The sequence below is a fragment of the Ammodytes marinus genome, assembly GCF_949987685.1.
Source record: "Ammodytes marinus genome assembly, chromosome: 7".
NCBI classification, from domain to species: domain Eukaryota; kingdom Metazoa; phylum Chordata; class Actinopteri; order Uranoscopiformes; family Ammodytidae; genus Ammodytes; species Ammodytes marinus.
Window position 1 is genome coordinate 10,734,165 of NC_137211.1, and position 144,179 is coordinate 10,878,343.

At 40.8% G+C, this 144,179-nt stretch overlaps 10 protein-coding genes across 21 annotated transcripts; 6 read left to right on the forward strand and 4 right to left on the reverse strand.

Moving 5' to 3' along the window:
- Positions 1-12,030: 12,030 nt before the first annotated feature.
- Positions 12,031-13,563, forward strand: amigo1 (adhesion molecule with Ig-like domain 1; the record flags this gene model as incomplete). Its single annotated transcript, XM_080031107.1, has 1 exon — positions 12,031-13,563. One exon carries the CDS (start codon positions 12,031-12,033, stop codon positions 13,561-13,563), a length of 1,533 nt encoding a protein of 510 aa, XP_079887233.1.
- A 4,531-nt stretch (positions 13,564-18,094) lies between these two features.
- Positions 18,095-25,186, reverse strand: atxn7l2b (ataxin 7-like 2b). The gene is made up of 10 exons (XM_080031724.1): positions 25,075-25,186; positions 24,324-24,398; positions 23,894-24,209; positions 23,267-23,496; positions 22,469-22,551; positions 22,109-22,311; positions 21,611-21,788; positions 21,380-21,501; positions 18,436-19,146; positions 18,095-18,278 (listed from the first exon to the last, which is right to left on the reverse strand). Exons 1-10 carry the CDS (start codon positions 25,169-25,171, stop codon positions 18,257-18,259), a joined length of 2,037 nt encoding a protein of 678 aa, XP_079887850.1. The 5' UTR covers positions 25,172-25,186; the 3' UTR covers positions 18,095-18,256.
- Positions 25,187-26,263: 1,077 nt separating this feature from the next.
- On the reverse strand, positions 26,264-29,920 carry sypl2b (synaptophysin-like 2b). Its single transcript, XM_080030791.1, has 6 exons — positions 29,766-29,920; positions 29,562-29,639; positions 28,670-28,791; positions 28,211-28,415; positions 27,587-27,778; positions 26,264-27,496 (listed from the first exon to the last, which is right to left on the reverse strand). The coding sequence occupies exons 1-6, from the start codon at positions 29,781-29,783 to the stop codon at positions 27,383-27,385; spliced, it is 729 nt and encodes a 242-aa protein (XP_079886917.1). The 5' UTR covers positions 29,784-29,920; the 3' UTR covers positions 26,264-27,382.
- Positions 29,921-35,064: 5,144 nt separating this feature from the next.
- On the forward strand, positions 35,065-47,558 carry sort1b (sortilin 1b). Its single transcript, XM_080031354.1, has 20 exons — positions 35,065-35,657; positions 36,882-36,941; positions 37,134-37,207; positions 37,297-37,399; positions 37,542-37,703; positions 38,000-38,073; positions 38,931-38,980; positions 39,716-39,843; positions 40,302-40,446; positions 40,673-40,828; positions 41,313-41,419; positions 41,633-41,735; positions 41,850-42,021; positions 42,415-42,605; positions 42,722-42,911; positions 43,213-43,329; positions 44,083-44,191; positions 44,302-44,414; positions 44,562-44,691; positions 45,317-47,558. The coding sequence occupies exons 1-20, from the start codon at positions 35,385-35,387 to the stop codon at positions 45,329-45,331; spliced, it is 2,472 nt and encodes an 823-aa protein (XP_079887480.1). The 5' UTR covers positions 35,065-35,384; the 3' UTR covers positions 45,332-47,558.
- A 941-nt stretch (positions 47,559-48,499) lies between these two features.
- ngrn (neugrin, neurite outgrowth associated) lies at positions 48,500-51,065 on the reverse strand. Its single transcript, XM_080030861.1, has 3 exons — positions 50,667-51,065; positions 50,449-50,559; positions 48,500-50,336 (listed from the first exon to the last, which is right to left on the reverse strand). The coding sequence occupies exons 1-3, from the start codon at positions 50,906-50,908 to the stop codon at positions 49,745-49,747; spliced, it is 945 nt and encodes a 314-aa protein (XP_079886987.1). The 5' UTR covers positions 50,909-51,065; the 3' UTR covers positions 48,500-49,744.
- A 941-nt stretch (positions 51,066-52,006) lies between these two features.
- On the forward strand, positions 52,007-63,841 carry nfyal (nuclear transcription factor Y, alpha, like). 10 transcript variants are annotated; one of them, XM_080031509.1, is made up of 9 exons: positions 52,007-52,106; positions 52,865-52,976; positions 54,182-54,328; positions 55,462-55,593; positions 55,663-55,795; positions 58,588-58,757; positions 59,647-59,820; positions 62,448-62,561; positions 62,776-63,841. In XM_080031509.1, exons 2-9 carry the CDS (start codon positions 52,896-52,898, stop codon positions 62,839-62,841), a joined length of 1,017 nt encoding a protein of 338 aa, XP_079887635.1. In that variant the 5' UTR covers positions 52,007-52,106; positions 52,865-52,895; the 3' UTR covers positions 62,842-63,841. The 10 variants fall into 10 exon arrangements, with proteins under 10 accessions (XP_079887635.1, XP_079887638.1, XP_079887637.1 ...); XM_080031512.1 differs by having other exon boundaries at positions 62,779-63,841; XM_080031511.1 differs by having other exon boundaries at positions 62,451-62,561.
- Positions 63,842-64,871: 1,030 nt separating this feature from the next.
- On the forward strand, positions 64,872-82,805 carry ahcyl1 (adenosylhomocysteinase-like 1; the record flags this gene model as incomplete). 3 transcript variants are annotated; one of them, XM_080030822.1, is made up of 17 exons in its annotated part: positions 64,872-65,063; positions 74,173-74,290; positions 75,934-76,077; positions 76,776-76,876; positions 76,989-77,091; positions 77,607-77,701; positions 77,828-77,934; positions 78,902-79,018; positions 79,182-79,245; positions 79,361-79,449; positions 79,598-79,668; positions 79,982-80,076; positions 80,400-80,498; positions 80,864-80,932; positions 81,055-81,133; positions 81,360-81,480; positions 81,592-82,805. In XM_080030822.1, 17 exons carry the CDS (start codon positions 64,872-64,874, stop codon positions 81,596-81,598), a joined length of 1,671 nt encoding a protein of 556 aa, XP_079886948.1. The 3 variants fall into 3 exon arrangements, with proteins under 3 accessions (XP_079886948.1, XP_079886949.1, XP_079886950.1); XM_080030824.1 differs by lacking the exon at positions 64,872-65,063 and adding an exon at positions 69,873-69,967; XM_080030823.1 differs by lacking the exon at positions 81,592-82,805 and having other exon boundaries at positions 81,360-81,484.
- A 1,054-nt stretch (positions 82,806-83,859) lies between these two features.
- Positions 83,860-85,782, forward strand: hspa1b (heat shock protein family A (Hsp70) member 1B; the record flags this gene model as incomplete). Its single annotated transcript, XM_080031399.1, has 1 exon — positions 83,860-85,782. One exon carries the CDS (start codon positions 83,860-83,862, stop codon positions 85,780-85,782), a length of 1,923 nt encoding a protein of 640 aa, XP_079887525.1.
- A 2,294-nt stretch (positions 85,783-88,076) lies between these two features.
- kcnc4 (potassium voltage-gated channel, Shaw-related subfamily, member 4) lies at positions 88,077-111,555 on the forward strand (the record flags this gene model as incomplete). Its single annotated transcript, XM_080030507.1, has 4 exons — positions 88,077-88,688; positions 98,930-99,866; positions 100,613-100,789; positions 111,444-111,555. 4 exons carry the CDS (start codon positions 88,077-88,079, stop codon positions 111,506-111,508), a joined length of 1,791 nt encoding a protein of 596 aa, XP_079886633.1. The 3' UTR covers positions 111,509-111,555.
- Positions 111,556-129,129: 17,574 nt separating this feature from the next.
- slc6a17 (solute carrier family 6 member 17) lies at positions 129,130-142,859 on the reverse strand (the record flags this gene model as incomplete). Its single annotated transcript, XM_080031230.1, has 11 exons — positions 129,130-129,492; positions 129,648-129,810; positions 130,442-130,601; positions 130,687-130,879; positions 131,708-131,900; positions 132,401-132,642; positions 133,632-133,742; positions 134,550-134,731; positions 135,464-135,590; positions 138,975-139,132; positions 142,559-142,859. 11 exons carry the CDS (start codon positions 142,857-142,859, stop codon positions 129,130-129,132), a joined length of 2,193 nt encoding a protein of 730 aa, XP_079887356.1.
- Between the last annotated feature and the right edge of the window lie 1,320 nt (positions 142,860-144,179).

Below are 144,179 nucleotides of genomic sequence, written 5' to 3' on the forward strand. Positions count from 1 at the left end.
TCAGAACAAATGTGTAGTTATATAACTAATGAGCTCATCCTTTTTTTGTTTTAATTTTTTGTTTTATGTAAGCACTGTAAATAGTAACATGGAAATCATGGAAACATTATCCAAACAGTGGTTAACGAACAAAAAGATTAAATACGTTTCAGTCTATGTATACGGAGCATGCACTTAATAAGTTGATGTTTTCATGTGGACTCTGGCCTGGCCTTGTCTCTCCCGACAGCAAAACATCCAGGGTCAGGCCTGCAGAGCCTGGGGAGAGATGGACATGGGGGGGTTATGCTCAGGACATTACAAATCAACTGAGCGTGTGATTGTTGTTAGTCTGTTCTGCCCCCTTTTATGAGCCCATTGATTTAAATTTATATCTAAAAAGACATCACTATTTTATCCCAAATAAGCCATCCTCCTGAGAAAAAAATACTGCACAACCTATTTTCTCAGGTTTGACAGCTGATGGAAAAAAAGCATTACGCAGACATAAATATTTATGAGAGCATTACAAATGCCTGAGGTCTGCAAAAGCAGAACATTGAGGCAACTACTTGCCATGTCTTTTTGTACAGTTTGCCAGCCTTTCAATCACTGTCACATCAAATTAGATGCAGTTCCATCTGTGACTCGGCAAGTAAAGGGTTGCTGGTGGTCTTTGCTCTATGAAGCAACTCCTATGAGACCACTGAAATGAAAACTATCTATCTAACTATGTAAGGACTGCAGTCAGATGCCAGAGCAGCATACTGTATTGGTAGCTTTGTTTCCTTAATCTTTTCTTCTTAATCCTTCCTTTTTTTTCTCTTTATCTCATTGCAGTCTTGCTCATGTCTTCTGACCTCATTAGAGCAAGAGAGTCCTCCAGGGCTGTTGATGTTGCAAAAATCCAGACAGATGCTGCACTGTTAATAATGCAAGCCGGCTCTCAGCATTCAGCAGGGTGACAAACTGGAAATCAGCAGAGCAGCCTTTAAGCTCAGACAAAGTGTTACAACAACCCTAAAAAAAGAAGGAACGATATAACAGTGCATGATCTAGCTTACAATGCTGGATATGAACTGAAACATTTCACTCTTACCTGCTGACTGCAAAATACAACAAAAAAGGATGTAGGTTTGATTTTGACATCGGTTTGGACACAAAAGTGGCCCGCTGGGAATATGCCTGTTCACATTATGTTCATTCAGAGAGAGAGAAAATTGAGAGTCGCTTTTTCCCCTCAGTGGTTTCTGACAGTTCAAATATACCCGGAACAAGAGAAAAGTATCACCTGTAAATACATCTGCTTCCTTCTGGCTTTATTGATCTTTAATGACATAATACGGTCTCTGTCAAATTTGGTGACTTAGCAATGATTCGCAGTATGACAATATGTTATATGTTATATGGAATTAATCATTAAAGCTGAACATGTTTTATCATTAACAATACAAATGCTATTTAGTTTAAGTTATTAAACTAAATTATTTTTAACAAAGCACTTTAAATGTGATTCATGGGTAGATTCATACAGATAGAAAATAATACAATTGTGAATGTATATTCAGGAACTAGAAGATGATAATTGTGCATTTGCAGATTTGCGTGGCTACTAGGGAAGGCAGATTAGAAGAAAAAAGTAATGGCTCTGTCGTTCTGTGATTAATGCTAAATCAGATGAAATAAATAACCTAGTAACAGGTTATAAAGAGTGGTAGTGCTCAAGGGAACAATCATCTTTTTATCTTTAATGTGTGTTTGTGCACACAGCTGGGTGTCAATGTCAGCAGAAACAGGATGGAATTGCAATAATGACCCTGCATTAAACCTCTGTTCCCTAGAAACCTCCACACATACTACAGGAAATAGAGAGGCTGTGATTAATAGAGGCAAGAGCAAGAGAAGTGGATCCTTTTAAATCCCTTCGAGCAGAAGCAGAAGATTATTACAGGCTGACACAGACACACAAAAGAAATCTGTTTAATTTACAGGCGCCCTCTCACTGTCGTGATCCCTAAAGCACCGGGCTCTTTCCGCCGATTGTGGTTGTTTTTGTTGCAGTGTGTATGACGCCCCTGGACACTGGATAGCCATTATCATGATCATGTCAGGCACCAAATCGGATGGAATCAGGGCTGCAGAAGCATTGTCCAAATGAGTCACCCGCTTCCTCTGAAGGTCGAGTAAATCTCAATTTAATCTCCGGAAAAAAATATATAAACTGTATATCTTTAAATATTATTTTGTATAGCTAATAAGCAATACCACAGTGTACAAATATTATGTCAAATGCATAGTCCTGCTTTCAACATAAGAGTTGAAGCTGGTCGAATAGGGGGTGGGTTTTGTGACTAGATTTGAATTGCTGCAATTACTGTGTATAGTGCTTTTATCCAAACAAATTCAAGCAACCTTTGTCATACATTTGGTCCTTAACTACTGTTTTGGATCACTGCCATTGGTCTCTTCAGTGAGTGTTTTACAGACGAGGCAGGCATCTGTTTTCAGCTAAAAACTAAAAAAGCATGAGAACAAGTGCTAAAAGGAGAATACAATATTGGACTTATATTTGTCAGTTGGTCAGACAGACACGACTTAAAGTGTCTAATAATGTTGCTCCTCTATCAGTGCATTACCATACAAGAGGTATTCAAACATTTTAAAATCTTTTGCTACCATGACAATTTAAAATATGTGCTGTGAAAAAATGGCCTATAACTTTTTCCGGAACATTTGGCACCTTCAAATTTAAAGGTCCACTATGTTACATTTATGAAACAATGAACATAACTGCATATGGGTAAATAAGCAGGAATGTCACTTGAAAAAGTAGACTTTCCCTGACTTTCTACATTTATTTTCTTCTGCTTCTTGAAACTGAAGTGTGCACTTTCACTTCTGATGCTCACCTGCTACATCTGTCAGTGAGGGTCCAGTCGTAGAAGGTTGACAGAAGAACCCCACACCTGAATAATAGATACATCACCCAGCACCAAAGTAACAGACTTATTCACTCCTCATCATTCACTGCCTCATCAGCATCAGGAAACATTATATAACAACTGCAAAGGTTACAGTTACAGCATAACATGGATCTGTCTATCTGTCTGTCTGTCTTGAACTGCTGCTGAGTTGGCTTTTTGCGCTTACTCCCCACTAGTGCATTGTGGGATTGGACAAAGCCTGCAGGAAAGAGCCTAAAAATGAAGGTTGATTAGAAAGGGGAAAGTCTTTATAAAATCCTCTTACTCATATCGGAGTCACTGCAGTGCAACTTGTGTGAGGAGTGTGTCTTATGCAATGGGAGCTCAGATTGTGTTTTGGCTGATGATTTGAAGGCCAGAGTTCAGGGGGAGTGAGAGGAAGCAATGCTCAGGGGGATGACCTCATGATGGGAAACAAGAAGGTGAGACTAAGTGCTTTGAGAATGACGACTAAATTTAGCAGCACCAGAAAGCATCGATGACTCCATTAATCAAAAAGGTGTACACAACTGCATCAAACCGACACACACACAGCTCCATTTTCTACTGTATATACAATATTATATATGTAAGATACATTTTTTATAGTGCGTGTGTGTGTGTGTTGTTGCTACTTTTAATTAAGTAAAATATATCGATACTTCTTCCACCCCTGGAGCTCAGTGACCTGTGACTTCACCTCTGCTGACAGGGAACCGTCTCAGTGTGTGCTCCATTATTCACAGCCTGCAGCTGAATAAATAAAGGCACACAGTAAATACCCCTGATCTAATGATACAACAGGACACTTGAATTAGAGAAGCAAAAGGACACTCTTTATCGCTTTACTGCCCTCCCTTCCCCTCGTATCAACAACCTATTCTTTCAGCCGTGTCTCTTCTTATCTCTCTCTCTCTCTCTCTCTCTCTCTCTCTGTCCCATCAAGGCACATTTGATTTATGGTTTTGAGGAAATTTCATCAGCATTTCATGCGTAAGGTGCGGCATATTTATGTTTTCAGGCTCCTCAATCTCGATTGGGTTGGGACTCCAGAGGTATATAGCCACTCAGCCTCTCAATTACACTCCCTTCCTGTATCATATAGCACTCAGGCCATCATAATGTAATGTTTCCATTTTTGGCTCGCTGAGGTTTTGTAGAAAAAAAAAATGTACGATGTGAAGTACGGTTTTATTCATGCACATTAGCAAAAAGGCATCCACTTCCATTCTGGTACTGCAGCAGTGTATTTTCAAATGAGGATTTACAAATGTTGTATTCACAAAACTATTGACAAATGCACAACAGTTTTGCTCTTCTATATTTGACTTTGATAATTCCTCTGCTACTTCATGTGTTAGTGTGGAACGATCATCTCTCAGTAGAAGAAAAAACTCACTGCACGCTTTCCTCTCAGCCTCCACTGTAAAATGCAGATGCAGTTTTCTGTCTCCCCTGGAGCACAATCATAGTCGTTTGACTGGAGAGCTGTAGAGGAGACCTCTTCACACAGGCTTGATGTGCAACTAATGTCCGTAGACTGAGAACTGAAAAGTGTTCGGCAAACAAGCCCTGGAGGTCAACGTTTTTTAACCTGTCCTCTCTGGCTTGATGGGCTCTTAACGAAACATAACGAGAGGGACTCTGGGATGTGCAGTCATTTGCGAGGGATGCAGAGTGTTGAATGGTGCTACTGCCTCGTCTACTGCACCTCTCTGACATGTGTCCAAAATGGCTCCAGAGCAGGGAGTAAGAAGAGAGTCAGAGTGAAAAACTGAACAAGAGGTGGATACACAGGAGCACTTGGGGCTGAGTGTTTGAATACAGGATGTACTGCAGGCTAAAACTGCTGGTGTCATTTCTAACCAAAGGAACATACTGTACATCCCTATCACGAGCTAATGTCTGAATTATTGGTTCTGACAAAGGAAACCAAACATAATCAAGGCAATGAGTCATTGACTATTAAAGAGTATTTTACTGCCATCTCCAGGGGACCTCATCTTATTGGCCGGGGTGCAGGGGCACGACTGCTATTGCAAAGGCAGAGGATAAGCGTTGTTTTCTCACACAGTTAATTAGTAGGGAATCATCTGTTTCCTTTGGGAACAAGCAGCATGCATCAACTCCTTTATCTTTGCCCTGAGGAACGGATTATCAGGTATTAGAGATAGAGTCTGGGAAATATCTTGTCTTCTAATACCTCTCCTCTCTCTATTCAGTACCTCGACAAAACAAAATGATACTGTATACTTGGTTTTATCTATCTTCACGGTACATCTGATTGCACATTTGAAACATTTCCCAGATACAGCTTTAAATAAATATCTGTAATGGGGACAGTTTCACGTGGCAGAGGTAATTATGTGCAGTTATAAAATTGACGCTTGTAACTGCATTTGTGACAGCTTTAATTAGTGAGTGAAAAGAATGTGTACCGTGCCTCCTGATTACATCCTGATTACATCCATAATCTATGCTCCCAGGCGACTGAGTGTAGGCTGACACCTGCAGCCCCTTCTCCATGATTTAGAGTAGTGGTCTCCCACATCGAGAAGTGCACATGGGCAAAAGCACGGGCCTGTTGCTAAGCAATGGGAGAATAAGATGAGCCAAGATTACAAACAGCTTTGCTTTTTATTGAAGCATGTGCCGTCCATGTGGGCTTTTTCTCCGAGATAGGATTTTCGAGTGCCCTTGTTTCATCCCTGCCCGTCTGATCAAATGAGAAAATGAAAGAGTTGCCATGGTAACCGAGAACAGTCCAGATGTAGTCAAGACAAAGAATACGAGGAATCTTTTTTCTCAAGACCATTCCTGCAATTTACATGTATATGTAAGCCAGAGGGAAGTGACACTGCAAGAAGGGCAACATGAACCCATATGAGCTAAACTACTCACTTAGCTACAGTTACCTGCGTCACAAACACACAATTCATTTTAAACTAATACATTATTAAAACTGTCTTTGGTGTCTTACTAGTGTTTATTGCATGATCCAAACCAGATGTAAAACAGTGTCACTTCAGCCCATTAACACTTTTTTTTCTAAGATAATGTTTTGGCATTTTGCTTTTAGTTGATAGTGTGGAAAAGACAGAGATCAAATCAAGCGCCAGATTGGAACCCTGGTCTGCTGCGAGTGGGGGGTTGCTCTAACAACTACTACAGCACAAGCGCCCCCGCCCATTTAGACTTTTAAGTGAGAAAATGAATCAGGAAATCATCTAAAAGCAGTTTTGAATGAGTAGAACCTACAGAGAATCATCACCTGAATCTGCAGCTCTCCTCATTTTAACAATAATGACCCAGAACAAATTCATTTGCAAATTAGTGCAAATTTTGCCTGGGAAGAAGTGATTTAGTGGTGGGATAGGACGTTTAAGCTTAACATTCTGTCAATTCATCTGTTGGGAAAATATTGTTGTACTTTCTGAGAATTCTCACAAAGAATGTGTATTCAACATAACATATACAAACACAAACAAAGTGCTGCTTGGTGCGAAATCACCTACATAGTCAGAGAGTGTCGTAGGTTTGCAAACAAGCAGCTTACCCAATGGGTATTAATCTTAAAGAGGTTTATAGTGAGCTTCAGCATGTCGTTTAGCTTTAAAGCTTGCAACTGCATTGTTTACCTTGATATCCCATATAGCATACGTTTGAGATGCAGCTTGACCTACAGATGCTGGTGGACATAGTGGAATATTTAGCCAATGTAGAGCCAGATATTACTCAAATGAGTTGGTAGGGACCAAACACAGAGTTAAAAGAGAGTGAATATTGGGATTAGATTCGCAAGGTGGTAAAAACACAACTGTGGATGTGTAAATAAGAAACTGTTGGTCAACATCTTAAAGGTGCTGTAAGCGAAAAGGTTTTTTTTATCTAACTTCCTGTCAGTGACTGCAGTTAGCAGTCCCCTCCCTTGTCCCAGCGAGTTATTTAGCATCATCTCAGATCCGTAAGTGTTAGTTTTGATAAAAACTATCAAAACAGACATTGGGAAGGATTTTTACCTGCTCCGCTATAGGCGCATAAACATTGACCCATCTGTCGCTCTGCACGTGCACCGGCAGTGAGACGTGCCAGTTTGTAGCGATCTCTCTTCTGATTGGATATCAGTTGTGGGATCCCAGAAAAGTTTATTTGCCGATTACATGCAGAGCGGGTGACTGAGAGATCTGAGTTATGAAACGTGCACACTATATACGGGATCACTGTATGAATATAGAGCGATTTAACACGTATATTAACATAAATATCCCTTACTTCACCTTTAAGGCATATTGTATATTCTTGAATGGTGATAATATGTCAGAGTTGTGGTCACAACTCATTGCCTTCAAATGTCCAATTATTATTTTTTTCTTTCCCCCACGTTTTAAAACATGTTCACAAGGAATACGAGACGATAAGATTAATCACAAGCATGGGCAAAGAGAAACCTTTGTCATATGTGCCATGTTGTGGACTCAGCTGCAGGTCCAGTGTGTGTAGGCATGGAGTCTAGTCGCATCCAATTGTGTATGTTGTGTAAACCAGTGGCTCAGAGACAACAGTGTGTGTTTACAATGTCAGCAGAGAAGCCAGGTGGAACACAGAAAGAGCCTGAAGTATGTAAACATAATTTACATCGGTATTAGGCTCTAAAAACAGAAGAGATCGCACTGATAATACCCCTGGGCATAGAATGAAGATAATAGCTTTCAGAATGGGTCTATTGTAGCTCTGCATGTTATAATCTGAACGGGTCATCTCAGGTGAGGAAATTGCTTTCCCAGCTTCTAAAGTGCTGGTTACAAGAGCCATAAAGTCACTTAACAATGCTGCCACCACTTAATTATTAATAAGTGGTGGAGTCAGGGATTCTGATTCTTGCCTGCCTTTACCAACAGCTTTGCAGAGAAACAAAAAGGTTCTGACACGTTTTTCAATATTTTAATATAAACTGATAAATTGTGGAATAGGTAGGCTAATTATATTTGGTAACAAATGGTTTTTTTTCAGACCCTCTGTTCATGAAGACATAAAATATATATAGCCTATATATATATATATATTATTTTAGTAGAGATCCTGACATTGCTAGAGATCGTGACATTGCTAGAAATCCCATCCGGACAGGTACACGGAGATAAACAAGAGAAGGCAAGGCCACCTCGCATTTGCCACGGAGCCAAAACAGTCAGCGAAAGGCCGCAGGCAGTTGCCAGGCAACACAATCCCTATCTCAGCAGGAAGTGGAGTTGAACAGAACATTAATCACTTTCAGCTCCATCTCACAGTGTCACAGTGCTACAATGATCTGGTCAGACAGAGGTTCCACACTCAGTCACTCTGGGTTTCCTGGCATATCACTCCATGCCGAATGACAAAGAGATGTCTCCAACAGGTATATTTACATAACATCATGGATTACATTACTCAGAATTCATCTCATATAAATCCATGTTTGTGCCGCTTTATCACTCAACTCAAGTCTGAGTTTGAGGAAGTTTACTGAATAAAACCATTTTTTTCAAATGATTAATCTTGTGCTTTTACAATTTATTTGTCAGTGAATTTCCCTAAAGCAAGTTTTTATACCTGTAGCTAAACCTGCCTCACATCAGTTTGTCTCGCCTGCCAAAGCACATTGTTTCTAGGCCACTCCAGCACCAACAGAGTGTCTGAAGTGATTAATACTCTGTCATGCTTCACAGGTAGGATCTAGCCTTGCACCAAAGAGAAAGGTCAAGTCTACTAAACCAGTAAAATACGAGTGACTTGGTCATATGAGTCTGAACTTAATGACAAAGATGAGGTTTTGAAATTACCCCAACTTCAGGGTCTGACTGATATTGAAATAATCCCAGTTACAGTGATGCCTGATCTATAATTATCTTAATTCTCAGAAGTTGGTCATAACCTGTTCATATAATTTCTCAATTCAGTAAAACATCATATGACTTCACACGCTGTCCCCTGATGCTAAAATCTTTGTCTATTAAATTGTTTCTGGTGAGTCTGTGCTGGTGAAGCAGTTTATTGGCAATGCAAGGGTTCCCACAGCCTTTTCCAAAGCCAGGCTCACTGCAGAATCTGTATATTGAGGAGAACCAAAATAGATTAAAAAAATGACAAGGTTTTCCCCGCTCTGTAGGCACTCATAAACAGCCATGGTCAAATACAGTCCGTACAGGCCACCTTCGGGAAAATTTCATCCAAAAAATAAGGTATTGATATAAATATATGTTACATGGGCTAAATACTCACATAAATAATATATTATTATCATAATTATACTATAAGTAGAAGTTCATGTCTCATTTAAATACCCTAGACTAGATGTGGTTTAAACAGAGCTGCCAGTGAGTGTAAACCTGGACCTGTTTCAAAGATGTCACTGCACTAATGAGGCACTGGACATTGTTCAGCATTGCATTTTGTTGGACCAAAATAGTTGCGCATTGTTGGCAGCTTTTTGTGCATGCCTCAGTTACAAGGCTTCAATACATAATGGTTGAACTGCAACTGCATTGACCCTTATGATAATTAATCAACAAAAGAAAGTGCTCATTATGAACTGAAACCCACATATATGGGTGGCAAAATAAAAAAATGTGGGAGTGGTCAAAACATGTAGAGGCTGTTAACAGATTCATCTGTCGGATGGTGCTATGAACTGGTACTGAATATGGCCACATGTAAGTAAAACCTGTGTCTTATTCTGCAGGTGAGCAAGAACATCCAGCCGCCTAGGTGTTTGTCTCCCCTTGTCCTCCTGACACAAATTATACATTCACAGAAAATTCAGGAAAAATGGTTTGAGCTCTATTCCTTTTGTAATATTACATACTGTATGATGTCTCTATATCAGACCAAACGGTAATGTTAAAAGGATATTACGATGATGAGGATATCGATTTAGTGAATGTGGTTACAAGGGTGAGGAGGATACAAGGATGAATAATGTGATCTACAGTAAAGATGGTGCTAGGGTAGAGGTCAAGGGTCACCAAGATGAATACTGTATGTTTTTCTCCTGCAAGCATAAATGCACACAACAGAATTTGTGTCAGTCTGACCAGTATGTTTGACGGATTGAATCAATGATCCTTGGCAAAGTTGATCATAATATAGTGACGATAATGATGGCAGTGATGTAGATGAAAACTTAGTCCATCATTTAGGGCAAACTTTCATCCTACAGACACAAACCCTTTATTAACGTTTAAAATTGTGTGAACTGTCATACTGTAACTTTTTGGCAGGTTCGACCCCTCACCCCATCATTGGAGCCCTCCGGTGGTTTTCCTATAGTGCGTTTCCGAAGCGCATCTTTAGTGCGACCTTCGGGAAACAGCGCCTTCTGGGTTTGAGCGCACTACCTCTGACCAAAACAAGTCAACCACTGCAACAGCAAACCACGGGGAAGACTGTTAGCTACGAACTGCTCATTCTAAATGATCTCAATGACTGCTGATGAGAGCAGACAGGAGCAGGACCTGCTCAAACTGCGCCAATTATCGACAAAGGACGGATAGGTCGTGACGTGTGTATCCAGAGCAATAATATATTCCTGTTAGATGATTAAAACTGAGTCCATAATCGGTGCTTGTCGGTAGCTAAAAAAGGACGTGCACTGTCTGTTCTTTACGTAATCATTTTTGCGTAATTTTGCACCGGGTATTGGATGCAGCGTGGACCCGGATTATTTTGTCTAGTCTCTCCCTCCTCTCTGCATCCGTTGTTGTCCTCTGAAGCAGCCACACAGATTCATTCAGACGGGAACTATCTGAGTGCAGCAACATTGTAAACAGACGAGGGACTTTTAATACAATCCAACATCGCTGTTTCCAGGTTGAAGGTAGGTGGCTCTGTCGGTGTCCTTCTACATCTCTCGGCTCACGTTCCCATGTTATGCTCGTTTTTTTCTTCTTCTGAAGAATGGTGCAATGCAACGTTTGCACAGCTCTTCCACAAACGGACAGGGACATTTTAAAATGTGGCATGACGTGAAAGTGTTCATGATTTCACCTGTGTTATATTTATGTTTGATATTGTAGGCTACTGCAGTATTTTTTCTGTGTGATGATCTTAGATGGGTAGAGAGAGCGAAGGAGAGAGGGACAGATAGCAGGGGGGTGCTACATTTGGGGGGAAGGGGGGGGGGGTTAATGCGTGTTTTCCCTGAGTGTGAATGCACAGGGGTTAACGTGAGTAAAGGGTGTGTGTTTATTTATTTTAAAGGAAGACGCGCATTGGCAGCAGGGCAAAGTTTGCACTGTATATGCGTGCAGGAAACTATATGGGCAAGACAGAGATACAGTGGCTACTGGGCATGTCTGACTGCATGGTTGCAGAGTTGGGAAGTAAATGAGGACATGTATTCCAGGACTGTGCACATGCAAAACAAATAATAAAATTGCAGTCATCCCAGGGTGTGCATTAATTCTGACTGTGGCTGCAGGCTGCTTTATTTGCAAATTAAGCAATGGATTACTTACAGATAAAATCTGATAAAAAATAGAGTTTGAGCTATATTCAAACATATATTATTATAAGCTATTCCAACTGCCAAATAATTAAAATGCTTGCTTGCTAAAAGGGACAATTTCTTCCAAATCACTACAATACTTATACAGTACATACGGTAACTGCTAATATGGTATTTTAATGCTTTTCCTCTATGGCATATCTATCTATCTATCTATCTATCTATCTATCTATCTATCTATCTATCTATCTATCTATCTATCTATCTATCTATCTATCTATCTATCTATCTATCTATCTATCTATCTATCTATCTATCTATCTATCTATCTATCCATCCATCCATCCATCCATCCATCCATCCATCCATCCATCCATCCATCCATCCATCCATCCATCCATCCATCCATCCATCCATCCATCCATCCATCCATCCATCCATCCATCCATATCATAACAGATAATAATATCTATTTATCGCCCTTGTTTCTGCTTTTTTTCCAGCTGTCAATCAGCAATGCCTGGGAATCCTCCAGCTGCTCTCTCATGCTGTTCATTTAGAATGGGATCGTAGTGAACCTCTCAGGGATTTAGATCAACTGCTAGCATGTTGCAGCCCTCTATCAGAACAGGTGACAGCCTGTTGGAAACATTACCTCATTGGAACAAGCGTCCGAGATGGGCCCTCGCCTTCACCCTCTGCATAGCTCTCCTCTGGCTTCCAGGGGCAGCGGGATCTACCCTAAACTGCCATAAGACGTGCATCTGCGCCTCAAACATAGTGAGCTGCTCCAAGATGAACCTTACCACCGTCCCGACAGGTCTACCACTCTACACTTCTGTACTGGATCTCAGCTATAACGACATAACACGGCTGCGATCTGAGTGGACCCCGGTCAAGCTCCTTAAGCTCCATAACCTCCTCCTCAGCCATAATGGTCTCAACTTCCTGTCTTCAGAGGCATTTGTGTACGTAAAGCACCTGCGCTATTTGGACTTGTCCTCTAACAATTTGCGGCAGCTGGATGAGTTCATCTTTGAGCCTTTGGTCAACCTGGAGGTTCTCTTGCTGTACAATAACCACATTTCCCAGATTGACCGCACAGCCTTTTCTGGCATGACCAACCTTCAGAAGCTCTATCTTAGTCGGAACCACATCTCCCGTTTCCCAGCGGAGCTGATCAAGGATAAGTCTCGCCTGGAGAAACTTAGCCTCCTGGATGTGTCCTCCAACAAGATCAAGATCTTACCAGTTGATGAGCTCCAGGTGCTGCCTGCTTGGATTAGAAATGGCCTCTACTTCCACAATAACCCTCTGCTGTGTCACTGTGAACTCTACACCCTCCTTGCACATTGGTACATTCGAAAACTCAACTCCGCTGTGGACTTCAAAGATGACTACACATGCTTACTGCCTGGCCTGCCAAAAACCCAAGTAGGTGTTTTTGAACTCAGCGGTGAACAAATGAATTGCAGCACATTCAAGGAGGCAGATGAAGAGGCTTTTCTTGAGCAAACGCTGATCCTTGGCTGTGACACCAAACACAGGGACATGGTAAAGATCTGGACGATGCCTGGCAATGTGGTGGTGAAACCTGGAAACAACCAGACAGCCAAAGTCTTACCAGATGGAGGTCTGCAGATAAGTCCTGTGAGGCCTGAGGACTCTGGGACCTACACCTGCTTAGCAATGAACGAGGTCTTCAATGAGACCATATATGTGGTGCTGAAGGTTCACAACTTCACCATGCATGGGGGAGGGGATTCCCTAAACACCGCTTACACCACATTGGTGGGCTGTCTGGCCAGTGTGGTGCTGGTGCTCATTTACCTTTACCTGACGCCATGCCGCTGCTTCTGCTGCCCCAATAAGGGTAAGGGTGAGGACAGCATCCATTCGTCCATGCTCAGTGTGACTCCTTCCCATGAGGACCCAGTGCTCAAGGCGGAGCAGAACAGGCACGTGGCATTCATAGACTCCAAGGACTTGCAGGGCCAGAACGGCAAGCTGAACCCCAATGGGGATGAGGAGGATGACGAAGCAGATGCTGAGACTGGTTCTCTCATGAAGGGCAAGAGGAAGAAGTCAGTAGCGGAGTCCATCAGCTCAGTCTTCTCAGACACGCCGATGGTGGTCTGAGATGACACTGGCAAAGACAATGAATGCCACATGACTGGATGTATATGGTACAACGTGAGCCATGTTTTAGTTCATGTAAATTTTGACTGGGACCTTGAGGGAGGAAACAGACAACGGATGTTCAAGTGTAGTTGCTGGCAAACAGAAATAAGGATATCAGAGGAAGTAAAATAACCTATGACTTTGCCGTTGTCGACAGGGACAATGAGCGGGACTTTTCCAGCATTTTAATCTGTAGCACTTAATATTTATACTGTGAAAATATGGCAGTGTACATGGACAGTGGAGAGCAGATGATATATTGTTGATATCAGCACTCAGGAAGTGATCAATTCAACTGCTAAAGTGTGACGAATACACATGAAACAATGCACACGTTGAAATTAGATCTGAAAAAAAATGTAATGTATATTGAAACCATGAATGGCTCATAATTATATTTATTACATGGACTAGAATAGATTGCATCTTACGTAAACAAAAGAAAGCTTACAAACATTTACCCTTCCTCCATCAACACAGGGACATAAACTTCGATAGGTGGAAAGCCGTCACCAGAGTTTGAATACACCACGTGTCATTAGCCATGAGTCATCTTTGGAGAAAACAGCATGAACTCAAGTTATATGAGGTCCTAGACGAATCTGGTGTATAAAGGAAATGTGGACGTTTGGTTATTTATATTGACATAGCAGTAGCATAAACATTGTATTGCCAGGCAATCGCAGGTCATTTCCATGGTATTTCATAGTAGATAGTTAGTTCATCAGACCTCAGACGTAATTCGTATTCAGTCTTATGTGTAGCGATACAGGAGAGAGATATTTTTCTTCTATTTTAAGGGATCAATTTGCATAGAGGTATAGTATTAAATGGTCTCAAGGCAAATCATTTAGAAATAAATCAAAATAGATGACTCTTAAGTGATTACACATCTACAGTATAACCCAAAATAAACTTTCTTAAGCCTAACTCAATATAATGTACAATGATACAAAAAAACAATAACATTACCCTTGGTGTATTCATATTTTGTAAGTTATATTGTAAATTTTAATATTTGATCCAGCATTTTGCTCAGATCAACTACCCAGTGTCAGGCTAGTTTCAAAATGTAGCGGTTTTGCCCTGTGGTAGGTAGACAAATCTGTCAGGTAAACATTTGAGTCCGACACATAATTAAAATTAGGATGAAGCTTATGAATAATGCTGATTAGGCTGTACGTTATTTAAATTTACGTTTTGTAGCTACTGACAGCTAATCCTTGTAACTGTCAGAATATCCCTTGGTTCTCACAAGTCTAAATGAATCTGCTTGAATTTAATGCAAGACGCGCTGCATATTTCATGAACAAGGTTCAAAACAGGAGTTTCCGTCTTGACGCGAACAAGAAAGGGTGAACTGTGGAGGCTTAAATGTTAATTGCATCTTTTGATGGGAAGCAGCTTCCCTCTGCTTTCCATGTCTTTTGTTTTTGAGCAGGAAGGGATAGGTTATCATGAGTCACAGAAAACACAAAGCCATTCTCTCTGGCTCCCTGTGCATTGACAGCCTCAGTTCAGCCCAGATGTGCTGGCTTTGTTTGTGCACCTCTGTCATTAAGAGGCTGCCCTCATTTGCGTTCAAAAGCAAACATTCATCCAGACAATGAATGTGATTTGCTCTCCCACTGGTTTTTATGGCTAGAAAGTATGATGTTAGAATGTATAACTCTCAAATGTTAATTTGAATTTGAATGTGATGTGTACAAATGTTCTGGGAGCAATAGGAATTTACGCAAAATCAATGTTATATTCACAGTTGCAGCGTGCACCACAGCATCTTTAGTGTGGGTGAGAAAAAGGAAGTCACACGTATCAGAGGTGGTGTGTGTGAATCATCCCATTCCTCGCACATAGGAAGAACAGGTGGAGAACTAGAGAGAGGCAAAAGTAACACAAGTTGTATTTCATTAAAGTCACATTTAGCACTCCTGCAGACTGGTTGCAGTTGGCAAAGAATATGTCCCATTCTTAGGGATCAAGGCTCTATGTTTTTCCCCAGTCTAGATTTGAAATATGTTCTTTCTTATCATGAGATCAAGCGAAAATCCCTTCGATTTCAAGGCCTGGAGCCCCAAGGCAGCATGGAAAGCTACTGAATGCCAGGGTCTGAAATTTATGAAGATGTTACGGCTGTCAAATAAGACACCATCAAGCAATGGGATGCCGTTGCTCTGTAGGAACCCACTGTCAATTCACAGAGAAAAACCAAGTGCTGTTGCGAAAGTCCTAACATGGAGGAAAATAGTGTATTTGTTCCGTGTGTGTGTGTGTATATATATATATATATATATATATATATATATATATATACATATATACAGAGTATATATACTGTATGTGTAAACAGCTCTGGAAAAAATGTAGAAACCACTCCAAATGTTCAGTGTCTCTCATTTACTATTTATAGGCATATGTTTGAGTAGAATGAACATTTTGGTTTTATAATATAAACTACTACTGACAACATTTATACCAAATTTTAATACATTTTTTGTCATTAAGAGCATTTTCAATAAGGTATGTAGAGATGATATTTAAGAAAAATCCAGACTGTTCTCTTAATTTTTTTCTGGAGCTGTATATCTATATATAAATAAACTTACAAAGACTCACTTTTCTGTATTCAGTATCGATTAGCTGTGTACTGCTATGTTCTACCAGTGTACTGAGTGAATTTGTGTATAATCGGATGTTGTTGATAATTTTGCATCTTGTCTGCCACTGTGCTACTGTTAGTTGTTTCTACATTCAAGTCTTGACATTTAAATGTTTATATTTTAAGGGAGGCGGGGTTTAGTTTTATATCGAAATAAGATGTATTTTACACTCGGCTCTGCTGAATTATATGGTTAAACAAAACATATATATTATACACGTATCAAAAACTGCATATGAAGAATGTCGGTCTTGAAAGTATCAAACATGTTACATCCTAAGGGGCAGAGACTATGTAGCCGCCTTTTCCTTTTTTGTAGTTAGCATATTAACTTTGCTCCTAAAGACACAAGGAATTGAAGGAGAACATATAGTGCTTTATCAGATTGGTGGCTTTGGCAGGTGCTGTAGGGAGTTGTAGGTGAGTTATCCAACAAGAACTTTAGATCAACTAAAGAAACATCTTTTCTGTCTACAATAAGAAGTCAAAGAATATTTTCTATAAAAGCTGGGGATGTAGGAAATAAATCTTCTCAGGACTATGTCATTTTTAAGTTATAAAATAATACAATGTGAAGAAGTAATAACTGCATTTTTAAAAGGTTTTCACATCTGCAGCATAATTTGCAGTTAGAACACATTAACCGTTCACTTTATGATCAGTTCTCAATGTTTTGGACAGGGGGTGGCCTCTCACTCCAAATGCTGCTGCTTAAAGCTCCCCACTTTAACAGTACAAATACACACATCCATAGGCCAACAAATGGAACTTTTAACATTTAACTATAAGTATTGAGTTTTTTTTTATCACTGCTTCAACGAAGAGCTGGTTGGTCACTGCCATAAAATCTGAAAGGTCTCGCAGCTTAAGTGGAATGGCTTTGCATGGTTCGCTTAAGAGCTCATCTGACTGCAGGATAGGTGCAACCAAGTAGGTATTAAAGATAAACAATCATGGTATATCATTGGATTTAATAAAATAACAAGATTTCCACTTTTTTCTGCCTCAGGTTTTTACTGCTGTCTCTGACCTTTTCCAGAAACATCATGTTGAGTGTTTTGTGAAGATTTTAGGGACAAAGCTATGACATTTTGCCAGATAAATGTGAAGAGCTGCTAACACAGTAAATTTAGTGCTATCGTTTTGGGATTGTACACAATGTATTTGTTTGATTAAAAACAGACTGAAATTTAGCTACAAACAAAGAGCCAAATACGTCCATTGACGGAAGGTTTTGCTGCAACTTTTTACCATATTGAACAGATTTAGGATAACAATATTTAAGACTTGTGTCTTTACGTTCTGTGTGTTATGCAATCTGGTGTAAATGGCTAAAGGTTCATCATGCTGCTTTTTCTGAGGAGCAACATTTAAGGCTTAACACCATCTAGTGGTAAAATGAGGTGGTACTACAAATGTAAATACTGAAATTGACTGGCCACTTCTAATATAAACCATAACATTCTGGTCAGGTGTGTTAGTTGAATAGTATCTACCTCACATAACTATGCTTTTTGACCAGATAACATCATCTGGAATTTCGAAAGTCAACTTAATTGATCATAGCAGATATCGGAAGAACTGGAGATAGACCTTTGAATACACGTATTCAATTTCACAGTCTTAAGTAAAACTAAACTAAACTGTCCATAATCAGTTTCTATATGTTATATGTTCCATAATTACAGAGCTACAGAAGACACATATAGGATTCAATACTTTATTGTATAACCATGAAATTACTTTCCATTTTAGCAGCATGATGAGTAGTTTGAGGTATTTTTCTATTCTTACACAGGTTATCAACAGAGACATTTAATCAAGTAGAAAAATATAAATTTTTCGCAAATGCACACAAATTTGACATTACACAGACAATATGTATTCCTGATGTCTGTTGAAGGGTTAACAGAAACATGCATACAAACACGCGCTCACACTATGCTGGCAGCAGCTGGAGCCTGCAGCGGGCCTCTTCTCCGAGTGGTCTTTTTAAGGCTGGCCTCTATATTGGCTGTGAATACGAGAAGTAAACAAGTATGACCTACTCATTTATTCATTGTTGTTGAATAAAAAGAGGAAAAACACACAATCAAGTTCAGAACGATTCATTTCTTTGTTGGCTTAAAGGGACATTATCAAAAAAAACTATAGCTAGCTGGTCTACTCACTCTTTAGGTGCAGAATCTTTTCTCCAGGCTCCAAGCTTGTCTCCAATATTCTCTCCCTTCCAGGCGACGAGGCTGGAGCGGGAAGGGGAGGACAAGCGTTGACACTTGTGTGAGGAGCTGAGAGGTGATGACTCACTGCCTTTGCGCTTTTGAGTGAGACCTGCGTGGTCACAGCCCACCACCTTCTGCTGAATCCCCAGGGTCCTGCTTCTGCTGCGGGGGGAGCGGATGGGAGCAGGAGGAGGGCAAGGCTTCTTTCCGTGTGAGAAGGTTCCATTTACAGGTCCTTGAGAGGAGGGCAAGTGTGGCTGACCCTTCTCATGAAGAGGGTGATCCCGGATGCATTGGGAGGATTTGTCCTCACCGCTGTGTGATTCCTTGGCGGCTTTCTGTGCGCTACCATCTCCAGTGAGCTCCATCTTCCTCAGGTGAGCCTTGCTGGGCTGCCCAACAGGATGGTGCTGTCGGCCTTGCTCGGTGGCCCAACAGGATGCTGCTAGTGACCCGAGGCAGGCAGAGGTGGCAGAAGAACGTGGTTTGGTATTGTGAGCATTGTGCTGACTGCTTTTGTTTTCCAGTTGTACCGGTGAGGTAGACTCAAGTCTGAGAGAACCAGTGGATTTGGAAGATCTGGCCCCAGGCCTGACAGTTGATCCTACAGTTGGTGTGACATGAAGCGACCTGAGACCTGATGTCACTTGAGGCATTTTCCTGCAAGTCCAAAGAAAAACACGAAGCTGAGAAGGATTCCTGCATTGAATGGAAATGAAATGAAGAAAAACATCCAACATGTTTTCCCCTAACCTGACGTGGCCCTGGTGGATCAGCTGCTGCCTCATATTGTAGCGGGACAGATTATCCAGTGGATGATCCTCCCAAATGTAAGCAGTGAGTCGGCACAAATGCCTGCTTGAGTTCTGAAATCTGACTTAATATACTTGAAGCAGGGAAATCTTTTTTCTTTTCTTTTTTAAAGTCTGACCGTTTCAGATGATTTACATCAGGGATCACATCATCAAACAGGCTTTTCTTAACAGATTATTAAAACTAATTTGTTTGAAATGCACTTTACTTGACTTTTAAAAGAAAACCATTGAGATACAGTCATATGAAAAAGTTTGGGAACCCCTCTCAGCCGGCATTATAATTGACTCTGCTTTCACACAAAAAAAATAAAAGTGGTATGTCTTTCATTTACCAGGAACAGCTAAGTACTGGGATGTTTTCCAAACAAAGATTTTTTGAAAAGCAGTATTTAGTTTTATGAAATTAAATAAAATGTGAAAAACTGGCTGTGCAAAAATATGGGAACCCTTGTGGTCTTGCTGATTTTAATGCCTGTAACAGCATGTAAAACTGAGGACTTAAAACACAAAATTGGTTGGATTATGTTGTTAAGCCTTGAACCTCATATAAAGGTCTGTTTAATCATGATAAAAGGTATTTTAGGTGCCTAAATGCAAGTTCCACTTCTCTTTGACTCTCTGCAGAAGTGAGACAGAATGCGATCATCAAAACAGCTCCCAAAAGATCTTAAAAACAAAGATTATTCATTGTCATGGTTTAGGGGAAGGCTACAAGAAGCTTTCCCAAAGGTTTCAATTGTCAATTTCTACTGTAAGGAACGTTGTCAGGGAATGGAAGGACACAGGCACAGTTGCAGTTAAACCCAGGTCTAGCAGACCAAGAAAAGTACAAGAGCGGCATATGCGGCGGATTGTGAGAATGGTTGCACACAACCCAAAGATCACCTCCAAAGACCTGCAAGAACATCTGGCTGCAGATTGTGTATCTGTACATGGTTCTACAATTCAGTGCAATTTGCACCAAAACATCTGTATGGCCGGGTGATGAGAAGGAAGCCCTTTCTGCGCCCACGCCACAGATACAGTTGCATGGAGTATGCTAAAGCTCATTTAGACAAGCCAGCTTCATATTGGAAGAAAATGCTTTGGACTGGTGAGACAAAAATTAAGTTATTTGGTCTTTATAAAAAGCAGAGGTTTTGGTGCAAATTGCGCTCAATTGTTGAACGATGTACAGATACACAATCTGCAGCCAGATGTTCTTGCAGGTCTTTGGAGGTGATCTGTGGGTTGTGTGCAACCATTCTCACAATCCTCCACCTATGCCGCTCCTGTTTTTTTCTTGGTCTGCCATGCCTGGGTTTAACTGCCACTATGCCTGTGTCCTTCCATTTCCTGACAACGTTCCCTACAGTCGAAATTGACAATTGAAACCTTTGGGAAAGCTTCTTTTAGCCTTCCCCTAAACCATGACAATGAACAATCTTTGTTTTTCAGATCTTTTGGGAGCTGTTTTGATGATCCCATTCTGTCTCACTTCAGCAGAGAGTCAAAGAGAAGTGCAACTTGCATTTAGGCACCTAAAATACATTTTCTCATGATTAAACAGACATTTCTATGAGGTTCAAGGCTTAACAACATAATCCAACCAACTTTGTGTTTAAAGTCATCAATTTTACATGCTGTTACAGGCATTAAAATCAACAAAACCACAAGGGTTCCTATATTTTTGCACAGCCAGTTTTTCACATTTTATTTTATTTCATACAACCAAATACTGCTTTTCAAAAAATCTTTGTTTGGAAAACATCCCAGTACTTAGCTGTTCCTGGTAAATTAAAGACATACCACTTTTATATTTTTTTTTGTGAAAGCAGAGTCAATTATAATGCCGGCTGAGAGGGGTTCCCAAACTTTTTCATATGACTGTATAATAATAGTTCATTCCTGCGGACAGAAAAGAGATTGAGCTAAAGAGCAGTGCCCTGCAGTGGATACAGTGTGTAGTTTAAGGACAGGCACTTGCAGATACTGGATCCTGGCTGGATGTACCCCAACTGACTGAGCAACTCTTTTTCTTCTTCACCTTGCCGTGCTCAAGTGGTGACGACATTTCTGCTAATTATAACAATACTCACTTCCACAGGTGTGTACTGACATGGTGCTCCAACATTGCACTGAGGGCAAACCGCAAATGGTGCCAACGCCGGTCAAAGGTGAAGGTGCTGCATCCATATGTGTGGCATCCAAAAGTGCATAGCTGCAGAACAGAAATATTTGAATACATACAGACAGACTCTTCTTTGGAGAGGTGTGAATAACCAATCCTGACAACAGTGACCCTCCCCTCTATATGTCCCTGCACTCACCCCTAGAGGTTTGGGGTGGCGTGGTGTGGCAGGCAGGTCTCTGGCTTCCTCCTGCTCATCCTCTTCACTCTCACCACTTGACAGCAGGCTCTGGTTGAAAGGATAGGGAAGCTGTACCTCCACTTCCACAGTGCTGTCGCCTTCCTCTTCTGGAAAGTTTCCCAATGGATCCCTTGGCCTGCTTTGAAGGCAAAAGAATACAATTTTTTTTTTAAATATGCACTGTACTGGAGAATAATTCTACTGAAAAAGAGCAGGCTACTACGATAGAAATACATTACCATTCAGGACAGGTATTTTTCTGATTGAATGATTTGTCCAATCCAAATAATTCTATTTTATGGTGTATGCTTGTCATGTCTGCTGTCCGTTTCTCTGCATCACTGTACGTCACTTTACGTGTGTAATTATGTTGTGCACTTGTTTATCTCAAACCATCATTTAGAGAATAACAATTGCACCTTTAGTTACAATTTGGAGTGAAAAACAATGTCATACCTGAGAATGTGACAGTTGTTGTTGAAGTTGCATTTACTGCCCTGAGTTGTAATTTTTTCTTCAAAGGATTCCAAATGTTTCTCTTTGTCTTTTGACTTGACTAGAAGCTGCTCCATATCTGGACCTGCTGAGGCTATTCTCTGCTCCACTGCCAGCTGTTCAGAGATCTGAGTCCTTCCCGATGGTTTCTGGACGGAATCGTTCTGTGTAGAAAGATGATCACAGGGAAGGAAACAGAGAGAGGCATTACATCATATCTGAAAGAAATATCAAATGGCAAATGCAACTTCTGGGATATAAAACTCACATCTCTGTTAATAATGAACAACAATAAAGATACTGGTAACACTGAGAGTTTACATTGCATATAAGTTCCCGGCTGCACGGCTTCTTCCTTTCTGGATCCAGAAGTCCGCAGTGTTTGTTCAGGTCACATTCTTTCTCTATGGGAAAGAAAGCAAAACACAGCGGCCAGTGAGCAACAGCAGGACACATACGGTCAATAGGATCCATGCTGGTGGAAAAACTACAGATCAGCCTTTGGATATTTTGGTCCAAAACAAAATAATAGACGTCAGTTCTGCTTACCATCTTATTATACTATCATCAGGGTTCCCATGCCTTCTTAAATATCAAATTAAAGGACTTGTTAATGACTTCCCAACTAACTGTTCTTGCACAAAATTCAATTCAATGACCCATGTCTAACTCAGCCTCCGTCCACCCCAATTCTCAAAATGTCAAAGATTTCAAGGATCTGTGGGGACCTCACCCTGTATAATGCAAACAATGACGTACACAACATACACAACATACCAAATCCAGAGTAATAAACATTATGCTTAAAGGTGCTCCGAGGAACTTTTGGTGTTTGTTCATTCTTGCACCCCCTTTGGACAAAAGCGGTAGTGTAGTACCACGCCATCCATTGTTCCTGGGTGAGCGTTCCCATGACAAAGGCATGAAGAAGAACTATATAAAAATAGCATTATTTGCACTGATGGTCTCATTTGCTGTTACATTTAAATTGTGATCATCAGAGGAAAAATTTAACAGATTCAGAAATATTAAAAATGTCCTTGTAACACCTTTAAGATTCCCCAAGAGTTAAGCAGCAGGGGAAGGGAACAACATTATTTGTATACAAAGCTGACATACTGTTAATGTTTTTGTTCATCCGGCTGTAGCTTCTGGTTCCCCGCAGAGGACTTTGAGACTCACTGCACTGCCCGGCCGTGGGCTTCTGTGACGAAGGAAGAGTGGAGGATGAAGAGTGGGCGGGGGGCAGGGCTCCTGAGTGCCACGGAGGAACCCTGGGCCGAGTCGTGGACGAGGACTGCTGTGGGAGGGGAGGCTTCTCCTGAGGGAACTTCTCCACTGAAGGAAAACTGCAGAGGTAATAGGAAGAGAACTTCAGCTCCTGAGTTGTTGCATGCACTTTACATCATTTAGATGCACGACGAAATAAAACTACGACAGTTTCAATGTTCTTTTTGTATTTAGATTCCTTGATTTTCTCCCAAATGGGACAACAATGACATATTGAACTTGTAAAAAAATTTAAAAAAGAGTTCCTGCATTCAGTGTGAAATGTAAACCTAAACACATTATTTTGCCTGTTTGACGCTAAAAGAACATTAACCTGTCACAACCACATATGTCTTCTTACAGTTCTAGTTCCTGTTTCCAAAAAAAGCTTTTTTCAAGACCTTGAATCTTGAGCATCTCCTAAATCAACATGACTCACTGTGTTGTTTAATGACAATTTTAAACAGTAAACAGTACCTCACTGGCTCCTTCTGGTCCTCGGTGGGCCTGTGTTGGCGGACAGGTGGTGGACCTGAGGAGGAAGAGGAGGCAATGGCTTCATGACATCTGCCCTCATGCTGCCTCTCCCTGGCAGAGGACCGACTGGACAGAGGGCGGCTAGGACGAGCGCGTGGAGTCAGAGGAGAGGGCTGGCTGCAGGTCTTTGTGACATGACCGTGCCGCTTCTCACAGTGCTTCTCGAAGGCTTGAGGCTTCACCACCTGCCCACAGTGGCTGCACACCACCAGACAGATCTCATCGTGCGCTGGACAGTGGCCATATGTGTGCATATCTGTTGTAGAGGAGCATACAAAGTAGAGTCTATTGTAAAATATAATAAATGTCTTGATGCATCAACCAGGGGTGAAACTCAATGCATCCGGAGTTATTCAGTTTTATTGGTCACCTTCTTTCCTGAGGGCCATGGTCTCAGAGCGATTCCTCCCATACTTGCCACTGCCTTCTTCAGCATTAGACCCAGCTGCATGAGAGGCAAAAAAGAGTCAGCATGAAATATTGGGATTGGGCATTCCTGTAGCCTCCTCCAGGAAACAGGTGTACTGAGATATCTGAATAACATTGCGCAGTAGGATGAACCCCAAAAAGGGTCGCTCACATCACACCAGTCTGTATTCCAGATTGGAGGGGTTTTGCTGGGTTTTTGCTCCTAATATGAAAGTTATCCAAATAAAACGTGGTTCTTGAAACTTCTCCTGACATTTACCCCCACGCTAACAGCTCCCTTTTGTGACCTGGTCCTCTCTCAGCGCTTGACTAGTCCATTTTGCTGTTAGCAACCTGGACAAATCCTTCCAAGTGTTGTTGTGTTTGGTGTGACAGAAGCTGACGGAAAATGAAAGGTTAACCCTAAACGGTGCAAATAAACAGAGTCCACAGAGGTAAGTCGTCGTCTTTATTGGCAAGTGTGTTATCGCTACATTATTAATGGCCGTAAAAACACCTATTTAAATGTATTTTTTGTTTGTTGCCAGTTAACATCCTTAGAAAACTCACCCCGCACTAGGACCCAGTAGGTCTTTGTTTGGGTTGCCCCATAAAGCCGCTCTGTGTACTGTGTATGTAATAACAAATAAATCACAGGACACTGACACTGTGTCATGATGGAAACCAGGTGCAGGACAGGGAGAGTGACTCACCGTCAGATGGTAAAATGTTCACCCTGTCTGCCCAACAACTCCAGTTTAATCCGACAAAATCGTCGAGATTAGGATTTCGCCGATCCAAAGCGGCCATTGCTGCTCTTGCGCGTTCACGAGGTGACACCGTCGATTCACCATTCACGCGCCTCACATGCTCGTCATAGGGCTCGCGGCCGCGTGAAACCGATGGGACAGATATTTACAAAGATGTCCAATTCAGTTTAACGGCACTGTCTGTTCTTCTGCCTGAAGCTTATATTTTTGTCTCTGGACTATTGTTTTCATAGTAATCTGGGCCATAAAACATTTATTTAAAACATGTTATGGAGTGTTCAATTAGGTTGTGTATTTGATAGGGTTAGAACTGTTTGGGACATCAAAGCTAGCAAAACCCTATGTCCAAATCTAAATTTCAGTCTAAATGTATAATAATAATAATAATAATAATAATAATAATAATAATAATAATAATAATAATAATAATAATAATAATAATAATAATTGACCCCAGAAAGGGTTTGTGGCAGAATATATATTTAAATCTATTTAAAAGCAAGCAGCTGAATACATGTATGCCTACATAAACCTACCATAGACGTTCCGCTAGGCCTACAATTTCAACCGGACTGAAATGATGCATATAAAAAAATTGTTCATAACTATCAGCATGTGGATAGTTTCTAGATTATAGCCTGAACAATGTCTGGGTTTTTCTTATCATTTTTGGGGGATGGATCAGGCACTAAGGCTTTCACAGCAGATACACAGCATTGAGATATCTGAAAATGTGACTGGGTAGGAGGGGGTCAGGAGGTTCGTCTGAAGCTTTTATACTATCTATCGTCTGAAGGCTTGTGTGTGTATGCCTGGGAGAGGACGTTTTTGATGTACAGCTGATACCTGGTAAAAGCAGCATGTCTGCCATCTAGTGAGCTTCACACTACATTGCACGTTACCTGGCCTCGCTTTCTAAATAAGTAAAACTCATTTGCAGCTCTGCAAATAGTGAGAAACGGGAAGTTTGGGGTGAAATATTACAGTCCACTTAGTGAATCTTATGCTAAATAGGATATGTGATGTGTTCACCCATCTAAAAACATTATGAACAGTAGGCTTATGTGTGCTGTGTTAGCCTCCACCAGTGAAACATCAGGCATAACATCACACAGTTACTTTATTTTATTGATGCAAAGCAATTCATATACACTCAGTAACTTTCTGAACTGTGATTGGAGCTTCAGTCTTGTCTATGATGTGACGCTGTGGTGGATCAAGCTGGAAAATCTGACTTTAGCAAGGCTATATCAAAGTAGGAAATCATGATGGCAATAATGGACAAAAAAAGTAAGAGTTAATATGCAGTAAATTAGTCAAATGTTAGCAATCAGTCAATTGTGAAAATTAAAAGATTATCAGCAACCAACAACTAGCTAAGGTTGATAGAACGTTGGCTTTACTTCTGGGATTTGATTTCATTTTTGATAAGCAGAACAAAGAGTAAAAATAATCATGTTCTTTTAGGAAAAATATCACAAATTCTACTAGTGTAATAGTAAAGTTAATATAGAGCAAGCATGCTCTAAATGGATATATTCGCTGACTTCAACATAATTTTTAGCTGCTGGGCTAAAGCAGTGAATATAGCTGTAAACAGTGAGATAATGAAGTGCAACATAAAACAAAATCAATAAAAAAAAAACATTATAAATAATCTCATAACGGCAACTGAATACTTTTTCTAACTATTTACTAATAATTCATTGTAACTGCCATTTTTGATTTTTTTAGGATTGGACTGAAATGTCATTGTCTATAGTCTAGACTTGTTATTAAATGCACTTGCAAGTTTTTAATATTTATTAGTTCTTTTTTAATTTGTACACTTGAGTTTTTTGTTTTGTTGGTTTCTTTAAATTAAAAAGCTGATGGCAAAAATGGTGTATCGCACAGAAATACTGTTGACAGTTGACAGGTTGAGAAAAAGGTATATGCATCATTATTATTTGGCTGTACAGTCCACATTTACAGTACCATTTCAGATAAGGGACACTTAGTTTTTGGATACCTTGGCATAAATATGTTAAAATGTGCAGGCATTGCACCTATAAAAAAATGCTCGACTGCAAAAATGCATTGATGATTATAAACAACTACATTTTTACTTTCCAAAATATATTTGAGTAGTCAAGTTTTGAAAATGTAAACCTGCAGTATTTCTCTTTGAAGAGTTAGTGCCAAAATGACTCATTCAGTAACACACCATGTTGGAAAATCTTGAAATGAGGAAGCTGTGCGGCTACGACGGTCAAACTCCTCCTTCCACATTTGCGGGCTGGTTGGCTGACTTGTGGAAAGGTGTTTCCTTGTAAATGAACCAGCAGTTTCCACCCCACAGAATGAGGTTAAGAAAACCAAAAACCTGACAAAAAAGAGAGAGACATCAGTGAAATACCTCAGGCTTTTTAAAACACATTTTAGCATGTCTGAAACAGACATGTTTGCAACTTACCACAGAGGCGTTTAGTCTGCCCATGGGAGGCGTAGCACCTGGGGTGCACTTATTGCTGGCAATCCCGCAAACACCAAGCAAAGATACAATGGTTGCAGGACTGGTGGCCCACTTCACATCGGACAAGCCTTTAGCCCAAGCAGAGGAAGACGCCAACCACAAGAAGGCAAAGGCCGCAGTCACTAACAGGTCCTTAAAGAAGAAGCATTACCAATACGGAACCATTAAACCAACCACAGTAGTATCATCAATCTAAGAGCTTTCTTTAAAAGACACTACCTAGTGCAGTATGTTCCTTACATTCCCGTACGGAGCAACTTTGCCTAGTGTGAGTGAACCACACCCTCACCACTGTTTAATTTACACAACTCTGTTAAAATGCACTTTCTGTGACCTCTTGTAGAATTCCAGTTTGAAGTGGACAGCTGACGTTACAAACAAAGCATACAATATAAATACTGCCAGCATAGATACAACTACATTCATCACTATTGAATTTACACAGCAGTTCAAAGAAAACACTGTGCAAATTAATTTCGAAGCTATTTATACATGCAGAAGAGCATCTGGCTGAGCACAAGCATTTCAGTACAACAGCTGAAATACAGAATCCAGCAAACATACCACAATGGGGCCACGACTAGTTTCAGTATACTTGTGCTGGTAGCCCAAGTAGAGAACCAGTGTGGCAATGCAGTAGAGAAAGGCCAACACTCCGATGCAGACGTAAAACTGTGCCGAGGATGTATGGTCTCCGGTCAGGTAGAAAGCAGTGGTGGTAGATTGATTGACTTTGCATTCAGGAACGTTATAGGGATGTTGCATCAACCTGTGTACACACAGAATCATTTTAAGCCTCCAAGTAAACACCACACACTCTTTTGTCTTGGAGCCAGTTCCTTGCTCTAAAAGGGGTGTGAGCCTGTTTCACACACACACACACACACACACACACACACACACACACACACACACACACACACACACACACACACACACACACACACACACACACACACACACACACACACACACACACACACACACACACACACACACACACACACACACACACACACACACCTGAAGGGGTAGTTAAAGTCTGCTTGTACTTGAATGGCACTGGCACTACCCTGGCACTGGACGTTGACAATGCTTGAGCCGGTGTAACCTCCGGTCGTGGCAAAGGCAAATATAGAGAACACCTGCAGCCACAGACACAAGATAAGAGGAGACACATTTGCACGCAGGGACGTTCAAGACAGTGCAGATCAAACCGTCACACATGATAACAGACACTTCCCTTTATTGGATGGCAATGGCAACACTTTTGACAGGAAGGCCTCATCTTAGTCACAGGATGCAACTGACTAGTGTGCAGAGTTCACACCAGAAGTAGAGAAAACGTGTAGGCCTACACACCAAGAATACAAAGTATATACAAATATATCTACATAACAACACCTGGCTACCTGCAAGTAAATATCAAACGTAGGCCTAGGTCTACTGTATTGATAGTTGGCAAGAAATGGTGTTGAGGATATCTAAGCCTACTTTAACAGTTAAGGCAAAATTAAACCTTTTTCTAAATTATTATGCCTTGTGAACTGTAGCACAGTTTTGACAGTTGATACATTTAACAGGGTAACAAATATTGACACCAGCTATCTATCCCATAAGTAAATTAAGGCTTACAATCTCGATGTAGCTACTGAGATGATAACACAGGCATAAACGCCCCCTCGACTAGGCTACTGCGCATAGTGCATACCATATTCGAAACGGTGTTTCTGCTCATAGCTTTTCCAGGCGTGAAAATAGGTCACGAGACAAACCTAATCAATTTGTAAAAAAGTTTTTTCTAGGAGGGATGGGATGGGATGGACACGCTCGTGGAGAAGTTAAAACCCGTGAACCGCCACGAGCCATATGGTAAAAGAAGGAAACAACGATAAAAATAAAATAAAAACATTACCAATTCTAGAACACGCATGAACGCCAACGGCTCCTTCAGAGGCCCCAAGTCAAGACTGAATCCCGAAGTCAGCACTTTCTGTGGACAAATAAAGACACAGCTTGAGATAAGTTGCACACTCTATAGTGTTTGCTGGAGAGAGAGAAAAAGTGTCGTATCATTAGCGCCGTTAACTGTTTTCAATCTTCCAGTCAGTTCCGTTACCTGGGCGATGGATTCCATCGTTTGTGAGGAGAAAACAGCAACAAATAAAAAAAGAACACCGTTGGTATCGATAATGTGACTTCGTTTCCTGGTGGTTTTGCAGCTCTTTTGGTTCTCTCTGGTTCGGGCTTGTCAAACTTTTTCTCCAACTCCAGCGAGTCAGTCGTAGTAGGTAACACGTGATCGCTGACGTTGAGGCGTCGCGAGGGGCGCTGCTAGGACTGTGGCCTGAAATGTTGGAGAAACCCTCCCAAGTTTTGTCCTATGGTTTTGTCCAGTTCATTGACTGTAGGCCTATAAAAGAAGGTCCAGTAATAATATGTGTTTAAGAAGTAAACTGTAGTTCTACTGCATTTTATATTCTGTTCATCACCACATGTTAAAGTTTGACATTTGTGTCAGGATGCGATGAGAAAATTGTATTAATCATATACTAGTGTAGCCTTCCTTACAGGATGGTAGGTTATGCTACAGCATTTTATTTTAACATTATTCAAAAAAATTCTATTTTTTATGAATATAAACTAGGTAGGCCTATATAACTATTTCGAATTCTACATGTAATGTTTTTGCACTATAGGCAGTTTGTCCCTCGGAACTTTATAGCATAAGGCCAAGGTTTTGTGTGTGCTTCTTTAAAAAATATTGTTTGTAGCCTATGTTGGATATGAGCAGGAGATATAAAATTGTCTTTGCCAACGAGTGATCCTGCATTTTTGCGCATATCTACTAGCTAAGGAAAATTTGCACTGGGACTATAAGAAGTAGGCCTAGGCTATTCAGATAATTCTGTAAAAGCACCAATAGAGCCTATACATCCAACTAAAAGTATAGATTACAATTTGACTGTAGTAGATAGGTATTAACATGTATTTGAAAAATGTAGGCCTACTTGTATTAATAGCCTCCTTAAAGGGGATATAGTATGCGGCTAATTCTCTGGGTTCAAATGTGTATGTCTAATTTATATAGAAAAGGTTTTCATGGTTTATTATTCAAAAAACCCATTAGTTTTGTCACACTGCCCTTGCCGCATCACCTACTTCCAGCCTTTTTTGCCCTCTCTCTATTCAGTTTTGGCACCTGAGTTGTCTTTTTAAGCTGTGTGGGCTGGTAGGGACACATACTTAAAAAGTGTGCACAGACACTGTAAAAGTCAGTTTTTCATATTATGTCCTCTTTAATATACTTAAGTATCAAAATTATTGATTATTGATATAAACTGATTAATGGTTGATCACTGTACATGGGGTAGTGCAACACAGTGAACGAATAAATAAATACATTAATATCATTATTGGTATCATTACCAATATATTTAATATGCAAGTTGAATATAATGTACTCAAGATGGAACTAGTTTAACACTTTACATAATTGATATATTTTAGGGAATGAAGACATGCCTGCTTTTGTTTACTTTCATTATAGCCAACATAATTTGCACTGCATATCCTCTGAATATTCTCACATTCAACCACCTCTGAACTGAGTGCAGTACGTCTACATTCATTGCACCATGTGTACAAAAGTCCATGTATTTAAGATTGCTTGTATCTATTTAGCTTGATATCTTTGTTCAGCAGTATATTTGTGTCTCTATATCTCCCTCTGTACTGCATATTGAGAGGAACTAAGAACTTGAGTGAAAGTCCTGTACAAGTGAAGAAGAACCTCAAGAGCTACGAAAGCCCCAGTTTCACTGCCTGTCAATAAGCATATTATGCATATTATTTGATTAATTACAATTTCTTTAAATAATTTAGACACCAAAGTTTAATATAAACTAAGTGGGTTCTGCATTATTATCAAATCCCTTCACCCTTTCTTGAGGGGGTATTAGTATTATCAGTGTCTTCTGACGCACTGTACTTACAAGGAACTGGGAGGTGACAGGTACACAGCACACAATGCACAGAGGTGCATGAACAGTTTAATCTGGCCATGTTACAACTCAAATATTTACTCAAGACAGGGTGATTGTAACATACGGAAACATACGGTTACATTTATTTTCATGCCAGCAATAGTGGAATCTTCAATAATATTGTATCTTATAAAAGTGGTAACATGCTCGTGCTCCTAGTATTAGAGTTAGCTTTGTTAAATGGGAGTGAATGCACACTAATTGTTATAAATTGTCACTAGAGGTCGCTATTACCTATAATATCAAACCAACCATTTTTATTATGTACAGTAGTATACAGCAAGCCATGTGTTTTCCATGACTCCCATCAGTGGATGCTGAACTCATTCACATACTGTGCTGTGTGAAAGTTTGTGAACCCCTTGAACCTTTTGGAATTTTATTTATTTTTACCATTATTAATTCATTTTTATCAATACCAGTATTTTTTATATGAAATAACAGATGTTTGTTTATCAATTAAATATTTTTCTTTTTCATAAATCAATTGTTAAAAGACATAAAACAAATGATTTGCCAACTGTTGTATGTGCAAAAGTTTGTGAACCCTGAGCTGCATTGCTTAAATTGAGCAGGTTAACACAATCAGGTGGGCCAAATTGATTGATGAAATAGACCAATGTAATGACTGAGAGATCTTTAGGGAAGAAATTGGGTGGCACTAGATAAAACAGAGCTACAACCAGGTCACCGAAGTGAACCCATACAGGTCAGACATGCTGAAAGGGAAAACAATCTCAGGAATAGAGTTTTGATGTTGCACATTTGTCTGGGGACAGCTATAAATTCATATAAAAAATGGCTTTTAACTGAAAAATCACTTTTCTTGTGGCGCTTGTGGATATTTTTGAAGGAAGTCTACTTCTAGGCAGATGTTCAGTGACTCTTAAAGCTCTCCATTTGTAGATGATTTGCCTCACGTGGACCGATGGAGCTCAAACTTTTCTTTAAATAATTTTTAGCTGTCCCCAGACAAATGTGCAGCATCACAACTCTATTCCTGAGATCCTCAGAGATTTGTTTCCCTTTTATCATGTCTGACCTGTATGGGTTCACTTTGGTGAGCCTAAACTGACCTGGTTTTATCTAGTGCCGCCCAATTTCTTCCCTAAAGATCTCTCAGTATATTGATCCATTTCATAACTCAATTTGGCCCATCTGATTGTGTTTACTTGCTCGATTTAAGCAATGCAGCTTAGGGTTCACAAACTTTTGCACATACAATAGTTGTCAAATAATTTGTTTCATCTGCTTTAACAATTGATTTCTGGAAAAGAAAAATTTTGAATTGATAAACAAACATCTATTATTTCATATAAAAAATACTGGTATTGATAAAAATTAATGAATAATGGTAAAAATATATAAAATTCCAAAAGGTTCAAGGGGTTCACAAACTTTCACACAGCTCTATATGCTGTCTGTAATGCCCTCAGTTTGGGTCAATGGAAATGCTCATATATGTGTTTTGTTTGAAGGCGAAAATTAGATATAATTGGTTACATCCAACTCTCGACACAAAGTGCAGCCAAAAGATAAAAATTGGGTTCCTTGTTCCACGGTGCAGTTCTCTTCCTACCAAGAATATATGTGGAAGGAATAAGAGCGGCTTTGTTCTGCACCTTGTAATAGTGCAGTGGGCTGTTGTGGGGGAGGGGCTTCAACTCCTTTGTACAGTCCCTTTGTGGAGGAATGCTATCAGATTGTTTGGCTTTCTGAGTGAATCTGGGAATCAGAAAATACACCAGGCACGACCCTTTACACACAAAGGGCATCCCTAATGCAACAGGACACATTTAAGTGTAGCCAAGAAGGTAATTTAAGTTCCAGGGTTTTTGAAAACCAGTGACACCTAACTTGTTCAACAGCTTTTCCTTTCGATGGGATGACACCGTATTGTTGTTGCAGGTTTGCAAACCTGTCGGATAGGTTGTGCCACACCAAAGGTTAAACATGGGAACAGTCAAGTACTCAAGCATGATTAGGTGATCAGACCCACATGCCTTGTACTGGCTGAGTTTAACTTGACAAGGCAATGTCCTATCCTGCCCCACAACTGGAAGTTTACAGAAGAGATGACAAGTGAACACACTGCAAGTGAACCCTAAAACAGCATATTGCTGTGTTCTGAATACAGTTTCTCATCTGTAGTTTGAGTCTGTCCTGTGAATAACCGGTGCAGCTATAAGCTTGGGCATTTTTTCCCCCTGCAACACATGACCAGTAGTCATGGGTTTGCTTTCGCCTAATGTTACATCACATGCACAAATTTGATCAACAGCACAACATGACTCATTGCAACCAGCAAAATTGAAAAATATAATCTATCAGTGCAGCAGGTTATACAGAAACATTTATTCTTAATTAATCTACAGAAGTTAAGATCACATGATAGTTTGTTTTTCTTATAAAGCCCTGTTCCTACTAGACTGATGGTGAGCATAATCATAAGCTCACCCCTCAGATATCATAAAATTGTTTAGATGGAAAACTGACAGTGGAGAGCATATTAGATGCATTCAATAAAACAGTATTAATGTCTGTGTGCTAAGGGATTTCTTCCCAAATAACTGCCATTTCACAAGGGGCCCATAGCCACATTTGAATGTTATTGCATTTATAAATATTTTTACTCAATTGTTAATACATATTAACGCAACCAGAGCATGTCATACAATCTATACATGCAGGATTTCAGCCTACTGAAACCAGGTGGAGAGAATACTCGATTACTTCAGTGTGAAGAAATTACTGAATGTCATGTTACCTGAAATGAAACGTAAAGTCATCACACTCATTGAAAAGGGTTAGTGAAAACACACCTCCTCTGAATTACATGCCTCATTGTGGGTTTTCAGGTGTCATGTGAAAGGTTTCCACATAGGCCTAATAGTTTCGTCTGTGAATCGTGTGCTTGCATAAAATCAACTAAGCTAAAGCTCACCTCCCTGCGGCCCTATCTGGCCCCGTTGTGGCCCATTTGGCCCCAACATGGCTATAATCTCAATTTTAGATTAAATCTATATTGATTACTATTTTTACCGTCGCTATTTTTCTAAATTTTGCATTTATTACTCATTATTTTAGTGTAGCCTAATAATTAAGCCAACTTTGGCTAAGAAAAATTCACAGTATCGTCTTTAAGTGAAGTTATGGTTGGACGGAGTAACACGACAGTAGGCTATTGCTCAACCTATCTAGAAAGGGTTTGACATCTAATTATGCAGCTCCTCTGCGCGAGGCCGCCTGTCCACCAATCAAAACAGCGGATAGGTGGAGCAGGACAGAAACGCAGCCAATCACAGCGGCTGCTCTATGCACAGAGCGATAGCCTACACCCACTACCCGTAGACACAATTTGCCTGGTCGTTACTGTGTATCATATTGGCTCAGGAGTCGCAGTAGGAATAAATACTACGGTTAATTTTTAAACATTGCGTCCCCCCTCCCGTATTTTGATAGTTTTCCCGCTAGGCTACTACGCGGGGAAATAGTCGGAGCTTTGAGGGCGCTCCGTGTTTTCAAAGTCGCTGTCAGGACTACTGTTTTGTTGATGTCATCCGCGGCAGAGCTGTAGCGACCTTCAACATCTAGACACGCCAGGGATAAACAAAGACTCGTTTTGAGCTGTGTTTCTACTCCCTCGTCTCTTTGTTTTAAATATCTGACTGACGGTGACACGAGCGACGAGGATGGGACTTTTGCTGCCCTGTATCCTGCTGTTATCTGTTTCCACTTTCACAGCCGGCTTAGATTTCCAGCTGGGAGACGAGGCTCCCGGGCAGTCGGCTTTTGTGAAGACATCATTCGTTCATGTGAAAGCGGCAAAAATCGTAAAGAGGTCCCTGCCTGCATGGTTGGCTGCTGCACCCAGTCACAGGATAAGACGGAGGAGCACCGAGCAGGGCGACTCCTGCACGACTCTTCAAGGATACGACACCAAGTTAGCAGACAACACCCACCGTGTAAGTTACCAACTGTAGGTCCTGTTACTCTTCGCACGTCTGGCAATTAAATGAGCCCAGAGAAGATGATGCGCAGGTGCTAACCAGGTGCACCAACACAGGCCTTATCAGCTATTCAGTGTAGTCAAAAATCCTAGCTGCTGATGGGCTGTTTTCCATTCACCTGTCAGCCCCGGAGCCCAGGGTTGCAGTTACAGGAGGATACACTGCACTGTAGCCTTACTTTTCCTTTTCTCAAACTAAAACATGCAGTTAAAAGCATAAAGCATTAGCATCAACTGGACTGCCAGGATTTGCTTCTTTTTATATTTGGTGCAGTGAAATACAGTGTAGTGACACAGAAACAACGCCTATTTTTTCTTTTAAGATCTACGTAGGCTCCACTGAAGTACTGTCAGACCGGTTTACTTCTCAATGCTCCACTCATGGCTATATCTTATCTTATTATTTGCCAAGGCTGCAGCTGCATTCTGTATTTGAGGATATGCCTGAAAGTTGACAGGAAATTGGCCCAGGGGAATCCATGTGACCGGCTGTGTGGTAGTTATTTAGTAATTAAAAGCTGTGTTAGCAGGGCAGTCAAAGCAGTTGGCAGGATGTTAGGAGTCAGACACTACAGTGTTTTGTTTTTACTTGCACTTAAATCCTGGATTGGAGAGTATAGGCTAACATTTCATCTCACCAGATGTGTAATGGATTTAACAGTTTTAGCTTGGAACTAACCCAGAGAGCCAAAGCACCCATCTTAATGCGGCTTATAAAACATCCACGCAACTATGCAAAACACAGTGGTGTTGCACAACTATGACACTACTGTTAAAAACAGACAGGACACTGACCTCTGTTGCAGAGCCCTGTGATGCTTATTTGCCTAGCTCCTCATTGCCATGTGATCCACTTTGCATTGCAGTATTTGTATATTTGGCCCTGGTAATCACAAAAGACGACAGAATTCCTAGAGGCTCAGCAATGAGGTTACTTACTACTGCAGGTCCAAGTGGCAGTAGAGCTGCTTACAGCATGAGCTGCTGAAACAGAGGGGCCCTAAACAGTTCTTCAATGTACACAGTCTGGAGGCTCAAAGGCTGTTCCTCTCATAATGTAGAATCATTCACAGCTGTTTAGACGAACTGTGATGTTAAATATGTTTATTTTCTTAATGTATTTAACATAAATGGTATTAACATGTTTTTGCCCCCCCCCCCCCCCCCCCCCCCCCCTTAGTACACGTTCAATGACCTCAGTGGATCAGTGTCGCTGGCCTGGGTTGGAGATGCCTCAGGGGTGAGTGTCATACACTTCATGTCTCTTGTGCAGCATTGTTCTTCTGGGACATTGCTGGATTAATCATAGAAATGTATGAAAATGACCAGGTAGTCTGCCTTAAGAGAACGTAGAAGAATACTCTATGCAACATTAATAAATGATCTATGCTCCACTTTCCTTAAACTGAACCGTTTTTTTTTTTCATGGCAGGTCATCCTGGCTTTGACAACTTTTCAGGTGCCCTTCTTCATGTTAAGACTCGGGCAGTCCAAACTCTATCGAAGGTAAGTCTTATGATTTCACCTGTTAGAAAGGGTAACACTGTTTTGTATTTGAGTTTGGTTAAATTCACCTGCAACTGTTTGTCTGCCAGTGAGGACTACGGGAAGTCATTTGAGGATGTTACCGACCTCATCAACAACACCTTTATCAGATCAGAGTTTGGCATCGCTATCGGCTCCGAGAACTCTGGGAAAGTAGGTCATTAAATTCATGTAGTGTTCTTTGGTTTTACAAATAGCGGGCATCTTTAATGTGTGCCGGCTGCTATTAAGAAACTTAAACATCTTAGCATTTTTTACGTTTTCATCATTCTGCATTTTGAAATCTGCCCTGTAGGTGATCCTGACAGGAGAAGTGTCCGGAGGTCAGGGGTCTCGGATCTTTGTCTCAGATGACTTTGGAAAGACGTTCAGCCATCATGACTTGCCCTTCATCCCCCTGATGCAGATCACATACAACCCTGCCGATTCCGACGCACTGCTCGTCCTCAGCAATAGCGTAAGTGGTGAATGTTCAAGAGCTTTATTTAGTTTGGAAGATAACCAGTTTGGATGTAAGTCAGCTGTCTACATGAATGTGACAACTCCAGTTCTGAATGTGGGTGTCGCCCTAAGTTTTATTGGACAATATAATTTTATTTGTTTGCACCCTTATCAACATGGCTTCAAATATTTTAGGGCAACTTTATTATACCAAGGTCTGTGTGACCTGTGTAAACAGTGGCGCTATTTCCATTCAAATATTGAGTTCATGATTAACTCTTCCTGCACTTTTTTGCTTACTCTTAAACTCAGAATGAACTGTGGTTGTCTGAAGATCTGGGCAGCACCTGGAAAAAGCTCCATGACATGGTGTGTTTGGTGAAATGGTAAGAGACGTCAGGTGATCAGTGAACAAACAGAAGTGTAATTCAATATCCCCTGAGTGTCTGAGTCTCAGGGAAATATTTCTGTCCAGTGAGATTAGGAAAGAGAGGAAGAACCCCATTCTTTTTGGTCTGGTATGTAGTAAAAATGTCAACTAGTTAGATGGTATTTGATAGCCAGTTGTCCTTTTCTTAAGTTGTAGTTCCTCCAACTTGCAAATGTTTAAATATAATGCAAGTCAGTGCAGTTCCTTCTCTTTTCTGAGCTACAATCATGTGTGACTTCTGCAAAGTTATGCTTTCTAAAATAGGCAGTTAAAGTGCATGGCACCCGGTAACTGTTTGGCCTGCTCTGTTGTGACCAAGCCCTCGCAGCACTCTTGTTGTTTTTAGAGGCACTTAATGTGTGAGCATTAGTAAGTGTGAGCATTAGTAGGTTTAAGTGATCTTGCCAGCTCTAACTATCTTTTTAGTTTCAGTTTTACGGCTGTGTTTTCAAGGTTAGTGTGTCTGAGAGAGATCAATGTACAAAATTCTCCCATTAACATAACCTTTTATTGCTAGCCCAAAGACACTTATCTAAACAGGATTGTGGAAAATAGGTCATTTTCAACCAGGGCGAGACACAACTCAAGACACAACTCACAAAAGAAAGTACATATTTAGGAAGGGCACGGCTGTGTGCTACTTGTATTTGATAAGCCATGTCATGTGATTTTTAATTTCACCACCAAGATTTCCCATCTAGATTTAGTTATTTATTGAGATGTAAGCACCCACTGTCACGTCCCTTTCAAGAGAGCCTGTCGATACATCTCAAATAACCTTGACCATGTGTGTCTGCTTATGTCAAATTCTAGGGGAAGACAAAATACCATCTTCTTTACAGCCAGTCTCAACGGATCCTGCAGTAAGTGATCCCTTACTTAAAGGCCTACTTCACCGGTTTGAATATGAAGGTGTATTGAATTCTGAGATCCTAGTATAAATGTGCAAATATGCTATTGAAATCGGTTCATCCTAGCCTGAGAAAAGGCAGAAAGAGTGTTTTTTTAACCCTATATTTCTCTTTCTCGTGACATCACAGAAAGAGAAATATAGGGTTAAAAAAAAACGTACTTTGTAAATATTACTGTGATGTCACAGTAAAAGACATCACAGTAATATTTACAAAGTAAGTTTTTTTTAACCCTATATTTCTCTTTCTGTGATGTCACGAGAAAGAGAAATATAGGGTTAAAAAAACACTCTTTCTGCCTTTTCTCAGGCTAGGATGAACCGATTTAATTTTTTTCTGCACATTTATACTACATAGGATCTCAGAATTCAATACACCTTCATATTCAAACCGGTGAAGTAGGCCTTTAAGCAAACCCTTAAAATGCAAAAATGATTAAAATGTAATAAATGTTTTTATTGAGACCTCCGTTTTCCATTGATTAACTGATTTTTAATTTGTTTATTAATTGAAATTGAAATGACAAAATGGTATCAAGATAAGAGATAATCCAGGCCAGATAGAACAGAAGTATTAGTTTCCTTATTTACATTATTTAAATACTCCATGTAACTTTTAGTCTCACTTTGCATGATCACGTTGCACTTTCATCTCTGAGTTATCCTATTTTATTTCCCTTTTTTCCAGTGGATCGGGGAATGCTGGAGCTGAAGAGAACTACAGACTATGGTAAAAACATCAAGACTGTTGCCGGTAAGATCTACTCCTTCGGCCTGGGTGGACGATACCTCTTTGCCTCTGTAATGACAGGCAAGGTTAGTATATACAGTTGGTGATAATCCCCGAAAGCAAAATGCTGTCCGTCTCGACCTTGTGTTTGAATGAAATGGCTTCAGTTCACTGAATTTGACACACAGTATGTTGATATGTCAGGCTGTGCCTCTAGCTTGTTTTTATTTTTCAATATGAGGAAAATATTTTGTAGTATTGTTATTATTAAATGTATATTCTTCCTATCAGTCATTGAGGTAGTATCACCTATGAGTATATATGGGGCCGTCTGGTATTTTAAAGAGGAATAGATCTTGGCCTCAGGTTCAGCTCCATTCATGTCCATAATTATACAGTCCAACACTATTGTTTGCTAAATGTGCTCCGTGGCTAGCTCATTTGGGTATTTTAAGCTTTTATGACAAATATTTCTTTCTTACTTTATCAATTGAATGATGTTTATTCACATGAGGTAATTACTCTTCAAACCTTCTCCCTGCAGGGCACCCTGAGGATGATTCACGTGTCAGTGGACCAGGGCGAGACGTGGAACATGGCCCAGCTGCCCCCTGTTGGTCACGAGCAGTTCTACTCCATCCTGGCAGCTAACGACGAAATGGTCTTCATGCACGTTGACGAGCCAGGAGGTCAGTCAACACAGAAACCTCAACTGTTCACTCCTAATATTGTATAGTAAAGCAGTTATCATATTTAAGAGTAGGAGGCAGTGTGTTCACCTGTGTAGACAAACAAAGTGAATAACATACTATTACTAGTGCCTTTGGTCATGTAATAAATGAGTTCTTAGGTGCATTTATTCACAGCTGTATGTATGTCTGAACCAAGTGGTGTGTTTTTTGTCTGCATCCACAGATACAGGATTCGGTACTATTTATGTATCAGACGACCGTGGCACTGTGTACTCCGAGTCGTTGGAGCGGCACCTTTATACCACCACGGGTGGCGATACAGACTTCACTAACGTCACCTCCCTGCGAGGAGTTTTCGTCACCAGTGTTCTGGCAAAAGGTAGCTGTATTCATTTGTCTGCGCTTAGATAAAGGAGTAATAGCAAAACATGCCTGAACTCAGGTTGAGCTCAGGAATAGACAGACATGAATGACTTTTCCATTACATACCAGAGGATGGGGCGTTAAGTCAATATTTAATTAGCTGTTCAGTGTTAGATATGATGTCTGTCTGTGCTAGCTCACACACCAGAAATACCTCGCATTACCCGCTCAATCATAACTCCCTCATGTCTGCTGCCCAGCTTTCACCTCTGTCTTCTTCTTTATATTTGAATCTCCTTTTTTTTACATGAACATTCTGGGATTACATGCTTGTTGCAGGGCAGTATGGGTCTGTACCTTGCGTTGCTCAGTCTTGCTTACTTGTATTCTTGGGGCTAACTGAATTGAAGCTCTATTTGCATACATTGTATTTGGATAAGAGTATCTGCGAAATGCGTCAGACTACCTATAAATGTTTGGTCTCTGTCTTGTTGTTCCAGACAACTCCGTACAGTCTGTGGTGTCCTTTGATCAGGGCGGAGAATGGGTTCCCCTGCGGAAACCTGCCAACACCAAGTGTGACGCGACAGCCAAAGACCCAGACAAGGTAAGGAGAGGAGAGTGGTGTGGAAGTTTATTTATCTTATTACAAATTTGTACCTTTGTATGTTATAGGCTCAGCTTGTATTTCATTACATATGTTTTGATAACATAACTTTTGGGTGGAGGTGCCAAAGAAGGCCAAACAGTACTTGTTCTTTTGACGTTCCCACTGTTGGCACTATCAGATAATACATGCTGCTTGTGTGTGTGTGTATAGTGCAGCCTCCACATCCACGCAGCATACAGTACTTCAATGAAGCTGAACGTCCCTATGCTTCCTCTGACCGAACCAAACGCTGTGGGTCTCATCATTGCACATGGTAATTCTCAGTTCAGAGCTTTCATACCACAGTTTTTTAACAAGGTTTTAAGTTGGTTAAAGTTGATAAATTAGATTTATTTTCTCAGATGACCATTTCTGTGCTTCTCATCAGGGAGTGTTGGTGACGCCATCTCCGTGATGAAGCCTGATGTGTATGTGTCTGATGATGGGGGTTACACCTGGATAAAGGCCCTCGATGGGCCCCATCACTACGCTATTCTGGACTCTGGAGGGCTGCTTGTTGCTGTGGAGCAAAACCACAATCAACCTATCAACAGTATCAAGTGAGCTACAGTTAGAGGACACAGTGGAGTTTGGGTTGGTACCATAGTTACTGATGCTTGGAGAAGGCTTTTTCACAGCAGACACAATACCAAGAGACTCAAGCAGCTAAATTGAATAGGATTTTTTTTTTTTCCTTAAGCACAATTCAAGGTTCCAATTAGGCCTGGTGTAAGTAGACTAATCATTTTGCCTTAACTCTCTTATTACAAAATGTTAAGTAAATAAGTTAAATGTATAAAAGCAATAACCCACTTGAGGTCAGCCTTTTACCTAATAGACATCACAGCAGTGCTAACTGTCATTCAATACAACTCCCTCTCATATGCTATTGTTATACTGTGAAGTTTCTTGTGGTTTTTCCAATAATTGTACATTCTTGGATGTCTCTGCAGATTTTCTACTGATGAAGGACAGTGCTGGGGTGTTTACAACTTTACCGAAGACCCAATCTACTTTACTGGGCTGGCATCAGAGCCGGGAGCCCGCTCCATGAATGTCAGTGTCTGGGGCTTTAGAGACGCTTTCCTCAGCCAGTACTGGATCTCCTTCACAATTGACTTCAGGGAGCTTCTCACCAGAGACTGTGAGTGGCATGTTATTATGTATGAGACAACAAAACAGATGATAGTTTTTCTTTTCAATGTTTGTGATTTGTTTGAGATTATATGTAAACAAAGTCCAAAATATGGCTGATTGTAGGTGGTGACAAGGACTATGTGCAGTGGTTGGCCCACTCTGATGACATCAGTGACCCCAATGATGGTTGCATGCTTGGATACAAAGAGAAGTTCCTGCGTCTCAGGAAAGACGCCGTTTGCTGGAATGGACGAGATTACCAGGTCAACACCCAGCCAACCCCGTGTGAGTGCACCTTGGATGACTTCCTGTGGTAAGACATTGGCCCTGTCCCAAATCCTCACTATGCACTAGTTCTATAAGAATACACCTATACTCATTTTCATAGTACACCGTTTCTGCAGTTATAAGCTTTCTACTTACAGGAAGTAGTGCAATTAATTTCAGATATCCTTCAAACGGCAACTTTGTAATGAAACTGGAAATTAAGCATCACAAATATAAAGCAAAATGTATTTTTATAGATTAAATAGTTTGGATTCATGAAAGGTAAACTGAGGTGTCTTCATCCATCCTCGCTTACCATCCCAGAATCTGCCTTTGACTCTTTACAGTGATTTTGGATACTATCGTAAAGAGAACAGCTCGTTGTGTGTAGAGCAGCCGGACCTGATGGGCAAAGTGCTGGAGTTCTGTCTGCACGGCAGAGAGGAGCAACTGCAGACTAGTGGGTAAGGCACCGGCTGCAGCACATCTCTCTGTCACTGCTGTTGCTTTATAAGTAGGTTTATTATTCAACATCAATAAATAAGAAATAATCATATGGTCCCATTAACAGGCAATTTCTTTTTGACTTGATGTAGGGGCTAGGCAGTGCATGTGATGATTCACTTTGTTGATCATCAATGACACAAGACTTGTTTTTCTTGCCTGTGAATGTGTGATCTGCTTGATTTTTACATCATGTAAATAAAAGGGTAAAAGCCATTTCATCTGCCATATGTTAGAGTAGAGACAGTGACAGAGGATTGCCTTCAGTATACTGTATGTGAGAGTCGGAGGAGACAACAGATGAGAATGACGAAGTAATTGTCATGCAGTGATCAGTGAGAGAAAGCTGTTGAGGGTGAGAGTGAGTGGCACCTTTTTAAAGAGGAAAAATTAAGGGTGACCAAAAATGCAAAGGAAGGTTTTGGTAAAAAGCCTCAGTGAACAGATACCGACTGTTACCGGACGTTATGGACATCCAGTTAATCCAGTTATCCTGTCTATCCTGCAGTAGACAGGATAGGTTGTTGTATTCAGTCTTAGAATTGCACTTAACTCTGATTAGGAATGAAATAACAGTACACGTGTTATATCTATGCACCGTTGTCTAAGCCAAAACTAGTTTTAATATTACTTATACACTTTTGCCTGCTGTGCTATCATACATTTGATTGAGTGAGTGTTCATGAAATGACCCATGTGTTTTCGGTCTACAGCTATAGGAAAATCCCTGGAGATAAATGTGAGAGAGGAACGATGCCAGATCGTAAAGAGATCGACCTCAGTAAGAGATGTGTGAGCGACCTGGTGGGCCCAGAACTTCAGGTCAGTAGCTCTGCCTACTAAGACTCCTGGAAAATATGTTTATAAATATAGATTTAATATTGCGGGTTTGTTCACTTACATTATATCTGCTGTTATTTATTCTTTTACAGATAGAAGGTCACTCCTCCAAGTCTATACCAATTGTGATAACAGTCCTCTTTGTCATGCTGCTGAGCATCGCAGCAGGGGTTGTCTTCATTAAGAAATATGTCTGTGGTGGCAGGTTAGTCCATCTTTTCACAGGTGTATAGTCTGGTTAATGACCAAGAACCTGTCTACAGGCGAACAAGTCCACGATAGAAAATGTGTTTTATCTACATTTTCCTGATGATTTGAAGCATCCTGACAGGATTTGGAATGTGCCCCACAGGTTCTTGGTTCACAGGTACTCAGTGTTGCAGCAGCATGTGGAGGACAATGCTGCTGAGGGAGTGGACGAGCCGCTGGATACCAACCACACTCCAAATGGCAAGATTGAGTTTCATGACGACTCAGATGAGGTACGTGGATACCTTTTCTCTTTCTTTTCTCCTAGTACACATGGGAATGGCTTGTGTTAACTGGTGTAGAAAGAATTGTTTTGCATCTCATGGGCATCATGTATCAACTGTGCACACATACTGTACTGGCCCTCCGCCTGCTTTGACAGCTGAATGTCTCTTGTACAAGTAGCAATGGTGTGGAAGGGCACAGACCAACATAATATAATATAGCCCACAACAATAAACCGATATAATTTTCTAAATAATAATTCATTGTGATTGCAGTACTCTAGTCAGTTAACTATGTAATGACACTTTCTAAATTACTTCAAACTAATTCTTGTTTCTGTACTGCAGTTTCCTGTTACTTATCAGCCAGCATATATTCTAAGAACAAATCATCTTCCAGGATAATCAGTGGTAATAATAAATCCTGGGAGGGAAGCTTTGCCCCTTTTTGCTGTCCAAATGTGTTGTCCACCTGCTGTTTCTCAAATGTATTTTTAAGTGAAACAATGTTTAAATACAGCAGTCCTTTATCTAGAACTAGGCTTGTGTGTAAACACATACATAATGGTTGCTTGTGTGCTTAGCTGTGTGGGTGTTGACTTCATTGCTATCTTATTTTCTCGTCTTTGCTCAGGACCTGCTTGAATAGCAGGTACAACCTGTCATGCAACTGACATACAGGTTTCCAGTCCACTCCGTGGCCGACCGGCGTCGCTGCCGCTCTTTTGTCTCCAGCTACTTCTTCCTTTCGCCTCCTGGTACCAACTTTGACCTCAGCTACTAGACAAAGAGGCTGTGTCACTCTGGTGTCATCTATGAAGTACAACCAATGTACGGAGGCTTCCTGGTACTGTCACAGTTGAGGAGAACTACGAAGGAGGTCTTGTAGTGTTGCGCTTGAGTTATCAATTCTATTGATTGAGAGTGAATCTCCAAATTATTTATTGTAGGGAGCGATGAGCTGATGCAGCAATTTGAGAGGCTGACAGCCAGAGCAATGGGTTTTGAAGCAAAACTAGTTGTAAAATAGCGCCTCCATTTTGCATCACGGGTCCTCTCCCGTCACCTGGGAATGTTCCTGGAAATACTTCTCAATCCAGTTCTCTGTCCCTTTTTCTCATGCACTTGTACATAAACCAGTCTTTTTCATATGCTATTTTTGATGTGCTATCAATTTGGTAGGTGTTGGAAAGGGTTGCAGTGGATATGCTTGTTAATAACTCTACCACACACATGAGTTCAATCCCTATTTTCAGTAAGTATTTGTCAGTCTGGGATGGCCAAGAGTATGTAAATTTTATCTTTTAAACCTCCTCCTCCTTTGTGGGCCCTGGGTTTTGAAATCTCCTGTTGCAGTTGGTATGCAGAATACAAGACTTTTGATACTTCATGGCATTGAGATCCATGGTTTGAAGTAATAAGACGCAAGTGGAAAAATTCCATTTGCATTAGCAATAACATGTTTAAATTCAATATGATGTGGGTTAAACAGTTCTATTGGCACAATATCTCTTATGTTCCTATGTTCAATAAATGGGGATGTGATTGCGTGAAACACATCACACGTCAATGTAGGGCGTTGAAGTGTGTCTGTATCAAGACTGGATTTGTTCAAAAATGAATGTCTAAAGCACAAGGTCCTTTGAAATCTTGGAGTTCGTAGTTAAACATTTTTCCTAGATGTGACCTAATGATCAATGTGATAAGACTGTAAAAATTACTGTAGTCCTACTCAAGTCGTGTTTATAATCATTTGGGAAGTTTTTTCTACTAAATAACTTTTGAACCTATGTAACAAATGAAAAAGTGTGCTTCTGAAGGTTACAGAAATAATTATAGTTTGATAGTAAATATCTCAAGATATTTTTTAAATTAGATTCTGATGAATACATCAGTATAATTTGGCGATGCAGGAGCAAGACAAAAAAAATATTAAATTATGTAAATGTTGTATAGCATTATCGACACTGTAGATTAAGAGAAGAGTTAATTTTTTAATGTTGCTTGCATCTGAGATGGAGCACATTCTCTTAAAATAACACGGTTATTGAAAGTTTCTCATCTTTTCCAGTTAACTACTGTTTTCTTCTTTTTAGTCATCCTGATAACTATTGTCTTTTTCTATCGCATTAAGTCATGCAGGTTTTATTTCTATCTTTCAAACATTTATTGCACAATTATTTGTCTGTCTTGTGTTAAAAACGTTGCTTTCATACATGTTTAATTTATGTGACTAGCAGTCTCAGAGTGCAGTAAATTAGATGTGGTTAGTTATACAAGTGCCTGGTGTGAGGATATGATGTGTGGCCAGCGTCTATTTACTTATGATTATTTATCAAACTAATGTTTCCTGCAATATGCCCGAGACACTCCTCTAAGTTGCACTTGTTGCCTAAGTTAAATCCTCCAGCAGTAATGCAACGGCCCCACTGCACTGCATGTACACTTTCAATAATATTTGAATCCACAGAGCTTTGTAAAGAAAATAACCTACAATAACGTTGTTATTCTCAATTTCATGTATTTGCATGAGACTGAATTCTGGCTGTGATACTTTGACGAGAGTCAACTCATATAAAAAACAAGATTGGATACAGGGTTATCATGTAGCTGCTTTACGCTAGGAGAAACTTGGCACATTCTTATATAATGAGGGTCGATTGCATTAAGTGAAGGTTACGTACAGTTTTAAACTGCTGTGTAAATTAAGTCATTGTGATGGTTCTGTAAATATGAAAGGTTACATCTTTGTATCTGCTGTTTTCTCTTCTGTATATTTGAAGCAATTGTTCTTTTTCGGTTTTGCCAATAAATGAATATGTTATAAGAATATGATTCTTATTCCTCGTTAACAGGCCCTGTGAAAATAGGAGCCCAGAGAAACAGAACCAGCATTGCAAAATTCCTCACTGTGGTGGAGGGACATCATTTACATAGTCAGTGACATTTCAACACGTTGCACAGAGGGATACGTTACACAAACAGATTCCTGTTTAGGGCCGTCTGCTGCAGGCAGGTTAAGATATTCTTAGTTGGTTTCAGTACATATTTCTGTGTTGGCCTATTTCTATTCACACACGTGCATCTCAAACTGTGGACAGGTGTCAAACTACCATTTAATGCTAATACACTTAAAACAATGCATCAGGTTCGTCCAATGAAATTGTCATGTCCATGTCAAATAAAATCTACAATACAAAAACAATGAGAATATCATGGTAAAGTTTCAAATATTCAACGACTTTTGACAATGGACTTAAAGCAACTTGGATTTTGTGCCTCTCGACTCTTCCTTCAGACTCTGGGACCGCTTGATTTCCAAATTAAATTCAAAATGTCATTTTGGCGTACCATGTCATCTGCTTGTGTTGATCAACTGTGTTTTATCAAGTCTAAAGTCAAAGCAGCCGTCTACCAGGAGATTTACGAGCAATTCATGCCTGCTGACAAGCTTTACGGTTATGCCAATTTCCTTTTCCAGCAACATCTGGTACCTGCCCACAGTGCCAAAACTACTACTAGCTTATTTGCTGAGCAAATTACTGTGCTTGATGACCAGTCAACTTGCCTGACTTAAACCCATAGAGAATCTTGTCAAGAGGAAAATGAGACACACCAGACCTAACAATACAGACCAGCTGACTCAAATAGCTAATCAAATAGCTGATTAGTCATTTGTTTGTACAAGCAATTGAACAGGTGTACCTAATGAAGAGGCGCACGTGTGTGTATATATAATATCTCAAACTATTAAAATGTCTAATTTGATAAAAAAGTGAAACTTTTATATATTCTAGATTTGTTATACTCAGTGAAATGTCAGGCCTTTTTTGTTTTCATTTTGTTAAGGCTTACAGCTCCTGAAAAGCATCTTAAAATATTACATAAGCCAATCAAAAAATATTTTGACTACAGAAATGTCAACCTTCTGAAAAGTATGTTCATTCATCAACTCAATACTCGTTGGGGGATCTTATTCTGCATGAATTATTGCATTATTGTGGCATGGCATGGAGGCGATCAGTCTGTGGCACTAAGGTGTTATGAAAGCCCAGGTTACTTTAATAGTAGTAACATATACACGACACACCTATACACTCACCGGCCACTTTATTAGGTACACCAGATCAATTTCTTATTAACACATAACTAATTCGCCAATCTCATGCAAGCAACTCAATGCATTTAGGCATGTAGAACTGGACAGGACAACTTGTTGAAGTTCAAACCGAGCAACAGAATGGGGAATGAAGGAGGTTTAAGTGACTTTGAACATGGCATGGTTCATAGTGCCAGACGGGCTGGTCTGAGTATTTCAGAAACTGCTGATCTACTGGGATTTTCACGCACAACCATCTCTAGGGTTTACAGGGAATGGTCCGAAAAAGGAAAAATATCCAGTGAGCGGAAGTTGTGTGGACGAAAATGCCTTGTGGATGTCAGATGTCAGAGGAGAATGGGCAGACTGGTTCGAGATGATAGAAAGGCAACAGTAACTCAAATAACCACTAGTGACAACCAAGATATGCAGATTACCATCTCTGAATGCTCAACACGACCAACCTTGAAGCAGATTGGCTACAGCAGCAGAAGACCCCACTGGGTGCCACTTCTGTCAGCTTAGAACAGGATCTTGCCTGGTCTGGCGAGTCTCGATTTCAGTTGGGAAGTTCAGAAAATAGGATCAGAATTTGGCGTGAACAACATGAAAGCATGGATCCATCCTGCTTTGCGCCATCAACCATGCCACGATCTAAATCGCTAAAATCCACTCTTCCCCATTCTGATGCTCGGTTTGAACTTCAGCACGTTGTCTTGACCTCGCCTACATGCCTAAATGCATTGAGTTGCTGCCATGTGATTGGCTGATTAGCTGTTGTTTTTACAAGCATTGAATTGAAAAATGACATGGGGTAACAACAAACGACAGAAGATAAAAGGTTTTATTTTCCACGTTTAGTAAATTCCCAGTAATAATCTGAGCGCTTGCTGGAGGATTACAACTAGGTGTTAGGATGCCAACCTGAACCTCACATGTTCAGCCAACAGTTCACCACAGTCCTCAGATTCTATACAAAAAGTTTCCCTCTGTATCCAAGAAGTCATTCCCAACCTGCACCACAGGGGAAGGCTTTTCTATATGCAAAAACTCTTCAAGTTCTTGGTCTGTTAGCACCCGTCCATCCCAGCTCCCTTCGCCCTCCTCTGTGGGATTTGTGTCCGTAACGCTGTCTTCTTCTTCTGTTGATCTGGACAAATGGTCCTCTTTACCAACACCTGCTCTGGGCTGGGCGGGCAGTACAGTCACGCGGGTAGGACAATTAGCCAAGGATCCAGAGCCTTCACCTAGGAGCTTCAGGGTCTGCTGCTGAGCCACCGGCACCACTGCACTCTCTCTACCTCCTCCTGAGGCTAGTGCGGCCGGTGTGCGGTTTCCAGGCAACTTCAGCCTGTCCTGGCCTGTCCCAGCAGCACCTGAAGGCAACACCCGCTGACCCAGTCCAGCCATTATTTTAGCGTCCTGCTTGGCTTTTCTTTGGGGAGTGGGGACGAACGTGCTCCTGAGGAGTCTCAGGATTACATCAGGGGGGACGGAGAAGCCCTCTGCCAGACGCTCCACTGTCCACTCGTCTGGTTGCTCTCGCTTCAGATATCTTCAAAAAAAAGAATGTAACATTTAAACCTCAATCATGCAATTACCATGATGTATACAGACAAGCTATTTCATGCTAGAGTGACTACCAGATAGGAAAAGCTCCTCCTCACCTGATCTGCTCAATAGCATCCCAGGTTAGGTTCCTGTGTGGAGCTCCTGATGGAGTCATCTGCCGTCTCAGGATATGGTATTTAACAGTCTTCTGTCTCTTTCTCCCCTGACTGAAAAACATGGAGAATAGGCTATACATACAGCATACACAAAGTTTCATACATTAGCCTATGTTTAAACAGTTTCCCCCCTCCCCACTTGAATAATAAACACTTACTCCACCAGGGCCTGGAGCTTGTCCTCTACGTCTTCTACATCCTCGGGTCCCAGTTCTTGATCAGACATCTCCTCGCTGTATCTCGACGCTCTGCCCCCATGGCTCTGGCCCGTCCATGCCTTGCTGACCCTTCTGCTCGCCAAACGACAGGCGTTAACAGAAACTGAGGGGGTTACTGACCGAGCACCGAGCCTGGAGAAGAGGGAGAGGAGCTGCAGAGGTCGGGCCATGTTAACAGACATATTTGAGCCAGTATCGTTGGCCGAAGAAAAAGTTCACACAGTCAGACTTGAGTAAACTGACATTTACACGCTTATAGAAAGCACTGTTTAACACCTTCGCCAATAGTAGACACCATATCTATGCCTATAAGCTACAACACCATGCACATCCAACACAGACATGCCTCGAATGTACTTCCGCAAACATGACTGTCTCACATTATCAAAACCCAACCCCTGCTGTACTGCCCACTACAGGGATGGAGGTGCGTCACGCGTGCAGTTATTAAATAAGCGGACGGACCTCGCTTGTCACATGAAGCGTAGCCTATTCGCCTAATTTAAATGAGATTGCCCTCCGCATTATTCAAATGCTGTTTGTGTCATTTACTTCAAAATGTTTGCACAAATACCATGACATATACATCCATTTCACCGCCACCAACTGGTGTGGAATGTGGACTGCATATTCTAAAAAAATATATATTTTTAATAGCCTATAATGCTATTGCTTATAAGAAATATGGAAATATAGTTTGGTAATAGGCCTACTGTCTGCACTCTGTCTCAGAGTTGCTATGGCCCTGAGTTGCATTTTCTTTCTGCCTGATATTTCTCACACTCTACCACAACCACATCTACCGATATACCATGCTTTTCTATTTAAAACAATGTCTTCCTCTCATTTATTTTGCCATGTTTCCTTTATTCCCTTCCCCATGTAGACCTACTTAATTTTCTGTCTTTTTGTGATACATTGCCAAATCATTTTCATCATTACTGTTGCCTCTTTTGCTTCCATGTCTGCTAGTGCTAAGCATGTACACTTGATGCTAACATGCGCCAGTACCCAAAGAAAACAACTGTAACAGTGTTTGTTCAATGTGTATTAAAATGTATTCCCTGCTGGCCTGCTCTCTGAGTGACTCTACTGCAACCTGAAAGTTGTACAATATATAGTCTGAGCCGATGTAAATAGACACGTCATAATATTATATTATATTAAAAACAGAACAGAAAATATAAAGCTAAACTGCGCCATCTGTTGGGCGCTAGGCCATCCCGCTCCGCCCCCCTCGTGCTCATGTGTCACGCGCGTGCGCAGTTCCTCCCGGGCGCCGTTGTTTCATTTGCGCCATTTTGTCCGCTCACTTTGTTGATTGGGCTTTAGCGAGCTGTACTGGAGCCAATCAGAGGGAAACCGGACAGTGAAGACACGGTAAGGGAAACCCGATTGAAGGCATTGGTGGTTGTCAACACGGATTGGTTTGCTATGGACCAACCAAATTACTAACACTGCTAAATGCAAAAATAATCATAACGCAGTTTGGTTTCGACCCAGGATCTTTAGACTGCTAATATCATGTTGTTTTCAATGTCGGCCCCTGTGAAACATGATCTGTGGTGAACGACAAGCCTCCGCTAACAAGAGCTAGTAGCTAGCTTAAACATTGAGTCTCTAACAAAGGAGGGGGCGATAATGCCGACGTCCTCCCACCAGTAAACGTTGCCTAGAAAATAACCATCAGGTATACGAGCTAAACAACAACCCACCGAAAGTCTGGCACTAGCAATGTACTTGTAAACTGGCCTCGTTCGTCTGCTTCATGGCATTTACCACGATTTTTTTTTAGCTAGCTGCCTGACGCTAGCCACGGCAGCTCTCACGAAAAGAAATGCAGTAAAAGCATCCAGCAGCTGACCTAGGCTATACCTGTTCATGTAACTGCTATCATCCCTTACTTTCAGATTTATCATTTGACAATGGTTACAATTGAATTTTAGACTAATGTCTAATTATTATAATGATATAATTATAATGTCTGGCAATGATTGGCACTAGAAACGTTGGATTACAGCTGGAAATATCAATAATCTTGTTTATCTTTTGTGGATGGTCAAGCCGATTGTTGATCTATCTAAGAATTGCACATGCAATGTTTGGTAACACTGTATGTGTCTGTCTTTTTTCTTCAGAGAGGAGGATTTATTTTAACTATAACAAGCTATGGAGCAGTACACCACTGCCACCACTTCTACTGGGGAGCAGATAGTTGTGCAGACGACTAATGGACAGCTCCAACAGCAGGTGAGCTCAGAAATTACTCGCATATATCAGGTTTGGATGAAGAAAAGTTTGCCATCTTCGAAATTAAACCCTCTGTCTTTGGTAAAATCACAGGTAACAGGTACCACGCAATAAAGCGCTCAAGTGGATCCAATCTTTCTTTCTGATAATTACTTGTCTGAGACTGTATTGTCCTGCCTTGCCTGCAGACACAGGGCACAGTGACGGCTGTGCAGCTGCAAACTGAGGCGCCAGTGGTGACGGCCTCAGGCCAGCAGGTGCAGACACTCCAGGTAGTGGTGTCACCGCCGCCCTGTGTCAGTGTCATGACGTTGTTCCAAGCCTGCCAGTCTGCATGCTACAGCCAGGGATGTTTTTCATGACCCACCTCCATGCTGTTCGGTTCATTCTTTCTCCCACCAGCATGTCTCATTGCTGCCTGAACTGCATGTATCTCAGCGCAGTGTGTTGTGTGACCACCTCAGGTTTCCCACTTGAGCTCTCATGGCTGTCAAAGGACTGCTGTTTACCTGGGTTTTGTGTTTGTCTTTTGCTTTTAAAAGCAAGATTCACAAGTCAGACTTTGTTTCTTTCTCCTGATGAGGACAAAAGCCATTTGAAAATGAGTCATATGGTTGTGTTTCCATAGTCATCATGGGCTGTCACTTCTCATCATCTGTCTATATTTCACTTATTTTCTTGTTTCAAAATGACAGTGGGTTCCCTTCCCTCTGGCATTTATTCCCTATGATACAGCTGTGGCCACATGCTCCAGCCTCCCAGTTGTCCATTATGGTCACTCACTCATTCATGGATGCACATCTGTGCTTGTCAGCTTGCATATGTGAATGCAAATTCATTTGATGGCAGCATCTTGTCTAATAATATGCATTTGAGCAAATCAAGTTGAAAACCTTGTGTTATCTCCTTGTTCAGCAGCAGTATTCCAGTAGGTACAAAACCACCGTTTTACAAAGGGTTTGTTCTGAAAATTTAAACCTAACTTTATGACAAAAACGGTAAGTATGAACTGTACATTAGCTACAGTTCGGGCTCACTATAACTGGACGATTTAATGTTTGTATATCCCAAAACGGAAAGATTGATTACCAAATCTCAAATACTTATTCATAATGCGGTGTCCGTCCTATATGTTTCTGATTTGACACCATTGGGAGTCACCCGTACAGTGTTGCTGTAACGTCTTCCTGTATCTCTCTCTGTAGGTCCAGGGACAGCCTCTGATGGTGCAGGTGAGCGGAGGGCAGCTCATCACATCGTCAGGGCAACCCATAATGGTGCAGGCCATGGGAGGGGGTCAGGGTCAAACCATAATGCAGGTCCCCGTATCTGGATCCCAGGGACTTCAGCAGGTAAGGCAGGATGCTCAGTGGCTAGATTAAGATCTGTGTTCAAATTGTAAATGACATCATCCTGTGCAAGGACACGATGTTCTCCGCAGAATAGTATCTGTAGTTGTGACGAGTGGATGTTTTATTTTAGTATGAGAAGCACGTCAAGACTGGAATTTAATTGAGTTGTCAGTTGCTGTACATGTTGCTGTAAAAAAAATCCTTCTTACTTGTGTATTTATGTACAGATGCCTACATTTATTTTAATTTTATTCCAGAACAGGTGTACTTTTGGTCAAAATCAGTGAATAACTCCTCACGATCCGCTACCTATCCGTACTATGTGTGTGTGTGCGCACTGGAAAAACAAATCCACCCTGCGTTCCGAATCGCATACTCTTTCTTTTTTCTATTGTACATACTACATCTGAAGATAAAAATAATCTAGTTAGGATGCAGTAGGCCCACAACTGGGACATACTTTTACTTATTTATTTCATCATAACATTGCGCGTTGATCTTCCCTCTTACTTTCATATCCGTCGCATCTTTGTTTTCATATTGAGGCTCTGTCGATGTGACGTCACTTTCGGTGCGCACTGGATTATGGGTCAGAATTGCCCAACTAGGATGCTGTTTTCAACACTAAAAATCTTGGTCGGGTGTATAGACATCCGGTTACTTCTAACCATCCTAAATCTGGCCACAAGAATCGGGACATCCTAAATCTTTTTTCTACCATACTAAATAGTAGAAAGTATGCGACTCGGAACACAGGGACAGTGTTAATAAACAGCCTAGGCTCTGTAAACGGGCATGTTGCTAGCTATAGCGGGCCCCCTTTGTTTACATACCAGTTTACAGAGCCTAGGCTGTGTATATTAACATCAGTTTTTTTTATCAGCACAAACATAGTGTGGACAGCTAGCGGACCGTGAGGAGATATTCACTCATTTTGATAAAGAGATTTTTTTTCAACAAGCATTTTCCAGAATCACTGAACCCACCCTTTTTGAAGGGCCAATAAACACATCTATTTGTTAAGATGTAAGAGGTCAAGGCACTCAAAACATTTTGAAACTGTTCTGGAAATATTCAGAATTCTCCATTTTATTGGATAGTGAACAATGGCCAATCTATGTGTCCATGTGTAGATCCAGTTGTTGCAGCCCGGTCAGATCCAGCTGCAGAATGGTCAGACTCTTCAGCTTGGGGGCCAGCAAGGTCAGCCCCAGCAGATCATCATCCAGCAGCCCCAGCAAGCCATCACAGCTGGACAGAACCAGGTGTTTAACTCTCACTAGATTAAGGGCAAATCCGTAAATTAAATCCAATTCTAATTAATATGATTACAGAGTGTTTTCTCTCCTCAATTGTTCTCACAGGGGCAGCAGATCAGCGTGCAGGGCCAGCAGGTGGCGCAGACAGCTGACGGACAGACCATCGTCTACCAGCCTGTCAACGCTGATGGCACCGTCCTGCAGCAGGGTAAAACTTTATTTTCAAATTCCTTTTCTGTGTTTGCCCTTCTCCTCTGTAGACGTTATGCTGCATTCCAGATGAACTGGGAATTTGCAGTATCTGAGCTCCCTGTTGGAAATTTCAACTCGGACACGCCCGTGTACACATGGCACTGCTCATTTTCTATCTAGAAAAGTTGCTACAATATTTGTGTGCACAAATGTACATCATAGAGCGTGGTTATCAACTGAGGTGATTGCTAAAGGCGAACGTTTATGAGGTCATTGCTAAAGCCGAAGGTTCCAGGGGCCTCATCTATAAAGGTGTGCGTAGAAAACTTCCCAAAACATTGTGTTCCCACAAAACCAAGTATGTGCTGCGCAAAAAAAGAAGAGATTTTTAAAACGCAATATTCTCTTTAAAAATAAAATACGCGCGCTGATCACATATCATGATTGGCACAGTCATTATACTCTATTATATTCTTTGTAAGCTGTTTCGCCCAACTTTGTACTGTATGAAATAGCACGTATTAGCCTAACTGTAGGACTATGTGTAGGCCTATATAACATGTGTTGTGAGAAGTGAAATAATGCATTAGCCTATAGCCCAGGGCTATTCAATTAGTTTTGAATGGGGGCCAGTTGGTGGAAATGATCCAAAATGAGGGGCCAGAAAAAAATGCCTAAAATTGATGAGCATCACATCAACAGCTACATATATTGTAAAACACTACAACGACATAGGAGTGCATATATTGTCTTTATTTTATCAAATAGAGTTCAACAGCTTATAAAAAAAAATCCCTATTTGATTACCATAGGCTGCCTGTTGTTTAAGTGTTTAACAATCTTTAAATTTTGGCTGTATTTTGCTCAAAGATGCCAATGCACAGTACAGAAATAAACAACTGCTTATTTGAATACAAAAAAACAACAGACACTGACTTTACAGTTGTGCAATTTTGTTTGCTATGTGAAGGTACAAATTTTGTGCAAACATGCAGACAGTACAAAGCAAAGAACTTCTACTGGTGCAATATTATGCAGACACACTAAATACAAATAATGGACCATACACTTAACATGTGTATGCACATCAAAGTGCAAATTCAACTTTTTAAAGTTCCTTTTTGGATGAGGGGCTGTTGTGCGATTATTGTGGACAATAGGCCTACTGTGATGCGATAGCTTATACTTCATTAATGGTTCTTTTGAGCCTACTTGCTTGATTTCTTTTTAAATACAGAGGTTATTGGTCATTTTGGAACATGTATTTCCTCTTTTAAAACATAAAAATAAAGCAGCGTTGAAAATTCATAAAATAAATCTTGTTGGCCTACACTAGCATGCTGTTTTACAAATAACTCAATAGTTGAAATAATAAATACAATGTGTTTTCCCCTTAAAATGACTAAATGCATTTCAAAGACAGTAACAGTGTGGCACCTCTGTAAACTTACTGAAACTTGGCTGGGCCATCACTCTCATGCATTCTTCAAACTTTTCTCTGCGCTGTCTGAGCTGATAGATAGGTTGTGTTGCCACGGTGATGTGGAGTCTTAAACTGTTCTAGCTTTGCAGAGCACTTCTTTCTGTTCAGCTAAATATCACCAAAGAACCGCACTGCGTTTATTATCGCCACCAGTTAAATGTCGGTTTGCTTCTGCTCGTTTAACTCTCCCGCGTACATGCCGTAGTCGCGCGCGGTGAGGTACAATCGCGCGCGCAAAGCCACATACACAGAGCAGCTGATAGAGAAACGCTTGGAGACACATGTGCACATTTATTTACTGCAGATCGCGGCCTTTCGCACAGTTCTGACCATGCACAAGCACACATCGCGCGTGCTAGTACATTAATTGTCCAGCACAAAAAATAAATAATAATTTTTATTTTTTTTTTGGGTCGGTTGGTAGTCAACGCTATAGTCTATTCCAGAACATTGTTTCCCTTCCGTGAGATCCACACATTTCCAACAACGTCCGATTATAGTTTAAACTTCCAGGGTAAATTGTTATGGGAAAGAGATGCATGTAATCATAAATTCATAACATGATTTTATCTAATGAAATATACAGTTTTAATTAATATTTTTGGGTTTTAACTTTGTACAAAACTATTTTTTACACACTGCCTAAAATATAGTCTATTTGCTCTCCCACTGGCCACACACGGAAACACCTCCCGACGTGTTATTATAGAGTAGCGCTATAAGATTCAAATTAAAAATATAACCAAAACATTTTAAGACCTACTTGATAAGTAATTGAACCTACATCATAACTGCATACCATAGACTACAGTAGCCTATTCGCAACTATAGGTACGCTTACATATCATTGATTAAATATATTGGGTGCCAAGCATTTCACAGTAATATGTGCGTGTTTTTCTGATGACTGAGCTTTATTTCGTGGTGTTACCATTGAGTGTCGCTGATTCCCTGAGTTGGGAAAACCTTGTGGGAGCTCTACGCATGGTCGAGAGTTGGTGTGGGAATATGCACACTTCTCTGCAAATAATTTTTCTATAAATACCAACGTTTTGCCACCGCACATTTCACCGCATATTTCTGCCTGTCTACGCAAGGTTTTTTAGGCTTTATATATGGCTAAAAGGCTTTTTTTTAAGGCTTTATAAATAGGGCCACTGCTTTCTTGTAATTTCCCACTACTCGTGATACTCAGATGTCAACTCAGATGTGACGTCACTCCCAGTTTTGACTTCAAACTTCCAACGAAAAAGGAACGCAGGATTATAAAATGGTGCATCTATGAGTCTTTTTGAATGAGAGCTGTGATGATAATCTGTTTGCAGGAATGATCACAATTCCAGCTTCCAGCTTGGCAGGCGCCCAGATCGTACAGGCAGGGGGAGCCAACACCAACACTACTAACAGCGGCCAAGGCACTGTGACCGTTACCCTGCCCGTCAATGGTAACATGGTCAATGCAGGTGGAATGGTCATGGTAAGACCCTCTGCAGAGGTATCCAGCATCTTTTTTCTTTTTTGATCCACACTCACAAGGGGTTGTGGTGTGGTGTGGTAGCGGTCACAAAGAGCACCAATGTAATGATCATTTATCAAGTTATCATTTTTTTGCTAATCAATAACTATCCTATCTGAAACTGCTGAAATATGGTGTGTGGTTATGTATTTCTTCTCATTTAGTTGAATCATATTTTGATCAGAGTTTATTCTTTAAAAAAAAATAACATGGCCATTAATATCTCAGATTTCCAGTTATATGGAGACACCAATGGACATGTGTTTTGAATAGCCATATATTTAATTTCAAATTGAGAACCAAAAATATTTCATTTTTAAAAGCTTATATAATAATGGCAGTTTGAAGCGTTAAAAGACAATAGCCCATTCATCACAGGTACCTGACCCAGTGCAATAATGTGTGGCCTGTTACATTGTTAAATGCCACTCTTATAAACCATTAATGTTTGTGCATACAGCATTGCAAGGGCAAGCAGGATCCTGAAGTGAAACGTCCTAAAACATTGTTAGAAATGTTTGTTTTGTGGAACCTGGCTGTCTGATGCAGGTGATATTGCTAACTTAAAGCCCTTAGTCCCCCTTGACCACCCACACTGGTGTTTGTACTTATTTAGCCTAAATAGATGTGTATGATTGACATTTCCCTAACTTCTACTGCACTTGTTAGCGCTTGCCCGTAGCAAAGTTTATTTAGCTACAAAGACAGAAAACACCCGTGTGGATGCACAGGGCCTCTACCGTGAGACCAATAAAGCTCTGTTTCTGGATTGACATGACGTGATGGCTATGTGTGAGTGATGTTAATATCCCTATTGGCTTTCCATGCCAGATGTCTTAAGTGCGGTTTGTGTCTCTCCCTCTATCAGATGATGCCTGGAGGTGGTGGAGTTCAAACAATGCAGCGAATCCCTCTGCCAGGGGCGGAGATGCTGGAAGAGGAACCTCTGTATGTCAATGCCAAACAGTACCATCGTATCCTAAAGAGGAGACAAGCTCGAGCCAAGCTGGAGGCTGAGGGCAAAATCCCCAAGGAAAGGAGGGTAAGACACAGCATCTAAAACACCACAAAGATGGGCACAAGTTCACCTCCTCAAGACCTGCCTATGGGAGTGAATGGTATAAGCCCTTGTTCCACTCTTCACTAGTTACTCTTTAATTGTATCTATCATTTAGGGATGTTCATGGTTAACCGTTGAACCGGTAACGGATAAGAAGACCGTTAACAGATGTTTAACAAGAACTTTGTTATATATGTCAATCAACTCATGGAGGTGTGTCGACACATACAGCCAACCCAGGGCTCCAGACTAACCTTTTTTACTAGGAGCACTGGCGCCCCTAACTCGATGCATCTATTAAAATGTTTCCCAATTTAAACTATATTAGGCCTACTGATATTGTATTGGCAACATGTTTTGGAGCAGACTGACAACAGATGATACAGTTCATTGTGTTTTTGATTTTGCATCACCATGTGAAATCCTTCAGACATTCCTTTAGGAAAAGGATTTTTTTGCTCATTTTCACCACAGTCCCTTCTACCGTACTTTCCGTACTATATGCCGCACTGGACAATAAGCCGCAGGTGTTATAATGTTTAATTACCATATGTAAGAGTTTGTGCACAGAGGGGATTGTCGGGAAAGAGATGGCAGCTTGAGGAAGCTCCCACATTTCAACAAACAAGTTGCATATTTGCATAACGTATGTAAGTGTTACCATTTAGTGCAATAGTAGCTATTAGGGATGGGCACGAGTGTTTTCGCTACTTGTGTGATCGCTTGCATTCCTCGAGGATCAATCGATTCCTCGTCAAATTTTTTTCTATTTTTAGGACGCAACGCATCTGTCTACAGAACAACGGTTGACCGCAATAAAGCGCTCAATGCTTATGTCAAACAGTCACAGTTGCCATATGATATTAAGGATTTATTTTCCACAAGTTTAAAACACATTTTCCTAACTGAAAGTAATTAAATAAGCGGACCACAATTTAAACCGATCGAGTAGGTCTGGGGTGGAGAGAGAAAAAAGAGAGAGAAAAAAAGCATGGGCTGTAGTTGGCTAACATTCAAAATAGACATTTAAAATAAGAAGGGCAGCAAATACAATAAAATTATTGTCCTACAATTTAAACACATAGATAGGCTAAATAACTCACCAAAGCAGTAGAAGTAGTAGGCCTATCCAACCGCGTAATGCTCACTCCTGTCCGTGACTAATTACCGCGACTAATTCCTCGTTAACGGAACGTTACACCGTCGGCTTTTGAATCTCAATCCTATATTCCATAATAAAGGCTTCTTAAATGTCGTTTGCTCGAATGTGCCCGAAGTCAGCCTGGCTTCTTTAGGCCGACGTGACTTTCCAAGTTTTCCAGCACCGCATTCAGCTCCGCGGTGCTGTGGAGACCACACACTGGCTGCGCTGCACGGAGGTGGCAGTTATTTGCGGTTTCTGTTTGACACAACGCTTAGTTTATTTAACTTGGATCAAAATATTTAATTTTGTTAAACTTTATATCCGTTTTGTGCCGTTTTGTACACGTATATAACATTTTAAAATAGGGGCGGCCGGCCTAAAGGCTACAAACACTAAAAAAAAACAAAAAACGATTTTCCTCATCCACCAATCGAGATCATTTGAAACGAGGAGTACTCGAGTACTCGATTACTAACGCCCATCCCCAGTAGCTACAGAATATATACTGTGCTGTGTAATAACAGGGTCGAAAAACGGGGAAAAAGTCGCGGCTTGTAGGCCGAAAAGTACGGTACTTCTGAGCCCTCTGATTTTTCCTCTATTTCTGCTGATTCCTGTAAGGAAAGTTGTTATTGGCCCAAAAGCAAATAGTAGTAACTAGATGACATTTTCAACTAATTTGCATTATATGCAATTCTGAAAGAGGCAACATTAATAGAAAATGCTGACCATGTAGTATTAACTAGGCCTATTTACATATTTACAAACTCACTTTACAAACTGTTTTGTTGCCATATAACTACAAGGTTAGCTTTTTTATAGATATGCAGTGGACTACTGAATGTCAACCTATGAAATAATTTTCGTGTTCACAAAAGTCACTTGGCACACGGTGCAGTCTGTCTGCTGGCTGCTGCAGGTGGCCGGGGGCTTCTATCAGACTGCCCATGTAAGTGAGTGCTGTCAGCGGTGAGGAGGAGACAGCAGCCGTTGCTAGTTGCTACTCTGCTCTGGTGAGCGCAGTTAAAGAAAAGTTGCAAGATGTGTCGTTGGTCTTTAACTAGCCTTATTGCTATGGCGGAAAGTTGGCAAATATAGCGGGAAAAGACGCCAGTTGGCAACATGTTAAAGACGTGACGACAGCGGGACAGCGAGATGAAAGTAGGTTGTGTGATCCGGGCTGTTCATCGTTTCACTGATCACTCGCAGATTGTCCCTTCTGTCTCTCTTCCTGTCTCTCTCAAAGCACTAATAATAATAATGAAAAAGAAAATCCTGGTCCTGAGGCACACAACCCTTATTTCACCATAAATATGCTTCATTTAATCTTGTCGCCCACCTCTGGTGGCATTTAGCTGAACTGTTTGATAAGCAACTGCGTGACTTTATACCACAGGAGGTAAGTGTTTTTTTGGTGGATGGTTGCACAAAATACTCACAATCCATCTTGCACTTTATCTCTAAGCAGAAATACCTGCACGAATCTCGCCACCGTCACGCTATGCAGCGTAAGCGAGGAGATGGAGGGCGTTTCTTCTCCCCCAAGGACAAGGAGGAAATGGCTTTGGCCCTGGCCCAGGTAAGAGAAGAATAAACCTACATGATCACTCGGTAATGAAGAATGTATAGAACGGATGTTACTTGTTGTCCATGGCTATTGTCACTTTCTTTTTTTAATAGATTTGTTTGAATTGTATTTTTTTGTGAAACATGGTGTCATCAAATCTCCCTTTTTTGAAAGTAAAGCTTAATGATTCATTGTGATGACCCTTTGTGCTCCTCTGTTTACGCAGCAGCAGCAGGAAGCAGCCCAGGCAGCAGGAGATGAGACGGTGGCTCAGATGATCCGAGTGTCATAGCACTGAGGCCAACACCACCTCTCCAGTCTGTCAACTCTGGCCTTCTTCACACTCCTCATCCCCAGCCAACGCATCACCCAGCACCGTCATCTTTCCTCCCTTCTGCCCCACCGCCATACACCTGACCCAAACCACAGCACTGCCCCTTGGGTTTTTCTTCTGTTATCTCTCCTACTACTAAACCGGTCTTCCAACTGGCCTGTAGACTTCAAATTTTTTTAAAGGCTTTATTTAAGCCTTTTAAATCAATGAGGCCTCCTCCCCTCTTTTGAAATTATGTCAAGTTACAGAGAAACGCAGAGACTTTTCTGGTCTTCTTCTCTGAAATGGAAGATGCTCCATAAACACGTGTTTGTTGAATAATTCAACATTTAAGTTATGAGTTACCAGGGCTGGTCGCACAGAGGATATGAGAGCTATGACGCCATACTCTGTCAGACCCTCTTCTGTTTAAAAAGATGACAATGTGTCACGAGTGGATAGTTGTTGCTTAAAGGATTTCTTGTAAATGGTACAGATTATTTTTTTCTTTTTTTTTGGACACTCATTTAGCGTTGATGCTAAACTTGTGTCTTATATCTTTTTATGTAATGCCCTGTGTTTTGACATTTCTTTTTTCCAACCTATGTCTTGTTGGGGGGATGGACTCATTTGTCCAACCTGCGGTCACGGAGCAAGAACTGAAATGTGATACAAATGTGAAGATATTGTACAGAAAATCTTTTCTTCCCCCAGTGTGTATTTGATGTACTTGCTAATCTGCCCACTTCTGTGCAGGCATTTTATACAATTTCATGGTAATATATTGTGTTTGTAGGGAAAAAACAAGTGTGTTGCATCTTATTACACATTCTATCCATGTAGTTACTTCTTCATTGGTAAAGTCCCCCCCCCACACATTGTAGATAAAAGATTTTTTTACCCATCGGATGCAGTTCTGCCATGTTATTTGTTTTTATAATGGATAAAAAGGTTGTCAAATAAAGACATGTCAAAGGAATTTTATTAAGTGAGTCATGGTTATTTAATAGCTTGATATGCTTTTGGGTGGTTTTAATCAATAAAAATGCATCATATTTTGTAAATTCATATTTTATTTTTAAATTCTTCATCAGCAAAGCATATACTAAGACTAGCTGTCAACATACAATATATCCTTGGAAAAGTGAAATAGAAGTATGAAGTACTTCAAAAGTAGAAGTAAATGTTACTTTCAGAATACTGTTCATGTTACAATTGTACATTATTTAATCCATCTGAGGAAATGCATTTTAAAGCCATTAAAATAAGTTGTATATCTAACATTTGTATATTTTTGTCAAATGCGACATAACTACTGAACCCAGATTATTTTTGATTTCTTTCCCTTGTGGGACCCTATTTATAGTATTTTGCCCTGAGCTGGTCCTCTCAGGGAAACTGTCCCAAGCAGGCTCTGCCAATCAGACGCTGTAGATCACAGATGTCGGTACCACGGCCAGCCAATCCGAGTGAAGGCGGCGGGACTTGTAGGCTATAGGAGGCTTAAATGGGTCCACACAGATACTGGCTCTTATGTAGGCTACACATTCAATCACGCATGCACCAATAAACAAGTAGCTTAGGTCTAATTTAATTAACTTCAACTAACGGTACTTTTGTTGCATTTAACTCTCAGCCACCAGTCTGGACGGTCTCCGCCTACACACAGCCCACTCGCTGAGGTGACAGCCTCCACACACAGCCCCCTCCGCTCGGAGATGTTGCCGTCTGTGGATGACAGCAGGCGTGAAGGACCGAAACAAGTGTTTGTGTCGTTCCAATAGAAAGTAGTGAAAATAAAGAAAACAAGGGTATGCCTATAGCCCACTCTCTCTTGAAGCAGGCTGTTTATTCTAGCAGAGGTGCATCGGCGTCGGTTCGGGTTATTTAAGCTAAACGAAGAGAGCAAGAAGACGACAGACAGAGCTGAGGTTCGTCTGAACTCAGGACCGGCCTCTCTTTTCCCCTTCTCTCATCTCCATTAACAGTATCGATACCACCTGGATGCGATGACCGACTCAGTTGTGGACAGCAAGGCAGAGGTGAAACAAGCCACCAAATATGTCAAAGAGACAGAGAACGTTGCAGAGAAATACTCTGCGATGACTGTCAGCAAGAACAGCAGTGATGTGAATATGAATGTCGGGGAAATGCCTTCCGCAGCGTTCACCGCAGTCCCGACGCTAAAATCCGTGAAGAAGGTAAGATACGTGATGCTTACCGTCAGTCACTGCCATTGGGCAAAGAGACTGTGTAGACAGCCAGGCATATGTGTAATGGTGCGCATTGCACTGCAGTGGAGTAGGCTACCACGATGCAGCAGGCCAGGCAATAGGCCTACATAGGCTACTCACTGTGTGTTTCTGTTTACCTATGCTGATTGATCATGTAGCCTATTAACGAGGCACAATCTTTATACCAAAATTGACATCGTGAAGGCTAAATGGACATTCAGTGCCTTGTTGGATGTGATGCACTGCAGTCTCACGTAACAACCTGTCCCAGACATCCAACTGCGGGATCACCCCATCACTAGCCACCCACTGCAATGTGAACAATTACAGGCTATTTAGAATAGTCATACTCAATTGCTTAGAAGTTAGGCACAAAGAAAACATTTGCATCCCTCCCCTCACACTTGCTATCTGTCTAATCCTTTTATTTATTTTTTATTTTTTTACTGTGCTACTACTGAGGAAACAACATTTCAGTGGAGCTTTCATCCAGGCCGGATTGTTGTTCAAATACCTTCACTGAGCCTTCCTGTTTCTTTAAATCACAATGTCGACTCTACAGCATGCCAACATCCTGTAGCCAGGAAACAACGAAAAGCCAAGTTGAGACCCTAAACCTCCAATCCAAGTTCTTTGCAAAGCGAATAAAATGTGTGGCTTTCATGCCTGAGCTTCGACAGGGGCTGCACACTTAGAAGCATGAGTAATTTAATGAGGTGTAGGCTTTGCAGTCACACAGCTTTGAATTCTTTGACAGGGAAAAGGTTGTGGACATTTCAATCAGTCAAAAGAAGGAATCTAGGGTTTACCTTATTAACTCATCCAATTGTGTTATCAGCGTTGGCTTTTTGGGAATCCTTAGTAGGCCTACCATTAGTAATAATACCTAAGAGCAACATGATGAAAATGTATTGGTAGTGCAAGGTGCTCCGGGGAGAAAGAAGGCCTCGGATTTCTCGGCTGTTACACAACAGCACAGGGAAATCATGAGAACCAAAGACTCCCTTGAGGTGTCCGCTCATCTCTTTAAAGATCGGCCTCCACCGTGTGCAACAGCTGGCAGCAGACGGTGGATTGAAAGCTTCTTTGTGTGTTTCTGTGGTGTGTTCTGGTACAGGTTTGGTGGTCCGATTCTGTAACCCTATACCACTGGGGTTTTGAAACTCAGGGTGAAGACATATTTTCTAAGACTGCATCACAGAGGTGATGATGAAAATCTCCTTGACCTTTTGATACCATGGCATTGTCAAGTTCAAAGCATTTTTTCTATCCCTCAAGGTGACCTTTAACTTGTGACCTTGTTACTGTGGCACTTTGTCTGTGTTTGCCTCAAGTTGTCAGGATTTCAGAACTCGAGCCTGATGCTTATACTATTGGAAAGTATACTGGTATACTAGTGATGCTCAGCTGTAAACGTTGCCTTCAAACTTCCATTAATGTATAGGTTATGAGTGAGAGAGCACATTGCTAATTGGTTTTCAGGCTAACGTGACTCTTGGCCTTATTAGTGGTGAGTTCAGTTGCAGCAGTTGTCGTGGAAGAGAGGAAGACGAATTATCATACAAAAAAATGTTAACCAAATATTTACTAAATTATATAAATAGTTCTAAATAAGGGTATTATAAACTACAGGGAATGCAATTTAGCTTCAACTAGTTGCTCTGATAAGCATCATGTCTGCTGCATTGCTTGCCTTTATGTAACAGTGTTAAGTATGGTTCCTGTTAAATTAATGAATACAGCCTTTAAGATCACAATGAATTTGAATGGAAATCTCCAGGAGCAAAAGAAAAGTGAGCTTTATCAAACTGCCTTTTATCAGTATGCAATGATTGATACCAGTCAGTGCGTTTGTGATTTGATTGCTTTTTAAAAAACAACCTTCTATGAGGAACTTTTAAATGTTTATTAAACAGTCTACTATTCCCAATGGTGATGAATTAATTACCTGTACCAGCAAACGTGACCATCAGCTAAACAATGCTATTTTTATAACATTATTGTTAATGCTTTTGCTCAGGTCGGATCTCCCAGGTACTTGATTTACCGCAGGGCAGGCAGACCTGAACATCCCTTTGTTTACCTTTAGGGTACTCAATCTTCACCGTCGTCATATTACCATTATTAATCTAGCATATAAACACATAACCTCATTGCTGTGCATCCTGTGGTCTCTCTTTCACTCGCTTCCTAAACAAATGCATGCGCCACTGGCATGCACTTGGGCGCTGGTGTCGTAAAACCACTACTGCTTTCTTCTAAGGGTGCCGCTAGAACCAAAAATTCCTTGTTGCCCCTTTAAGTTTTAGAGTATTATAGTAGTATAAGTATTCTTGCAAGAGCTGGACAGAATAATCAGAATAATAGAAATTTCTATTTTCCCAGCAGCAGGGCTCACAGACTGCAGAATATTAGCTCAGAACCCCGTGTGACGAGGCAATAACGCGCGGACTGTGAGTCGCCTCAGGGAGCCTGACTGAAAACATATTGGATGGTAGGAATGTGCACCGCGCTTATGTACACAAAGCAGTGTGTTATGAATCCATGTGAGAGCCCTGTGTCAAACTGAGCCACCTGTTTGCATCGGGGATGAAAAATGAATGATTCAAATAAATACTGCAAATGGAAAAACAACAACAACAAAAAACAGTAAAACTAATTAAAATGCCTGAAAGTGAATTGGATGTGTGTCGAGCTGAGGCTGGGGCATTGAAACATAATAAACTAAAGTGCTACAGATTAAATATGAAATGAAATATGAAATGATTGTGTGTATGTGTGCTAGAAAGAGAGAGAGAGGGTCTGAGTGTGGGTGGATGAGTCCAAGAGCACCACTACTCTGCCCCCTCTCTCTGAATCCATGCAGCAGTTACACAACACGCCCCCCTGGGAATGACACTCACAATTTGTTCATGCATCAACATTTTTAAACTGAACCCTCTGGGCTGTTTTACATAGATTTTCAAAAGCGCGCGCCCTTCATTTTCACTTTCTCATCCTCCTGAAGGTCAAATGTAGGCTCTAAGTGTAAGGTACGGAAACATACAGACAGTATTACAAGTTATACAGAAATAAATCTCGATTCACCTAAGCCTCAGAACTCTCAGAGTCAGATTAAAAAGACAAACTTAAAGCCGCAACAGTTTGTGAAGGATTTCACAAATTGTGAACTTTTTAAAATGTGTGACTTTGGTGACTCCTAGTGGTATGATCAGACACTGAGACACAGACATTTTTTGAAGCTGCTAAGTTCTCCCCTGTTACATTTACCAACGAAACACAAACATATGACTTCAAAAGAATGAAAGATGTAATTATCACATCATTTATGTGACACTTTGGGGCTTTAACCCGCCCCCCCCCACCCACCCCGTTTTGTATAACATTGATAACTGTTCATTTCTTTCTATGTTTATTGTAACTCAAGTTTTCCATAGTCCACACAAGTAAGGCGCTGGGCGTGTACAGTGTGACCAATATTAACATTGAGGGAAAAGTCACCATAAGCTGAGAAATATAACACGTCCATACTGACCAGTTTCGTCATTTTTCAACTGTTCTCAGTTGTGCATTTGGCATTTAGAAAACATTTCTCCAGTTTAACTTTAATGCTTGTTATCAGCATTATATCTTTCCAGATTCATGCCCTCTTATTTATTATCTTTAGAATTTTGGGAACAATTTGGTAGGGTTGCACTCCCCCTGTGTTAATGTATAAAATATGGTTGAGTGTTACTTTGATATTCATACATTCACTGAAGATTTAGGGGTATGTGGTGAGTGAGTAGAAGTTATACCTTCTGCTAAAGGTCACATAGTCCTGGAGGAAGGATTAATGCACTGTATGTTTTCTTCACAACACTGTATAATCCGTCATGCATGAGTTGTAAACAGGCGCCTTTGAATACCAAAGGAAGCATGGTGATCTTAGAGCTACACACCTGTCAGAAGAACTTCTCTTTATGTGACCTGAGCAGGTTTTCACTGTCTATATATCATTTGACCTCGGGCCCTTCTGTCTTTGACTTGTTGAATGTGATCACGGTGGGTGGGCAGCATACAAAGACCTGTGTGAATTAGACTGTACGTCTTTTCAGTTAGATGGCGTTGTAAAGCACTATAGTGGCTAAGTAGTTAATGTCACCTTATGCCAAGCCTCCATTGAACCTTTTATGCTGCCAGCCAGGCTAACAGTCACACCACAGATTAAAGTCTGAGACCTGGCCTGCTGACTGATAGAGAAAGGGTATTTTTAGCTGTAGGATGGGACTGGATGGGCCGCTTATTGATGAGGCAGAAGGCTAATGGATACAGGGTTTAATTCCTCTTGTCAATCCCCTTCTATTTAGTTGTACGGCCTCAAAGTACAAGCTGCGGCAAATGTGTGTGGTTTTTTTGTCTGTTTAAATGTGTTTTTTTCTTTATACATATGTCTTCTTTGCGCATATTTGAATCTATCCGTCTTCGCTAGTTGTTCCTTGCGTTTGCTCTCTCAACACTTCAAAAAACCTAGCGTTAAAATACAACCTTCTGACTTTAGCAGCTGGTTGTCAAGGGCAGAACCAGAGTGAAAAAGAGAGAGGGGAGAAAAAGAGACGCTCAGTTGGAATCAACGTCCTCTTTCTCTCTAGGCCTCTCCCTCTGTCCAGGTTGGCCATTAGAAATCAGTATAATAGGTGGGAACCTCCCCCCACCACCTCCACCCCCCCTCGCTTCTGCCTGGGAGTGTTCTGGGGATAATAGCATCAGGGACACCTAGTACCATCACACAGAGGACACACAGGCACAGGGAAGTGAGCTGGAAAACTGGAGAGACCAGGCACTGGTGACTGGCAGCCATGGCACACAAACATGGGCACGGGAGAGAAAGGGTGAGTCGCCTCTCATGCATCACCGGGAAATCATCCAGCCCAGGGTTTTTTTGTAAAAATGCTGCAGATGTGCCGGAGTTACTTTTGGCACGTCACAGGTTTTCTGTCTTCTTTTTTTGTTGCCGCTGTGTAAAATGTTTCTATAACCGGGAGTTTGCGGATCATACAGAGGTGTTGTACTTGAACTTGAGCTGAAAAGCAGTTAAAAGCACAATCCTTTCCAGAAGAGGCCGAGTTGACTCACAGAGCTCACCTCTGGAATTGTTTTTCTGTGTAAAAGTAGAATGCTTTCTTAAAGTTACACCCTGTAATTCATCATTTATCAGATTAACCTCTTCTATTCCTAAATGTTGTCATCAAAAGAGAGTGAGTCCCTGCTTTTTTGACACCTATGAAATGAGGGAAGAACTGTGCAGAAGCCTGTGCAAAACCCCACTGCTGAACCCTCAAGAGTCCAAACTGATGCAAAGCAAACATCAAATAACTATTTTGCAAGTGTATGAGAGCGAGCACACTCTCAATTGTGAAAACACAGGCGTGCAGAGATCTCCTCGGTTCACACCGTCTCACAAGCTTCTCGAGTTCCTTGAAACTGACAGTAGATTGTTGCAGCCCGGGTGAAAAAAAAAGGGTTTACAGAGATACACAAACACACACATACAGTATAGTTACTATTGTTAAAGCCATTTCTTCCACAGTTGCTTTCATCTTAACTGTATAAACGTCTCAGAGTCGTGGTGGTGACCAGGGCATTTTTCAAACTTGATGTAAAAGAGTCAGGTGAGGCAGAAGTAGTACGGTTGTGTTAAGGTATTTTACTTAGTAAATGATGTTGGTGCTGCTGACCGTATGAACCCCACTCAGTCGGCTTTGACTAGCTCCTATGTTTGTGCAGTGACTACCAGGCTACTAAAACATGGATGCCAGGTTCACCCGGGTGTAAGCTTAACCCTCACAAATATATCTTCTCTCATGTTTGTCAGTGGAAATACTTTCTTTATAATTTGTATCCTTTTAATGTTGCATTATTACTTTTCAAAGTTATCATAATTAACATAATATAACCTATAAAGACATTATAGTATAGGCTCATATCCACATTATGTACAGTGCACATCACACTTGAACTCGAATGTTACCCAAGTCACTGTTGTTAGTCTGGCATTCATGTGTTCCCGGATTTAGCATCTGTGTGTTGTGTCAACTCTGTTGGCTTGCACGTAAGTTTTTAGTCCAAACACACTCTATGGACAGCAAAAATAAGAGAACAAGCAAATCCTACGGCATTGTCACAATGAATGAGGACATTTGAGAGGATTTTTCACCGTGGCAAAGCATTAGAGCAGAACTGTGTATACACTTACTCCACCTTTGAGGAAAACATTTTGCTTTGAATGGATTGCATGACCTTTCTACATGCTCAACAAACAAAAGTACATGTAAACCAGTGGTTCTCAAACTTTTTTTGTCATTCCCCACTTTGGAGACGGGGATACTTTCAAGCCCCACCGTTCTCCGATTGCGTCAACAAAATAGTAACAAAATAGGTCAGGCTTAAAAGTTTAAAATGTATTGAAATAAAATCAAGTAATCCAATTCAAAAATAGAGAAAATATAAGCATCTGTGTCATCACTTTTCTATTATTTTGTTGAAATAGAACTTGTATAGTTGCTTTAATTGCCTATCAGAGCTCAAGATAGGATGTTAAACAGGTCATAATTCCATATTTACTATTTATTTTATATTGCTGAAAAAACAAGTTTTTCACCAAAACTATATTATTCAAGATTCTCGCCAATTTTTATTTATTTATTTGAACACATCAACACATTGCCTCATTGTGAGCCCAGCTGTATGATCAGTGTGTGTGTGTGTGTAATCAGCTCCTATCTCCACACTTTGTGAGGAGATAGGAGCTGATTTCGCGCTTTCATCGGTCGGGTTTTGATTAAATTGACCCCAATCACAACCTCTGTCAAAACTTTGTTTAGTTCGGTGAATGAATGACACAGTGTGTCTATTGAGCATCTCGTGCCACACTCTTTATTAGTGATTGCGCCTGGCCCACGCGGCTGAGCCGATGATTTCTGCGTCTGTTCTATCCACGTTATTAAAGGCCTACTTCACCGGTTGGAATATGAAGGTGTATTGAACTTGGAGATCCTATGTAGTATAATTGTGCAAAGAAAAATTAAATCGGATCATCCTAGCCTGAGAAAAGGCAGAAAGAGTGTTATATGGTCTCACTGTCTAACCCTACATTTTCCTTACTGTGACATCACAGTAAGGGTCAGTATTAACAGGACAGCTGGGCCAAGGGAAGACTGAGGAAAGAAAAACCTAATTTATTATATTATAATAGTGATTTTATAATGATAGAACGCTGGTTCCGTATGGTGAAGTATTCCTTTAAGGTTTGTACGTGTTAATTGAAGAAGGGAAATAGCAGGGGCTCTTCTTCACTCCTCCAACTCAATCTGGGAACCGGTAAAAAAAACAATTTGTAAAAAAAAAAAAAAAAAAAAACTATGTGCCACGGATCTGGACATATTTTCCTCCCGTTCGTTGCGCCCCACCTGTCATGTCTCTATTCCCCACCGGTGGGTTGCGCCCCACACTTTGAGAACCACTAAACCATAATCTTAATATTGTGAAGGCTTCGTCCCCCAAACATTTTCACACAAAAAGAAAGAGTGGTAGCACAGAGGAAGAACGCAGGAAGATTGAATTGATTGCATGACATTACACAATGTTGTTGTGACATTATACAGATTTGAGACGAGACACAACATCAAAGTTTGATTTGATCCAACACACTTGCTACTAATCCTGCAGGATTTCTCAGAGAGAGAGAGAGAGAGAGAGAGAGAAAGAGAGAGAGAGAGACCTCATCAGGCTTATAGCAAGGTCATGGTAACATTGAATTAACCGCTTCTTTTTTCACAAGATAACGTTCATACTTCGCCCTCTCGGTGAACTGGCAGCAGTGGATCTGTTGCCAGGTGATGAACGGAGAGCAATTGCACATCAGTGTTTGCCCGGTGTGATACTGAGTGCAACATCATGGGAGCAGCTCAATGAAAGTCACAGCCTCAAGAACTAAAACTACAGGACATCATGAGGTTCGGACCTGAAACCCCAGGTGCAGACATCCTCCTTAAGTAAAATGCTGAGTAACTCATCTACATGTGACCCTGTCTAGAAACAGTGGCTTTGTGACAGTGCTATTTTATTTTTATTTTTTGGCAGGTGTAAGCAACATTAAGCTGCAGCCCACCTGGGCTTCAACGTACTATATGTGAAAATAAAGTATAATTGCATTGTTTTTTTTGGACTTCTCTATGTCTGTGTGTTGTAAGTTGTCAGAATAAATTAGGTCCAAATTGTTTTGCTGGACTGTAACTCCTCACTGTCCTTAGTGACCCAGTGTACTAATCTCAAGGCGTATTTACAGTTTTCTAATTTTGACAGCTGACTGTTGGCAGCCAGACTGTTACCGTTTCAGGGTGTTAAAATGACACTTAGTGGATTTGTCAGCTCCTAAATCCAATAGTAGCTTCCTTAGCCCAAAATAGAGGCGGCACAGGCTTTTATTTGTAGCCGAATAAAATGATTTTTAGAAATAGGATCAACTCCTATGGATTGGTGCATGTTAGTCCCAAAACACTGGAACAGTAAAGGCTAGTTTAGAAAATAGTCAAGCTAGCTGTTTGCACTGTGCAGATCCACTCAATGTGTTTCCAGGTCTTTGATCTTTGGCGCTTTGAAGGGTTGGGCTGACACAATGAACCACAACAACCAGCAACTGAAGCTATGTATTTGAACAAAGCATAAATCACAGTGCAGCAGGGAACATCTAAAAATAGGTGTCTCCCTGATCCATGTGTTATTTATTGTAACAGCCTCAGGTGATTTACCTGTGAAAGTACTGTTATTAATTAAAAAAGGCTAAATTAATCCAAATATGAAGTGGAAGAGTGTGTACGCATAATCTAAACATATGATATTACCGAGACATTGCTGTTAATGTCAGATGATGTTCCTTCTTCTTGTTTCTCGCTTGTGCTTTCTACCTTGGATTTCATGATTTCGTCGTCGACCCTTAATCAGTGCATATAGCCTAACTAAAGGAGATCCTAACACTGAAAGTTCTGTTTCCCATTTATGTTAACATTGAGCACCATTTTGTTCTGGTTCTCTCCAGATCCAGTTTGCGAACACCACAGAGGACAAACAAGAATTCAGCAAGTTCCCCACCAAGACCGGCCGCCGCTCCCTCTCTCGGTCCATCTCACAGTCCTCCACGGACAGCTACAGCTCAGGTACTGCACACCTGAGAGTGTCAATTCAATCTATCTATCTATCTATCTATCTATCTATCTATCTATCTATCTATCTATCTATCTATCTATCTATCTATCTATCTATCTATCTATCTATCTATCTATCTATCTATCTATCTATCTATCTATCTATCTATCTATCTATCTATCTATCTATCTATCTATCTATCTATCTATCTATCTATCCGAACATCCCTCCTTCCATACACCATCCATACATCTATCATGAACAATATCAATCCCAAAACTAAATTTTAGTATGCATATTCAACACGCAAATACACACACAAGTACACATACAGTACAGTATGAATACAGTTTTTCTCAGTCGCTTTGGTGCTTTTCTCACATCACTATTAACATTTGCACAGCAGTTAGTGCATTTCTCAAAACAATTAGTGCAAACTGCAAAACCTACTGGATAACCAAAAGTACGTCACTTGCTCAAAATGGATAGTCTATTCCTCAAAAGCAAGTATTCATGTCAATGAAACTGCCAGTGTCATCAAAATGAGAAGTCTTGACACCATCGTTTATGAACAAGATAGTCAAATGGCTTTGTCATGTTTTCATTATGACAGTTTATTCTCTCAGTGTTTTCCAATGCAAAAAAAAGGTCAGAACTCGGTGACACTACCTGAAAATGCTCAAGACAGCACTATACACTACTTGTACAGCCATTTGAAAACTACAGTAAAGTTACACATTGCTGTAGTTAGGGGAGTAAGTGAGTACAAGACACTGAATACGTATGTTTCACATTTTTACTGTATATGCTCTTTGCAATTCTACAGCATTGTGCAAAAGAAAAATACACTTCAGTCACTTATTTAGAACAAACATAAAAAAACACCCTTTTGGTAGAGCTGTGCACAAATGTGAACAATATAACAGGACATATTGTAACTGAACATATATAGGTAAATCATTCTGACACATCCAAACGTTCCTGTCTGTCTGGCCACGTATTTTCATCTACATCACAACGGATATTATCCCTTGCAATGCAGCGAGGAAAGTACAACTAATACTTCACACACCTCCTCGTGAGTGAAAGCTGAAGTCCACCTGAGAGCAATTGTTCAATTCAGGAGACATTTCCAGGAAAAAATTATAAAGAAAGGTATAAAATTTGCTTGACAGAATTTGATAACTAGTTCAACAATTTTGTATGTAATGACTCAAGTAATGAAATGAAGACTATTAGTTTTATTTGGAACGACTATTCAGCATCCATAAGTATAGTTCATTTTGACTGACATGACATAAGCAAATGACAATGTTATAAAACAGCAGAGAATTGTATGAAAGCAACTGATACATGTCCAAAAGCATTTGCAATTTGTTCAGAGGAAGGAGAAATTGCTACTATGACAAATAGTATGCACAAATGACTAAATGTTGCAGAGGTTGAACTAATAGTTATGAGAATTTTAATTCTGATCTGAGAAAAGCACCAAAGCAACTGAGAAAAACTGTAAATACACCCACAGACACATACAGGAAACACACAGACACAAGCTCTACCCTGCACGCACACAATGGATTATAAGTATTTATTTCATAATTGGCTCATTTGTGTTTTGCCACAATAGTGAGCTCTTGTGTTCTCCATTTCCCAGCTGCGTCCTACACTGACAGCTCCGATGATGAGACCTCCCCCCGGGACAAGGCCCAGGTCAACACCCAGGGCAGCAGTGACTTCTGTGTGAAGAATATCAAGCAAGCCGAGTTCGGACGGCGTGAGATCGAGATTGCAGAACAAGGTATAATCTGACCTCATGGGCATATGGCCGTTTTGAAGATGTTGCCCCCCCCCCATCCTTTGAAAGATTCCCTCATGCATCAAACCTAAAAGTTTATTTTATTGTGATGCAGCCCACTAAGAGAGATACAATTTTTTTTCACCATTTATACAAAGAGTGCTTACCTGTTGTTATTTTGTTCCGAGATATATTTCACATGGTTTCCTTTTTGCTGCTTGGACACTATTTGAAAAAGGTCCTCTCCTCTTGATTTCAAAACAGTGGATGACCCAAGTGTCAATATTATTCTGGAAAAATTATCAGAGCGTTTTCTCTCAGTTCTGTTCCCCACTCGTTACTTATTTCCTTCTTTTGATACCATGACATCTCATGTGTTTAGTTTGTGTGTTATACTCCCTGGCCTCAAATCACCTCCTCTCTCCTCTGACTCTCTGGCTGTTTACCTTGCCCATGCAAGAGATAAGTAGGCGTGAGTGCTCCACAAGTGATCTTCAGGCTCAAAGCCTGGGCAGCAACAGCTGTGGCTGACAATGTTGTTTAATCAGTCTCTATTTTACAGCCCGTTACTGCACAGCCACTTAGTAGAAAATACTCATTTTTTTAAATTTTTCAAAGAGATGCACCATTCTTTTCTCTCAAAATCAGACCTTTGTGTCCTTTCAGTTTCATTTACGTGTGCTGATTGTGTTCCTCCCCAGACATGTCTGCCCTGATCTCCTTGAGGAAGAGAGCCCAGGGGGAGAAGCCACTGGCCGGGGCAAAGATAGTTGGCTGTACCCACATCACTGCTCAGACGGCAGTACGTTCTCTCATCCTGCTCACTGCAGATCACTATCATTATCCTGTGCTTCTCTTCTTTACCTCTGCTACCTGTTCATGTGTCTTCTGTATATCCCGTTGATTCCTCTCAGGTCCTGATAGAGACCCTGGTAGCCCTTGGTGCCCAGTGTCGTTGGACTGCCTGTAACATCTACTCCACTCAGAACGAGGTGGCCGCTGCTCTTGCCGAAACAGGTAAGATCCACGCCTGTCTTTACACCAAACGCTTTCTTACAACATGGTGGTCTGCAGCTAAATCTCATCAGAGCCGGCTCTTAAGTGGCTTGTTACTTCACCGTTATCAAGTTATATTAAGTTTGTTCATGTTTTGTGGATAAACATTAAATATAAACATGTATATAACTGATTAAAAGAAATGTATACAGACAGAATTAACTTGGATATTATCTTGCATTACACTCTATATCAAGAGCATGATTGCAATCGGACTAGGTTTTTTTGTTTCTAGATCTGCACATTGTCCGTGATTGGTGTCTAAAATGCACTAAAACCTAAACATTTGAAATGTCTTGTGTTGTGTGAGTAAAATTGCATGAGCCCTAATACCAGATATAAAGCAACCATTCTGTGCATGTCCTTGTGTAATGCTGCCCATATGGATCTGTTGCTCATGCAGCTGGCCATTCCTTTTCTCCTGCTGTCCTTCTTTGCCATTAGGTGTGTGAGTGTGTGTGTTTTGTTCCCTGCAGGGGTTCCTGTGTTTGCATGGAAGGGTGAGTCGGAGGACGACTTCTGGTGGTGCATCGATCGCTGTGTAAACACTGAGGGCTGGCAGGCCAATATGGTACGAACCCTAAAAAATGTCACGATAAACGATCAAGAGTCTTAGTCTGTTCTCTTCTTTTTCTGGGCTATCCATGCGATGTGATGTGGAGGTTACCGTTAATGCTGTTGTGTGTTTTTATTTTAGATCTTGGATGATGGTGGAGACTTGACCCACTGGGTGTACAAGAAGTATCCCAGCGTCTTCAAGAAGGTCCGGGGCATCGTGGAGGAGAGTGTCACTGGAGTGCACAGGTGAGATTGGGCTTGAATTTGACAAGTTTGTGCTTGGAAATTTAAAAAATACTTTTTTGTTGTTGTTGAGGGAAGTGTAGATCGTGGTGTGGAAGCCAATTTTATATTGATTAGTTTAATTCTACTCTTGTCTCTTCATTCATTATTTGATCATTGTATGAAGTGTATTTCCTCTCATATTAACTACTGATGTATCCTGTCTGGACTTTCTATTGTAATTAAATCTGTCTGATTGGGCTGCCACCCTAGGTGTGGGCCATCCTGAAAGCTCCCAGATTCAGATAAGTATTGATGTCATCAAGAACCAAACTTGATTGTGCCATTGTTATTCTACCTATCTGACCATGTCAACTATTCTGTATAAAGCAGCTCATTTTGTGTATACAACTCTGGACAAGACCCTGGCATTGCTCTGAGTAGGATGCTCTGGTCTTCTCTCTATGCATGAATGCTGACCATAATCATCTGTATTGTCTTTTGGAACTAAGTAAAGATTTGTTTTCATATTGGACTTTCGTGAAGTTTTCTTCAACAAAAAACTTCTTCCACAGTGGCCATATCTATTCTTGGTACCAATAATAAAAAAAACTATTTGGAGTTGTGATTTCTATTATAGCTAATAAACTAAGTTTTTAATTCTAATAATTGTTGCAGCATGATTTAAGTGTTTCTAAGATCCTTTTTTGTGAGGTGTTAACCTTATTTTGTCCCCTAGATGGAGCTCAGGAAACCAAGCTTCCTGGGGAACAATATATGTATTTGTTTCAGCACAAACGATTACTTATATAAGTCATACAAGTATCAATACAGCCTGACTCTATAGATTCACATGACCGAGCATGACCGGAGGTAACATACCTCCCTTGAAGGAATCAATTCACCACAAGCCCTGGAGAGTATAAGGTCACACCAGGTTTGTTTATGGAAATGTGAATTGGTCTTGTTTGTCCCCCACATGTCCTCTCAGATTGTACCAGTTGTCGAAGGCCGGCAAGCTGTGCGTACCTGCCATGAACGTGAACGACTCGGTCACCAAGCAGAAATTTGACAACCTTTACTGCTGCCGTGAATCCATCCTGGATGGGTGAGGAGAATGAATCATCCAGAAAGCTATCCAATGTTTGCAAACATTCCTCTGCAACTTTTTGTTTTGTTTGTGTGAGTGTGTGTGAAGAGTTTCTGTTTTCGAGTTGAAGAGATGGATTTAAAAGTGTGTGTCACTCACTCACTATGCTTGTCTCTTCCAGCTTGAAGAGGACTACCGATATAATGTTTGGAGGCAAACAGGTGGTCGTGTGCGGTTATGGAGAGGTGAGTCTTTCTTTGATTTAAAAACAAAATCGAGGGAATGACTGAGTACAGCAGATCTGTTTACACATACTTTATATTTCGGTGTACCATTGAAACACTGTCCCGTGGTGTCTAGGTGGGGAAAGGCTGCTGCACTGCTCTGAAGGCCCTTGGAGCCATTGTGTGCATCACAGAGATTGACCCAATCTGTGCCCTGCAGGGGTGGTGAGTCATTAACCATCATCACATGCTATATTGGTGTCTCCATGTTGTGCATCACATTAGCTCCGACTCAAAAAAGGACAGTTATTTATCACTAGTTGTTTTCACTGAGTTTGCATTGCCCAAAATATCTCCATGTGTTTTCATGCAGCATGGACGGTTTCCGAGTGGTCAAACTGAGTGAGGTCATCCGGCAGATGGACGTGGTGATAACTTGCACCGGTACGGTGCCCCCATGCAGTGACATCCATTACTTCTGCTTTGATAACCAGCAAAACCAATGCACACGCCATTTAAATCTCTCACTTTAGGGGCAAAAACAGACTTTTCATTTTAATGCTTGAATGCTTCTTGGATCTGTGTGCTAGTCATGACAGAAATCGCAGTTCCAATTTTCATGCATTCGTAAATCCATTCTTATAATAAACACCGATGTTTGTATTTGATTGTCACCCTGTGAAATCATGACATAATTGTACCCTCACTGTGACTGTTTACACATCACATTGATGTTTTTATTTATTTTGCTTTATAGGCAACAAGAATGTCGTGACCAGAGAACAACTCGATCGAATGAAGAACGGCTGCATCGTCTGCAATATGGGACACTCCAATACTGAGATTGACGTGGTAATCCATCCTAATTTTGTCAAACAAGTATTTTTAAAGTACAGTAAATAAAAATCTCCCATATTATATATAAGTCTGTCTGAGGTTGATTTAAACACTTCCAACTCTATGCACGTTTCCAATTTTTGTCAACGAGTTTTAGATTCTGGATTGCCAGAATGTCTCCCCCTTATGGAGCAACAATCTCTCTTTTTTTTCCTTTTTTACATCTTTGAACTTCTTTTTTGATTAACATGTTAACAATGAATTGTTGTTTACCTGTAAATATATATACTGTATATATATTCTATATTAATTAGTCTACATGTCTTGTATGTCCTCAGGCGAGTCTGCGCAGCCCTGAGCTAACCTGGGAGAGGGTGCGCTCTCAGGTCGACCACATCATCTGGCCCGATGGAAAGAGGGTTGTTATGCTGGCAGAGGTAATGTCCACTGACACTGTAAGCCGTGTCACACACAAAAGTCTTAGCCCATAAACTCAGACTATATCTTGTATTTACCACATTTTCGATCGTCAAACATTGCGGTGTTAGAATATTAATATGAACATTTTCATGATTACTAGCATAATGGGTAAAACTCTGATAATTAACTGTCTGTCAATTTATCAACATATGGGTTAGCATTCAAGTTTAGAAAGGCAAGCAGAGGGCTTCACTGTAAATAAGTCATCCAACAGGTTCATACAGCAGCTATTGTCTCTTATTCTAACTTAAAGTTCTAACTTGTGTTGCCTCAGTTTACCTCTGTGTCTGTTTAGAATCTGTTTCTAACTCGTTTCATTCAGGGTCGCCTCTTGAATCTGAGCTGCTCCACAGTGCCTACGTTTGTGTTGTCCATCACTGCTACAACTCAGGTCAGTAGTTTGGCCCCTCTCTGTTGATTCAGAGCAGTTTTTCTCTCTCGCCACAGGACCCCACTGTTCAGTAGTGACACGTCTTGAGTCTTCAACCTGTGTGTGCTTTGTGTTGTCTGCAGGCCCTGGCCCTGATTGAGTTGTTCAACGCTCCAGAGGGGCGTTACAAGCAGGATGTGTATCTCCTGCCAAAGAAGATGGGTAAGGCATAGGAGACTAATTGCTTTGGTTATAGATTTAGTACACAAATGATCATTACTTACTATTTAAGCATTCTGTAGACTGTAGCTAGTTTCTAGGGCCTACTGTTTGTTATTGTTGCTCATTGTTGCCACCTTGTGACTTTACCTAAAAATGACACGTGAGGAAAAAAAATATGTAGGCTACAACAAAACGCATCACCAATCTGTGTCTTTTTGTCCTCCAGATGAGTATGTGGCCAGTTTGCACCTACCAAACTTTGACGCCCACCTGACGGAGCTTTCTGACGAACAGGCCAAGTACATGGGCCTCAACAAGAATGGCCCCTTTAAACCTAATTATTACAGGTAGGTTTCACCCCCCAAATGTATATCTTACACTATCTTTGATTGTGTAGTCTAACCTGTAATTTCACCTTGATGTGTAAGTAAAACAATAACACGTTGTTTCGTTCACAGGTATTAATTAAGAGTGTCTGACGGCGCTGATCCTTAACTCACAGCTGCCCTGGGATGAACAGAGAATCTATTTTATTTTCTAAATTGCTACACAATGGAGGAATTATTTTACTTATGCTGAATGTAACTTATTAATAGCACTTCAGATACAATGTTAAATATGAAATATACGAGTAAGACTTGTAGGAAACATATAAAGTATAACCAACTAACACATTACATGTCTTCTTGTGTGTTTAAGAGATACTCTTGCTTGCATGCTTTCATGTGTATGTACTTATTTAGATGCCGAGGCTTCTGCTCACTAGATCACAAAGCTGTTGATTTGTTTGTCTACCCTATTTACGCACAGTGCCAAATGATGGCTGTAAGAATGGAAATGTTGTACCATCATGTTGTGGCTGTCTATGACATTTAGATTTCATTAACACATTCCATGAGACAGGGTTTGGGCTGAGCCCAATGACTACAATGCACATTATTCTAGAAAGCTTTGTTTTACATCTGTTGAATATTCTCATTGAATGATATCTGCATAGATATGCCGTAAAAGGTAACATCCAGTCATTTTATTACGACAAACTACAGTGATGAAATATATCGCTTTTTACATAAACAATACAACCTATTTTGTTTATTTTGAGAATGTATAATAGCCTGTGAAAGGCTGAGTTCAGTTTGAATTTGAGTCTTGGTGTAAGCATGCAATGCTCACCATAAAAACAAATGATAGATAACAGCCTGTATGTATTCCCTAAAAATGAATTAATTAAAAGTTTAAGGGGTCAGACAGTAAAACATTTTAATACTGCTTGGATTTACAAAGTTTCCATTTGCTCACTCATATTCCAGCTGACTTATGTGACTGAAAGAAAGCGTGGTTGGCATGAAGTGTTTTGACTGGACAATACCTTTAAGGCCATGGTATGAATGTGCCTTTTGAATCATTTACAACACGTAAATATCAGCGTTGACCTCAATTAATTGAACATTCCTCTTTAGTGAAAACACATCTAGTGTAGTGGCACATTTAATGTCTTCCTTCCACTGCTTCTGGTATTAACAGTAACTAATGTATGAACTACATGTTGAGAAAAAAAACATTAGATTTCATGTTTGCCATATGATTGACGCTGTCTTAATTTCAACCAACCCGTGTAAAGTAATATTTCATGTGATCAAAATACATAAGTGTACACTGTGTATGTAAAAAATAAATCAATGAGCAATAAAGCAAGTTCTTATGACAGAGAAAAGCAACTTTGTGTTTATATCAAATGCCTCTTCAATGAACTGTAAATAATGAGTGGTGGGTAGTTACAGTTCATGTTTTAGGGGTAGAGCTTGCATTCAAGGCTGCTTACACTTCCACATACCTCCCTCAGTTTTGACTTACTGCCACATACAGTCAGCCCTGCTGGCTGAGCGTGAAAGTGCTGCCGCGCTCTGGAATATTCACCACCACAGCAGCTGCATTAGTTGCTAATATTAACAGTTGAGTCACTGAGCTTGTAGGAGGAGTTGGAGAGCCTGGGAGACAGTTCTGGAAAGCTGGTTGTAAATATATAAGCATTGGGCCCGGGTCAGTCCAGGCATTAGTCTAAGAAGAAACACACAGAGGCAAAAGCTGACGCAAAGGAAAACTACTCTGCGGAGATACTTCAACTCTTTTAAGCAACAGGGAGATTTTCACTGAAAGTAAGTAGCAGCTCGTTAACAGACTGGTGAAATTATATGGAAACATCAGTGCAGACTTATAAATGCTATGACATATCTGTGATGATGTAGGGTGCTTCCTCAGGCATTATTTTAATTCACTTGTTCCCTACATTATAGCCTAATAATGCATCCCTTCTAAATGGTGAGATAAAGTTAGTTTCACAGTACTGTATATTAGAAAAAAATAGAAATTGTTGAATGTATTGATTGTAATGATATAAAATGTAAATATGGAAAAATGGCTAGTTTGGGGAAACACATAAATCAAAGGGCTGAGGTTAACCACTCAGTGTTTGTTAGTGTTACAGTAGTAAAGCAATTAGATTTAACTTGTTCCATGAAACTGTCCTGTGAGTCATGCATTACTACCTGGGTTTTTCATTCAGTTTTTACCTAATTTAATTGCACCTTCAAAATATGTCTCTGTCTGATACTTAGATAGTAAAATATGAAGGCACGACAAAACCTAAAATCAGTGCTTTCATGTGTTAGACAATTAATATGCAATTTCACTCAATTTTCATCACCCAGGTACTCTAAAGCACAAAGATGTCTACAGCTAAGGGAGTATCTATTGGCATTGATCTGGGCACCACCTATTCTTGTGTTGGAGTTTTCCAGCATGGCAAAGTGGAGATTGTCGCCAACGACCAGGGCAACAGGACCACTCCAAGCTATGTGGCCTTTACTGACACAGAGAGGCTCATTGGAGACGCTGCCAAGAACCAGGTGGCCATGAACCCCACCAACACAATCTTTGATGCCAAACGTCTCATCGGTAGAAAGTTTGATGAACCAGTGGTCCAGTCAGACATGAAGCTTTGGCCTTTCAAGGTGATCAGTGATAGCGGAAAACCCAAAGTCCAGGTGGAGTATAAAGGGGAGACCAAGGCCTTCTACCCAGAGGAAATCTCATCCATGGTCCTGGTTAAAATGAAGGAGATTGCTGAGGCCTACCTGGGACAGAGGGTGTCAAATGCAGTCATCACCGTTCCAGCTTATTTCAATGATTCCCAGAGGCAAGCCACCAAGGACGCTGGTGTGATCTCTGGACTGAATGTTCTAAGGATCATCAACGAGCCCACGGCAGCAGCCATTGCCTACGGCCTGGATAAAGGCACAAGAGGAGAACGCAACGTGCTAATCTTCGATCTTGGTGGGGGCACCTTTGACGTGTCCATCCTGACCATTGACGACGGCATCTTTGAGGTGAAAGCCACCGCAGGAGACACACACCTTGGCGGGGAGGACTTTGACAACCGGATGGTCAACCACTTTATAGAGGAATTTAAGAGAAAACACAAGAAGGACATTAGCCAAAATAAGAGAGCAGTGAGGAGACTGCGTACAGCTTGCGAGAGAGCGAAGAGGACCCTGTCCTCCAGCACCCAGGCTAGCATTGAGATCGACTCTCTGTTTGAGGGCATAGACTTCTACACCTCCATCACAAGGGCACGCTTTGAGGAGCTCAACTCGGAGCTCTTCAGGGGAACACTGGAGCCGGTTGAGAAGGCCCTGCAAGACTCCAAGCTGGATAAATCCAAAATCCATGAAATTGTCCTGGTTGGTGGCTCCACAAGAATTCCCAAAATCCAGAAGCTCTTGCAGGACTTTTTTAATGGCAGAGACCTGAACAAGAGCATCAACCCAGATGAAGCTGTGGCCTACGGTGCAGCAGTCCAGGCTGCTATCCTCATGGGTGACACCTCAGAGAACGTCCAAGATCTGCTGCTGCTGGACGTGGCTCCTCTGTCTCTGGGCATCGAGACCGCAGGTGGAGTTATGACTCCATTAATCAAAAGAAACACTACCATCCCCACCAAGCAGACCCAGATCTTCTCCACATATTCCGATAACCAGCCAGGTGTGCTGATTCAGGTGTTTGAGGGCGAGAGAGCCATGACCAAGGACAACAACCTCCTTGGCAAGTTTGAGCTGACAGGCATCCCCCCTGCCCCCCGAGGTGTACCACAGGTGGAGGTAACTTTCGACATCGACGCCAATGGCATTCTGAACGTGTCCGCCGTGGACAAAAGCACAGGAAAAGAGAACAAAATCACCATCACCAATGACAAGGGCCGCCTCAGCAAAGAGGAAATAGAGCGAATGGTGCAGGACTCTGAAAAGTACAAGGCCGAGGACGATGTGCAGAGGGAGAAAATCGCAGCAAAGAATTCACTGGAGTCGTATGTTTACCAAATGAAGGGCAGCGTCGAGGATGAGAATATTAAAGGAAAGATTAGTGAGGGGGATAAAAAGATGGTCATTGACAAGTGCAACCAGACAATCTCCTGGCTGGAGAACAACTTGCTGGCAGAGAAAGACGAGTACGAGCATCAGCAGAACGAACTAGAGAAGGTGTGCAAGCCGATTGTGACCAAGTTGTACCAGGGCGCAGCACCAATGGGAGGCTGCGGCAGACAAGCAGGCAGCGGCAGCTCTCAGGGCCCCAATATTGAGGAAGTGGACTAAAACAATGGGCGTCAGCATTTCGTTTACAGAAATACATTGAATATGTCAAAATGTGTTTTCACTGACTGATGTCTTAATAAACATATTTATAAAATACAACTCTCACTTTGTCCTTATAATGCATAATGTAGTTCTCTGGAGATTTTTATGAAGTAATATTCGTGTCACTTTTCAACTAAACAGGTCAATGACATATTTCGTCTTTCGTAGCATATGGGCACTAACAGTAATTTAACAGATGTGTTTGTAGGTTCAACTATGGGCTGTCCCCTTTAGTTTATTGAGAAACTGAGCTTCAGTGTCTGTTGATTAGTTTTGAGACTCTGTTTGGACAGAAAAAGTAAATATTTACAAAGGCATAAGAAATAACATTTAGCCTAAATTACTTAAAAGTGTACTCCATAAATATAACATTTTATTCCTAAAACAATGTTTTGTTAAAATGTATGTGGCAGAACTATTTTTTTATTTTTTTATTCCACACTTTCTTCTTCCTTGATTGCTCTTACATTACCCACAATGCAGCTCGACTGCCAACAGTTTTGGATTTGTGATGCTAAAAGCGGCTAACAAGCGTCAAGCAGTGATGAGGAGTGGGACACATAGGTCTGGTAAGCTGGCTCACTGATTTCTTACTTGTAGTCTTTAAGTCAAAAATCTGTTTCAGGCAACTTTTCCCCCCATGCAGTAGAAAAGAAAAGGGAAATCACTGGAGATCCCCTTTTAAGAAGGCTTCCCCAATCTGTTGAAAACTTTGGCTTATTACTGAGTCAAAAAAATAAATAATTACACCGTGATATTGGTAGGTTACCTTTACTTGAGTGAAGCGACCATTTATCACCATCTCTAGAACTCTGAATGGCACATCATTAAAAGCGCTGTCCACTGAAGAATCCACTAGGTGGCAGCCTGGGGTCGGGTCAAAGGAGCAGATACCTGTTGATCACACCTCTTTTTTCCTTTCCTTTCCTTTCCTTTCCTTTCCTTTCCTTTCCTTTCCTTTCCTTTCCTTTCCTTTCCTTTCCTTTCCTTTCCTTTCCTTTCCTTTTTTTTTTTTTTTTTTTTTCCACTTCCAGCTGCTTAAAAACATTTGATTGGGGAAATCACATTCGAATCTTTCCGTTGGCCCATTTGGACCAATGCTGAAAGTCTAATAGGCTAGAGTGATTAAGTCATCTATTTTTAGACTTCTATATAGGCAATGACATTTAAGTCATAAGACATAATATAATCCATGTTTTTGTATATTTATAGGCTTGGACAGGCTATGTAAAATGTTACACCTTACAAAACAGTAAATTGAGGGTTGATGAAACATCTGAGATATTGCTCATCTCTCCCAGGCCTACACACACACACACACACACACACACACACACACACACACACACACACACACACACACACACACACACACACACACACACACACACACACACACACACACACACACACACACACACACTTTTGTCTCTCCCTCTCTCTCCATCAGCCCATCCTCTCATTCTGATTAGAGGGAGTGGTTCAATATTGCGACAACCTCCTCCAGCAGCCAAAGGGTTAAACTGTGGAGTCTGTTGTTGAGCGCGCTCCATCCAACCGGCCGTGTCGCTAAGGGAAGAGAGGCTACTTGTGGAGAAGCAACAGATATCCAGCTGGTAAACAACCCCATACATCTGGTCTAGGCTATGCGAGCTGAGCCTTTTCCCAGCAGGAAGAACTGGTTGGATATCAAATGCATCATTAAATACATGACTGGATCAGTCTCAAGCTACCCTTGTCTTGTGTGGATGAGAAAAAAGTTACCCGTAATAGTTGTGGATGTTGGCGTTGCAGAATTTGGATATTTAAAAAAAATTGTAAGTGAGAAAGGCGCGAGGATTGACTCAACAGTTTAAGTGGTTCAACCTAGAGGTCCGTGCGTAATTTAGCCAATATTGGGCTTTTTTTATATACATTTTTGCAACAACCTTGTGTTGATGAGCTGGAAATAAGAAACAACATTGGAATATACACAAGCTAGGCTATTTCTTGAAAATATTTAACAAACATTGAGCCTGCTCACCCGCGTTTTGTCTCGCAAACAGTTTTCTAACAGGTGGTTTTTATTGAGCGTCTCACTTTGCCGCCGCCTGCACCATTAGCCTGTTATTTTGGGGATACATGAGACTAATAAGAGGACTGGGGTGTGAAATGAGGGCGCACTTTCCTTTCATATTGTGATTTTTTTGCTACGAGTGGACAGCAACAGATCGTAACGGAGTGGCGAGCAGCCAGAAGGTCCCTACGTCCCGATGATAAGCTCGGTGTGCGTTTCGTCTTACAGAGGGCGCAAGTCAGGCACCAAACCTCCGTCTAAATCATGTCTGAAGGAGGAGATGTCCAGAGGGGAAGACTCGGACAAAATTATCATCAACGTGGGTGGCACTCGACATGAAACATACAAGAGCACCCTGAGGACACTGCCGGGCACCCGCCTGGCATGGCTGGTGGACCCGCAGGTCAGCTCGGACTCGGACGCTGCGCCCCCGAGCGCCGCCGCCTCCGCCGAGTTCTTCTTCGACAGACACCCGGGCATCTTCGCCTACGTGCTCAACTACTACCGAACCGGGAAGCTGCACTGTCCGGCGGACGTGTGCGGGCCGCTCTTCGAGGAAGAGCTGGCCTTTTGGGGGATTGACGAAACCGATGTGGAGCCGTGCTGCTGGATGACCTACCGGCAGCACCGGGACGCGGAGGAGGCCCTGGATATATTTGAACCGCCCGACCCGGAGGACACCGACGACGACATGCCGAGGCGGTTCGGCATCGAGGACTGTCCTGATAGGTCGAGGGGCTGCTGCGAAGTTTTTCAGCCGAAGGTCTGGGCCTTGTTTGAGGACCCATACTCGTCCAGAGCGGCCAGGGTGAGTTCATCTATCCTCTGAGTGTGTCCACATCAACAAGTGTCCCCTGGAGGTCCAACAGTTACAGGCACTACAAGAACGTCTGCAAGTGAGCTCTGTTGTGCCAACTACACTGTCCGGTTTGTGTCTTTTACTCAAATAGGATTTCTCTACAGTTCTAGTCTGACCTGTGTGTCTTTTGAGTGAAGGGTCAGCAGATCAAGTCAATTTGTTTCACCAGGATAATTCACTCACTAAATAATAAGACATACAGTCAACTGTACATGATGCCCACATATCAGTTTACCCCTTCTAAAATATTACTCTTGTGTTGTTGAGTGGAAGTTGTAGTGCAGTGCATAGCTTCACATCCATTGACTGTTTTCCAGGAACATAATTTGGCTACACTTGCCTACACATGAGCCACTGATTGGAAATCTAAACATCCTGAAACCAACATATTATGGCACTTTGAATTGTTTGCATTTTAAACAACAGTTTAGAAAAATAATCAGTGACTAGAGATATTTTCATGCTATAATAGTATTTCAGACAAATCCAACTTTTTTGAACTAGCATGGGAAAGACCCTCTCCTGTTTCAATCTCAATCTCTTTCCTTGTTCACTAAGCCAAGTCTATTTATTAAGATGTAATATTTATTGTAATGTATTGTTTCATCTATTTTGACTATTTAAAATCAATTCATTGTGGGGTCAGTTACACCCCAGAAAGGTCTAACTCTATATGAGAAATAAACTAGAGAAAAATCCAACTATGGACAGTATTTAGGGTAGTGCTGTGTTTTTACTGTCAACACAGTCACAAGAGGCACATTGTTATTATGATCCTGGGCTATCTAAATATAATTGACCTGAAAATTTACTTAACACAAATCAAAACATCAAGGTTAATGTAGGCTAGTGTATCTATGTAATGAAGTCAGCTTCTTACCTGTCCACTCCACACATTTATTTTGTTTGTTAATATTTATAAACCACAACAAATGTATGTTCTTAGCACTTGGATAAAACAGTTAATTCCTTCTAATGCTCACTCCATACAACACTTCTTCTTTCAGTCATTTGAAGAACAGTTTTTCCATTTGTCGCTGACAATTGTGGTTTAAAAGAAATCTGTTTCAAGACAAAAATACATTGCTGCTAAAGTGTTCCGACTCAGACTGTTCAACATTGGCATTCAATGGTCCTCCGAACATTAGTGTTTGAGAGGCTGCAGGAATGTACGTCCATGATAAGGAAATCATACCGTACATTACACGGAAGAATAGGCTCTAAACAAGTGAAGGCCAGAGAAAAACAAACAATGCATCAGTTTATAATTAAGAATGTTAAACAAATATATCTTAGTTTTGCATTTCATCTTGATGAAGAAGGTGCACTTCCGTGTGGTTTATCCATCTAACAAATGTTGTAGTTGTGTTGCAAGTTCAAATCAATCTGCTCTTATTACTTCCACAGAGAATATCAAGTGTTTGAATGTATGCTTTGCCTAGTGGCATGGCACGGCAGCAAAGTGAAGTAAAGGTGAAAGCAGGTATCGAGTGTCGCTATAGCACGGGTCATCAGGCAAAGGAGCTTTCATTGGTTTAAAAAAAAAAAAAACATTGAGTCCAGAAAGAGAAGGCTGATGCTCACCCTAATGTCTGTTTGTCCGTTTGTGGAGTTGAATGTTCTATTCAGCTACTTGCTGTGTTGCAGGAGTAGTAGCATGCCTTAGTGTTTATTTTAGCTTCTCTTCCAGGTGGCACTTGTAGGCTATCTCTGTAGAACAACCAACAGCTCTGAGTCACAGCTGGCAGTGTGTCAGTGCCATCTGAAGAAGAGGGGGGGGGGGCCCGTCCCCCCGTGCCTGCTAGTATGATCCCTCATATCTCTCACATCTGAATATTTGTTAATTAATAAACTAGGGTTTATTTTTTCCTGGAAGTACTAAGAATGAACGAGGGCGGTTCCATGTTGACTAGGGGCATGATGGTCTTTGTCCATTTCCTCACTTGCCAATTCATGTAGGTATGTTTGCTCTGTGTGCATTTTCAGAAAGGATGGAGAGTGCATTCTGAAGTACTCATGTTACCTTGATGGCCTTTTTATTTCAAAGAGCCTCCTAGCTAATCGCATGTAAAGTGATTCTTAAAAGCAGGAGTTAAGTTAATCTATCCATCATTTCAGCTGCATCCTCCTCGGTATCAACCAGGTCTGGAGGTGCAGCTATATGTAAAAGCTGTTAGTGCAGTCAGATGTTATCAGAACAGACATGGCTCTTTAAAGAACAGATTAATGTAGAAAGGTAAAAAAAGAAGAAGAAGAAAAATAGTATAGCAAATAATGAAAGTCTCAGCATTGTTGTAGACTATACACAGTTTTTCTTCTCTACTTCAGTTTTAGAGGACAGTGAGTAATTGGACATGTTAAAATAACCAAAATGATAAGTCACTATGATTAATAATTGATTGTAAATCCTGGCTGCAGACTTAGAGACATCAGCAGACTTGTATCTTCCCTGCTCATGCTTTTGCCAGGCGTGTTTCTGAAGCCATTTTCATATCTTGCCATGTATGGGGTCTATCTTCTCCAGTCTGGTCTTCATAAAGTGGAACACACATTCAGATTGCCCAGAAAAGGTCAGGTGACTTACTTGGCAGGTCAAAAACCATCCTGTTATGGCATGTTTAAGATTACTTACCTGCTTTGGTAGTGGATTTTATTTAATTTGAAACATCTGGAGCGCTGCATTAATCTGATGGTGTCTCTGTAATCTCAGTTTTTATTCAAAATAAGACTCAACATTAGCTTCAACCAGACAACTTTGTTCAATCTCCCCTAATGTAATATTGAATTAATTCCACATCCCTGCTGTCTGTATTTAATCACCGCTGTGGTAATGGGGCTGCAACCTGTTATCAGTGGTGAGCAATTAAAACTGGTTTTCCCACAGAAAAGAGCAAAGTATTTTATCCGACGTAGAGAAAGAAATCAATTTGTCTTTGTTGTGGGGCAGAGGGATTAACAGATGTGGGATCCTTCGAGGTCGGAAGCACTCATTCTGCTAAATGTCAAATACCCAATCTATTTGGTAATATGAGAGGCTGTCTTTGTTGAACGTTTTAATATTTTACACAACACTTTTTATTGAAATGGCATTTGCATTCAGTTTTTTATGGCATTTTTTCTTTTATGAGACAGTTTTTGGAGAGACAGAGATTCCCCTCTCTGATGGGACAGAGAGGGGAATGACATGCAGAGAACAACCCGGTCTGGATCTGAACCCTGGGTGAGCTGCGAAGAGGACTGAGCCTCATTGTGCTCTTGAAATCTTGGCTTGATTTTGGATTTGTCTGTTTTTGTCAAACTAGAAATGTTTAAAGACATCCAGCCCCTACAAGTATCATGTAGGGATTCGATTCAACAGTTTTAATTACCCATATGAGCCAAGGATAGAAAACAATCAACAGTGATTTTAAAAGGTATCATCAAAATCTTTCGATATGTTGCTTTGCTCATTTCTGATTGTGGAACCTATTTTCACACATCACATATTGTCTCAGTGCGCCACAGCCCATAAATAAAAGGGGGCAGAACCTCTTATTCCTCCAGGCCACGGCTTTTCACAACACTGACACCTCTCTCCCTCTGCTACTCCGTGAATTGAACACCGGATTTGATTTGTCACACCTCATCAAAGCATCGCAGACTCTTTTATAAGACAGAATTCTCTGTGAAAGAAGGATGTATCCTGTGAGATTATGTTGCATGTTTTTTTCTGCTCAGTTTCTGGCTGTCTGCCCTGCTGCTGGCAGATCAGTGAATGCATCACAGTCTGCACAGGGTTGCAAACACTTTTTTTGCAAATTAAAAATAAAGACACATCACTAACAATATCATCTCACGTCCACATAAATCACTTATGAGTGATTGAAAGAAAAACGAAAAGAAAACATTTTACACAATTGTCTAATAAGTGCAACCAGTGTTCAACCAGATTTAAAAGGCTTTGATCGATGATCAGTACTGACCAAGCGTTCCAATAACCGTACTTTCTACTATTTAGTATGGTAGAAAAAACATTTAGGATCTACCAATTCTTGTGGTCAGATTTAGTATGCTTAAAAATACCCGGATGTCTACTTCAACGGGTCAAGATTTTTTGTGTTGAAATCAGCATGCTATTTGGGCAACTCTGACCCACAATCCAGTGCGCACCCGAAGTGACGTCACATCGACAGAGCCTCCGTATGAAAACAACCAGGGATACAACAGACACCAGCTGGAGGCTAATTTTCGAGATTACTCACCCGGATCATGTACGCTCAGCTGTCGTGCAGATGGCTCGGATGTCATTTCTTTTATGGAAATGTGGTTACATCATTACAGGTGGTCGTGTATGTATAATTTACCGTCTCTGTGTTAAGTATTCTCATGATATACTTTTTGTACCTACCTATTGGTCTGTTGTTCTCCTCTCTCTCTATCATCCTATTATCTATCATCAGAGCAGAGTCAGGTGTTCGCCAAGGGTCTTTGACATTCTATGTGGTGGTCTTTGGTTTTGCCAGAGTCTTTGCCTTGCAGTAGTTCATTAATCGTAGTTGGAGATCGATGAATTTCCTCCAATATTGTGTCTTGTTTAATGTATAGATATAGGTATAGATCACCCATAGCATTGGTTTTGCTCAATGGCTGTGGTTCCAGGACTTCTGTACAGATACCCAGGAGAAGCAGAGCTGACAGGCTGAGTAGTGAACATTCATTGTCCTCTGCTCCTTGCCTCAGGTGTACTGACTCTCAGGATGGAATCAATGTAACATGACTTCTAAGAAATACATCAGAAGTGGCTCCTCTCGTATAGGCTTTTCGGCTGCTGACTGCTGCTCAGATGGCTTATTGTGGTTTTTAAGTATATAGCATGTTAGTAACAGGGCGTGATGCTGAACAGCTGGAGGTGATGGCTGTGATGGGAGTCCCCAGCTGCTGCCTGTCCAGCGTCCCGCCTCACTCCCTCCCACTCTGATGATGACCGGTCATCTCCCCGGGGGGTGTCTCCACACAGACACCTGATGACCTTGGATTAATTTCTTTTGTGGCCCCAGTGTTTGGCATTAAATATCCCTAATAGGGCTTCTCACTATACTCTACTCCTGTTTGTATAGCTTTCAGAGACTTTTATATCATCTGTATCATCATTCATGTATAAATTATTATTTTTTGATCAACTGTGACATACATAGTGACAAAATAATTAGCGGGTAAATGTTTTCAACTCAGCTTTCCAGTTTCCATCAGCTGTACCAAGCTTTAAAGTTTCCTAAAAACGACTACCTGGTGAACATAACAGAGCATTACTGAGTTGTTGGAGACCAACAACAGAGCTAAAAGGGGAGTAAAGTGAATATTGGACTTGTGATATATGAATGATATTAATTTATTGCTTGTAGCTTTTCCCCGAGCTTTCATTCTCAAGGCCAGGGGAACCTCTGCAGGGAGAGGTTCCCATGGCCACTGATGTGTGAATCATTCCTAATCACAAAATGGGAACACTCATGTAAAGTTCAAGTACAGTAATTCTACTTGAACTTTACATGAGTGTTCCCATTAATTGATTAATTCAGATTCATCCCCAGGAGGGCTATGCATGAATAAAGGTTGTATTTCAAACATGTGGAAATAATACAAAAAAAAGCTAAAATAACCATTACAACAGCAAGATCGACAGAAATAAGTAAGAAAGATATAGACAAAAAACAAATACATTATATAAATAATTTTATCTAGCTTTCATCAGACAGCTTTATCCCTCAGCAAGACAGGGTAGAAGTTACATTAAAATTAACATCCGCCTGGCTACATAATGATTCTTGATTGTATGACATCAGCTGCAGCAGACCAACATGGAAAAACTCTGCTGGCAAAGAGACATTACGGAAATCTATCCAAGACTGCTGCTGTGATTACAGTGTCCTCTACTGTGCTGTAAACATGATATTGTGTATACATTTTTTTCAGGCCTTAAAGGTACAGTGTGTAGAATCTATTGGCATTTTCCAGAACAGACTTTGTAGAAATGGAAATTAATATCCATAAGTATGTTTTAATTAGTGTAAAATTGTCTGGAAAAAATAATAATATCTATATTTAAATTAACTTATAATTAGCTTTGTGTTGATCTGCCATGGTTCTACAATAGCACAGAATGGACAAACTTTGCAGCTTTACGCGTTTCAATATATAGTGGTTGTCCTGGATAAATGCCCCTGTTAAAAGCTTAGAAGAAGTATACACAACTTAATACATCTTCAGATCATCACTTGATTTTGTGGGAAGGCTTGAAGCAGTGGTGGATGATTCCATCTATAGCTTCCTGTCCTTGAAGGCAACTGTAGCTTCTTTAAATTCTCCAAAGGAGGGGGGGGTTAGTGAGGGAGCGTTTCAATAAAAAATCTCACCACAAGATACCGCTAAATACTCCAATATTACACACTGTACCTTTTAAGATAAAATATCATGACACATCTTAATTCTGCAAGATGTATTGAACAAGACAAAGATGCAAATATGAGGACAAGTAAACAGCCACAGAGACAAACCCAAGTGACAGTAATGAATTAACCTACAGTCGTGCACACAGGTGCAGCAGGTCAAGCTGTGTCATGCTATTGTAAGACATTTGGATTGATCCTTTTTTAAGAGCAGGGCAAATTTCCCCCGTGTGTGCCAGGACCTCTGGCCTCTCCCTGCAGAGGTTCCCCTGGATGCAGATCTCCAGCTCTGTTTAGCTCTGGGATAAACCGTTTGGCATTTAGGTAAACTAAACGCTGTGAGGGCCTGATGGGCTCATCACAAACATTTAAGCAGCAGCAGCAGGACACCGTTTTTATCGGTGGCTGCTGATTTATTGTCATACCCAAGCTCAGTGCACGAGCCCCTTCTGTGTGATGTGCTTTTGTCATAGCAATAAAAGTGGGATACTGTGTTCGGCTGCAAGAAGATGTTTATTTACAGTTTACTATTATGAATATGTGTATGAGACCAATACAGAGAGCTGATGGTGAAATGCATCTTTTCAGCTTAAACCTCTGTAGCTAAGGAGTTGTATAAAGGAGTAAAATTAAGGCTTGTAAAAATGAATGTAAAAATGATCCTACTTTTTTACATTATTGTGCAAACCCTGCATATAGGTTGCGTTTGATATGAATAGACTAAAAAAAAGCAAGTTAGTGATTAACATTGTCCTTTTCTTAGACACACATGCCGGATGACCGCGTAAAATGCATTTTGTTATTTAGTCGAGATGAAATAATTCTCTATGTCACTTCATTTGACACATAAATGCTGTACATACTGTAGCTGTCAAACCATCTGGAAAACTGATCATCATTGAATCTACAGGTCAGCGAATGATCCAACAGAATAATATGGCACTTGTTTTGAGGTTTTTGCTAGTATCAAGGTTGCAAATAATGCCACAACAAAATATCATACTGTATATATTTGCATTTCAGGGTGTGTTTGATTAGCTACTAAGTTACGCCATAGTAAAAGTCATTGTTGATCAGAGGAGATGATGTACAAAACCAATATATCATGTACTATGATCAGTACGTGTGTTATGACATAGTTTTGATGGCAAAGGGAGGTGTATGTAGGTGCACTAGTACCATGTCTGAGCACATATTCCTGCAAGCCCTATGTTGAGCCGCTCTTCTTCTGATCTTTATCCCGGGCTCCATTATTCTTGATATTATTCAGGTCTAAGTTAAGAACCCAGACTGGGACTTCAAAGTCCAGAGAGGATTGATGAGGTCATTCTTTATTAATCGACTTTGGAAATTGTCTTGCTGAGGTGCTTCAACAGAGAATGTATCCCTTTTCCTTTGGTGGAGATCACCTTAATTATCAGACTGACTCTATATCTGGCTTCTGTCTGGACAGCTTTCCAGTAGAAAAGCATGGATGAGAGGAGACAATGAAAACATATTGTTTGTGTGTGTGTGTGTGTGTGTGTGTGTGTGTGTGTGTGTGTGTGTGTGTGTGTGTGTGTGTGTGGGTGTGGGTGTGTGTGTGTGTTGGTTTGTGTTAGATACACAATGAGTGCATGTACATTAGTACTTAATTTTCTTTAAATAAAGGCTGGTAAAACGAATTCAGTGTTTCTGATACGCATTGCATCCTTATACATCGTAACAATCTTCAGCTTCAGCCACTGTAATCTGCTAAAATTCCTCATTTATCAACCTATGTGCCTAGGTTTCTGTTAGTTCCTATTTAGTTTTCTACTGTACGTTGTTTTGCTTGTTGGGATACACCATGTGACTCCGTCCTATAACACCACACATTGTACACAGTTACCCTAGGTGATGTTCAGGGAAACGCTGTCATGGGGAACCTTTGAGCTCCTCCTGGGGCAGCGTTGAGAGGGTGCAGCCTTCCCTCTCGTCCTGTGGCTCAAGGGCAAAGCTGAAGAAGGTTGTCATGGCAGAAAGCTGCACATTATCTGGATGCACCACAGAGAGATGTGCTTCACTGTATATTTTCATGTATGTATTATCTCTATGTTTTTGCTGGGTTGATCATTTCCATCTTTCCACTTTTTTATTTACATTTTTTTTTGTTCAACAATGAATTGTTACCCCCATCGGGCATTACGTAACTCACTCCTTTTGTTCTAATCAGAGAGAATAATTATTTGTGAGATGCCCCGGAGGGAGAAAATGGCTAAGTGCACGCAGGGCACATGTACATATTTATCCAGCTGGATGATTGCAAAGGCTGGAGAGGCATTACAATTTGTCCAGGGTTTGGTAAACAACAAAGACAGATTGGGTATAAGTTAGCACACACTGTTTACACAAACACAAACATTGGCCATTGTGCTGGGTCAGGTGAATGGCCTGCAGCCATGTCGTTCAATTATCTTCAAATTTATTGTAAAAGTGGTTAGCCTGACTCACTCCCTCTGGTTTAGGTTTGTACTTTTGAAGACAGATAAGGATTATATTGTATTGTATTTGCTTCAAAGGCCACATTGTCTTAGTTTTATTACAAATAAAAAAGTAGGCACACAGGGTTTGACTCACTGAAACATGACCTATACACCTAACAACATGACAGGTGATGGTAAGTCTTTCATGACTCAGCTCATAGTGCTTAGTCTTTAAAGCTTACCTTGTTGTTTGATTTGGGTCGGAGATAAACCCTTTGGTCACCAAATTGAAACATACCATTGGACTTTCCTTGTGATATATTTGAAACACGTCAGGCAGTAGCCCCGTGTTTGTTAAATCACTTAACTAGGTGTTGGCACCATGTTGGGAGTGCCTCCTACTGCCTGTGACAGGCATGGCCCATTTTAATGGAATCGCGTTGTCTCTCAGCATGAATCAGTCTCCGTGTTCATGGGAGTAATTGGTTTTAAATTGGTCTTTTCTTTTTCCTGTGAACGACGTTGTGGCTCTCCTGCCAATAGAATGCCTAAGGGAAAAAAAAGGAATCTGCCATCCTAATTTACAAAGTAGAGTGGCAGTGGTCAATCACAGTCAATACATTGTATATACAGTATGACAGGTATATGTAATGTGATGAAGCTGCAGAGTGGCAGTGGAGCACAGAAGGGCCTTTTTACAACCTTAATTAACTGAAGTCTAGGCTGTGTATTTACACCAATTTATCAGTGCACACACAGTACGAACAGTTGCAAATCATGAAGAGATATGCACTGATTTTGACAGCAAGTGTTCCCCAAAATTGCACCTTTAATTGCAAAATTAAATTCTTAGATAAAATTCAGCCTATACTGAAATATTTTATCTTAAACACTGATCGAATTCTACAGACTATTATCCATCACAATTAACCTAGGTCTGCCTACGTGTCTTACTATATTTCTTTGTGCCTGACTTAAGTGTTCTCTTATCAGTGTGTTCATTAATTTAGTCTTTGCTTACTGTCAATCACCTGACGCTCAGAGGCCTCCACAAGAAAATAATCTCTCAAAACATTCTTCTTTACAGAATTGATTTGCAAATTTATGTATTTCCATTGTTTATATAAAAATAAAAATCATGATACAATTACACATGGCATGGGTTGTGAAATAGTTTTCCAGAGGCACATGTCATGCAGGAGGTTTATTTTGAAAAAATAAAACCAAACAAACAAATAATTTTATAAACACAGTATTGGCTGCTCATTTATTTGTGGGAAGAAATTAAATTCTATTGATTAACTGTTTCATCTTTCTCATCCAGGGAGTGGCGTTGGCCTCTCTTTTTTTCATCCTGGTGTCTATCACCACCTTCTGCCTGGAGACCCATGAAGCCTTCAATGAACTGCAGAACCGGACAGAGCATGTTGTAGTGGGCAATGTCACTATCAAAGAGGAGAGGAGGGAGATGGTGACCAAACCCATTCTCACCGTGGTGGAGGGCATCTGTGTGCTGTGGTTCACATTTGAATTCCTGGTGCGTATCGTCTGCTGTCCGAACAAGGTGGTCTTCATCAAGAACACGCTCAACATCATCGACTTTGTGGCCATTCTGCCGTTCTACCTGGAGATGGGCCTGAGCGGTCTGGACTCCAAAGCTGCCAACAATGTGCTGGGCTTTCTCCGTGTTGTACGGTTTGTTCGGATCCTCCGGATCTTCAAGCTGACTCGGCACTTTGTAGGCCTGCGTGTGTTGGGCCACACACTGAGGGCTAGTGTCAATGAATTCCTCCTTCTCATCATCTTCTTGGCACTGGGTGTGCTCATCTTCGCCACCATGATATACTACGCTGAGCGCATCGGAGCCAGGCCTGACGATCCCACCGGCTCCAACCACACACACTTCAAGAACATCCCCATCAGTTTCTGGTGGGCGGTGGTCACCATGACGACTCTGGGCTACGGAGACATGTACCCTCAGACTTGGCTTGGCATGATGGTGGGGGCGCTGTGTGCGCTGGCCGGGGTGTTGACTATAGCCATGCCGGTCCCTGTCATTGTCAATAACTTTGGGATGTACTACTCGCTGGCTATGGCCAAACAGAAGCTACCCAAAAAGAAGAAGAAGCACAACCCCAATCCAGACGCCCCGACTGACTCGGTCTCGTTTGGGAAGTCAGAAACAAACTCACACAGAAACAGCACTCAGAGCGACACCTGTCCGCTGGCTGCTGAGGAGAATGTCAGCAGGAACCGCTCAGGTCAGGCTGCAATACAACATGAAAACATTGTCATTTACCTTTTGTGGTATCTAGCCATGCAGATAGATTTGTTTTTATTTGAAACCATACTTCTGGAAACCATGCCCTCATTAGACATAGACCTCAATGGCAAAAGGCTTTACTGGAGATACTTTCTACCACAGAAATATTCCTGGCTTTTCTTCGGATTATCTGGAGTTATGGTGACATTGTTGCTAGGGAGGAGATTTCTTTTTACTTCAGCATAACAAAATTCCATTCACCTTGTTTGTATTTAGATCTATTCAACTCAATCCATGATTCAACTTTCTGTATGAATAAATGCCACTAGAGTAGAGGTTAGTTAAAAAAGCTTTAACTGTCATATGGGTAAATAGTCCCTTTATGCTAAATAATGCTATTGTTTTATTGTACTGATTGATTAGGGTTTTAAAATAGAAATAATATTTGGTTAACCTGTACATTTAATCAATGATTAAAGAGTATCTGAGTGGTCTTGGGCCTAATTGTCACAAACTGTTCTGCAGTACTAGTGTTACAGTTCCGCAGGCTTTTCAGAGTTTGACAGATGGACCACGCTTTGCCCTAAGGACAATAACACACCCAGATCAAATTACTCCTTCTAACATTTCAGTCAAATTGAATTTCTTTACAGAAAAATACAGATGTTATTCAATATTCCTCTGCCTTTGTCTCAGTAAAAGCTTTGGCATTTACGTCGCCACGTGTTTTTATCTTCCTCTCAGACTCCAAACAGAACGGAGATGCAAATGTGGCCCTTTCAGAGGAGGAAGGCTGCAGTTTGACCCAGCCTCTGTCCCCCAGTGACAAGTGGTCCCTGCGATGCTCCCGGGGGCGAGACAAGACTAAGAAAGAGGCCACCTGCTTCCTCCTTACCTCCGGAGACCCCAACGTCCATACTGGTAGGTTTCATACACATCAGTGCATTCCAGAATGTACACACGAGGGTTGATCTACTAACACCCGTTCTTGTGAGTGGCTCCAAATAGGCCTTTAACTCATCCAAAATCTCCAAAATGGCATTGCTGGATAGGTGATATGCTTGATTGTTTTTTCTGTCAATCCAAACACAACACGAGCAGATGCAACCCGTTATCCGTTGTCTTTTATGTATCCTTCTTACCACAGTAACTGCAGCTGTCTGTGCACAACGGTTGAACACCTGCTTTTCAAACGTATTAAATATACACGCAATCACAACCAGCGCAATTATTTTCAGGCTTTGTAAATCACAGTGCGTGTGCTAAATTAACGTATTTGAATCTACTCGTCCCATTATTTGGCGCACTTGGGAAGAAACCCTGATGTTGCGTAGTCACTAAGGCAAAGGTAGGCTATATGGAGAGCGTGATATTTGACACACAATCCTCAGTGTGCACCTGATAGTAGATCAGTTTGAACGTTTCTTTGCTGGTGAAATCTAGTTTGCACATTATACAAGTAGATCAATATCTAATTCAAATTTGGTTCTGCAGGTAGGCTATATGTTGCCAGGTATTCTGTGTTACCTCCACTGTCTACAAGAATTTTTTTTTTAGTAAAAACAGCTGTAATCCATACAGTACATCACTAGTGCCTAACAGGTGGCTCAAGTGTACTAAAATGTCAGTGATTCTGGAGAACGCTTGTTGTCAAAATCCCTTTTTGTCAAAATCCGTGAATATCTCCTCACGATCCATTACCTGTCCGTACTTTGTATGTGCAGTAAAAAAAAATCTGGTGTTAATATACAGCCTAGGTTCTGTAAGCTGGTATGTAAACAAAGGGGGGCTACCGTAGCTAGCAACATACCCGTTTACAGAGCCTAGGCTGTGTATTAAAGCTATTCTTACCTTTGTAGAGTTTTTACACTTATTTTAAATGACTTTAAAATGGTATAAATAAGGTTTTTACACTCTAAAATGCATGGTAGACCCAACAGGAATAAAAAGAAACAATTATTTCAGTCTCATAATATTAGGTGAAAACTACAACCAATCAAATCGTTCGGACCGAACGATTTAATTGGCCGACAGACCTGTCTGTTTGCCGTCTGCTTGTGTACCGCGCATTCGTGCACGCGCGTCCTCAACGAAAGGGTTTGTTTTGATTCCACGGCAGACAGTAGCCTAGCGAGTAGCGACCATTGTAGAAAAGGTTACAGTGTTGTTATTTCTTGTTATTTCTTACAGTGTGTTAAGCTGTGTTTTAGTGTTGGGCCGTGACGTCAGTCGGCCAGAGAGCCAGTTCAGTAGCCTAAGTTTCCTTTCGCTTCTCCCTCGGTGAGATGTGTGTGAGCAAGTTGCCACAGTAAGCCATCATTCGTGTTTATCTGAGTGTAAATGTGAATCACCCGTGTGTGAGTATGTACATGTAGTCCCGATCGCTGTTATAAGTTATAGTTTGTGCATGTTATTAGCGGCTGCGATTCGCGAGTCGCAACAGCTGTTCAAACGTCTCCTCACGAGCGGAGTTTAAGCCTTTGTTCTTTTTCCGCGATCTATATGCGGCTGTGCCTGTGAAAGAAGGAAAAATAAAGAGCGGATAAAACCCTACTCCTCCTCTCCTAGTCTCATTATAAGCATAAGTGGTGTTCTGGCCGACATATCTGAAGTGAAACCAGTGATACAAGCAGATCAGCGCGGTACCGGTAGCCTACTACAGCCACCAGTTTCTTCAGCCACAATATAACTCACTTTGTGCACGGAGACAGTATTAAGCAAGTAAGTCTGCTTGTGTAGCCTAAATTAAGTTTCTTCAAAAACAAAACAAAAAAAACGGGGATAGGAATGAGGGGGTGGGGCTGCATTGGAGGAAGGCGGGATATTATGATTGTGCTGAAATGCTCAAACTCAAATCCATCCGAACTGCTTTAACACTGGATTTCTTTTCAGCACACACACAGTACGGACAAGTAGCAGATCATCAAGAGATATTCAAAATATTTTGACAACAAGCATTCTCCAGAATCGTTAAGTCCACCTTTAAAGGCAAATTGACATTTTGGGAAATGCCCTTATAAATTTCCATCGTTATTTTATTTATAATATGAGAAGGTTGATCCTATTGCTCATGTCTGTTTGCCAAATATAACGCTACAGTCAGGAAAGGGTTAGCCTAGCTTAGACTTGAGGAGCATGAAGAAACCGCTAGGACCGACTCTGTCCACAGTTTAAATAAAACCTACCTAGCAGTTCAACAAAGTCAACAAATTAACGTCAATGTCAAATAATGTGGGTTTAATTCATTCAAAGCTTGGCCTCAGGGTTGTGGCAGAAGACAGACTGTGTTGTTTGCTTAATAAAACAGCTTGTTGTTCTGCATGGTGTGCATTGTTTTATTAGTTTTGTCAAGCATTTTCTTTAATACCACCTCTCCCCTGTAACTCAGTTAATGAGCTTTTAGACAACTTTAATGGCAAAATTACAAGTGTTATAGATGCTATTGCGCCCACTAAGATGAAGGTTGTCTCTGGTAAGAAAAGATCTCCTTGGAGAAATGCCCCGCAGGTCAGAATAGAAAGAAGAGAGTGCCGTAAAGCGGAACGCAGGTGGCGAAAAACAAATCTCCAGGTTCATTATGACATCTTCAAAGAGAAACTTTGCACTTTTAACTCAGAGATGAAAAGTGCAAGGCAGTCTTTCTTTTCTGACATCATCACCAAAAACAACAACAATGCACGTGCCCTGTTTGCTACTGTCGACAGATTAACAAACCCTCCTGTGTCAGTAGCGTCTGAACATCTCTCCACGAGGGCCTGCAATGAATTTGCCTCCTTCTTTACTGAGAAAATTCACAAAATTAGACAAGCTGTCACTGCATCAATACAAAGTTCAACATATGTGTCATCGCTATGCCCACTTAAAATCAATCCAAATGCAATGACACAATTTTATCTGATAAACCACAAAAACCTGGAGGACATTATACAACACCTGAACTCCTCCTCCTGTTGCCTTGACATTCTTCCCACAGGCTTCTTTAAAACTGTTTTTAGCTGTATGGCCTCAGATGTTCTACAAATTGTCAACATGTCCCTTCGGACAGGTGTATTCCCACAGGCCCTGAAAACAGCAGTCATCAAGCCACTCCTAAAAAAGAACAATCTAGATACATCGCTCATGAACAATTATAGGCCCATATCTAACCTACCATTTTTAAGCAAAATCATTGAAAAAGCTGTTTATCAACAGCTAAATAACTACTTAGCAATGAACAACTGCTTTGATGTTTTCCAGTCAGGATTTCGACAACACCACAGCACTGAGACTGCTCTGGTTAAGGTCCTCAATGACATCCACTTAAACACAGACAGTGGCAAAAGTTCTGTTTTAGTTTTACTGGATCTCAGTGCCGCTTTTGACACAGTTGACCACAGCATATTACTAGATCGACTAGCAAACTGGGTTGGACTCTCTGGAACTGTACTAAACTGGTTTGAATCTTACTTAAAGGACAGAGACTACTATGTGTCAATAGGCAATTTCACATCTGAGCGGAAACATATTGAATGCGGGGTCCCCCAAGGTTCCATTCTTGGGCCTCTTCTGTTTAACATCTACATGCTCCCACTAGCTCAGATTATGAATAAGAACAAATTATGCTACCATAATTATGCAGACGACACACAAATTTACATAACCATATCACCAGGAGACTACAGTCCGATACAAGCACTGAGTAAGTGCATTGAACAAATCAATGATTGGATGTCCCAAAATTTCCTTCAATTAAACAACGACAAAACTGAAGTAATTGTCTTTGGTGCCAAAGATGAACAATTAAAAGTCAGCGAACAGCTTACATCTGTTATGCTAGAAACCACACACCAAGCCAGAAATCTTGGTGTTGTCATAGACTCCGACTTGAATTTCAAGAAACACATTAAATCAATTAATAAGTCAGCATACTACCACCTTAAAAACATATCAAGAATTAAAGGACTTATGTCTCAGCAAGATTTAGAAAAACTTGTCCATGCATTTATCTTTAGTAGACTTGACTACTGTAACAGTGTCCTTGCAGGCCTTCCAAAAAAATCTATCAGACAGCTTCAGCTAATTCAGAACGCTGCTGCTCGAGTCCTCATTAGTAGGACCAAAAAAGTGGATCACATTACCCCAGTTCTGAGGTCTTTACACTGGCTTCCTGTCACTCAAAGAATTGATTTCAAAATACTGATGTTGGTTTATAAAGCACTAAATGGTTTAGCGCCAAAATACATTACTGATCTGCTGATAGGTTATGAACCGTCCAGAGCCCTTAGGTCGTCTGGGACAGGTTTACTTACAGTCCCAAGAGTTAGGACTAAACGAGGAGAAGCAGCTTTTAGTTTTTATGCACCAAATATCTGGAACAAACTCCCAGAAAACTTGAGGTCTGCTGCAACCCTCAGTTCTTTTAAATCGAGTCTGAAGACTTTTCTGTTTCCATTTTAACCTGTACGTTTAATTTAATTTAAATGTTTTACTTCTTTTCGTTCGCTTTTAAATGTCTTCTAATGTGTTTTATGTATTTGCCCCAGTAAAGCACTTTGAGTGGCCTTGTGTTTGAATTGTGCTATATAAATAAACTTGCCTTGCCTTGCCTTAAAGCTGCAGTTGATAATTTGAGCCGTTGGGATCCCAACGGCTGTTTCCCCAACGCTCTACCTGCTGTAGCTCCTCCCTCTGAACGACAGCTTCGCGCGTTCATGTGAATTCAGTTACATTGACAGGAGACAAACACCATGTCCGATTCCGAGGTGATTAAACATTAGTAATGATAACTACATACGTACATATTGAGCATACATTTTAATCACAGACATACCATGTATGTTAGCTTAAAATCATTGTAAGTGTGCTGGTAGGCCTAACAAAAGTAGCTGTAACAGCCAGGCAAGATAGCAAACTAATTGTAACAGAGCGGAGAGGTGTGTGTGTATCTCCTATCAATGCTCCTGCTCTGACCGCAGCTGGGAGGGGCTGCTCGGGCAGTGTTGCCAACTTAGCGATTTTGTCGCTATATTTAGCTACTTTTCAGCCCCCCTGGTGACTTTTTTTTCAAAACAGCGACAAGCGACAAATCTAGGTTTTTTCTGGTGTAATTGGTGACTTTTTCGCCGAAGCAAATATCACTTTTAACGCTTCTCAACGAGCAGCGGGAGCCTCCTGGCCCGTCCCCCGTCACAGAGCACTGACAGACAGCCCGGTCCTTGCGCAGCAGCCCCTCCCAGCTGCGGTCAGAGCAGCAGATAGCCTACACCTCTCAGCTCGGGGCTCCCGCTGCTCGTTGAGAAGAGATGATACTTGCTTTGGCGAAAAAAGTCACCAATAACACCAGAAAAAAAGCTAGATTTGTCGCTTGTCGCTGTTTTGAAAATAAAAGTCGCGAGGTCGCGGTCGGAGAGGTCTTGATGTGATAGGGCAAGAAGACATGGCCGGTGTACTTTTTTTCAAGCTCTCTCCGTCTCCCTTTCAGCAGTTAACTTTTCAATATTTGTCTTTCCTCGTTTTTTTTGCTGTCTTAGCGGTGTTAGTTGTTAGTATCCTGGGAATGGTAAATTGAGGGTTCGTTTGTGAAGACATTGCCACTCGCTGTCCGCCGTAGTAGCCTTGTACCAAACAGTAGGCTAGTGTCAGACTGCTAGGGTCGTGAACGCTCACGCAACTGACGCATCAACGTCGTTGCCAAGGTCCCACAGCCAATAAGAACGGAGAATCTGACCTCGCTCTGATTGGTCAAAATTAACATGAGCGGTGGCAATTTTGGGGGGCAGCACACAGATGCAGGGGGGAGCAAAGTGATAAAAAAATATTTTCAGACCACTTCACCTACATATAGCTGAATGGCTATTATGACAGTTTTGCCAAATATTACAGTAAAAAAACTCTCAACTGCCGCTTTAACAGCTGCACATTTTTACTCCTTTTGGATTGACCTAAATGAGGAGATGGGATCATCAAAGTACTAAGAAAATACATATTATAGAGGCCAATTTGTAAGATGACCATAGTCAATACAATTAGTATTTTTTTATTTGATGTAATATAATACGATTTATTATATTTTATTAAAAAAGTTAGCTGTCACAGTATTGATAAAAAAGCTTTATATTCTACAGCCAATCTAGCAGCTCTGTGAGTTTTCCAAGAGTTCCTATTTGCAGACCCATGGAGAAACAGAGCTCCACCGGAAATACGAAATTTCTTCTTCGTTTTTTTTTACTGGTGGCGATCACCCAGCGTTTCTTCTTCTTTTTGTTTTACTGCCGGCGTTCACCTAGCGGTGAATAATAACAAGACACAGTTTCCGCCGGTTATGGTGCTAGTAGACAGTAAAAGACAGTAAAATAAGTCAGTTTGTTAAGGGTCCCAAGTGGCCAGGACGGTGGTAAAAAGTAGATGTTGAGGTAGAAGATGAATGAAGCAACGAAGTTTTGTGTAGGCTACATCTTCCGAAATCCGTCTCTTTAATTCACAATTATCACAAGTAGGTCAATCACATACAAATATAAACTCTTATAAATAAAACACAAAAAGTGCCACCACATTAAAATAAACAGCTCATTTTAAAAAGTGGGGTGAAAGACATTAACGTCTAACACATACGGTGACAGTTTCCATTGTAGATCCTGATTGATTTATTACCAGATTCCTTGTCCTCTAGTGATCACAGTTTTAATTATTATATAATTTCTATATTCATATTAGGCTATTGATCACGCAAGTGAACAGTAACGATCGCGTGCAGCTGCAGAATTACATTTCAACCAGACATAAATAGCCAGTGGCACAGACGTTAAAAAATAAATAATGAGATAAATAAATAATAATGAGATACATACAATACAATAGGTTTATTAATCTGAATGTAGAGCATGTTCACAATGTGTAAGAGGGCTGAGAACTACGCTACTGATCAGATACATGATCAGCTTCATTCAATGATTCGTTTGACAACTGTTATACAAGTATCGAGAATGGCTTTCTGTCCTCACTGTTTTGAGCCAGGAAAGGGAGAGAGAGACGCAGACTCAGACAAGCAGCTTTTGGAAGTCAGGATAATGATATATTTGTTACATCAGTGAAGAGAAACTGCAACCTCACACACAGGCCTGCCCAGACAAATGACTGGGCCCCTGAAAAGGTCCAGTCATTGGGCCCCCTTTACTCATACTGAACTTGTATCAATGTGCATGATGCGCTTATTCCTACATAAACACATACCTGTACACAGGGCCGGTTCTAGCCAGTTAGATTAAGGTTGGCTACTGGAGATAATAGTGGGCAGAGACACCAACGATGCAAGCGCGTGCAGCGCGCAAGCGGAAATTTTCTGCTCTTGCAAGATCTCTGCACCTGCTTTTTGGCACATTTACTGTAACATTTCCTGTAATGTAAGCTTTTAGACACACCAATGCTGTAGGGGGGGTTTACCATGATAGCACTGCTACCAGAAGCTTTCCTCATCAGTATAACAACCATCTGACACCTTTGTTTAAAGGCTAAATATGTAATTTCTAATTTTCTTAGAAAATAATAGATAAAATATACAGAATCATTTGCAGAACACCCTCACAAAGACACCTCAAAACTTGATGAAATATCACAGTATCTCTGAATTGAAAATCCACTTCTGCTGGCAGAAATACTGATATTAAGGAATTTCCCGGGGGTCTAAAGCTCTTGAAAGTTCCCTTTTTTTTCCTTTCTTTTCTGGTACCCTGATTTATGTCCAGGTCCTGGCATCACTGAGCTTGCTAGGTTAGCTTGCTCATCATCAATACATAGCTAACGCTTGTTTGGTTGACCTGCTGCATGCAACGGTTTTGAGGGGGAAAAAACGACCCGTGACACTTTTAGTTTTTCAATATAAAATATGATATATTTTACCCAAGAAACAATGAATACATTTTTTTATTTTATAGAAAGTTCTCTTGCGAATTTAGCGTTCATAATAAAGGTTGGCTAAGTTATATTAAGTAATCTGCAAAAAAAAATAAAAAAATAAAAAAAAATTCTCTGGGCCCCCCCTGGTGGCTGGGCCCTAGAAAGCTTTCCCACTTTCTACCCCTTATGGGCGGCCCTGCTCACACATGCTCACGGCCCACCTTCCTCTCCAGTAAAAAAAAACAAAGAAGAAATTTCGTATTTCCGGTGGAGCTCCGTTTCCCCATGTGTCTGCAAATAGGTGCCTCTCGAGTTTTCACTTAAGTAGGCTACAGCAGTGCTTTGAGCTAATGGCTAACATCAGCATGCTCACTTGTTTTCCGAATGACAACATGATGTTTAGCAGATATCGGCCTAGTATTAACCATGTTCATCACCTTAGTTAAGTATGTAAGCGTGCCAGTATTTGCTAATTAGCACATAACAGAGTGCAAATGTGGCTAATGGGAATGAATGATTCCCAATGACATTATAGTTTCTCAGGTATTGGACAAATTAAACATAATGTACTGACTATAGGCAGGATTTAGTCGTTATTCACAGGAAAGATCAAAAGAAAATCAATGGAAAGCACTTTGAAGTAATTGCATCATCTATCTGTCTGTGTGTGCTCAGTGAAGCAGCTTTTCTTGACTGAAACGACTTCACAGAGCGCTGCTTGGTTAGGGTTAATAATAAAAAGAGTCCATTATACTCTAGCACCTAAGTTCAAATTCATTTAAAAAGTATTTCCAAATGTATGTAGTTTAAGTTTGGAATACTCGATATAAAAATATATAGGCAAAATTCTCTCAATTGACCTCGGCAGTCAGCTTGCTGTCTCTCTCTGCTTGATTGTCCGATCCCACATCCGAGCTTCCCACAGTATCCAAAAGCCCCTCGTGAGAAGAGGCTCTATATTTGGCAGTCATGGATTGATTCCTGACATCCTGAGCCCACAACCCACCCATTCAACATCCTGACTCTCGTCTCCAAACAGCCCAACAACACTAAAGGTGTTTTCCTGCTAAACTGCAGTTTCCCGAGATGTACTTTTCTCCCAAAGCTCATCAGCACATCACTGTGGAAGAAAAAACAATAACATAAATGGGGCACTTAGTGTAGCTCGGCTGCTTTTAAAGTATATACCACACCATTTTGTCAACAGCCCATTACAATACATCTTATTTGATCATCTTCCTGAAAGTGTCACTACCTGTCTGAATGTGTTGAAGATTTGTGTTGCTAAATGGCATATTGTCACATGGAGAAAAAACATCACAAACTCAGTAATATCTGTCAGAAATTGTTGAGTTGCTCAGGAGACAATCTGCTATCAACATGAAAATATACAGCCTCACAGCCACAGTGGGCAAAGGCACAAACGGTGTAACAAATCGTCCCCAGCCTACTTTCACACTGATTTTTCTAATAATGAGCTGAATTATCTGGTCAGCTCATGAAAGTCTTCTTCTGATCGCAGAGACAAACACAATGGAAAGCTGAGCAAAGCCAGAACACCTCAAGACACCACAATCTCTGAGAGAGAGGGGAGGGGGTTAATTCAATCCTGAGGCTGTGTCTGGTGAATTTGTGGGTAATAACATCCCGGTCTATTTCAGGGGAATATCACACATACACAACACATTTTGAGTGTGCATAACCAGTAAAAAAGGGCTCAAGTGGACTTTCACGGTTTCCTAACAGTGTTTAAAACTGTTGTGGCTCAATATGCAGAAGGCAGCCATTTTGAGTTTGTGTGATGGAAATAGATTACGGCTCTGCTCCTCAGAGCAATGCCCATAGGGGACGATGTTAGGTTAATTCGAGGGGCTCTGGATATAAGGTATGGATAATATTTCACCAGAGCAGTATGGCAGGAAACAGAGAAAATGACAGATGGATACAGAAGGTCTGAAGATTCTCAGATGATTATCAGTGACAGGAAATGGTCGCCTGCCCTGCAGTGGGAACAAAACGCTGGTGGATTGTGAACTGATTAAGGTCGTCACAGGGAGCCTCTGGCAGCGTTGGCTCTCGCTATCACAATATAACAAATAAAAACCCTTGTCCCTGTCTCAGTGCTGTGAAAACCGGCCGTGCTGCTAGGCAGTCAAGTGCTGCTAAGAGGAAGCAGCGTGCGGACATACAGACAAGTCTAGAAAAGGCTTCTAAGCTCGGATCTGAGCCTCTATATTCCCAAGTGAGTCCTCGGTATGATCCCCACTAATAGGTTTCCATTAACAACAGTAGTGGTTAGAGCAAAAGCCTTCTGCTGGCCTCCAAAGATCAGTTCTGTTGGATTTCTCTCTGTGGAGTTGAGTGAAAATGTTTAATGTAGATTTATCAATGACAATTTGCATAAAGGCAGAATCGTTTTAGACATTTATCAAGCAAAAATGTCACATATTCACTGGTTCTAAATTTTTAACATTTGCAGCTTTATTTTTATGATACTTAATGATTCTATGAACTTCCCCAACTTGTTGTATAGCCTTGTATCCTATTATTGAAACTGTGACAAGTTCCCAGATTCAACTTTTATTAAGAAAAGATATTTCCTTATGCTATCTCAAAAACTGTAGTACTACAGATCTATTTATCTAGTTCAGCTTTTCATATCATAAGTCACCATGTTATTTCTGTCCTTTGTGTTTCCTAACAGAGAGCTGTAAAGAAATGCTTGCCGCCACTGGAAACTACGCTCAGCCGGAGGTCACTCTAACCTGATGCTTATTGGCTGTGAAAAGGAGAAAGAGCAGGAACTCACATTGGAGTACGGTCCCCGCTTTATTTTCCTTAATGAATGAACTGCACTCTGGATTCCTTTTATTCAAGACAATTCTATATTTTTTGCCTAATTCTATATTTTTTGCCTATTTCATATAGGTACAAAATCAGATTTATTGCAGATTTATTATATTTACGATTATGTTACAAAGCATTTTGCATGATCTAGCATTGAATGATCGATGCACTTTAAAATACTGGCTAGCATTCATATGAGTATCATTTGGTGGAGTACTGGAGTCTTTATTTTATGTTTTCTCTTGCTCCAATCAGTTTCCTATCTGCAACATTTCATCAGAGTCTATTCACACAGTTGGTTGGTTGTTCGGTCACTGTCAATCAAACCTGATCAAACCACACCCTCACAGTCCTGTTTTTTAGTTTTTATATATTTTTTAGTCGTATATTCTCAATGAATAATAGCTAACTTATTAGTTACTGGTCAACTTTGGCTGTTGATTTTTTTTTGTCAGGAATAGTTAATATAATAATAATTGTAGAAGACTAAATACAGTTAAAACGATCTGGCATTTTCTAATGAGATTTTAAATTTGCTATAGCGTGAGTCTTGTGTTTCATGTCTGGAGTAATACTATGTACAGGAACAGCTGGTTAGAGCTCTAAATCTTTAAAACTTTTCATTAATGTCTTATACCCATTAATGTTGTTTACTGTTGAGTAAGGACATCTAAAAACACTTGTGATATATGGCTTTGTACAGAAAAACTGTGAACTAGGATTTGATTTTTAAAAAACATTAAAAAAAAAACAGACCCTAAGCTCTTTGTTGATCATCCGGTCTCTGCCTTCTGTTGTGCAACTGCTTTTTAATGCTGACCACAGGGACAGCATACAGATCTTTTTTTTTTGATGAGACACGGTGGTGAATGAATGGTGCTCAGGCGACACATTGTTTGTAAATCCTTGTACAATAAGAGAGTTTAAGAAAAGAAAAAGGACAAATCAATTGAGCAGTATTGTGTCTGTTACATTTGCTGTTTACGATTGATGCATCACTACTGGTTGAGTCCAGACCAAATGTAAACTCTGAGTAGGTTACATAGTAGATTTTCAGTACCATTATTAGTAAATAATAAATAAAAATTAGATAAAAAAAATACATACAGTGCAATGCCATCAGTTCCACTTGTGCCTCATGTTGAGTGATGTTGAGCCTAATGTGTGCAGTAAAGTAATGAGATTTGTTCCCTAACACTTCTGGTTGTTTAAGATCTGAAACCCTGTTATGTGTTTCCACCGAGAGAGAAGCAGAAAGAGTGTGGTGTCTTTCACTAGTGACTTATAATATATTCCTCATGGTCTACCATAGTGGCCTTATGTTTACTAAACAAAGGGAAAGTTCATTTAATCTTCTTTGGACTCAAGCTCCGTTTCTGTGCTGATCCGCAGGTCTGTAATTCTGTATAAGCACAGTTGAACGTATGTAGCACAGTATAATGTTACTGATCATTCCTTAGACTTTTTTTCATATGTGTATTGGTCATGCTAATGCACCATGAAGTAGCTGTTAACCAATAACAAAAGAGTAATCATTTTGATAATTCCCCTTTATAGCCTCATCCCCCCACCCCCCGCTCTTGTATATACTCAAATGTGATGGAGAAGCACACACCACATCAGTTTCATATCACCCCGTTATGGATTGTATAGATGACTGTAATGGATTACAAACCCAGTCCTACTGTCATATGTTCTGTGTGTGTGTGTGTGTGTGCGCGCACACACGCGTGTGCGTGCATGTGTGTGAGTTTGTGTGTGTTTGTGATGTTGTATCATGTAGGCATGTGTTTCTATGCAGAAGTAGAAATAAAATCCATTTCCTGGTGTTGATGATAAAATCTTGTCTGTTTACGTCTGCTTTTTTTCTTCATCCACAGCTTGCATTGTGCAATTTTTCCCATTAACGTTACAGTTTTGCAGCTGTGTGGTGCATCTGCTATTGTGGTTGATCCTGTGCTCGCTCTAGGGGTGAAACGGCAGTCACAGCCATGCCTCCTGCTCTCCTGTGCCTCCATGATTATGTACCGAAGGTGTAGATGGCATACAGCACATCTCCATGGAGATTTGGGATGACAGGCAACGCTAATTGCTCGGCTGGCTCTGTCTACCCCTCCCTCTGTCTTTCACACGCAAATAAACACCACTCTCTCTCTCTGTCTCTGTGTCTCTCTGTGTGTGTCTCTCTCTCTCTCTGTCTCTCTCTGTCTCTCTCTCTCTCACTGACACACACACACCTCAGCTCAGTGTGATCATCATTACTGTTGTTGCCCATAAGGAGTGCCTTGATGTTAAAGAGGACCTATTATACTACTTTTCTGGTCTTAATTTCTTGTTTTACACTGCTATAAAGCAACCTGACACGAATCACATCACAAAAAACTATGTAGATTTTCGGGAAGCTCTTTCTCTTATTTTGGCGATCCAGCACGTCCTGTCAACACTTGAGTGTGTGTGCTTCGGCAATCTCCGCTCCCTCCGCCTGTGCATCGGCCATCTCCGCTACCCTCCCCCCCCCCTCTTGCAAACCCCACTCCGTTGTGATTGGTTACCTTCCTTCCGGAACACTTTCAGTGGCGGGAAGCGCGAGCATGGACCTATAAAGGCGCGAGGCAGACGCGAACAGGGAAGTGACAGCATTACCATACATGGAAACATCCGCGTGGTCACGTCACAAATTTTTATGCGACGTCACGAATTATGAAAGGGTAGACCGCTTTGAAGACGTGACTTCTCGACTGGCTAGAATAGTGTTTAGTGCTCTGCACAGACACCCCAGACGGTCAGCAGGGAATACGTCGAAATGCATGTAAGTCATTATTTGATAATTTAGTATGGTTAAGCATGACTATGAATCATCATAACAATGTTTATAGGTCATAAAAGTCAAAAAGCATCATAGGTCCTCTTTAAGGGATGTATTGTGCAGTGCACTACCGCGATGAAAGGAGTTGTGTGTGTGTGTGTGTGAGTGTTTGGGGGGATGGGGGGGGATGTCACTGGTGATTCTAAACTATCAAGGCTTAATTAATATGAAGGCGCACAACATGTGTTCATACAACAGCAGTTTTTTTACCAGAGCTAAATGTGGAATGATTAGGTCCGATAGACGCAGAGCGATGAGATGACAAGGGGATGGTCTTTTTCTGTCTTTCTTAACACAGTGTTTGCCTGCACGGATATTATCTGATGCGTTGATGCCTTGACATGACCAATAACAGGACCAAAAATGAAGAAGAAACAGAAAACATAAAGTTACTCGAGTTATCTTCATGCATCACCTCTGCTCACATGACAGCTTCCCAACACTTTCTGACTGAGATCATGGGTATATTGTAAAAATTTATAATTTGTGTCAACCACAGTTGTAGATCTGCTTCTCTAGGTTTTGGCTTACACATCTCGTCAATTTTAGCCTCCACCTCAACACAAAAGTGACAAATGAAATTCAAGGCAGTTAATATGCATTGGTTTTATAAATACAGTATGTTTCAATGCTATGAGCACCTTAAACAATACATTTGGATTAACTGGCTGTTTAAAGATGAAGTCAGCGATTCTGCAGAACGCTTGTTGTCAAAACATATTTTTTTTCAAAATCTGTGACAATCTCCTCATGATCCACTACCTGTCTGTACTGCTTGGCGCTAAAACAAATGCGATGTCAAGGCATATGCTCTGTAAAGGGGCAAGTTGCTAGCTGCGGTGCCTCCCCTTTGTTTACAAACCCCTTTGTTTACACACCCTTGGCTGTGTATTAACACCAGATTTTTTTGAGATATTGAGATATCACAAAAAGTGATTTTGAGCAAGCATTCTCCTGAATAAACTCCACCTTTAATACAATTTTTCATGTACCGATTGATTGAATATTTAGATTTTTATTTTAGTGTATGTTTCAATTATTTAGTCTATATACATTGATGTCACTCATTCATTCTCTTATTAGAGAAACAATCCCAAAACTGCCCTGTTTTCAGGACACTTGTTCGACGTGTGTTTCAAATACTAAACAAAAGTGTAGGAGAGACGTTGATTGCTGATGACTGATGAACAAGGTGTTTCGAGACAAACTAAATGTTGGTCAGTTTTGCTAAATTGCTATTTCGAACAGCATACATCACAGGTGTCATCTTAATCACCTGCATGGTTTTAGCAACTCTCTCTCTACCTCACCACTGCAGCAGCCACACAGTAAACACCAACCAACACAAACTCACTTACCCCAGAGGTTAATACCACTTTAACAGTTTTTCATAAACGTGTGTCTCTGGGCTCATGGGTGATAATTGCCCAGCTGGATCCTCTGACTTGTTTGAATGCCATATTTTGATGGCTATATCAACATAGAGCAGTCATGATGCTAGTAGCTGATGGATTTTCCTACACCTGAATAACTCCATCAGTGGAGCAGCAGCTCCTGCTCAGGGGGGGCCCTGGAGGCGACAGCTGATTGACAGATGATTCGGCGAGACTGTGATTCATGAAACAAGACGAACTCGGGCAAAGGAGAAAAGAGTCAGAGCTGGAAGTCGAGAGAGAGGATCTGTCAGAGTCTTGTCCTGTCATCCTTGATTACTCCCTTACATCATTTCCCCTATTGTTTCTCCCCCCCCCCTCTCCGTTGACGGTTGTCATGACGATATTGAACACAGTTTCCATGGAGAAAGGCTGAGCCATTTCACCATTTCATTCATTGGTGCGACGCTTGCATCTTGCTGGATGGAATAACACACTTTCACTTATTTATGGTTTTATGGAAGTAATTTAGAGGGTGACCTGTACCAGGCAATGTAGACATTCCACTAAACATAAAGAGATTAGGAGCTTCTGTTTAAATATGAATTATGTAGCGTTATTGAATTGTTGTGGCCTGCACACTCTTGAGAGTGCATGGATGATAATGATTTGTGCAAAGGGAAATTTGGTTCAATATAAAACCACAATGATGCCACATCAAAGAGGCCTGAAAATAATATTTAAAGGTAAGTCTACCTCCATCAGGGATAGATCAGGGGAGGGATGAAGCCGAAAGCAAGATGTTGCTGCTGTGCAGATTTCTTTTTCGCTGTCCACCCTCCACTTTCTGAGTTCAAGGGTCACCCCCATTTAGAGAGCTAACCTCTATTACCCCTCAGAACTTGAATGGATGTGGAGCCATTACAGGGAGAAGCTGATACATTGAATAAAAACTGAGCTCACAACTCATTGTTTGCAGATGTGGATTCTCTCATTTTTCACAGATTTGAGTAGCCATGTAGTACTGGGGTCGATTCCACTATGAACAATTGCACAGAGGAGAAATCTCAAAAATTTGATGACCCTGATTATAGAACATAAAAGTAGAACTCTTCCATCGAAAGCAGAATGTGAATCACACGTTCTTGTAGCTTTCTCCAGACTCCTGCTGTTAAAACCTGATTTCCAAATAAATGTTATTATAACTAGTGAAATGATGGCCAAATTTAAAATAATTAAAGCCAAGCTGTAATTAACCAGACTGATATTTGAAACTAGAACCAAAATGTCAGTTTTCAACTCAAATGTCATCAGGGCACCCAACATCTTAAAATAAACATTTCCCAGCTGCTCATGGCTGGACTGATCATGACTGTCCTAAAGTGAAAAGCCCAATTTAACAACAAAACCAAACTTATTAGATACAACCAATCACAGCCTGCAAGCCAAGATGGAGACGCTGATGATCTGTGAAGAGCAGGAGAAGTATTTCTCAGCGAGCTATCCTAAAGGGAGCTTCCCTCCACCGCAGAGGCATTATGTGCTCAGCAGGCCTGTCTCTTGTGGGCCACTAATGGACGACACTCCCTGTTCTGCTGTGTCCCAGTGTATGTGTGTGTGTGTCTGTTTGTGTGTTTTTGGCGGTGGTGGTGGGGACTCCATAAACATTAACAACGGTGGAATATACATTACATTAGTTCGCCCCTCTGCCAACACTCTCTTCCACAACCTCCATCACATAATTATCAGAACACTGACAATACACTGGCCAATCACACAGGAACCACATAATCAGAAACTAAATAGTATTTTATTTGAAAACTAGCAACTCATTTGGCCTCGACCGAGGGAGGAAAATAGGAGAAAGTACTGCGCACATTTGTGTAGAGGAATCTAGTTCATACAGCTATGGATTCTCTCCTGCAAAACTTCATTGATTATTATTAGGGGCGACTGTGGCTCAGTTGGTAGAGCGGGTCGGCTGATGATCAAAGGGTTGGAGGTTCGATCCCCGCCCTGCCACTTGTGTCATGGTTGTTGTGTCCTTGGGCAAGACACTTCACCCACCTTGCCTCGTGTGAATGTCGATAGTTAGCCTGCTATCTGTGTGTGAATGGTAACGTGGGAATGGGAACAGGTCTCCCTTGAAAAAGAGTCTTCGGTCTCAACGGGATTTACCTGTATTAATAAAGGTTAAAAAAATAAACATTATAAAATATTCAACATTTTGTGAAAGTAAGGTGACTATACTATGGCTCAATATGAAAAACGAGAGCGACATTGATCCACTAAACTCTTTGCAAGAAAGAATGAGCCTTTAACAGTTATATACAGTACTCAAGTTTCCTGATTTTTTGAACACTTTTTTTTGTTTAAGCTGTTCAGGTCTCGACAATCAACCTCCATAAAGTTCACAGCAGGCACATTAATTGGATTTGAGCTAGCTGAAATCTGCAGCTTCTTCATGCTTTTCTCAGAAGTAAACCATTCATTCTTAGATGTCTCCCAGCTGGATTGTGCATGTAAACACTTTGACAAACACGGGATGCTTTTCCAAGAAACATCTCTATAAAGGAAGCAACTAATAAAACATGTCATCAATCAGAGTGTCAAGAAATTAACTAACAAATATTTTTTGTATGACATTTCCACTTTGGCTTCATATCAATGTTTTCAATCTGGAGTTGGCTAAACAGCAAAGGGAAGGGGGGATTTCAAACTGTGTTTTCTTGACAGCCTCTGTCTCTTAAAGCTCTTTACGACCATTTAGTGAATTCATGTAACTGGGTGATGAGATTCCTCTCAGGCGAGGGGGTGGGATGTATAAAAGCTCGGCCATTATGCCTATGGACAGGCCGGAAACAACACAGCCATTAGTATGTGCATCTTCCTTTTCACCAAGCCCTCTCAAGTCTCTGAAAAAGTGGGTCCATTTAAAAGCATTCCCATGTAGTCACTTCCTGACACTTTGAAAGGGTATAATTTGAACAAAATGGATGAAACAAGTGAAGAGTTTGACCTGAGGAGAATTTATCGCTCCCATGGTTTCACTAAAAACACATGCTTTGAAGGTCTCTGTTCAAACACAAAATACTCTATATTTTCTTTGCATGAAGACTATATTGCACTCTTTCGATCACTAGCCTATTTATACATAATCAAAACTTTACATCATTCTGAAATCAATGTGGAGTCTAAGAATGAGAACATGCTTTGTCTCTCAGTAGCGGTCTAATCAGTGGCCGCTCCTCTTCAACTGTCGTTACAGACAGGGTGTTTCAGGGCTGCACTCAACACAATGGTTGAATGGGTGCAATCACCCCTGTGACTGGGCCAGCACATCACTAAATGGCTGATGCATTAGTTATGAGGCCTCCCCAGGTAGGTGGAGAATCATTAGGGCGCCACAGTCAATCATCAATGACTTTGCCCTCCCGTCAGCTATTAGTACACAAAGTCAAGTTGTTCATTATTTCATATTTCTGTCTCTTTAATAAGTGCATCCTTTTCAAAGTAACCTTCTTTGATTGCATGTAGGAGGATTTACATAAAACATCTGCTCTTGCAAATTACAAGAAGTCAGTTTACAGCCACGCTGGCAGCTCTGCGAGGCTGAACTCACTCTGTGCACAGCCGTACATTGGCATGTTGAACATCACATGCTGAAGTTAAGACAGAGGTTTAAGTTCAAGTAAGCGTTCAAGTAAGTTCAAGTGATCGTCTGAAGATGATGAATCTTATTACCAATTTCATGGCGGCCTATCCATTCGTTGTGAAAAAAAATTATAATAATAATAATAATAAAATAAAAAGGATCTTGAACCTACAGTATTTAATGACTGGATTTGAGACATTTTAAAGCTCAAGTTAATATCTTATGGTAATACCTGTTAACAGTAAACAACTAAAAATATTACAGTACAGTAGCAGCAGGCCAGCCATGAATTACCAGCTTTACAGCTTTAATCCTTCATAGGCAATTAAAGGTCTCAACATAGCTCTCACCTATCTAGCTATTGCTGCTCAGTTCACGGTGAAAACAAGGAACTGCAAAAAGACTGAACATGCAACAACATCATGTTGGGTTCGGATTGGTTATTTTTTCCAAGGTGTTGATTTATCTCCTTCCCTTCAGTCACACCAACCTGCATTTGCCAGCAAAAGTTGCTCCGAGGCGGCTTCAATTGAGAGTTTTAGTGCAGACCTGAAACCATAGCAACCAACCAATGAGGATGGGGTGCATCTTCAATCAATGCAGTGATCAATGCAACAGATAAATGGGAATCATGGGAAAAATATCTTCTGTATGGATGGTACATTTTTAACCCTTATGAAGTTGGTTGAGCCAATGATATCACACCATGTGCTAGGACGTTGTACTTTCAGTTAAAGGTGAAGTAAGCGGTTTATTTATCAGAATCAGAATCAGAATCAGAAAGGATTTTATTGCCAAGAAGGGTTTTACACCAACAAGGAATTTGTCTTGGTGAATAAGGTGCATACAGAAAGACAATAAACAATGAACGAACAGTGACTGTAATATATACAATATAACACAATATATAAACAAGCGATAAGTTAAAATAGTATAAAATAGAATAAAAACTAAGGTATATACTTAAAATTTGTAAACATTTTAAACGGATTGAGTCAGTGTCAGTGTCAATCAGTGGGGGAGGCGGTCTCTGGACCTGTTATGTTAATATAAGTGCTAAATCGCTCTTTATTCATACAGTGATTACTTACATAATGTGCGCGGTGCATAAAGCCGATCTCTCAGTCAGCTGCTCTGCATGTAATCAGCAAATAAACTTTTCGGGGATCCCGAAATTAATATCCAATCACAAGAGAGAACGCTACAAACCGACACCCGTCTCACTCATGGTCTCACTGCCGGTGCACGCCAGAGCGACAGATGGGTGAATGTTTATGCGCCTACAATGGCGGAGTAGGTAAAAATCCTTGCCAATGTCTGTTTTGATGGTTTTTATCATGTTTTTCATCACACTTATGGATCTGAGATGATGCTAGACGCTGCTTGAAGTCCGCAGTGCATTAATGTGGTGACGTAGGGACGAGCGAGGGGACTGCTAACTGTAAATGACAGGAAGTTAGCTAAAAGAACCATTCCGCTTACAGCACCTTTAAGGAGCATAATCAAATAAGATCAATATGACAATATTGACTAAGATTCCTGACAAACTCTGCTGAAGAAGATTCTGAAAGAATGAACAGATTAAAAAATATTTCCAGAGATGCTACCGCTTGCTGCCAGTGCCCAGAAAGCCATGTTGATATTTACATCTGCTCATTGATCTCTCTTGTGCTTTTTTAGTTGTTCTGCTTGTAGTTGTTTTTTCATATTGTGCCTTAATTGTTTCACCAGCAACAGTTTCCTACACCACACATTTCATAAATGTGTTGCTGTAAAAAAGTATAAACCATAAATAACACACCACAAGTGCGTGTCGAGTTACTAATCATTGCAGAAAACCATAGTTTATTATTTTGTGTTCGTTTATTATTATGTTCATTCTGGAAAAAAATGTGCTTTCCATCGAGGTGAAAATGATCTTGTGTTTCACCTAAATTCATATTGCTTCAATTTCACAACAAACGTTTTCCATATTAACTTCCATAATGCCAAGAAACCAGTGTTTGTCTATGGGCTTGTTTGTTTATCCTGGGTTAATGGATCCTGTGGATTCTGCACTCCCCCCTCACTCTTCCTGGTGCTTTTTAAATGTCTTCCTGTTTACCTGTGACCCTTCAACCAAGCAGATACAGATAGCTTTTACAACGTGAAGATGAATAGAACTACTTTATGTTAAGTAGAAAATGATTGTAAAAGAAAGAAACTGAGTGATCCTTGTGTTGTTTTAACTTTGTTCATCATAATAAGAAGGTTTTCTATCAACAGCTGCTCTTACAGGACAGTCAGCCTTGGTAAAATGCTCTTGATGAAAACACTATCCTTTGTGTGCACTGTCCAGACAGAAATATGTCTGTCTCTTTTTAGATACAGCACAAGTATTATGCTTGCCTTACATGAAAGGTTGACCTCCTCATAGTGCACAACAACACTGTAAAAGTAGCTGGTTGTTAGTGGGTGTGGGTGATCTTTATATCCATTTTACTGTATATTCAAAACACCACTGTTTTATAAATAGCCAATTCTGATTGTGTTCAGAAATTCTTCAAAATAGTCTGATTACCTCCTGCTTCCCTTTACTCTACGTCAGATAATTGACCCCTCCAGCTCTCACAGTGAAGCACAAAGCTTCGCTCACAACTTGTTGCTCATCCAACAGGAAAAAACAAATGAAGCGGAAACAGCCGCCTCTCTTGACCTACTCTACCTGTTTCTCTGTGTCCGAAAAGTCTCCCAGCTGTTATGACGGTAACACTTTACAATAAGGTACACAACGTTTTGTTTTTAGAAACTGCTACATAGTCATGGAGCCAGTTTCTATCCACTGGGAGCAGACAGTCCAAGTATTCAAGATAGCCTTCTCCCCCCCATGTTTTAAAGTAATTGACATAAATCCAAAACTTCCATCTCCAATAATAGAATAGTCAAATAAATCCAATGTCTGTCTTTCTTTGGAGCAACATGTGGCCTCTTTCACAGTGTTGTTTGCAGTGAGACTCAAACAGTAATGAGCTGTCATGGCTTTCTGAGCAGGCCCACCATCTGGCCTCGGCTGTGGAAGCAGCTGAAGGAGCCATGTGAGAATATGACTGATGGAGCTCTGCCCACGCAATCTCAACCTGCCAGCAAAAATGCCGCTCAAAGTGTGACAAAATGTCCACCGACCGACACAGTATTTTCCTGGATCAGGTAGCCGGGCAATGGGAAAATGGGAAGTGGCCTCTTGGCAGCGTGTGCTGTTTGAAGATAAACATCTGTATGGGAAAGTGCAGGTGGGATTCCCATTATTGCGTTTTGCGTAAAAACACTGTATGCGTGTGTGTATTATCAAGTCACCTCAGTCTATTTGTGTATCTCTTGTGTTTCCTCGCAGTGGGAAATGTTTCTGTTGACAGGATACGGAAAAGTGAGATGTTCCTCAAAGTGCACAGGACGAGGAAGTGTGACGCAGCCTGGGAGACAAATGGCTTGACATTTACGCACACTATCTGTGGGGCTAAAAACACAGCGGCAGCAGCATCATCATTTCCCTGCTTTATTGGAACCCAGAGTGCACTCAGTCTGATGTCAATCACAGGAACATCACTCTGTGGACTCCAAGGTGGAGCAGCATTTTATGAAATCTGTCACTCAGCAGAAGTTTAAGCTGCAATTTGACTGAAATGCTCCTCCTTGTTCCTGCCATCTACGCAGAGACAGGAACAATGATATTTTCACACCATTGTGACCAATGATGATCTACAAATATGTCTCTCTTGTGACCCCCAGATGTGAATCCGTAACATCTGACTGCACTTCTGTAAACGATGAGCCGCTGCGAGTAGATGTGAAGAGGCAGCAAGTGATGGAGCTCGCAGCTCAAAAGGCAGATGACACGTCCCTGTCGACAGTCCATAATAAGCCTGCACCGCGACAGATGTATGAGCGTGTGATGCCCTCGCTCTGGCAGAAGGCCCCATTTGTGTCAATGCTGCCATATTAGAGCCGACCCCATCCGGATCTGTGCTGCACAGCTCTGCACATGCTGCAGTTCAGCTCATAGCACACGGACCAAACCTCTGTCTGTGGGGTAACAGACCAAAATTGCTGCATCCATTTCTGACCAATTGTCCGTCAGCGAGATGTTAAAAAGAAGCCACATGAGCAATGGGTAAAAGTAAGGCTTTTAAGGGAGCTGTGGGATAAGAAAGTGCATCAAAAGGCAATACAGAAACTGATTTATCATTATATCATTAAGAGTGAGCTAATAACCATTATTACATTACTTTGTTTTTTTTATTTGTTTGCATTCGAGAGGATAGGTTAAAAAATCTAATCTCCTAAATGAAACTAAATGAGCCCTGTTATATTTTAGTATTACAGCATTCACTCAACCTGTAGTGGAGGAGTTTTAATTGATCTAAAAATATTACATTTTTAATTTCAAAACAGTTCGGCAGCTTTCTTCAGAATGAGAAATTGATATTTAAGCATATTTTACAGCTAATCCTTGAACACTTTGACTTGTTGACTGAGTACAATTTCTGAATGCCCAACTTGTAATCATGTTTTGAACAATATGGTATTGCTAAATTAATTTAAAGGTACCCAGAGGAACTTTCAGTTTGCATACATTCTTGCCCCCCTTAGGACAAAAGCGGTAGTGTTTTTATTATGTTCTTGGGTGAGCATTATGAAAAACTATATAAAAATATAATTCTTTGAACTGATGGTCTTGTTTGCTGTTACATGTCATTTATGATCATCAGAGGAAAAATTAGACTGTTTCAGAAATATATAAAGGAATAGTTCAATATTTGAAAAGTGACAGGAACGGTTTCTGTGGCATTTTCTTGAGCCGGAGAGTGAGGCAAAAAGCAAACAATTCTAAATGTTGAACTATTCCTTTAAAGGTCCCATATTATGCTAAATGCACTTTTTAAATGTGTTCTAACATATCCATGGGTCCACGGTGTGCCTAGAGACTGCCAACATATAAAAAAAAATAACAATCTCTCCTGTTCTCACTCTCCCCCTTTATGAAACCCCCACCCCTCCCCCCCAATATACTCCAGTCAGAATTTTCCCCTTTTCTGACCTCACAAACTGGAAAGCCAGAAGCTTCCACTGTGCAGCCCACACACCTATTTCTTATTGGTCCACGGCCCTGACAGACAGAGGGCGAGGCGTATCTGGCTTCGCTTCCGGACAGGGGGCGGGGGCAGCTCAAAGATTGTATATTTACGAGAGGAGCTGCAGCTCTTTTTTAAAAATAGGCCATTGTGAGATTAGCTGAACATCAGCATAGTACAAAAAATTATCTGAAAGTTTTTTTCAGCAAACAATTTAAGAAAAACGTATTAGGGACCACTAAGACCATATAATATGGTGTATAATAGTACCGAAAAGTGTATAATATGGGAGCTTTAAGTAAAAACAAATCTTCCATCACTCATCACAAGCACCAACATGTTTTTTTTCACACAGTAGTTCGGATATTATACTGCATGAGTGTGCTCCACAAGCCTAATGAATTAGCAAAGTCGAGCCGGTGTTCAAACTTTTCCTTGAAAAACACGCCTTTGCACTTGAATTTATATAGAAGACAAATGACACACACACACACACAGCATGGTCTGTTTCATAAAGGTGGTTATTTTATTTACCTCTTAGTTCCATCATGTTTGTACAGTTCATCATCACGGTCCTTAAACAAAAAACATTAAAACATTTCCTTTTTATTGTGTTGCTAGTTTTGTACTTTAGTGAGAAACGAAGAAAAGATTGCTTAACATTAGTGGTCCCAGTTCACTGTAACAACAAGATCTACTGGATTAAATCAGCAGCACACAACACTGAGAGAGGAAAAAATAAACACACATTTAAACACCAAAAACCTACAGGTACTTTACCTTTACACCCACACACAGACACGCACACACACCAACACACAGACACACACACACACACACACACACACACACACACACAGTCACTCAGTTATTTTGATCGCACCACACACTAACACCAGAAACCAACAGACACCAAAGTAACATTACTTACAGTACAAAAATCAAAAATATCTCAAAATATACAATTATTATTTACAGCTCAACTCTGTCACTCTTACTATAGGTACGTATCTGAATGTACATCAATATGTACAGATTAAATACATTGTCTTAAATACTATAAATATAACTATGGGTTTGGTCACATTAAGACTGTTTGCACAGTTAAATAAATACACTACTACTCTAATTTCGTTGAGGTAATCTCAGATATTTCACCGAGTTCGACCTCCACAAGTTGATTTGTAGTACATAATGCAACACAGCTGACACCTGGACAAGATAAAGAGACCCTGCAGTCTTACTTTTCAAAAATAAATATCATATACGAAATGCTAAGTGGCTCCTTTCTGAGCAAATTTGGACTACGATAAGAAGACATTTTTCCGAAGTGCAGTGTTTCATTGGAAGTGTTTTTTAATGTTTAATGCAAGACCTTCTGTGCTTGTGCTGGAGAAGTGGGAACACCTTGGCAACATGTGACAATACAGTTTGTGCATGATGTATTGAAATAAGCTCAAGTGTTTGCTGTTTCCAAAAGATGATCAAATCTCAGGTCAGGTGTTTTGGTTGTGCTCTCCATGTGCAGGATCAGTATTAGCTCAGGTTAGTCTCCTCTGACATTTCTCATGTCTTTATTGTGCGGATCGATCTGGAGCTACAGTGCAGAACAAACTAATGGTGCAGTTGAGTTTCCTGTAAGGATGGCAGTGCGTTTTAGTGTGCAGCCTTATCCTCCAGTGCCCTTGTGGAGGATACAGTCCATTAAAATAATTCTAACTCTTAAACTCTGTTCATGTGAAACCCCTTTGTGCTCATTTCCCTGTGCTTTGCCTAAATGTGCTTCTACTCTAAGCCAATTGGCCACAAAACATCTGGCTCCTTGTACACATTGTCACAGTAGTTCTGTATGTTTTAGCATGATTCATTTTTAACCACTCAACTTCTTATAACCTGGCATCTTTAAACATTAAAACGCACTTTAACATGTTAACCTCCTGTAACATGTCAAATGGAGAGCAACCAATTTTATGGGAAGACCATTGTGGATAGATCCTTTATTTTGTAATGGTCTTGTTTTAACAGTGGTTCACACACTCGAAGTGCTGTATTACTGCCCGTCACTGTGATGCAGACTTTATGCTATCTTAAAAATATTTTTATTATTACACAAGTGACAACGGAGGGTTAAAGAACATATAAATCTGTGAAAGGCAAGGGGGGTCAGTAGAAAATATAACGTAGTTTTATAGTAGATTAGTGGGCAGTGGTACTATTTATCACTTTATATACAAACGTATTAATAACCACACAGTATATATCAAAGCCACTGTAGGCACAACTCAGTAGTTCTGCTGCCTTGAACCTGAGCAGATACAGCAGCCGAGTAAGAGGCCATATAACAGCGTAGGCATGGGCCAGCATTAACATTCTGTTTTATAGGGAGGATATAGCATTGCCAGACAATGGCATGGAAGCATCAATCAACGTTGTTAACATAACAGTGCCACATGAAATGCATCAACATGGTTCTTTCAAAATCATAAGATGCCAGAATATAACTTGTTAATATTTAGTCCTCACGAAACAACAAGCCTTTTGTGGACACTTCCGTACTCTATCTCTCTTTGTATAAATACATATTGCTAATCAGGATTCAGGACATATTCTGTGACATCATTCTGATTCATGTTTAAACTCCACAAAGCATCCGTCAAATCTGTGCTGAACAAAACAACTCCAGGATCTCTATATAATTAAAGTGCTCAAGTGAACGAGACGAAACATTGGTCCAAACTCTAAACGTAATCGAGAAAAAGAAAATGACAAAAGCATAAGGCAAAACAGACAACAAAGATGCTGTTCAGGCACCAAACGATGTGACTGAGTGTGCTTCACACTACATCTGCTCAGGCTCAAGTATTGGTATTGTCTCAGGGAAGGGCTCAGAGACGGAGAGAGCAGTGTTATTGGCTCCTCCGCCGGGCAGCAGAGACACTCAGTGGTGAAATCTGTGTATTACCACTTATTCCAAACATTTATATCACAGTACATTTTTTCACATTATACCCCTAAACATACAGTGTCATACCACATATACATTGAAAATTAAAAAAGGTTTTTAGTTTTTACAACTCAGTTCACAAAAAGACATCAAGTGTAGATTGAAGTGCTTATGAAATGATGTCCATCGTGGTCACAATTAGAGGAATGTACAGCAAATCAAACATAATAATTTTTGGGGATGAAATATGATAAATCCACATGGCAGTGAACCTTTTGCTCCATGCAAGGTTACAACATTAGAGATGTATTCTCCTGAGACAGTAAAATGTCTCATCTCTGCATCACTGAACAAATAGATATGGAGGTGGAGCAGACAAAGCAATGTGTCCACTCTCCTCTCCCTCCTCCCCATCAGACGAGGATCAGTATCTATGGTACGTTGCCAGGGCTTCCCCCTGGGCAACACAGCTCTATTTTTGAAGAGGCAGGGTCACCAGAGGCTCCTATTCAGCGGCAGTGAACACACGCACCATCTGCATGTACACAAACCCACATTTCCAATGCCTTCTGGGTCTGCGACCCTAACAAAGACAGACAAGCGTGAATCTCGTCAAAAACCCAAGCCGCCGTGCTTAACTCTGCTTGTGCACTGCCTCATCTCCTCTTCTAAGATTAAAATGGCAACACTTGATTGAAATGATGGATTCAAATGGGAAAGCTTTGTCTGGGCCAGCTGCGACCTGAACGGCAGAGAGATGACGTGTGCAGTGCTCTTGGAAACAAACTCCAGACTGAGCCGTGTTTGTCGAGGAGTAAGGTTGTCTGAAAAGGATGAAGCGCAGGCTCTGTGTTAAGGCTCAGAGATGCTCTAACAATAGCTGTGCTTTCGGAGAAGGAATGAAGAGAGTGTATTTACATGATTTACGGTGACATCTCAGACTATTGCACAAGACATATGTACAGTATTCTACATCAGTGGGGATAGAAGGAGCTCCACAGGTGTATGAGGACCCTACTTTGACTGGTCATTATTGCTGATGCATGATAGGCACAATCAAATTCAAGGTGTGCTTTTAACACTGTTTACACTATAAGAATCACTCTTTACATACGGTTACAAATGGATTGTAATTGTTCTGTTTTGAAAAATGTTCCTAACGGTGGTACAAATCAGGATGAGATGGCTGTTTTTTTCTGTGTCTCCTTCCATCCTATCCCCATGGATAACTTCCATCTTCTACAACTGAGCCAGAACAACATGATCTCACCTCCCAGATCTAAGAACATCCGACTGTCTCAAAATATCTCCAAACTCGCCAACAAAACAAACTGATTACGGTTCAGTACAACTTAAAGCGTTATAGCGTTACACACACCTTGACCTCGCCCATAGCTCGTTACAAGACAAAGCCTGTACCTGAGCCCTCAGTGACGGATTGAGCTCTCTGGGTTAAGGTGTGATGAACGCTGCAACAACCGGCAGTGGATTTTCTTTCCCTCTTGACTTCCTCCATTCCTCCCTTTGCTTCCTTTGTCTCCCTCTCTCCGAGCAGGGCCGGGATTTAATGGACGGGAGGATTTGTTGGCTCAGCGTATCATAGCTCAGACTCGGGCGAGCCGATGTTCTGGTAGCCCGTCTTGGTGCTGGTGCCATAGTTGGTGTTGGTCATCTCCTGGGTGCCACCGGGGCCCAGGAAGGCGCGCGGGGCGGGCATCGGGGAAGGAACCTCGCTGGGGTTCTTGCCAAGAATGAAGCGCTGCTCGTCTACCTCCTCCAGGTTAGAAATGTCCTTCATCATGCCCTTACGGTAAGACACAGAGAGCTTGTTGGAGCCGTCGGAGATCAGGTTGAAGCGGCGGGCCAAGAAGACGAGTGGTAAAGGCAGCATGGCCGCCACAATGAGGGAGTAGGCCATGGCTAAAGCCCAGGGAGGGTAGCTTTGGAAACTCTCTGCCCCCTGGAGAAGGTAAGAGTGTAATGGGAAGATATAAAAACAGGCAGGAAAAGGAGAAAGTCCCTTATGGAATAATCGTGCCAGTCTAGTATTGCCTTCACTCCTTGTTCACTTTCTTTCGTACACATACACATAGACAAGAGAAAGTGAACACCAACCTCAGCCTCCACCCAGGCGTTGTATCCTGCAGGGCTGACGGCCATCTCGATGACAGTGGCGATGATGAGCACCACCAGGATTGCTGGGGAAACGTACATCCACATGTAGTAATAGAAGGAGTACGGCCTGAAACCAAGCATGTCCTCCAGGTCCTGCATGAACCTGGGTAAGGAAGGAAAGAAAGAAAGAAAGAAAGAAAGAAAGAAAGAAAGAAAGAAAGAAAGAAAGAAAGAAAGAAAGAAAGAAAGAAAGAAAGAAAGAAAGAAAGAAAGAAAGAAAGAAAGAAAGAAAGAAAGAAAGAAAGAAAGAAAAACTGTCTAGTTTGATCTTGTGTGAGCAGTAAAGACAGATTTTGGACTCTTAAAGTAAAGTAGCCTAAACATGGTGATATTAAGCAGATAAATGTTCACTGTCTTAGTTCAGCATGTTAGCTGCATGCTCTTGCATGTTAGCTAACATTAGCTAATTAGCACTAAATAGGCTACAAGTGCAGTCTTTTTTTATCAACAAAAGTATTAAAATAACTTATGATACTATAGTGTCTGGAATTCTTCATTACAATTCTTCCTGAGGGGAACATACATTTCCATGCCAATGCATCTACTGTTGTTGAGTCATTTCACTTAAAATCCCAAATAACAGGAGGAAAAGTAATGAAGCTAGAGTTGAGAACTTTTCCTTAGGATTGAGAAGCGATACGTTTACGGCTGGTCGGCTTAATATATTGGCCGTCTGAAACAAGTATTGTATCAAAATATGGCTTCAGTCCACAGTACATATTCAGTCAAGTTACCTCTTGGTGCCGTAGATCCAGGCTACAGAGATGTTCTCCAGGATAACAACCACAGTGAGAGGCAAACCGGCTGAGTAGTCGTCAAACATGGCGACAAAGTAGTTTCCTGAACGCTGCACAAACAGCAGGCCTAACAGGAAGGCTATCACACAGCAACCCACTGAGGAAGACAAGAAGAAACTTTTAATGTCATTGAGTGTGTTTGAGTTGAGCTTGATAACCACAATTGAGACGAGTCAGCTCACCACACAGGATCTCTTTGCGGATTTTAAAAGCATCCAGTATGGGTGTGGTGATGCCGGTCATGGTGCCGATCATGCTTCCCAAACCCAAGTTGATTAGCATGAAGAAGAACATGACAGACCAGAAGGGACTGGCCGGGAAATGTGTCATGGCCTCTGTGAAGGCGATGAACGCAAGGCCAGTGCCCTGAACTGACTGCAGGAAGGAGAGAAAGAAGATGACATTTGGTCAATGATGTGCTGATTGGAAATTAGTTAGCCTTCATGGAATATCACCCACTTAGATTCCATTTTAGTAAATTATAGTGCAGCCATTTAAGGTGAGTGGTTAGCACTCTAGAGTATACTTAAAATTCCAACAACCCTGAGGTAAAAAGTGGGAAAAAAAGGGTTCTGTGGCTTCTGAATGAAGTTTGAATGAATAATTTCACTGAAGGGCATTCAAAACAGTAAGGGCTAAATAGAATTGGACGAGCTTTAGTTTAATTTCAAAATGTCTCTCTCTCCTGCAAGCTCACTATCATTCTTTGCTGAAGACAGCTTCTGTTCTGTGTTAAACTGTGCAAAACATTGTGAATTTTCCTGTGGTGAGTGGTCATTGTATGGGTTCCATCATACACTAAGAGATGTCCTGCAGAGACTACTGGGGCTGCAGATAATATTGATTTTAATTGACAACTGGTCTGCCAATTACTTTCACAATTGACCAATTCATCGTTTAAAATATCAAAGTTGATCATAATGTTTCATAGAATCCAAACATATTGTTACTTTTTTAATCTGCCTAGCAATTCAACACCCAAATATGTTTAATGTACTATCATAACACATTTTGGGCAGTTTTGCTTTAAAAATGAATAGGACAGTTAATCGATTGTCAAATTGATTCATTAATCGTTCAAAGAAATTGATGCAGCTCTTGAGGAAACACGGCTTTTTCCAAGCACTGTGGTTTTATACATTAGGACACATAATCCAAATCCCCTTAAATCCAATTTCATTTTATGAATCCTCCACCTCTGACCTTGTTCAGTTCATCCTCCAGCAGACAGGCGTCCAGGCCCAGCTGGCTGAAGCTGTCCTCCTTCACCGTCTTAATGACGCTGTACATCTCTGTGTAGTCCTGGCTGGACAGGTGGGAGAAGTTGATGTGAGGAGGGATGAGGTCTTTGCTCAGCACACCTGTGTTTAGGAATCCCAGAATCTTCTCTGCGTTGCTGCAAGTGGACATTTGGAGATGTGTGCAAAGAGGGATGGGTTTAGCAAGGTTAAAGTACAAATGGCTGCCAAAGAGAGACTCGCCCTGCTTTCCAATCCCCATCATTTCTGCTATTTAGTATGGTAGAAAAAAGATTTAGGATGTCCCAATTCTTGTGGTCAGATACAGTATGCTTAAAAATACTTGAATGTCTTCTACACCTGGCCGAGATTTTTAGCGTTGAAATCAGCACGCTATTTGGGTGATTCTGACCCACAATCCAGTGCGTACCAGAATTTACATCACATCGGCAGAGCCTCGGTATGAAAACAACCAGGGATGCCACGGATATAAAAGCAAGAGGCAAGATCAAGGCGCAATGTTATGATGAGATAAATAAGGAAAAGTATGTCCCAATTGTAAGCCTGCTACTGGAAACTAACTAGATTCCTTTTATGGTCAGATGTAGTATGTAGCGATTTGGAATGCAGGGTGGTTCTTACAGTGTGACATACTCACTCGACAACACACTTCTCATTCATTATGTTCGCCTTGAAGCCCAGCACAGCAAAAACGACTAGAGTGGCCAGGATGGATGTGACGAAGTTGATGGTGGAGACCAGCGCCGCGTCAAAGTGGCAGTTGTTGTCTCGCTTGTTGTAGCTGGAGAATGCGATGACGCCTCCAAAGCCCAGGCCGAGGGCAAAGAAAACCTGCGTGGCTGCTTCTCTCCACACTTGCGGCTCCAACATCTTTTCCAGCTAGAGAGAAGGAAAATGTGACGTATAAGTGACAGATTAGGTCAAACTTGTTCATCAATGTGCTCTCCTCAAGTGGCTTCATGAGAATATCTTATGTTCATTCTATGTCAAACTGATATCAAACTAATTCAACACATTTGGTGTCTTTAGAAACTTTGGGATGCGGAACAAAAATAATTGGAATAGAAACTAATAAATATTAATAAATATTTTTATTTTTTATTTTTTTTACTATGGAAAAGGGGTAGGATTAAATAAGTGTATACTTCTTCCTGCTCCTTTTCAGGCATATCTCAGAAATACAGATAATTTGTTTTCTTTTTTTTTAATTTGTTTATTGTATTTCCATGCTTTTCATTTTATTTTGTATGTTTGATATGTCTGAAATAAATTGAATCAAATCAAATCAAATCAAATCAAACTAATAGTAAACAATAGTTGGCCTAGGAACAATAGTTGGCCATTCAACAGCAAATTTGGAGTTGAGGACCAACATGAGAGTCTAACATTGTTTCAAATTGTCTTTTTCTGCACTATGAGGTGAACCTCTAATTTAATGGACTATAATTGAATCTAGTATGAATGCCAGTAGAAAGCCTTACTACAAAATAATTCACATCGCATGATCAATCAAATAATAAAGTAATTGTTTTTTTTTCACAGTGATGCTATAGATATCAATTTTTTCTAAATGTTTTCCAAGTGATTGTAACTATTCACCAGTAGAGGGAGACACCAACCCAACACATGACACATTGTGGAAAATTGGGATGTTTTCATATGAACAGCAGAGACCATCAACCACTCATGGCTCAATAGCTTGCATAGACCAAGTGTCACTTATGTAGCATACTAGTATGGACAAACAACAGCAAACACTATAGCATGCTACTACAATTTTTTTTATTTTAACTGTGAAAATGTCCCCCCAAATCTACTAAGACTACCGTATTTTGGAGTTGCTTTTGTCAGCACCGTTATTGTCTCACCTTAGGGGTGAACATGTGAGCAATGCCGTCCACCGCGCCCTTCAGCATCAAACCTCTCACCAGGAAACAGAAAAGCACCACGTATGGGAAGAGAGAGCTGAAGTACATCACCTAAGAGAGAGAGAGAGAGAGAGAGAGAGAGAGAGAGAGAGAGAGAGAGAGAGAGAGAGAGAGAGAGAGAGAGAGAGAGAGAGAGAGAGAGAGAGAGGGAGAGAGATTGCAGTGCATTATACAGTGTTGCCATGGACACGCTTGTCTGAGGACTCACACATACTGTAGAGAGAGGAGCAAACTGCAAGCATGCACACATGATGAATAAACTGCTTTGTGTTTGCTTGGCACTGAATCTGTGAAATCGTACCAAATGTGAAGAGGACTCCTCAAGGCTTGGAGAGATGAGTCAAGAATCTATTCTGGAGTATTGACTTTGATGATTGGATTACTTGAGTGTTTTTAAAAAACGTGCTCGACCTTGGCGATCAGTGTATTTTCCTTTAGTAAATGTGGGCTGGATGTTGCGCTGTGGTGTGTGACTCACTATCTGGATCGAGATTACAAGATGTTGTTTCAGTTGTTGCCAAACACAGCATTTTCCATCTGCATCCTGAACCTGCCTGTGCTTGGTTCAGTTTACGCTTATTAATGTTGCATGTGTCTCTCTTTCATAATAAAGAGGAGATATCCAAAAATATACTCGGGCGGATGACTAGCTTAAGCATCTTATCTTTGACTGAAAAGCATTAGCAGAGTGAATAAAGCACTCACTGATATGGATGAATCATCGATTAAAAATAGAATTTTAGAGCTCTGGTTAAACTGATTACTGTGTATCTACTCTACAGGGGTGGTGTACGGTGTGGCAATCTCTCTGGAGTTTGGAAGCTCAGCCCCTGCTGTCAAGCCATGGAGACCCCATACCTTCCCAGAGGACTGGATGCCCTTGATGACAGCCATGCAGACCAAGATCCAAGCCACCAGCAGGGACAGGACCATCTTCCAGTTCAGGCCACCGGTGTCATCGATGGAGTCGGTGATGTTGAGAGTCTGCCGGTACCAGAAGTAAGTGGTGGCCGAGCTCTTCTCGCACTCAGGCACCACGACTTCAACAGCAAAGAGGAAAGGGATGCATAAGAAATAAACAGCAGCGCTCTGACAGTGGAATATGCACATCTACAGAATCAATGTAGGACATTATGTGTTTAAGCAATGAAAAACGAGCTAGAGTTTGGTCCACATGAACTGCTGCTGCAGTGCATAGTGTTTTTAGAGTTTTGCACATGTCGCTCCAGTTGTGCCCACTGTGGTTTAGCGATAGAAAAAAACTGTAATGAACAAGTACATGTAACTGTCAGATATAGTATACTGTATAGTATATATCGAGTAGAGCAGAAGTACTTTAATTGTACTTAAGTAATTTCCTTGAATACATTTACATAGTTGCAGTAAATTGGATGCTAATGAAAGCTGATGCCCTTTACCCTACTGGATTTTCAGTGCTTTTTGAGCTACTGACACTGTCTCCCGGTTCATACCATCTGAGAGGCCTTCAACAACTGCGGAGACAGCCCCTTTTTAACACGTTTCTGTTAGCCAGCAGGAACACTGCTGCTTGACTGCAGAGGCACAGCGAGGCAAGCTGTTTCAATGCAAAGACAGGTTCTGTGCCTTTAAGCACTGCCCTGCATAGCATTGTGCAGCCTGTGTGTGTTGCTGAATATGGATAATATATTGTCGTGCATAACATAATCTTGCAGTATTGATTGTTTCTCTATACTATGTACTTGTCTTTGCCATCAATCTCTATTATTGTTTTGTTTGTGTTGTGCACTCACTGGCTTGGGTTCCATTTATCTGGACAGGGCATTCCGCCCAAGGCAGTGGATACTGGAAAGACTGGAAAAAATAGAAGATGCTCCAGCCGATAATCACATTATAATAGAGGCCCACAAAACCGCAAACCTTCAGAGAAAGGAGAGAAAACAGCAAAACGTATCACTCTCAAAGAAAATCGCTTTCAACACCACACAACTATACAAACGTAAACAGGACAGGGGACAAACAGCATGCAGTTTGTTGAGGTGAATGCCTCTTCTTGACTCAGGGCACAGCCATTGAGCACACAGCTTAAGACTGAGGAGTGCATATGAATTATTGAGCTGTTTGCTCTCAGCAGCAGAGGCTGGACTCTGCTATGAGAAGGTATTTATAGCTGCTGAATCTCCCTCTCTGCCACATCCGGGCTGCCACACGCCTCACTGCCCCAGGCCAGGCTTCTCTCTCTCCTCTCTGTCACTAGATTGATGAAATCCCGATCAGAATGTCTGATAAACAGAAAGACCGTGGCAGTAGATCACAGACTAACAGCCTCTACAGTGTTTTAGGCTGATGGCGATGATGGGATGGGGACATCATGGGTCACTACTCTGCAGATGATGGGGACAGATGATGGGGACAGATTATGGCGGTGATCGCGGCTGGACTTTGCATGCCACTTGCTGTAAAACATGAAGGGGAAGTAATAAGAGCCGGCAGAGGGAGTCCAGCAGAATCTGAGCTTTCCAGCCTGTTCGTTGCCTCTGCACATAACTTGTCTAACTCTGGGTCGAGAAATGAGAGAGTCAAAATTTCCATCTTTGGTAAAACACCAATTCAATAGCATGGATCACATCCCAAATACAGATTTCCATGCCTTGAAAGACTGCAATAAATATCTGTAATCACGGGAGTACATTTTTGTGTAGTAAATTGTGTATGGTATTTTATGAAAGGGATCACAAACTATACAGAACTATATAGATAAGTGACAAGCCATTAATAATGAATATAAACAGCTGTGTGGTTGTCGGTTTGTGAGCCCAGATAAGGCTCCTTAGGTTGGTCACGTATATATGCTGTTATTGGAGCTCCGTTCATCGTTTTGCAGTCTCAATGGCTGGTTGTAAAGTGGAACAAATATATTGTTTCCCACTAATAATAGGACATCAAATATGAGTAGGTAATTCATTTTCTCTAAAAGGCAGAAACTCAAACTGTTTAATGGAACAGGTTCCGGATACATGAATTAGACAGGTGAGTAGAGAAAGAGCTGCTCTGGTCACTTGTTAAATATATAAATGGGAAGTTTTCATGGGGGGAAAAGCTACAGGCTGGGAATCAAATGGACACCGAAGCTTACTAGAAGAAACCTGTAGAGGAAAATCCACCTCACCACTGCACAATTAGGCTGTGAAAATTACTGGACAACATTGTAATGACCTTGAGAATATAACTACAAAAAAAGTGACAACCATCATTTAGGCCTAAAGAGGTTGGAATGTCATGAACTTTGGTACAAAAAATTGGAAACGTTGACTGACGCTGTGGATATATTAGAATTGAGTTAGTATTCAATTGATATAATTAAAACTGGTAGTCCTAATCAGTGTTGCCACAGTTACTTTGAAAAAGTAATCCGATTACTGATTACTAGTTACTCCTTAAAATAGTAACTTAGTTACTTTACTGATTACTTGATGTTAAAAGTAACTAAGTTAGATTACAAGTTACTTTAAACGTTACTTTATAGGTTTTGAAACCCATCTCAATAAAAACATGCACATATTAAGAATAATTGAAAATATATAAAATAAAGCTTGTAGGCTAGTAGCCTATAGGCATACTGTAAAAATTATGGGTAACACTTTATGATAACTATCCGTTGTAACTCGTTAATAGATCATTAGTAAACTCTTAATTAATGATTATTAATGATTTGTTAAGTGTTTGTTAGCAGTTTCTTAAGGATTTATAACAATGGTAGATAGTTAATAGCTTAATAATTGAATCAGTTCATCTGGGAGGTAATACGAGATTAACTGATCACGTCACGTTCAAGTCCATGGCATGCACAGTGTGTATTGAGTTTATTTAAAAATATTTGAAAATGGGGCTGCCCTCAGTTGCCCATGCACTGTGTATAGTCTATAGCCTATTTCAGCCTCGTCGGTATCTCGGATTACCTCCCAGATGAACTGATTCAATTATTAAGCTATTAACTATCTACCATTGTTATAAATCCTTAACAAACTGCTAACAAACACTTAACAAATCATTATTAATCATTAATTAAGAGTTTACTAATGATCTATTAACGAGTTACAACGGATAGTTATTATAAAGTGTTACCAAATTATGGTTTGAAAAATGTAATAAAAAAAAAACCTTTTTCCCCCCATGAAAATAAATGCATTCCTCCAAAGTGCAAAGACAGTAGCAGTGTCTTTAAAGTTAACGTGCTTGGCCCTTCACTCTCATGCATTAATTTGACTTTTCTCTGCGATATCTCATGTGTTGATAGCATAGATAGTAAATAATAGGTTGATAGACTGGGTGTGTGCGGCCACCGGTCGCCACGTGACTATAAGTTTCCAAGTTTTAAACACTTCTATCTCTTCAACGTCACCGTACCCGAATCCTAAATATCCCCATAGCAGACGCTATATTTCATCGGGGGGAAAACTTTGTTTTGCGCCACAGTTCAGCTTAGACTGCTGCACACACACACACACAGACACAGACACAGGCACACACACACGCTGCATGTCAGAGACGAGGGGCGCTACCAAAAAGACGAGAGGAGCGGTTGGAGCAGTTGGAGCGTTTAGAGACACATGAGCACACATGTATTTACATTAAATCACAATCGCAGTCATTTGTGCAGTTATGTAAAATGTTTCACTAAGGAAAATGACAGAAAAAGTAACGCACAGTGACTTTGATGAGTAACTTTAATCTGATTACTGGTTTGGAGATAGTAACGCGTTAGATTACTCGTTACTGAAAAAAGAGGTCCGATGCCGGTAACGCGTTACTAAGTAACGCGTTACCGGCATCACTGGTCCTAATGTAAACCCGTAGGATTTTTAAAACAACAGGCATTATTCTATTTCATGCTATTAACCGTTAGCTTATGCATAGTTAATGCTTACTTTGATTAGGGCCTTATCTATGCTTTGTTAACTAATGCTTAGTTAAGCATTATTTTGTAACAGTAATCTGTGTATCTGAATCCGAATTTGATGAAAATGGGGGCGGGACCTGATAAGCCTTTGGCTTCTTCCGTCTCCCTTCGGACAACACAAAGTATGATGTATGAATATTTGCAAGAGAAAATTGTGTATTGTGTGGAATTGTCCGAAAGAATAATAAATAAATAAACTACGCATCAACTAACAGTTTATTAATGTACCCTTGTTGTAAGTGTTACCATAAATGGGAATACAGAATGAAACCACCACTCCATTATGCCATATACTAAAGTGACCAGTATAATGGGTTGACTTATGTCTTTATATTGACACTTACCATCAGACTGGAAACCCCGATGCCCCCCAGCTGTGGGTACATGTAGTTCCACACCCCGATGCTGCCACGCCTGATCCTCTGACCCACAGCAAGCTCCAAGAAGAACAAAGGGATGCCAATGAGGATGAGGAGGATAAAGTAGGGCACCAGGTATGCACCTGAGACAGAGGAAAGAGGCATTACTGCAGAGTCTATAGCTACTATTTGTGAAACAGCACAAGGGACATAGTTAAATGATCTCTCTCTGCCACTACTTTGGAGTCTATTCTCTTCATCCTTTACCACTCTTATTTCACCACCTCCCTTTTACCTCTCACACTTCCCCTTTATTCCTCTCCTCCTCTGCATTGTCAACTCCCATTCAGATGGTCAGATATAGTAACCAACATCTTATTGCAGAGAGAAGGGACAATGGAGAGAGAGCAGCAGGAGCTCAGAGACAACATGTCACGTCCTGACCTGCCTACGTCAAGAGACATGAAGGGGGTACCATGGTGACAACACCATTCACGGCAAGCCAGAATGAGCTCCCAGTGACACACAGCTGTAAGAAGCAGCCTGTATCCAGGCACTGAAAACAAACGACTGTGACGTTTGACTCGATCAAAACACTGCTCACGTCAAACGTGGCCATTAGAGAGAATAGAAGACAAAGGAAACAAAGACAGGGACACAGTGTCATGTTACACAGTTGCATTATTATTCATAGCATTTGATTGCTGCTACTCATCTTTGATGTCTATTTTGAGAAGCAGACCCAGTGAAAACAGAGACATGATAGAGAGGAGATAGGTGAACTGTCGATCCCATTGTTTATTTTATCCTAATCCCATATATGAATTACCACATCCCAAGGTTTTGCCTCGCTAGCAGCAGGAGCAGGTGAAACATACTGTACCTCAGTTAATAGTTACACAGTAAGAAAATGATTCATTTTCACTTTAATTACACCTTGACCTTATGTCTGTCTTTCTGGCATTAAAAACATATTCTTGAAGTAAGCAGGTTAACATACAGTACAGTATGGCACTATCATGGAGACATAATCCAGAATACATAAGGATTTGTATAAATCCAGGTGTGGTGGTCACAAACTGTCCATTGTAGATACAGGGATATCTACGAGACTATTCCCTAAGATTTATGTACTTTATGTTTGTCAGAGGAGTAGTTTTTGTTGTTCCAAGGTTAATTTGTGAAGATGTTAACATACAGTATGCATGTAAGAGATTTGCATCAAACAAACAAATTAATACTAATAACACAGTGTATTTTGTTGTGGACTATGTAACATTATTTTGTTTGCAAATAGACGGAAAAATGGTAAAAAAGTAAAAGAGATGGATGGACAAGAGACAGTTTGTCATCATCTCTGAAACAAGCCCAGACAAGACAAAGCATCACCTACCACTGGGTCACAATTTAGTGGGACACACACACACACACACACACACACACACACACACACACACACACTCAACAATACACAAGTACGCATGCACACACACACACACACACACACTCAACACTACACAAGTACGCACGCACACACACACACACACACACACACACTGATTAAAATGATCCAGCTTTGTTATATCATTCTTTTGAAAAATACCCTCTTTACACACCTCCCACGCAAGGTAGAACCAACAATGTCTGACAGCCCGGGAAATTGGTGTTTACTCTTCCACTTGCTCCATCTTAGTCATAGCCGCCCTCTCATCTCACTATAATACCAGTGAGCCTTTATACTGAGGAGATAAGGCTGAGAAACCTGTGAGGAAAAACCAAGCCCCAACCTCAGCGATTTTTACCAGCATCCAATAAGGAAGTGACCTCAACTGTAGTAACCGGAAGTGCCACTAGGGGGGTGGTACCAAGACTGAGCCATTTTTCTTTGACTCACTTGTTAGACAGGCCGTTTTCAAAGTCTTATTAAACCTATTTACAGCCTGGTCCACAAAACCATTTAAGTCTGTATGTTTAGGGCATATCTCCATGACACTGAGGGGGGTGAATTTTTTCGGACCACTCAAATTTTTATTATATCGGAGGTTAAAATGTATTGGCGCGATCTCTTGAGTGACAGCTCTCCGCCCGTTGTCCCTCACTTTGCCTCGGAGGTATACGTCAGCTATCTCCCTCCCCCCTCACAAAATGGCGACGCGCACAAACCAGGATGCCGTGTGAATAACTGAGGTCAGCCCGGATGCTACATCCATATTATTTACTATATATGGGAAAAACTTGATCTCACAGAATTATACCGAACCCCTCAAGGTGCCCTAATGCTGGAGAGAAACGATATCATCTTGTTGCTGCTGACGGCACAGGTTCACAAAGTCTGAGCAGTGTTGAATAAAACGGCCCCCCTGCACTTGCACGATTAGCTGGTTAATTGGTTGACAGGATGCCATTTATCAAGGAGGAGGAGGAGTAGGAGGCTGCAGCCCTGTCAGCAAATAAACTACGCAGGACTTCACAATGGGAATGGTGACAAAGGTGCAGCACAGGACATGATAAGAACTGTTAATCCGTTTATACCGGAATTAGAAATTAGGGAACTTGGCCAATGTATGCAAAATTATATTCAAAAAGATTAATTGATGTAACTGTTTTCCCTTGTGTCACATCAGACACAAATCTTCAGACATTTAAAAATGTCCAAAAGCTTTGATTCTTCCAAAAGTAGTAATTAATGGTTGATACTCTCTCTTTTTTTTAAGGAAATAAGCTTATTTCTATTTTTGCTAAGAGTTAGAAATCTCTAGATCGAGGCAGATAATAGATGCTATGTGCAAAGTGCAAACACATTTTATTAATCAAATGGAATAGCATTATCCACCAGAGATTAACTCAAGTATTTATATGATATGCTAATGTTATATGCTAACAATTGTTAAACAAACCTGATAGGATGGTTTATTTTAGAAAAGCCATTTTGTGCGATAGCATTATCTTTCCCCTATTCCTGCTCCTCAGTGTGTCGAATGGTTCAAAATAATGTTGAAAGTCTGTCTGAACACTGCTGAGGTGTTGTGGCAGTTTGGACAAATGCATCATAGGTGGTTGAAACTGTCACCGCACTGGTTTGTTCTTAGTTAGGTGAGATGTTCACAATGAGTAACTGGGTTAGTGCTGCCTGTGTATCAGGTACATAGACAGGTGGAGGATATACAACAGTCTGTATTCTGTAGTCTGGTAGAGGAATTCAGGAACTGAATGGAAGAGCTGAATTTAGTTGAAGTTGCCCAAGTACTCCTCCATTATTTGATGCAAATAAAAACAATTGCGAGATTGTGCAATACAGCATTACATTTCACACCAATCCCAATGACCAGTCGGCTTTCTCTATCAGATCATGTCTTAGAAAGTATTGGTCAGGCACAGAACAGCATGCTGGAGGTAACAGTAGTAATGAAAAAAAAAATCGCATTTACAGCAGTGACTCAGCAATATTTTTCTCACTTAGCACCAAGAAGGAACACATGTTCACCATGGGTGGGCAGCAACTTCTAAACTCAGGAAGTGTTACTAAGCTCTTTTCACATCGGGCTCCAGAAAAACTTAAGACCACCTACCTCCACCGTTCTTCTGGCACAGGTAGGGGAACCTCCAGACGTTACCCAGGCCCACAGAGAAGCCCACCTGGGCCAGGATGTACTCCAGCTTGTTGTTCCAGGCCGGTCGGCCATCTTCAGCGTCTGGGTCAGGGGAGGGCAGCAGGGCCTTGACTGGAGCGGTAGAGCCAGGACTCAGACCCATACTCATCTGACTGCTCTTATAGTCCATGGGGTGCTCCAGGGACAGCAGGTCCGCCACTGACTCGGTGACCGGCTCATTGCTGTGCTCGCGCTGGGTCACCTTGGTGTTCTTTGGCATGGCTGCAGAGGTGGAGGCAAGACTGGGAGGGCGATGAGGAGGAAGCAGGAAAAAGTGCCAGGGACGGAGAGTTGTGCTTCTTTTTTTCTTTGATCTGTTGAAAGAAATAATTGGAGACGGACAGATAGAAGATAAGTGCTTAGTGATAACAAGTACTTTTTCTGTCTTAATATACTAATTAAAAACTAACAAAATTGACCATTTTAAAGTAAGTGAATTACAGAAGATAAAAATAGAGGGATTGCCTCCATTAAAAAATGTAACAGCTGTTTGAAAGAGTGAAAGGTCAGTTGGTATTCCTGTTTTAGCATCAAATTGTTTCTGAAAAACCATCCTGGCTCTTTGTCTTGGAATACAAATTGTCTGGTTGCAGCCAATCAGATCGAAATATTTCTATATTTATTTTTTAAAGCTCTTCTATGATATTAAACAAAAACATGGCTGGGTATTTAAAAAATCTGGCTATAGGAAACTGTGGAAGGTTCTATTTTTTGTTCCAAATATATAATAGAACAACAATTAATACATTGTGAAAGCAATTGTTTGTTCCAGAATTACTTCATCACGGGGAAATAGTTCAGGAGCTGGACTTGTGACACGTTTGTGACTTAACATTTTTCTATAGAATCATGTGCAATGTTTTCTGCACCTCCTGGAGCATTTTGTAATCGTAGTAAAACTGCAGCCCTATAGGGCCATAAGAGAGGTTTTTCAGTAATCCACTTCATTAGAATTAATTTCACAGCAGAGCCCATTGTACTAAAGTGGAGTCATGTGAAGAGCATGAACAGCAGTGAGTCGTCTGTCTGTGTGACTTCTGCTCTCTAAGCACAGATTTAATCTGTTATTAGTATCTGTATTATATTTCTCATCACAAAGCTTCAATGTCTGCAGGTTGTTTTCACATTTCAGAAGCTGAAAAAGTCCAGAAGTCCAGGGCTCCTGAATTACATTTCATATTTTCCTATTGGTAATTAAATAAAGTTTGTCTCCCAAAGTTCTTTGGCATTTACTACCTTTGCAAAAATCCACCAATAGTGCCTTCCTTAAAGGAAAGCAGTAAAACAATGCAACAAAGTAGCTACTGTGTCTGAAATAATACAGGGTCGGATGCTCCTGCATTAATTAATGAGGGTTTTACAGTTATAATTTCAGCAGATGCAATCTGCACACAGATCCCAACAAGTCTCGTCGTGTGATCAGGGCTAAAAGCAATTCTGAATATTTGATTAATGAGATGTATTTGTATTATTTTTGCAATTTTAGGTTGTATGGTTAAGGAACTTAATGAAAAACAATTTTAATACATCTTCAGATTCA

What these genes read in the sequence shown, in the direction of transcription:
- sort1b (XM_080031354.1), top strand. Translation starts at nt 35,385, where the DNA reads ATGGGACTTTTGCTGCCCTGTATCCTGCTGTTATCTGTTTCCACTTTC. An exon ending in CAGTCCAAACTCTATCGAAG is followed by an intron (nt 37,208 to 37,296) that starts GTAAGTCTTATG and finishes TTTGTCTGCCAG; the next exon opens with TGAGGACTACGGGAAGTCAT. An exon ending in ACCTTGGATGACTTCCTGTG is followed by an intron (nt 42,912 to 43,212) that starts GTAAGACATTGG and finishes GACTCTTTACAG; the next exon opens with TGATTTTGGATACTATCGTA.
- ngrn (XM_080030861.1), bottom strand. Translation starts at nt 50,908, where the DNA reads ATGTCTGTTAACATGGCCCGACCTCTGCAGCTCCTCTCCCTCTTCTCC. An exon ending in AAGCTCCAGGCCCTGGTGGA is followed by an intron (nt 50,560 to 50,666) that starts GTAAGTGTTTAT and finishes CATGTTTTTCAG; the next exon opens with TCAGGGGAGAAAGAGACAGA. An exon ending in GATGCTATTGAGCAGATCAG is followed by an intron (nt 50,337 to 50,448) that starts GTGAGGAGGAGC and finishes TTTTTTTTGAAG; the next exon opens with ATATCTGAAGCGAGAGCAAC.
- sypl2b (XM_080030791.1), bottom strand. An exon ending in CTAGTCGTGGCCCCATTGTG is followed by an intron (nt 27,779 to 28,210) that starts GTATGTTTGCTG and finishes TTCTTCTTTAAG; the next exon opens with GACCTGTTAGTGACTGCGGC. An exon ending in GCAGACTAAACGCCTCTGTG is followed by an intron (nt 27,497 to 27,586) that starts GTAAGTTGCAAA and finishes CTTTTTTGTCAG; the next exon opens with GTTTTTGGTTTTCTTAACCT.
- atxn7l2b (XM_080031724.1), bottom strand. Translation starts at nt 25,171, where the DNA reads ATGGCCGCTTTGGATCGGCGAAATCCTAATCTCGACGATTTTGTCGGA. An exon ending in AACAACTGTCACATTCTCAG is followed by an intron (nt 21,789 to 22,108) that starts GTATGACATTGT and finishes CCTTCAAAGCAG; the next exon opens with GCCAAGGGATCCATTGGGAA. An exon ending in GCCACCCCAAACCTCTAGGG is followed by an intron (nt 21,502 to 21,610) that starts GTGAGTGCAGGG and finishes TCTGTTCTGCAG; the next exon opens with CTATGCACTTTTGGATGCCA.
- nfyal (XM_080031509.1), top strand. Translation starts at nt 52,896, where the DNA reads ATGGAGCAGTACACCACTGCCACCACTTCTACTGGGGAGCAGATAGTT. An exon ending in GATCCCAGGGACTTCAGCAG is followed by an intron (nt 54,329 to 55,461) that starts GTAAGGCAGGAT and finishes GTCCATGTGTAG; the next exon opens with ATCCAGTTGTTGCAGCCCGG. An exon ending in AAATCCCCAAGGAAAGGAGG is followed by an intron (nt 59,821 to 62,447) that starts GTAAGACACAGC and finishes TTTATCTCTAAG; the next exon opens with CAGAAATACCTGCACGAATC.